The sequence below is a fragment of the Leuciscus leuciscus genome, assembly GCF_965113295.1.
Source record: "Leuciscus leuciscus genome assembly, chromosome: 5".
NCBI classification, from domain to species: Eukaryota; Metazoa; Chordata; class Actinopteri; order Cypriniformes; family Leuciscidae; genus Leuciscus; species Leuciscus leuciscus.
Window position 1 is genome coordinate 49,139,559 of NC_138729.1, and position 144,179 is coordinate 49,283,737.

The 144,179-nt window shown below is 37.6% G+C and overlaps 4 protein-coding genes across 7 annotated transcripts in view; 2 read left to right on the plus strand and 2 right to left on the minus strand.

The window, feature by feature from the left end:
- ajm1 (apical junction component 1 homolog) overlaps positions 1-227 on the plus strand; it is a 37,116-nt gene extending 36,889 nt beyond the window's left edge. For both annotated transcript variants that reach the window (XM_082171061.1, XM_082171060.1), the window contains one exon: positions 1-227. This exon is cut by the window's left edge and continues 3,662 nt beyond it. The gene's annotated coding sequence lies outside the window, so the exon portion shown is untranslated.
- Positions 228-8,516: 8,289 nt separating this feature from the next.
- mapkap1 (MAPK associated protein 1) lies at positions 8,517-47,562 on the minus strand. Of its 2 annotated transcripts, XM_082171122.1 has the most exons (13): positions 47,379-47,562; positions 45,515-45,953; positions 41,666-41,701; positions 39,296-39,385; positions 39,056-39,204; positions 36,036-36,208; positions 29,632-29,808; positions 26,346-26,455; positions 17,905-18,012; positions 16,458-16,598; positions 14,397-14,534; positions 11,155-11,252; positions 8,517-10,099 (listed from the first exon to the last, which is right to left on the minus strand). In XM_082171122.1, exons 2-13 carry the CDS (start codon positions 45,786-45,788, stop codon positions 9,977-9,979), a joined length of 1,617 nt encoding a protein of 538 aa, XP_082027248.1. In that variant the 5' UTR covers positions 45,789-45,953; positions 47,379-47,562; the 3' UTR covers positions 8,517-9,976. The 2 variants fall into 2 exon arrangements, with proteins under 2 accessions (XP_082027248.1, XP_082027249.1); XM_082171123.1 differs by lacking the exon at positions 41,666-41,701.
- Positions 47,563-50,079: 2,517 nt separating this feature from the next.
- On the plus strand, positions 50,080-111,265 carry pbx3a (pre-B-cell leukemia homeobox 3a). Of its 2 annotated transcripts, XM_082171133.1 has the most exons (11): positions 50,080-50,788; positions 51,604-51,677; positions 93,380-93,621; positions 94,743-94,933; positions 97,172-97,307; positions 101,262-101,291; positions 102,585-102,750; positions 103,288-103,365; positions 104,304-104,413; positions 105,343-105,432; positions 107,736-111,265. In XM_082171133.1, exons 1-11 carry the CDS (start codon positions 50,613-50,615, stop codon positions 107,826-107,828), a joined length of 1,386 nt encoding a protein of 461 aa, XP_082027259.1. In that variant the 5' UTR covers positions 50,080-50,612; the 3' UTR covers positions 107,829-111,265. The 2 variants fall into 2 exon arrangements, with proteins under 2 accessions (XP_082027259.1, XP_082027260.1); XM_082171134.1 differs by lacking the exon at positions 101,262-101,291 and having other exon boundaries at positions 107,736-111,264.
- Positions 111,266-122,649: 11,384 nt separating this feature from the next.
- The window catches only part of LOC309498665 (uncharacterized protein), a gene marked incomplete at its 3' end in the record, with an annotated part of 82,140 nt that continues 60,610 nt past the window's right edge, over positions 122,650-144,179 (minus strand). The window contains exon 8 of the mRNA XM_082169508.1: positions 122,650-122,770. Coding sequence (XP_082025634.1) covers positions 122,650-122,770 — 121 coding nt within the window. The remainder of the gene's footprint in view (positions 122,771-144,179) is intronic.

Here is a 144,179-nt window from a genome sequence, read left to right on the forward strand (position 1 = left end):
TCATGAAAAGAGAGAGAAAAAAACAATCTTATATTTATTTTATCAATCTACAGAATTATGTACTTATTTACTTCAGAGCTGAATATTTTTTCCTATGCAAAAAAAGAAAAAGAAAAAAAGAATGCCAACATTGTCCCGCAAAAATGTTGAAAATGTTTTGGCTAAAGAAATATGGAACTATATTTCTTTTAATCTCAAAAAAAAAGAAAAAAAAGTGTATTTTTAATACAGGCATTATTATATTATATTATATTATATTATATTATATTATATTATATTATATTATATTATATTATATTATATTATATTATATTATTAACATACTTTTAGTGATTTTGTGATCGGCACAAACTTATAGAGGAACTTAATAATGCAGAGTAGAATCACAGTACAGACAAAGGGTTGTGGATTATCCACGGTCTACCAAATGTACTTTGTGGAACGGCTTTAATTAAAAAGAGAGCTGCTTAGACTCAAGCAACACCTAGAATTTTGTGCTCCAACCTGGTAAATTAATTTTTGTAAATGGTTTGTTATTTAGCTTTTAAATTTAATGAAGTAATTGGTGCTTTTTATGTATGGTTAGTAGAATTACTTGAGCAATAATGAACTTGAAGACAAAACCTGGAAAATAGTGGTATCAGTGATGTGCTGCACATTAGGTGTTGGCCGGTACTGTTCCATCAGAAACACTGTGAACTGAGTTATCTCTTATATGCGTGTCACTTGATAGAGTTTCCTTGTGATCACCTGTTAGACTTGGAAATATTTTAGTAGTTGTTAAGATCACGAGGGATATATGAGAAGATGCGACTGTAGTTTCGTCTCTAGAAAAATGGAATCAGAGTTGCTGTATTGGTTATTAAGCTTGGAAAAATAGTATATTTTTGGTGGTTTTGTTTGCACATTACTGGTTTTGCATTTAGATTTTACATTCAACAATGCAACATGCGGTAGCAAAACAGCACTGATTCTTGAGCTGTACTGCACAAAATGGCCCACAGTTTTAGCTGCCATTTAGGCCTGTTAATAGCTAGCAACACCAATTAATAGATCCATGCAAAAACAAAATCAACACTCCGATGTCAAGCATGTCAGAGATGGAATATACAGTCTGTTCCTGTATTATCACTTCATTTTTACAGTGTAATGTCTCGTCATATAAAAAGTATTTGACCTAACAGTACACACTTTAACCTGTCGGTGTTGACGAAGAGGAAAAAAAGACATTTTAAGCAGCAGATCATAAAGGAATACCTCTGAAATTATATAGAACAAATCCAAAGGAATTAATTCCTTGGCACATTCATTAGTGTGGCCTGTTTTAGTCCCAGTACTCAAGAATCAGTGAGCTGATATACCTGTACAACTTTGTCACGTACTTGCAGTTTGTTCCTATTTCACCACCACTAAGTCTAAAGCGGGTTTTTCCTCTTTGAGTTTCCTAGTTATACTTTGCTCGACAAATCTGTTCACTGCTTTATTGATGAATTCATGTCATAGCACAACCCTGTCTGATCTCAGAACAGCTATAGCACATGTTCCAGGTGATTTTTGCCCAGCTGAGTGTAAATATACAGTGGTAAACAGACAGAAAGGATTGCATGTGATTCTATTTTTTTCTATCTCATTACATTAATATAGCCTAATTTAACCTGCCTGAATATTTGATATTTGAAAATATGCTGTATATGAGGGATAAAGTATATAGTAAAATATATGATTATATATAAAGTAGGAGTAATATTTTCAAGATCAATGTGTCAACCATTGCTGTTATGCTGAAAACAACAGACAAAGACACGGTCTCACAGAAAACAAACAATCTCAAGCTTGAATAAAAAAAAAAGATGTGTCTTTGAAAAAATTGTTTCTGTTGTCCTATAATTACGATAGAATGTATCCTACCTTGTGTCGATGTCATGGCTCCACCATGTGGTGTGTTAGAGGAGTTTTTTTACCTCTCCTGATCTTTTCTACCGTGTCTCATTAAGGATCCCATGCAACCGTCCGTTTAATTTTACAGAGCTTTCATCTGTCATTATTTTTACATTGAGACTTTTTTTCAGCAACGATTAATTTTCTTCTTTTGAAATGGCTGACGTCACTCTTGTCTCAATGTTTAACCTCCAGAGGGCAGCAACGCGCAAGATCAAATTCATTTGGTTATATTTTGGAACCAAATAAGAACGTTCTTTCCAGAACGTTGTGGGTTACTTTTAGGTTTTATTTTTATTACCATAATATTTTGTGCCGAAATGTCATTTTTAGATCAAGTTTATTAAAACCTGGATTAGATCAGTCAAAACGTCAGATAAATCCAATTGTATAGCTAAAAATAGCCATGGTTAAGCATAGTATGAAAAGCATACAAATCATAAATAGGCTAAGTTGGGTTGTAACTTTCTTTACTGCGCGCCCCTACTGCTTCTCCAGCACGCGCTTACTTCTGTCTTCCACAGAAAGAAAAAAAGAAAGAAAGAAAACATAATATCTATCTAGTTAAGTAACTTACTAAAATACATTAGTTTATCGTTGTTACAATGTTTCAAAATACAAATACAATGTTTCCATGGTAGGCCTACAATTTCTGCTTAGCTACGTTTTTTTTATTATTATTGCTTGACACAAATTTCATGATTTCAATTCGATTCAATTCTTGTGATTTGATTTATTGACTCATTTGGACAAATAGTTTTTTCTCAAGAAAAAAAAAAAGTCACCTAATGCTACATACAGCTGGTATGATTTAAGGTTAAAAATAACTCAAATTAAATATAATGCGTTTTTTATATATTATAATAACAACTTTATTTAACGATATATGAAAAAATATAATAAATAGCATATGTAATAGTACACATAGTTAGGAAAATACTCATATAGCTCTTTTTTTCTAGCCAACTAACGTGCTATAGCCTATATTATGGTCATTAGCTTAAATGGCTTTCCTGAGGTAAATGTTATGTGACATAATTGTTCTCCAGCTGTTTTATTGACACCTTTCCACGGCTGAAAAACACTGATTGGTCGATATTATGTATGAGGAATATACATTTCGGTAAGTTGTACTGTATCTTTCAACATTGTTCATTCGTGTTTATTTACTAATAGCTAGTAAATATGATCGGATCCCACGTGCCATAACATTTACAGAATCTGAGAGCTGAGGTTTTTTTTTTTTACATAAGTACCTGCTCTGTCCTCTTTGCTTCGCGATTTTTCTGTGCGTGAGAATGGATGTGTGGCGCGAGGAGAGCATGTGACAAGTGTCAATTGCGTGAGTCTCACGGTGAATGTGTGAGAGTTGGCAGCCCTTAGCTGTCAATGGAGGCACAGAAAGCTTTCAGATTTCATCAAAAAGATCCTCATTTGTGTTCTGAAGATGAACGAAAGTCTTACGGGTTTGGAACAACATGAGGGTGAGTAGCCTAATTAATGACAGAGTTTTCACTTTTGGGCGAACTATCCCTTTAAGAGCGAAATACTGTTGAACAAGACATGCGGGATTATCCAAAGTGTTTAAGATATTTTCATGCACAATTTTAGATTTATACAAAAATGTAATAGGCTACTTTATTTATTTCCAAATTGTATCATGCTGGATTTCAGCAGTTAACACACTTAAATTAAGTGCATAATGCACGACACGACACCAAAGATGTATCTGGTCAGTGCATTCTGAAACGTGTGGAAAATGCAGTTTGAAGAACTGAACTAAACCAGCAGCTCGGTGTTCCTCTAGAGGGCAGTCAGCTTCTGTCTGAAGAGATGCTGATTCAGTGGGAAACCGAGGATATCAGTGAAGGAAAAAAAAGCATTTTACTGCTCCAGGCTGCTGGATACAAATCAAACAAACATGAGGAGTTATGAATGTGGCTCTTGGTCTATATTAATGCATGTGTTGCTGAGCGACCCCAGTGCATTACTGCAGAAACTATTAAAACATTGTAGATGATGGGGACATTCCATAGACAAGTTTTATACTGTACAAACTGTACATTCTGTCTAACCCTAAACCTTCCCATCATAGTAAACTCTATATGTGTAGAGTTTCACTAAACATAATTTAGTATGATTTATAAGCTGTTTTCCTCATGGAGATCAAAACATTTCCCCACAAGGATTTCGGATATTGCCATCTTTCTGGGGACATTTTGTCCCTATTTTTACACACACACACACACACACTCGAAAAATAGGTTTCTACCTGAAAAGTGTATGTATGTGTGTGTGTGGATATATATATATATATAAATTTTGTTCCATTTTGAAATCTCTATGGAAAATGTAAATGGTAAAATCTTCTGTAACCAAGGCAGAAAAAAAAACATATATGGCACAAAGTATTTTGACAATTTTGACACTGAAAATAGAAATGACACATTTAATCCTTTTAAAAAAACACACAGGCATCTCTGACATGACACTAACACTGAGTGCATCAGCATTCAAACCTAGTGGTTTGAAAAGCAGACTACCATCAAAACAATTGCATTCAGCAGAACCCACAATGCACTGTGTGCGAAAGCCAAGCTGACACCGTCTGGAAGACTCCAGTGAGGACGAAGAGCCAAAACGACCGTCGTGACAGAGCCGAAGAGATGTTCACAGCACTGAGACACCAGAGGAAGACAAAACAAGCCTCTTCCTCCCGCAACAAGAGCTGGGAAAATACATCTCCGGCTCCATGACTGTCACTCTGAATTAACTTTATTGTCTTGGTTGTGGCGAAGTCCCAGGATATTTTTATCCAGTGTCTATCTGCGTTTCTCACGGAGGGCAGAAAAAGATCTCTCAGGGGCCACATCTGCAGAAGAACCCCGAGACCGAGGCGTGTGTGAGGATGAGTCCTCTGCCAGCTGGTGTCTGATACACACAACACCGGCTCAGCTTAACCCCAGAGGAGAGACGCTACCTGTTGTTGACGTGCTGCTTACTTGCTTGCTTTTTAAATTAAAAAAGAAATAGAAAATTGGCTAGTTGGTCTTTTTCATTAAACTGTGAAGTGAAATGCAATCTGTAGTTTCTTAAACTGCATTTATGCATCTGAACGTGGGCCAAACACTCGTGTTCATGATCTCTGTTTAAAACAGGAACACTGGGAAAGACAAACCCGTCAAACACCAGATGAATTGCAGTCAAGAAATCCAGACCACAGTCAGTCCAAGAAACAGGCTTTCTATTTGAATGAGCTAAAATAGAGTAAATTGTGTTCTCACAGTGTTCTCCTCTTCTGATGGACACTTCCAAGCAGGATAACACACACATCACAAAGCTCAGATCATCTCAAACTGGTTTCTTGACCATGACAGTGAGTTCACTAAACTCAAACGGTCTCCACAGTCTCCAGATCTCAGTCCAGTAGAGCAGATTTGGGATGTGGAGGAACGGGAGATTCCCATCATGGATGTTCAGATCCGACAAATCTGCAGTAACTGTGTGATGCGATCATGACAATATGGACCAAAGTCTCTGAGGAATGTTTCCAGTACCTTGTTGAACCTGAACACTGACACAACACAGTCAAACCAAAAATTATTCAGACACTATATAAATTGAGACTTTTTTTTTTTACTAGTGAGTGTAGGACACTATATTCAGGGTTCCCACAGCTTGGTTAACTTAAAATTCAAGGACCTTTCAAGGACTTTCCAGGTCCAATACCCACAAATTCAAGGACTTAATGTGGGAACACATTTGTTGTGTCGAACAACAAACGCTGAGGTTCCATCATAGTAGTTTTGTGCGCGCGTGAACGTCATGGCAACGTACAACACAAAGCACCTCCCGCGGGAAACACTTAACGTACGTGTGCGTAAAGAAGCAAAATAAATACTGCTATTTCCTGTTGAATACATAATTCGTTTATATTCTGGGATTTTTTTTCAGACCATAAAAAAATATTAACGAAATAGTTTGTTGTTGATTTGCATAACAAAAAGCTTTATGACTAATTTGTAATGAATAATATATCTTTTATGTGATAATATTTTTAAAACGTTCCACTAACAACCTTAAAGGGATAGTTCACTCAAAAATGAAAATTGTGTCATCACTTACTCAACCTCGTGTTGTTCTAAACCTGTATGGGTTTCTCTGTTCTGTTGAACACAAAAGAAGATATTTTGAAGAATGTCGGTAACCAAACAGTTGATGGACCCCATTGACTTCCATAGTGGGAAAAAAAAATACTATGTAAGTCAATGGGGTCCATCAACTGTTTGGTTACCGACATTCTTCAAAATATCTTCTTTTGTGTTCAACAGAACAGAGAAACCCATACAGGTTTAGAACAACACGAGGTTGAGTAGGCTAAGTGATGACACAATTTTCATTTTTGACTGAACTATCCCTTTAAGAGTAACGTTTTATTGCTAAAGGTTTTAGAACGTTTTTCAATGGCATATAACGTTGGCACAACGTTATAATAACGTTACTGCAAGAACGTTACTTCATAACTTTGAGAGAACGTTAGCCAATGTTCTGGGAGTGTTCCCTGTTAGCTGGGGTAACGCGTAAATGCGCGTAACTAACGTAAATCAAGCAAGCTAGTGTGCATAGGCCACGAAGTGTTGGCGAAATAAACACATTAGCGGACCGGAAGGAATAATATGGATTTTTTTTCCCAGAAAACTTCTTGCACAAAATAAATTCAAGCACATTCAAGGAGCTGTATCTGTGTGTGTTTATTTTCAAGAACTTTCCAGGGACTTGAATTAATTGTTTTCCATATTCACAAACTTTCAAGGATTTCAAGGACATGTGGGAACCCTGAATATTAGCTCATTTGTGTAGTTCATAAGTGAGTATAGCAAAATAAAGTAAACTGTGACATATTATACCCAAACATTCTTCATACAAGTGGCTAAATTCGGGACCAAAAATCATTCAGACACGTTGACCCGGACCGTGTTTTACTGAAGTGTTTTTTCTTCAAATGCTAATGCGACCTTTTTACACCACAGACTGAACAAAACGAAGCATTGCTTGGTAATTGGTTGAGCTAAATTGGTATTATCTAATTGTGTAGTTAAATTGAACAGCTGACAGATATTCAACATAATTCATTTGTGAGTCTCTTAACAGAAGGATGGACAAAACCAGTGAAACATCAACGGTGTTTTATTACCATTTTCTAAACTATAGCGAATAAACTGTGATAATGGGAGAAAGTTGAAGGTGTCTGAATACATTTTGGTTTGACTGTACATCCGCTCCAGCTCATCTGTCACTACTTACATGTCATATTACTTGCATAATTCTGTTTGTATAACAAAAAAAGCACCACAGATGCAGATCACGACCACAACTGTACAAATCAGAGATAAATGAGTGAGTGTTGGACGACTCCATGTTCAGTTCCACGTCTCGCTCTCTCGTGGCCTGTAGGGTTGGGCGAGCAAGGCAAACTAAATGTGACAGAGGAGAGACCCTGCACTAGCCTGAGGCTAACAAACCTACTTGGCTTTGTATTAATGCTGGAACAAAGAGATTTCTCTACATTATACAGAGACCAGTAAAAACAAAACTTCAATTTTACTTTTAACAGTAGCTTTAATGCAAAACCTAGTGACCTGCCGTCCTGTCTACATAGGCAGCAGCCTTTTAAGACACTAACCTAGCTGTGATAAAAACATAAGCGCTCTACATGAACAACACCACTCAGATAGTGTCCCTCAAGCAATACACATCTGAATATAGTTCGCATGCCGCAAAGGAAACCACAATACTCTAAAAAGCAAAATACTGGAGAGATAAAATAAGGTCTAAATTATTCAGTATCAGTGTCAGTGTTTCTGAACTCCCAGAAACGCCTCCATTGTAGTCTTGAGTTTTCTTCCGGGAATGAACACGTCACAATATTCCTCATTTAAATCATTCATACGCAGAATAAAGGGGCGGGGCCTATTTGAGTTCGGGCCTGTTTACACAACACCGGCGTTTTGGGCGGCTGAAAACGGTCTCCGTGTTAAGAGTAAAAACGCGAATCTCTAACGACAATGACGTCAAGCAAATGCGTATTACATGTTCAGTCTATAGTGCTTCATCGCCATCTAATGGCCTGGCAGCAGAACACAGCGTTTTCAGTTGTTTTTGCGGATCCGTGTGAATGGGAATGCGGATCTGTACATGGAAAACTTAAAATAAAAAATGTCTCCGTTTTAAGCATATCGTTGTCCTGTAAACGTTAGTTAGTAGTGTGTTGAAACTCACGTGGAGGGGCAAGACATTTCCCAAACAAGCTCGAAGTGGTTGACCAATCACAACACACGGATCCAGCCGACCAATCAGAGCACACTGTGCTTTATGGAAGGAGGGGCTTCAGAGAGACAGGAACTAAACAGAGGCGTTACTGGCAGACTGGGAAGAGACGAACTGCAACAATGACAAATATGAGGAAAATAATGTGTTTTTTGAGCATTCAATCATGAAAACCCAAAGACTTTGAAAAAGGGCCTGATAGGTCCTCTTTAAATATTGAAAACACAATAAAACAACACAAGGACAAAATATATTGTAGTTCAGTCTTTAATTAGAAAATCTACTTATATACAGTATACATGTACTGTAGCAAATATTGTTGATTCCATAGGCCGCATGATAACCCCCCCAGGTCATCGTAATATTATAAATAAAGTTTTATTTGAAATGTCTATTCAGCTGTTATCCCCATCACGGGAACACACGCTCTATTTGTCCATCCGTCATCGCTGAACTGAGTATCACTCATCGCTCTCTGGCTTTGACAGACACAAAAAAAAAAGAACAAAAAAAAGAAAAGAAACAAGATCAGTCAAGACAACATGGCAGTCGGAAACCTGAGTCAGAACGTTTTGGATAGAACATACACCCTGAATCCAGTTTAACAACAGCAGCGATTGAAGTGGAGTTATAGGAAGAGTTTCCTCTCATTTGTAGAAAGAAACAGGTTGAAACGGCAGGTTTGGTGCGGAGAACGAGCCATCTCTACACACACAGATGAAATTAACCTAGTATAATAATGTTTTCTTTAACATTTATAATGAAATGTGGCAAAAACAGTCATACATTCCCATTGCAGCCCAAGAGGACAGTCCGAATAAACCAAAACATCCATCTAAAAGAGATAGAAGGCGATTGGTCTGTTATAATATATGCAATCAAAAGACACAATGCAGAGGGGAAAAACACATCACAGTAAAAAGTAGTTATTAATTTCTTATTTGATCATTAAAAATCTGTCATTCCTTAACCTACGAGCCTCCCTCTGTTGGTAAAAAGAGTTTTCCCGACGCTTAAAATCTCGAAGAACGCAGTTGTCACATTGATCTGTAGCAGGCACTAAAGTACTATGGCCAAAGAGGGTTTGTCATCAGACCCTGAATATGGTTGCTATTTACATTTTCGTTTAAAAAAAAAGAAGAAAAAAAAAAAGATCACGATCCCTTTCCCTGTCAGAGTCTGATGCGGTTTAAGTTAATATCTTTGATACATACGGGAATAGATAATACGGTTGACTTGCTCTTTCTGGCTTTTAAGGTTCCGACTGCGTTGGTTTGGTGTGCGTTTATGTACAGTTGGTTTGTAGGCAGTGGAAAGTGAGTCTTTGAAACTGACGCAAACAGCAGCAAGTTCTCGGTCCTTGGCATCCAGAGTCCAGCTGATGGTTTTGTCTGTTCTGGGCGACGGCTGTGGCTTCAAACGTTAATATAATTGTTCAATTAGATTGTTGGTTGGTTTTTCTAGTACATTCGAGTGACAGCAGAGAGCATTAGTGCTCTGATATGATTAAGGACCGTCAGTCCAGGAAAGGCCGACCTTAAGAGGCTGATTTCTCCATCCAGATGAGACAAGAACGTCTGTCTCGTTTTCATCCCATATTCTTATCCTTTTCTAAACTTCTTGGAATCCTTCTATTCTTTCTATTTTCCCATCTACCTCTTTGCCTCTGTTCACACAGGCCCGTCAGTTCTGATCGGTTTGGCCGCCAGCCCTACTGGCCCGACTTTTTGTCCTTCTGGAAACTGAAACTCGTGCGACGGTTCAGTTTGCGTTGTTTCTGTGCGAAGTAATCCGCCCTCGACGTGCTGGCACGAGACTCCAGGATGTAGTTCACCTGGGAGAGGAAGAGAAGTAACACACTTGCTGTGAAAGGGATCAAATTTATACAAATGCACAAAATTAAAAGCAAAAACACTATAGTCCCCCCATTTTATGCTATTTTAAAGGTTCTTAATTTTGTTTTGGAGTCTTCTACATTAGGTTTACAGGCATCCAAGGTCAACACGGGTCGATAAAGGATTCAGTCTCTCTAAACCCCTCCTTTCTGCTCTGATTGGTCAGATGGCTCAGTCTGCTGTGATTGGTTGAACGCATGTTGGAAACAAAACGCCCTATTACCATATCTGAATTTCAGCTCTTCCTCAGCATTTTATACACACTCATACAAACAGTAACGATGGTGTCGGATTTACAGTTTTGATTCCAGTGCGAGTCCTCATCCTTTGGAAGTGCAGAAAAGTGGATTCAAAAGTGGACATGAACAACACAAACCAAACTCTTCCAGTCTCAGCTACAGCTACAGTGTTTGAGGGCGGGGCAAAGTAGACGTCAATCACGGGCAGCCAATGAAGACCATAAACCATACATGTCAACCCTCCCGCTTTTCCCAGGATTCTCCCATATTTTACCTTGCTATCCCGCTATCATCCCGTTTAAATATTTTCCTGTATTTTTAATCTTTCTCAAATTAAAATAAAAATCCCACTGGGCACAAACCAGTTAAGCAGAAATCCCGCCCTGCAGCTAATTTCATTGGTTAAGCCAATTTGGAAAAACTGGCCATTGGAAAAACACCCCTTTCCCTTATTTTCAAATCCCAATGTTGACAGGTATGCCATAAACAGGTATTATGCAAATGTGTTGGAAACCTATGTAGGTTTGTAACAGGAAGTGAGACTGGAATTGCTCAACTCGTTTCAGAATCAATTCCTTCATTTAGGAGACAACAACTTTATTTGTCATGTACTTTGATCGTTAAACCTTTGCAGACCTTTTTTACATTCAGAAACATCTATAATACACACTGTACGAAAGGTAACATTTGAAAAAGCATAATGGGGCACTAACTTTACAAGATACAAAAATATGAAGTCTCAGTTTGAACCCTACCTTGAGCACAATCTCATTGACAGTAGCAGCATCACACTCGAAGTACAGGGCTTTGTAGTCGTGGTTGCTTAGATATGTGAGCTTAAATATTGCATGACCTACAAAGAAAGCATAAAAATCGTCTTACATCCAGGAAAGAAGAAAGAGACACAGAACATGATTGGGGATGCAACTTCCAAATGACCACCATGGTTTAACACACAGAGAGCATGTGAGCTAATCTACATTTGGGACATCCATACATTTTTTTGTGAATATATTTTAAAATATCATTTATTCCTGTGATTTTCAGCATCATTACTCCAGTCTTCAGTGTCACATGATCCTTCAGAAATCATTCTAATATGATGATTTGCTGCTTAAGAAACATTTCTGATTATTATCAATATTTAAAACAGTTGTGCTGCTTAATTTTTTTTGTGGGAATATTTGGTGGGTTTTTAGATGAAAAGAAAGTTCAATTATTTGGAATAGAATTTTTTTGTAACATTATAAATGTCGGTCACTTTTGATCAATTCAATGCATCCTTGATGAATAAACCATTTACTGACAAACAAGAGCCTGACTGAAGGTATTGTTGGGTGCATAACAAACTGAATTAAATATGACCGTGTTAAACATAAATTAAGATGTTGGCTTTGGCATCTCGGAATATGAACACAGGACACATAATAAAATAAATGGCCCTGCTCCAAAAACAAAACGCATTTCCAAGCGTAGTCGGAACATCCGTGAGCAGACTTCAGCAATCTGTCTTCACTTCATCAATCACTGTTAGCAGCACGCGTCTGGAGAGCTGCGATCGTGTCCCTGTCATATCCGCTGAGAAGAGATGTCTGCATCACTTTCCAATGCAAACCTTACAGAAAGGCTGCATAAATAGATTTAGTTCTCTGTAACGGAGTTCCCTGTAAGTGTAATGCAATATAAATCCCTTGGTGAGTTTGCAGTGCCACAACTAGCCTATATCTGTCAGTCGGCAGTGATGTGGGGACATCAAAAGAGTTTATACATAAACCAGAGGCCTTTTCTCTGAGGAGGCGAGAGCGTTTTAGTGTTTTTGGCAACACTTTACAATAAGGTCTCGTCATTAGGAAATGCAATGACTAACAATCAGCAACATATTTGTACAGCATTTATGAACCTTTGTTAATGTTACTTAATAAAAATATTCATGCTAGTTCATTAATATTAAAAGATACAACTTTTAATATATATATATATATATATATATATATATATATATATATATATATATATATATATGAAGAGTTCAGATGCAAAAGCCTCTAAATGCCATTTGAAATTTTCTTATAGAATGATCATTTTTATCAAGCTTGTATATTTAAGTTCAGTAATTTCACTTTAATGATAATTAATAGATAATCTTCATTGCCATTTAAGTGAAATTATTGATTTTAAGTATACGAGCTTGATAAAAATGATCATTCTATAAGAAAATTTCAAATGGCATTTAGAGGCTTTTGCATCTGAACTCTTCATATATATATATATATATATATATATATATATATATATATATATATATATATATATATATATATACTACTGTTCAAAAGTTTGGGGTCAGTAAGATTTTTAATGTTTTTATAAGAAGTCTCTTCTGCTCAACAAGGCTGCATTTATTTGATTAAAAATACAAACAAAAACAGTCATATTGTGAAATATTATTCCAGTTTAAAACAGCTGTTTTCTATGTGAATATACAGTCAAGTGTAATTTATTCCTGTGATCAAAGCTGAATTTTCAGCATCATTACTCCAGTCTTCAGTGTCACATGATCCTTCAGAAATCATTCTAATATGATGATTTGATGCTCAAGAAACATTCATTATTATTATCAATGTTGAAAACATTTTTTTCTAAATTCTTTGATGAATAGAAAGTTCAAAAGAACAGCATTTATTTCAAATAGAATATTTTCTAACATTATAAATGTCTTTAATGTAACTTTTGATCAGTTTAACTCATCCTTGATGAATAAAAGTATTGATTTATTTTATTTATTTCCCCCAAAAATAAAAATAAAATTCTTACTGACCCCAAACTTTTGAACGGTCGTGTTTAATGTTACAAAAGCTTTAGATTTCAGATAAATGCTGTTTTTTGAACTTTCTATTCATCATAGCATCATGAAATAAAAATGTTAAAAAAAAAATTCAACATTGATAATAATCATAAATGTTTCTTGAGCAGCAAATCATCATATTAGAATGATTTCTGAAGGATCATGTGACACTGAAGACTGGAGTAATGATGCTGAAAATTCAGCTTTGATCACAGGAATAAATTACACTTGACTGTATATTCACATAGAAAACTGGAATAATATTTCACAATATTACTGTTTTTGTTTGTATTTTTAATCAAATAAATGCAGCCTTGGTGAGCAGAAGATACTTCTTTTAAAAACATTAAAAATCTTACTGACCCCAAACCTTTGAACCTTTGCTAGCGTGTATGTATGTATGTATATATATATATATATATATATATATATATATATATATATATATATATATATATATATATATATATATATATATATATAAATATATATATAAATATTATACTTAATAATGTATTAGTACATTTTGAGATTAAATTAGCTAAGATCAAAGAATGCTGTAGAAGTATTGCTCATAGTTCATGTTAACTAATGTTAACAATTGAAACCTTATTGTAAATTTTTTACCATTACTTTAGTGAATTACAAAATAATACTTACAAAATACATAAAGTACACTTTGTTTTACCCCATTTTTAATAAATGTATCTACTACTGTTCAAAACTTTTTTTAGAAATTAATACTTTAAATTAATGCAGCACAACTGTTTGTAACATTGATAATAATCAGAACTGTTTCTTGAGCAGCAAATCATCATATTAAGATGATTTCTGAAAGATCATGTGACACTGAAGACTGGAGTAAGGATGCTGAAAATTCAGCTTTGATCACAGGAATAAATTACATTTTAACATTCACATTCACATAAAGTTATTGTAAACTTTAAAAAATATTTCACATAATTTTTACTGTATTTTATGATCAAATAAATGCAGCCTTGATGAGCAGAAGAGACTTCTTTCAAAAACAAAGTCTTACTGATCCCACAATCTTTGCATGGTGGTATAAATAAAATAAAATAAAATAAAATAAAAAAGATTTGATGCAGAACTAGTTATATATTCCTTTACTAAAGTATGAGCAGAACTGACTTGGACTCTTCTCCTCCACCAGGTCGCAGGCACACAGCAGATCCGAGTCTATGGAGATCGGCTTCTGTCGGATCCAGAACTTCGTGCTTGTCTTCTGATTGGTGACAGGGTCGATCTCTACCTTTTCACCAGAAACTCCTGAAAAAGTGGGAAGGCTTTATCATAAAAATCACTTTGGAAACCATAACTGTCAACTTTTATCTAAAGGGTTAACAAAAGAATGGCATCCAGGTTTTAAAGATTAACAGGTGTGTGAATTTATTTCCCCTGTTATTTAAATAAGAATGGAGACCCGAAGCAGGCTGAAACTGTGTGTGTGTGTGTGTGTGTGTGTGTGTGTGTGTGTGTGTGTGTGTGTGTGTGTGTGTGTGTGTGTGTGTGTGTGTGTGTGTGTGTGTGTGTGTGTGTGTGTGTGTGTGTGTGTGTGTGTGTGTGAGAGAGAGAGAGGGGTCTGGAATATTATTACAGGTCTATCTCACAAGCACACACAAAGTCCATCCATAATGGATGTGACAGCTGTCCATCATTCACATGACATGAAAAACAGCATGCAAACATCAGTGTGTCAGAAAAAAAATTCCAGTCTGCCAATCAAACTGAAATTCCAAAAAAGATTCCACAACTTCCAGTGCCTGCAGCGCTGCTGTAATTGGGATGGAGCTGGGACTGTAGCAACTGTCAAGTGTGCTGGAATATTTTCTTGTGTTTTCACAAAACAGAGCTGTGTTTGATCTGAAGACCCTCAGCCAAACTTTTGTTCATGCGTGGAGTTGCACATTTTAAGAGTTGGAGAAACTGAGAAGTCAGGAGAAGCGAGAGAGAACTGGACAGACTTTTGTTACAGGAATTTTTCGGTGTTAGCATTTTGTGCCGTACTAAACTAAACCATATGAATAACTTACTTATAGTTTTTATATATTATACTACATTATATTATTTTGTTTAATGGGATACTCCACTTTAAAATGAAAATTCTGTCATCATAAACTCACCCTCATGTTGTTTCAAACCTGTGTGAATTTCTTTCTTCTGCTGAACAGAAAGGAAGATATTTAGAAGAATGTCAGTAACCAGACAGTTTCTGGGTCCCATTGACTTCCATAGTAGGAAAAAATATATACTATGGAAGTCAATGGTATCTAAAACTGTCTGGTTACTGACATTCTTCTAAATATCTTCCTTTCTGTTCAGCAGAAGAAAGAAATTCACACAGGTTTGAAACAACAGGAGGGTGAGTTTATGATGACAGAATTTTCATTTTAAAGTGGAGTATCCCATTAACACTACAGTATATATTTATGATTAAAAGAAAATTTCAGAATGGCATGTTAACATTTTATTGTATATAATATCATACTTTCCTACTATACTATTAGAATAACAATACTATTACATACTATTATAATATGCTTCTACACTATATTATGCCATTTCTAACTTCTATATTTCACTACAGTAGGGTTGGGTATCGTTTGAATTTTGCACAAATTGCACAAAGAAATACACTGAACAAAGATATGATTTAAGATTTTCAGGTACAGAAATTAATCAAATGTAAAATAACACTGCACTTCATGAATCAAATATACAATATATAGTTACAAAAGTTATTCAGTCAATAACTTTTGTTGTTTAATGCTATTATAGAGACAGCAGCAGAAATATTAGGCTGCTGTCACTTTAAGAGCTGCATGGATCAACTGTTTACGTTCACTTAAGACATAACCGAATGTGTTCATGAGGATATTTTTACATATTTTTGTGTGTAATTGTTCAATATTATGCACCATTCAGTATGAGTGGTGGCTTTCTGTGTGCATATTTTCGATGTGTGTGCAGCACAGAAAACAACACTCGGGTCTTCTTGCGCTACAATGATTTAAAGTCATATTAAAATGCACAAAAAGGAATCGATAAGGAATCAAATTTTAATTATCCGATTCCAAATTTTCGATTCCCAACCGAACACTACAGTACCCGATTTTGTCCCACTGAAACTGAAGAGAAAACTCTTGGGTTGGTCTGTGTATTGGCAGAAGTAGAGCCTAGTGTAATCTGTACCTAGCTGTACATCTGTGGTGAAGCGGAGCTTGTGGATCATGCTGATCTTGAAGGACTTGTAGTGGTGACTGCTCAACATGTCCTGTACCGTAGTGATGTCTATAGGCGGGTCCTCCTCCGAGCTTTCCTCGCCTCGAGAACCTACAGATGAAAGCAGGAGGTGATGGAGAAAGAGATGCTGTTTAGGTGTGCATTTTGCGCACTATACATTTAAAGTTGCTGTTGTTTTTCAACAGTGAATGTGATCAATAAAGTGCATCTATTCATCTCAATAAAGGAAAAACTCTTCCTGAAATGTTTTAAAGGGGTTCTATTATGCTTTTTCCACCCACATTTTTAATGTTTTTTAGTGTGTAATGTTGCTGTTTGAGTTTGAAAATGGTCTACACAGTAACAAAGCACAAAGTCCCTCCAGCGGGAGTTATTCTCTATATCAGTGTCACTGTTTCTGAACTCCTGAAACGCCTCCATTGTAGTCTTGAGTTTTCTTCAGGGAATGAACACATCACAATATTCCTCATTTAAATAATTCCCACCCAAGGCATACGCAAAATAAAGGGGCGGGGCCTGGTTGAGTTAGTTAGTAGTGTGTTGAAACTGGCAGTTGTGGTGAGGGGTTTCACACGTTCGAAGTGGTTGACCAATCACAACACACTGACCCAGCCGACCAATCAGAGCACACTGTGCTTTTCGAAAGGAGGGGCTTCATAGATACATGAACTAAACAGGGGTGCGTTTCCAAAAAGCATCGTTGGCCAACTATGTTCGCAAGTTCCATTGTTATCAGTATAGTTCAACGAGTCAGTGTTTTCGAAACACATCGTTCCAACGAACATTCGCAAACATCATCGCAAAATTGTGTGTTTGGAACGACAGATCTCGACCTGTGGTTAGAAGCAGAGTTTCTAGATTGCATGACATGTGGACTTAATAAATCCTTATCTTGAGCTAAAAAAGCAAGCTGACATTCAGTACAACCTGTGTCTTTAATTTAGAAAATGTCTTTTACATCTTTTAGTTTGTCAAGAGATTTAAAGCACCGTTTCTGAAGAGTGCGCATGTGTGAACGTGCTCGACTACGTAAGACCTAGCCTATGATTGAATCTGGAAATAAAGCAAAATAACTGAGAAAAATGAGAAATAGTCCTCAAATGCCATGTCTGTAATTTATATCAAAACATCTAGCGTTAATTCGAACAATTTCATTAAAAGAAGGTATTACTCCACCACCTGCGTCACATCATTAACCAACGTGGTTGAACGACCACGTGGAGAATATGGGAAAAATAATGTGTTTTTGAACATTCAATCATGAAAACCCCAAAAACAAAATCAAGACTTCATAAAACGGCATAATAGGCCCCCTTTAAAATGCTTCATGAGTGTGCAGTGTTTAAAGATCATGTGTTGCAATGGAAGGAGCATCAAGAATGTCAACAAAACTCACTGTTTTCTCGGACCAAGCAGAACTCCAGCGTTCCCTGGCTCTCCAGCGTACTGTCCAAATCCACCGCCACATTTGGTTCTGTTTGCTTCTCTAGTCGATACATGGGACCTAAAACACATTATTTACATTTTATTACATTATTTAGCGTTTGATTTGAGCTGTTAAGAGTTTGGTTTAGTTGAATGTGGTTGAACTTGGCTCACGTGATCTACAAAATTCATTGTACTGGTTGATCTGAAAGCTCATTACATGCAAAATAATATATTCAAAGATCACGTGTTTATTCCATTAAGCCTGACTCTTTACTTGTTGCAGCTACATAAGCAGACCATATACATTTGTTTGTTTTATCGGATTAAAATTTTAATCAATCAAATATGTCGATTCTGAAAGACTTTTACACTCGGATGGGAAACAACTGCACATAGCATCATCAAAAATGAGTCCATGCCTTATTGTAACAAACATTACAATTAATGTATAAACGTTATAAAATGTACAGCAGCACAAGTTGCAGTCAGAATTGAATGTGATGCGATAAAGACAAAAAGCATCTCCTTATATTGCATTGTTCTTGATGCAACTGACCTAGACTGATTCACAAACAAATGACTCTTACGAAGCAGTTCTTTTAATGAATCAGTCAAATAGACTCACGGTTATCTGAACGAATCAGAATTACTTACTGAATCAGTTACTGAATTAACAGCTGAGTTGATGTTTACAATTTAAACAATCAATATTTTTAAACATGTACATTACAGTTCAAAGGCTTAGAACAAAGTAATCAGGTAATCAGTAAACATTGATAATCAGAAAAGTTTCATGAGCAGCAAATGAATGATTTCTGAAGGATCATGTGACACTGAAGACTGGAGTAATGATGCTGAAAATTCAGCTTTGATCACAGGAATACATTACATGTTGACATATATTCAGATAGAAAATAGTTATTTTACATTGTAATAATATTTCACAATATTATTGTGATTTTTGATCAAATAAATGTCGCCTTGGTGAGCAGAAGAGACCTCTTTCAAAAACATTAAAACCCCAAATATTTCAACAGTTAGAATCACAAAGACACACAATGAAACTTGGTTTATCTCAAGTACTCTGTAGTTTCTTCTTTTTCAATACATTAATACTTTGAACCTTTGAATAGTTTAATACAATCACAAAGAGCCCTTGAGAGAGAGTAGCCATCATAAATGACTTCAGGGTGACCAGAGCAATCTCTTAGATATGGTTGTGATGGGATTCAGAGCCATTGGCTTCTCTCTTTATAACGTCGCTTGATTAATATTGCTCAGTGCAAACAATCTAATTTGACCTTTTTTGTCCAATCAGATGATATCAACCCATCTCAGACCTAATGACCGATTAACTTTGACCGATCTTCACAAACCTTTCTCAATAACTATTGCCTTGCAGGAGCAATTGATGGCTATAAAACCAAAAAAAAATGGCTTTATTGGATACTGTTTATTTCTTGTCAGAAGCCGGAAAAAATGCCCAGAGGAAGGATCAAGTCTTTACCTCGTTTTTTTGCCAGAAAAAAAAAAAAACAATACAGAGAAGCTGCCAATCTAAATAGGGCAAACACTCAAGGCGATATTTACCCTTTTGCAAATACCATGGTTTTCCAAAATGTCACCAGAGCCTCCGAAAGCTTACGACCTCTACGGAGAAAGAAATATGTTCACGACACCCTCCAGCACAATGCGAGATATATCAGAACACAAACGAAGTGAATCAATTCTATACAACACTCCAGTTCTGGACTTGACGTGCAAGAATCGGACTAGTTGAGTATACGTGGGAGAAGCGGAGACAGTGTCTCTCTGAATCTAAGGGAGAAAATGTGAAATCCCTGAAACCGCTGTGACACTGAAGAGCAAGAGACTGTGACTAATTCAGAAACACACAATCTGACCTTTTACGACCTTTCCTGCGACCCTGCGCTGATCTCAATGAGCGGAGAGGTTGCTTTTTATCCATTTTATTCTCCGGCAGGTGAAAACTGTAAGTCTGATCACTTAGTAAAAGCAACAGCACATGACAAATCATTTTGAAATAAGGCATTACAGTGCATTAGCCAACTGTAGGGTGACTGAATCTAGATATTATACCATTCAAAGCTTTAGGGGTCGGCATATGTTTTTGAAAGTCCCGTCTGCTCATCAAGGCTTCGTTTATTTTATAAAAAATAAGGATCACAAGATTTGATCAATTCTGTGATCAAAGCTGAATTTTCAGTGTCATTACTCATTATTTCTTCAGTGTCACATGATCCTTCAGAAATCATTCTAATATGATGATTTGATGCTCAAGAAACATTTATGATTATCAATGTTGAAAACAGTTCATATTTTTCTGGAAACCATGATAACATTTTTCCAGAATTCTTTGATAAGCAAAAGAACAGCATTTATTTAAAAAAAAAACTGAAATGTTCACTGTCACTTTATATCACTTTAATGTGCCCGTTCTGAATAAATGCATTCATTTTATTAAAAAATACAAATAAATACAAAATCTTACGGAGCCCAAACTTTTGACCGGTATTGTATATGGCAATAATATACGGTAATACATTTAAATAGAATTCAACTGATATGCAGTCACAGGTGTGTGTATATATCAAAGGTTTCACCGATCAGGTTTCAGAGCTGTTTTATAATGAATCTTTAATAATCGGAAACCAGATGTGCTGTGTGGAGCTCCAAATCCAATCATTTTTTGTGCATGTGCGTCATTAAAATATCAAGCCAAGAACTAAATAAGACAGCTGATGCTAAATACTTACAAATCCACACAAATACAGCATCTGCTGAAAATGTTCAGCTTTGTATTACGTCTCACTGCATTCCCCCTAAGCACATAAAGCATAACAGTCACGGTCTTTCTCTTTCGTCTGAGCTCATCTGTAGTTCACACACAGGCACACCGACCCCGAACCGCAGCCGTCGCCGCCTCCCAAATGTCACCAACATTTACCCTGATAAGCCTCATAGGAGGCATTCAGTCGCGCTTATCTCCCCCAACAGACCCACCGAGCTTTACAAACCCTGAGCCGCTCATAAAACTAGTCATATTTTACAGTGCGCACCCTTCCTAGTGTCCACACGCCTACCATTATATATATTCACTCAGTTTAACGATCGATGGATGGATGGATGGATGGATGGATGGATGGATGGATGGATGGATGGATGGATGGATGGATGGATGGATGGATGGATGGATGGATGGATGGATGGATGGATGGATGGATGGATGGATGGATGGATGGATGGATGGATGGATGGATGGATGGATGGATGGATGGATGGATGGATGGATGGATGGATGGATGGATGGATGGATGGATGGATGGATGGATGGATGGAACGATTAAGGATGGATGGAACGATTAAGGATGGATGGAACGATTAAGGATGAAAGATAGATAGAATGATTAATGATAGATAGAACGATAGAAAGATAAACAATAGATAGAACAATATAGACAAATGGATAGATTGAACGATGGAACGATTGATAGACAGATATATACGATGGATGGATGGATGGATGGATGGATGGATGGATGGATGGATGGATGGATGGATGGATGGATGGATGGATGGATGGATGGATGGATGGATGGATGGATGGATGGATGGATGGATGGATGGATGGATGGATGGATGGATGGATGGATGGATGGATGGATGGATGGATGGATGGATGGAACGATTAAGGATGGATGGAACGATTAAGGATGGATAGAAAGATAGATAGAATGATTAATGATAGATAGAACGATAGATAGAACGATAGAAAGATAAACAATAGATAGAACAATATAGACAAATGGATAGATTGAACGATGGAACGATTGATAGACAGATATATACAGTATATGGATGGATGGATGGATGGATGGATGGATGGATGGATGGATGGATGGATGGATGGATGGATGGATGGATGGATGGATGGATGGATGGATGGATGGATGGATGGATGGATGGATGGATGGATGGATGGATGGATGGATGGATGGATGGATGGATGGAACGATGGATGGATTGAACGGTGGATGGATTGAACGGTGGATGGATTGAACGGTGGAACGATTGATAGACAGATAGATATATATGTGGATGGATGGATGATGGATGGAACGATTAATGATAGATAGAACGATTAATGATAGATAGAAAGATAGATAGAATGATTAATGATAGATAGAACTATAGAAAGATAAACAATAGATAGAACAATATAGACAAATGGATAGATTGAACGATGGAACGATTGATAGACAGATATGTGGATGGATGGAGGATGGATGGATGGATGGATGGAACGATTAATGATAGATAGAACAATAGATAGATCTATCTATTTATCTACAGTAAGGCAGATGGTTTGTTCAAATACAGGTATTAAATAAAAGGTTAATAAATTAATATATAATGGGAAGAAAACAATCACTCAGTAAACGAGTGAGCAGCGGGTGCAGAAGAGAAGGCACACAGTGGACAGAAGATTGGATAGGTCTCTTGTCTCCAGCGGGTAAATAAACAATCAATACTCATCTAAATGCAGATGAGAGCACGGTCCACGCCGCCTAACGTTTCTCTTCTGGACCAACTACCCCATCACATCCACTCAAGACGTCTTCTGAGACACCATCTCGGACTAACACACAAGCCATCACCTGGCCGGGACAGGCCAATGGCTCACTGCCCACAGGGCAATTCTGAAGGTTTATTTCCAATTAAACTCCCTCTGAGGGCTCTCTTGGGTTTCTGTCCAATCAATCCGTCTCTGATGAGGCTGTACATCAAACACAAGTACTCTCAAACCACTGAAACTAAATATGCTATTATATAACTGAGTGAGTGTGGCCATCCTTTTAAGAGCTAGGAGTTTTTCTCTCTCGCTTTCTTTTTATTTTTTATTTTAAGCTGACTGAGGCATGTCTAAAATGTCACAAATCCCAAAAGAGAAACTCTGGGTTTGTTTTTATGCCCCAGAGACTTCAACCGCCCGGGAAGATTGAGTTTGCAGTCCCTCTGATACCTTTAAAAAGACAAAGAAACGCATATCTCACCAAGTCGGAACATTTATTTATCTCTTATTCTCTTAGCCTTTGTTGTTTCTAGAAAAGCTGTCAAATACTTGCTTGGTTTTGCAGAAAGAAATGGCAACGGATTGAGTTTCCAACCAAAAATAGCATCCGAAAACAATCTCACGTTAGACTATTTGTGAATTTCAAAGTGCTAAATGGTTTCAAGTGAAAGGCAAACGTCATTGTGATTGATTATCTTTTAAAATGACTACAGACAGTTTAGTTGTACTAAAATAGCATATGCTGTTGTCATATTTGAGGAAAGAAATTGAAATGTGACTATTAAAAAAAAAAAGCATGTTTAGGAGTCTATTAAATAACACCTACAAATCAAACCAAAGAAATTCATAAGATGGATTAAATATATTCAAATCACTTAAAATATGGCAAAAACAATGACAAAACCTGGATATGAGGGAATATGAGGAAACCTGGAAAAGTGTATAATATAATGTAATGTAATTTAACATAATATAATATAATGTAATTAATATATTAATAATTACGCATTTAAAATAATTACAAATATTGTCTATATATTGTATATAAATATTAAATATATCTATAAATATTGTATATAATTAAAAAATTAGGAGTTTGAGAAGAAAAGTGTTAAAGTGAATTTCTTGGATTTATACTTTAAATACTTTGTCACCATTAGGGCTGAATGAGGATTTCTATTGTGATTTATACATTTCTTCATCTGCTGTTATTATTGAAGACGTATATTTTTTAATAATAAAGATATTGCTCTATTTTTGATACTGCTTTATAATGTATTACAGCATATGAGTAAGAAAGTGGAATATTTAAGATCATATTCTTGCCGTGTTTACCCCTATGTGGATTGTTTCATATATTTTGTTTATTGAAATAATCTTTGTGTGTCTGTGTGTGTGTGTGTGTGTGTGTGTGTGTGTGTGTGTGTGTGTGTGTGTGTGTGTGTGTGTGTGTGTGTGTGTCACATGATTTGTGTTAATTGACATGTTTTTGTGTGTGTCTAATTAAGGTGTTGCAAGTTCAATAAAAAGTGGCTTGGAGCAGTTATTTTCAGTGTGCGGACATACATTTTTCATTATTGTTATTTTGTAGTCGTGCACCTGAGCCCAAGTAGTGTGCGTGGGATGTGCACACCTTTGTATTTTTGATTCTTGAAAAATGGGTGTCTTGATTCCACAAGGGTCGAGAACCCCTGCTATAGACTAGTCAATCTGGAGTGGATGAAGGCGTACATGAGCCATACTGACGAGACTGTGTGGATACACACGAGGCGAACGCGAAGACTATAGCCTCTTTAAACTGACAGCGCTCGCTCGCCCGCAGCACCCTTACTGAAGCGAAGCTCTCTCGCTGCAGGCTCTGACCTCAGTGTGTGCTAAATGCAGGAGAGATGAGGCTCCAGTGGCTCTCCACGCACCATCATTTTCTCTGCGTTTCATCCATTTTCTCTCTAATATACTTTCGTTCCCGCACCATTGCTTTCCATTCTTTATGTGCACTTCTCCATCTCCGAGTCAGTCTGTGGCTCAATCTCCTCTCCTCACCCCTCTTATCTCAGCGCTGCCCCGGCTCATCATGGCCATCAAAGGGGCGATCCGTTACCTGTGACTTTTTGTATTAAAGTCTCTGGCCTTATCAGATTCGCCCATTCGGCGATGACAAATTAGGACGGCACATTTCCACGGTTATCGGGCCAAATCACAGCAGACGGCTTCACTTGCTTTCTAAGATGAAAACTACACACACACACACAAATTCCAGTTCGACTGACAATTCAAAGGCACCATTTGCTACACTTCTTACAGCATTTATTATTTTCCCCTGAAGTACACTTTTTTTTTTGTCAAGGTTTCTTGTACCAAAACATTTCATTTTCATGCCGATATGCAAGTAAAGGCATGCGAGTTGTTATTGAGTTGAACTGTTTTTGTTAATTGACATAAAGCTGAAATTGATATTATACAGTGCACACCCTTCCTAGTGTCCACATGCCTACCATTATACAGTACAGGTCAAAAGTTTGGAAACATTACTATTTTTAATGTTTTTGAAAGAAGTTTCTTCTGCTCATCAAGCCTGCATTTATTTGATCAAAAAATAAAAATAATAATATTGTGATATATTACAATTTAAAATAATTGTAACAATTTAAATTATCATTTATTTCTGTGATGCAAAGCTGCATTTTCAGCATCATTACTCCAGTCTATCACATGATCCTTTAGAAATCATTCTAATATGATTATTCATTATCAAAGTTGGAAACAGTTCTGCTGCTTAATATTTTTTCATAACCTGTGATACTTTTTTAGGATACGTTGATGAATAAAAAGTAAAAAAAAAAAAAAAAAAAAAAATAGAAATCTTTTGTAACAACAATATACACTACTGGTCAGTAATTTGGGGTCAGTAATTTTTTTTCTTTCTTTTTTTGAAATAAATCAATACTTTTATTCAGCAAGGATGTGTTAAATTGATAAAAAGTGATAGTAAAGAAGATTTGTATTATTAGAAAAAAAAAATTTATTTTGAATAAATGCAGTTCTTTTTAACCTTTTATTCATCAAATATATTAGGCAGCAGAACTGTTTCCAACACTCATAATAAATCAGAATATTAGAATGATTTCTAAAGGATCATGTGATACTGGATGTCACATGTGACACTGAAGACTGGAGTAATGATGCTGAAAATTCAGCTTTGCGTCACAGGAATAATTTATTTTTTAAAGTATATTCAAATAGAAAACTATTATTTTAAGTTGTAATAATTTTTCACAATATTACAGTTTTTTTCTGTATTTTTGATCAAATAAACGCAGCTTTGATAAGCATTAGAGACTTCTTTCAAAAATATTAAAAAAAACTTAATGTGTCCAAACTTTTGACCTGTACTGTATATTCACTCAGTTTAACTGCTAAATGAGAAGATACCAGTGTTAAATTAATTTTAAGTTTAAAACTAATGAACAATAAATATATATTTGATGGATGGATGGATCCAAGATAAAAATGTTACAAATGGAAATGTTACATTGGCAACTAACTAAAATATAAAGTGCTAAAATTACTACAGCTAAAATGGAAATTAAAAATGATAAATATAAAGAAAAACGAATAAAAATCACAAAATTTAAATTAATTTTTAAAAATATAAAAATAAAAGCTAATTCAAAATATTAATTAATTCTAATAATAGTAATTCAATAATAGTAACATAACATTGCAGGCCATCCAAAATAGGAATATAAGCTTGAATCCAAAACATATCTATCACTTCACATTAAGTGTTGAGATGAATCTTTCAGATGTCTCACCTGATCCTTTCTGGGAGCCCTTCCTCTTTTTGAGGGCCTTCTGCAGAATATCCTTCATGGTCACTTTCAGGCTGTCCACTGGGATCAGGGAGAAACCATGAGCAGCGTTTCTGTGGGTGAGGAAGGCAAATCATCAGTCATACTGAATAACTCTTTAACGTTTGAGTTAGATGTGAGATTCCTGTCCATCAGAGCATCAACACTGAGATCATGCCCTCAGATTCTCAGGACTGAGCTTTGAGTCTCAACCAATGAGAGCATGTCATATTCAATTATATGAAAGATATCAAACCATTAGGTTCAAGATGAGTTGGACGTGATTTCGATTTTTTTTTTTTTTTTGAGGAAACTAGAACAATAGTGGTTAGAGACTATGCTTATGACCACAAAAGAATCAAAAGTGATATTGTGATCATAACATAGGATTATATTTTGGAATCATTACATCAAATGGCCAAACGAATGGCATAAAAGTGCTAAACAGTGTTATGATAACTAAAATCAAAAATATTAAGAAATCTTCACGTTAATTGAAACAAAATAAATGTTAATAGAATGTTTCTTTATTTTATTTAATTTAAATTTCAGTCTGAAAATAATAATAATAATAATAATAATAACTAAATGGACAGATTTTTTTATTACTAAAATTAACACGAAAACAGAAAATCTAAAGATAAAAACCAATTCAAAATATAAAAAAAACCACTATAATAGTATATTAATGAGACAAAAATAACACAGCTACCATTACGTCTTATTATTCGAATTATTTAATTATTGCATATTATCATAATAAACAATGACAGTGATCACGTAAAAGTAAAATGTGCGAGCCAGTGATTTCTACAGGATTTTGAACACAATTACTCTGTAATTTAATCAGCCAAGTTTCATTAACCCTTACATATTTTTTTTACATTTTCACACTTTTAGAGACATAATAACCTTTGGTTCAATAATCGAGCGAGTCATCTGAGTTGATTCAGACCAATGACTCTTGCGATCGAGTCAGACTGATTCAGCTGATTCACTAAACAGCACCACACAACTCAAGTATAAATATTAAACCAATATTTTTTTGCAGATGTACTTTGAGATTCAAGAGAATCACTCTTGCATGACAGTTTAGCAGGACTGGTGTGAGCAGTTAATGTCAGAAGAAAAGCTTGCACACAGAAAGAGAGTATTGTACTCTTAAGTGGTCGGCGAGCACATAACAGGGCCGAGGGCCAGTCCACGAGTCAAACTTTGAGCACATGGACGCATCACTGCGATAGACTACATCAACAGAACAACAACCCCAGGCCAGAAACCGGAGAGCGCACACTTTCTGGACAGTGGACTCGCTTGTCCACTTCCATTTAGCAGTCCTGACCCGTCAGCCTCGGGCCAGGGCTTCTGACAGGCTTCACGTCAGAAGAGGTCGCCGGCCCCGATGGCCCACTGAGGGCCAAGCACTGGCTCAGTTCTCGCCCAGGGTCCTGCAGTGCCACATCAGTGGTCCTCTCGTGAAGGGAGCATGCATCTGACCCAGAGAGCTCTGAACACCAGCCGACGGCTGAGAGCGGATGAATAAATCTCAAATAAATACAGACAAAAAGACAATGAAAAGTGCAAAGCAGCTGGGCCACAAATGAAACTTTTGTTTAAAAAAAACTAAATAAATAAATAAGATTATGCCACAGGCAAATGGCTGCTTATAATGAAGTTATACTACTGTTAAAAAGTTTGGAGTCAGTAGATTATTCAAGTTTTTGAAAGAAGTCTCTTATAGTCACCAATGCTGCTTTGGTTATCAAACATACAGTAAAAATGTGAAATATTATTGCAGTCTAAAATAACTGTTTTCTGTGTGGATGTATTGTGAAATGTAATTTATTCCTGTGATCAAAAGCTGAATTTTCAGCATCATTACTCCAGTCTTCAGTGTCACATGATCCTTCAAAAATCATTCTAATATGATGATTTGCTGCTCAAGAGACACTTCTTATTATCATCAATGATGAAAACAGCTGCGTTCCTTCATATTTTTGTGGAAACCAAGATCATTTTATAGGATTCTTTGATGAATTGAAAGTTCAAACGAACAGCATTAATTTGAAATAGAAATCTTTTGTAACATTATGCATGTCTTAGCTCTCACTTTTGATCAATTTAAACGCAACCTTGCTGAATACAAGCACTCATGTTTTTTAAAAGCAAAAATCATACCGACCTCAAACTTTTGAACGGTAGTGTATCTTATTTCTTTCCTCACTGGTGAAATGTTAAAGGAACAGTTCACCCAAAATCTGCAAAACATCTCTTTATTTTCTAATAAAAATGTAAAAAAAAAAAAAATAAGTTAATTGGTGCAAATATCACCCAATCTAAGCAAAAAATCCCCAAAAATCTGTGACATAAACAAACAAGCAGAACCCATTTTTCGAACAAGCAAAACTGTTTTTTACAAACCAAATTTAGTATTACAGCCCAAAGCAAGGTTCCCTATCAAAGGCAGGACAGTCTGGCAGGGAGCCATTCAAATCCAATTAGCAACTTCAAATTAACAGGGGTCTCCTAATGGTTTGTCAGTCACATTAACCAAACAGTTGATTAGAGATATTCCCAAACGCACAGAAGAGCAACAATCTAACTGAGCTCACAAAGATGAGAGCTTCATGGAGAAGCATGAGGAAAATATCTCCAACAAACTTAAAGGATTGAGTGTTTAAGACTTGTGTGAACGGCCAGGCATTTAAACCTAAAACATTCAGATAGTTCTCATAAGAAGCATATGAGAGGTTGTGCACTGAGGCAAACTTCAAGACAAACGCCAATAAGTTGAATATTTGATGAAGGAGAGAGATTTGTGGTTAGATATGGTTCGTTTTATTCTTTGGACCTATGCATATATATATATGCATATATATATATATATATATATATATATATATATATATATATATATATATATATATATATATATATATATATATATATATATATACAAATATATACATTACCATTCAAAAGTTTGGGGTTGGTAAGATTGGCCCCAAACTTTTCAACATTAGTGTAGTTAAAATGATGATATATATATGTTTGTTATATAAAAATCTGTTCCCAACCCATTTTACTTCTATTATGTATATTATGATATTCTATTATTATTATTATGTGTATTATGACAGTAATTCAGGTACATTTTGATTTGATGTTGACTTTAAATGTATTTATTCTCTTTACAGAGCCATTAGTAGTAACTGGAGGTGATAAAGTCAGACTTAAGTGGCTTTCTTACATTCGAACAAAGAGTGACTGTTTGGGCCCCAGTCCAGGAGATGAATACTTCTCGACCAGCGCCAGTGTGCTGAAGCCAAACTTGTGGATGGGTTCGTTAGAGTCCAGCGGAGGGAAGTCTGTGTCCACCTCCCCATCATCCTCAGCGATGTGGAGACAGTAGGTGTTGACGTTTTCTCTGTGGAGGCAAGAAAGGAGAAAATAAGAGAGATCAAACTCAGAGAGAGTGCTGTTGTCCATGCAAAGTATGTTTACCATTTCAAACAGGTAAAATCATTGTTCCCATTATAAGAAACAAAGGCATATATGTGATCCTGGACCACAAAACCAGTCACATGGGTCAATAAAAAAAAAAAAAAGAGATTTATACATCACATGTAAGCTTTCCATTGATGTATGGTTTGTTAGGATAGGACAATATTTGGCCGAGATACAACTAAAAAAATCGAAACATTGAGAAAATGGCTTTGAGAAAAAGTTGTTCATTTATGTTGGCGATTGTGCTGCATTCACTCACAAAAATAAATGTTTTATATATTTACGGTAGGAAATTTACATAATATCTTCATGGAACATGATCTTTACTTAATATCCTAATGATTTTTGGCGTAAAAGAAAAATGGATAATTTTGACCCATACAATGTATTGTTGGCTATTGCCACAAATATACCCGTGCGACTTATGACTGGTTTTGTGATCCAGGGTCACATATTGGTGGTAACAAGTCACACGTATCATATGTGTGAATTCATTGCAATGAATTTAATTTATTATACACTCCCTGTAAAAAATGCTCAGCAAGGGTGCATTTATTTGATCGAAAATATAGTAAAAACAATAAAGAACTGTTTTCTATTTATATATATTTAAAAATGGCTTCTGAAAATTGTCTAAAATGATTCTAAAATGATATTACTTCAGACATCAGAGTTACATGATCCTTCAGAAATAATTCTAGTATGGTGTTCTATTCTAATAGTTCTAATATTTGGTGCTCAATTATTAATAATGGTTATTGTTATTATCCATGTTCAAAACTGTTTTTGCTACATCATATTTTTTTGGGAAACCATGATACATTTTTTCAGGATTCTTTGATGAATAAAAAATTCAAAAGAACAGCATTTATTTGAGATAGAAAACTTTTGTAACATTATAAATGTCTTTACTTGCTTTTAAAACGAACTGTTTGAATGGTAGTGTTTCACGGTTTCCACAAAAATATTAAGTAGCAAAAGAAGTGATTGATAATAATCATAAATGTTTCTTGAGCAGCAAATAATCATATTAGAATGATTACTGAAGGATCATGTGACACTGAAGACTGGAGTAATGATGCTGAAAATTCAGCTTTGATCACAGGAATAAATTATATTTTACACTTTATTCACATAGAAAACAGTTATTTTAAATTATAATAATATTTCACATTTGTACGGCAATTGTGATCACATAAATGCAGCATTGGTGACTATAAGAGACTTCTTTCAAAAACATGAAAAAAATATTATTTATTCCAAACTTTTAACCAGTAACTTCTTCTAAAATTACTTCTAACCCTTCAATTCAAAAATGATTAATGATAATGATAAATGATAAGTTCTGTGTGTGGAAAAGTGGCTCTGAAGGACTCTTTCTAAAAGCTCTGGTTTGTTGAAGAAGGGCAACATCAACAGGGACATCAAACAAAAGCACCCAGACACAATTTATGAGTCAGGGCATGTAAATGAGGGCTATTCATTGAGGAGCAAAAACATTGAGTGTTTGTTGGGATGCAGCCTGGCACAGAATGAGGATGAATCAAAAGAGAAGCACTGGGAAGAGTTAACTTCACTGGTTTCATGGTTAAATCTTTTGTTGCATCATTATATATGGTGTAGGCTGGCACTATTCCAGATTACTTTTGCCCAGAGCTTTGTTTTATATCATAATGGATCGACTCCTTAAGGAAAACTGATCCATCAGAAATATAAAACTAACAGCAACCTATTCCCCGATTCATTCAGCGCAGGCATGTTAAGCTTTGTCTTTATGATATAGCTTTCATCCCTCGAGGCCAGTGCCTGCCCTGGTGTTTGTGCTGGGACGATGGCGTTTTAATTTGCTCTGACACACTGTCGAAATCCAGGCCCGAGCTGTAAAGACTAACTGTCATGGTGTTAATCAGACCCATGATCCTGCTCAGGCAGCCTGAGGAGATATCAGCCGACTGAGGGAAGAGGCCCGAATCTGGGCTTTTTGTGTTTCAATAACATGCACTTCTTACTTTCACCTCCAAATTCTGTGCCATCCAAGATGACTATTTTCTCTTGAATATCTAAGATCTTTGTCTGACTCAAAAGTCTTGATTCTTAACCCTGACATAAGACACAAAGACATGTTTTTGCGCCACACGAAATTCAGATGTGGGGGGATAATTTCGAAATCACACGAGGTCCCCAGATAATACTAATCCAGTGTGAATAGGGCTTATGAAGCTCGTATTTAAGGGGGGGTACACCTAAATTTGAGGTCCAAGCTGAGCAAAAATATGCAATTTGGTGCAGTTGCTGATATTTATATGGCCAAAAAGCAAGATGAAATTCTGATGCTGGTAATGTCAATGCATCAGATGCCAAATGGCAAAATGGCAATGAGATGCTAATAACAGTATAGCAGATACTTACATAAAATGCATATCAATAACATTAATCATTCTATATCTGCCAATATGTCTTAGTAAGATGACACTTAAATAGTAAATTAAAATGTTATTATACAATAGCAATATATTTCAGTCATAATTACTTATTTTAGCAGATTTTCCTTAAGGCCTTTGTGTTGCAGTGTGTATTTAATGATAACTCGAGTCATGTATTTTCAGACTAACACCAAATGGTTTGACTTTAAGTTTTGGACCTTATTTACACACAGTCCACTTGTGATTGTACGCCCAACCCTAAAACGTATTAAACCACTAAGGCATTATAGACGTAACATTCTGACTTTCTGTAAAGCTGCTTGGAAACTGTGTTTATTGTGAAAAGCTATTTTAGAGCCCTTTTAGGGCTCATTATAATAGACTTTTTTGGATTTTAAATGTACAGTTACACATAATTTAAGATGGTAAATATTTAATTGAGGAGTTATATAACCTAGGGTATGATTTTACAGCAAAAAAATCAACATATCTGACAAAATGGTAACTGCGAATTGGTATTTCGCTGTCTAGTTAAGTTGTTTCGGCAAATTGCAGCGATCCATTTTCTTCTCTTTTCTGAAGCTTTCAGAAGTCTGTAAAAAGATATCTCCGTTTGCTTGTTTAATTGGATTGTACAGTCGATCGTACAGCTCTTTTCCATTTTTGATGTGTTTTTGTGTTTTCTCCACCAACACTGCCACTCAGCCTTTTTGCCACTCAGTGGGTGTAACCACATTGACTCCCATGTGCATACCCTCTATACTAGATGTAAACAGAGTCTAGGATTCATTTTAATAAACTACTCAAAAACTGGATCGACAGAAGCAGTTCAGCTTAATTCTAGGAGAAAGGGTGATGGGAAATTAGATCTGAATGTCCTGAAAGAACCATCTTTGAATTGATCATCCTTGATCCTCACTCAAAAGCAGCTTTCAGAAGGTTTCTAGTAATGGCCAAAGCCGTACGGAGGTAGTAGACTCATTGAAATCCCACACAAGTAGTGTATCTCTTCCTCTCTACAGCCTGACCCTCCTCCAGGGGGAAAAGGCTCATTGCTATGCCAATCAGGTCTCACATCAACCACCAAGACTGTCTGTGTGAGGCACCAAGCTGCCCAAGAGGGAATCTGCTTTTTTTCCCCCCTCGTCTTCTCTCCATTTTAATGGTTACCCTCTCCTCAGTCTGACTGAAGTATAAATCTTCATATTGTACCATGTACCAGGGAGAAAATTCCTGCGCCATTCGGTCAGCAAACCTCGGAGACGCTCTGAATGAGGAGATGAGAAAGAAACCCAGGGGAATCCCTGCCTTGGCTGGGAAAGGTCAAGACTGGCATTAGCAGCAGAGGTAGATGGAAAAGGAATATAAATGCCTCTGGGAAGGATCACTAGTACATTACTTGGAGAGTAGCACTTTCCAAGCAGGTTGACAACAAGCATATTTTATTTATGGCACCCTAAACAAGCATCCATTAAAGGCCCCGATACACTCACAGCGAAGATGTTTCAAACTCCAGAAATTAACTAAAAATTTGTTCTAAACGACATCACACAAGTCCGTTCTTCGATTTCGAGAAGTATACTGATGCCTTAAAGGCAGGGCTCCAGACTAACTTTTTGCCTTGGTTGCACTGGTGCGCCTAACTTTTTTATTTAGGTGCACCAGCACAAAATTTGGGTGCACTGAAAATTTTTCTCGGCTCGCGTCACCTTTAACGCCACAATTTCAAGGTCACCTTTTTATCACGCTCTATATACATTCATATTATGTAAATGATTTTAAACAAGAATAAGGTGTAGGTAAATAAAAATAAAAAAATAAAAAAAATTTTAAAGTGCTTCACTGAGCTGCCAAACTAGCTATTTTGAGTCTCTAGCTCAGGCGCGGTATAGGCTCTACCTCCGTCCCTGAGTCGGATGCCATCTCCGACGAAGGACCAGGGCTTGGCATCTTACCAGGGACTGGGGAGAATGGTGGCTGAAGTAGCTTCATGTCTGGGCTGTTGTCGGAGCATTGACCGGGGAGTAAAGGGTTTAACGGTATTCCTACTCTTACCGATACTGCTTATCGATTCGGTACTTTAACTGTATTCTTATCGGTTCTTTTTGTTTTTATATATATATATATATATATATATATATATATATATATATATATATATATATATATATATATACATATACATATACATATATATATATATATATATATATATATATATATATATATATATATATTAGTCTAAAAAGAAATCTAATAAAGTAATCAAATGTAAAATAACACTGCATAATTTTTCATAAATAGATTAATGCTTAATAAAGCTGAAGTTATTCTTTCAAGAGCTTTGTAGTGATTTTTCTCTTGTTGTTTGATTCGCAGTAATGGCGCAATCGTCCGCATGTTTATTAGACTGCGGCCCCTTTAAGACCGAGTGCAGATCTGCTATTGATCTGATGCACCATATTCTCCCAACTATTTCCATAACTACGTCCATTTAAGACATAAACTGTTTTTAGTGAATCTCCAAGCCGGTCATTTTGACATACTTTTGTGTACATTTGATCGTTTAGACACGCACATTAAACCCAAAGTAGGCTATAATTTGCTTGTCTTGGTTTCGGTTTCGGAGCGCGTGCCGCCTTGCGAACAACATCTCTTGCGCAGATTTTGTGCTTTTAATAGCTCTTTTAATTATTTAACGCGTGACGTTAAATAATTGACGAAATGACAGTGTAATGCTGCGAAGGGAAGAAGTTGCACTAGATAGAATGCGGCTATAGTTTTTAATGGTTTTACCTCAATATATTATTTTTTATAATCTTTGGAAGCCGAAATCTAAAATAAAATCAGACTAATATCACAGACCTTAAGTGTAACCAGGCTACGTTTGAATGTTTAATTCTGTCCTCCGTCATCACTCATTAAGCGTGAGAGAAGAGTGTGAGTTCCGTCAAAGGAGAACAAACACTTAGTTCGTGGAGAGGCAGCGGATGCGAGGACGTTAGGTGCACCGGTGCGACCTAGAAAAAATTTTAGTCGCACCCTTACAAAATTTGGTCGCATGTGCGCCCAAATTGGTCGCACTCTAGAGCCCTGCTTAAAGGGATATTTCACCGCTGGAAAGATGAATGTGTATTTAAATTGGGTCATTTATGTAGTAGAAATGTGAAATTCTTTTAGAAGTTGGTGCCTTCTAGACTGAGAAAAGACAGAAAATGTATTTTTGGCTCATGTGGATGAAAGACAACAACTCCCAGAATGCACTTGCTTCGCTGCCCTACGAGGACACTCCCAAGCCACGCCTACCGGTTACAGAGGGCAGTATCGGGAGAAATGATACAGCTAGGCTACTAGTCGACTCGAAACTGAAAAGACGGCGTTTTATCGTGAGATCCCCCTATGGGCGGGTTGAACACATGCGGAACGAGCTCCTCCTACTGGCTGGAGTCTCTCGCCTCTGGACAAAAAAGCCTCCGATGCTAAATGACCATTTTTGCATCATCTGAGGTTTTTTTCCAGACACACAACACAGAAATCTCTGGTCTCAGGGGGACATGAGGGAGGGAAGCACGGTCATTCGAGAATACTACCGGGTTTCTACTGATACAAAGCTTAATGCTAATCGGTGAAGTATCCCTTTAAGGATAACGTTCACATCAACGCACTGTAAGATGAAGAGATAAGTTCTTATCTAGGATGCATGTGTGAAGTGTTTTCTACTAACATGAGCTTGGGTTCACGGCCCTCACAGGTGTACTGCCAGCAGATGAGCCCGATAAGATCGTGGACCCGAGCGTTAGCCATCGTGACCACCGTCATGGGGTGAAGCTTTTCTTGGGTTGACTGCATCGAGAGGTAGACGTCAATTTTTTTGGTTGCCGTTGTACCAACATGGCCCTGGAAAAGAAAGGTGAAGGAAGCATGTCTGTTAGCAATCCTGTGACTGAAAAGATACTGCAAATGTTAAAGCAAAAAGCAGGTGAATAGATAAAAATAGTCAAGTCAAGTCAAGTTTATTTCTATAGCGCTTTTCACAATACAGATTGTATCAAAGCAGCTTCACAGTATTAAATTAAAATAATACAACAAAGTTTGTTTCAAGAGGAATTTAATGATTGATAAAATTTGATTAAATATCCCCAAAATATCCCCAACTGAGCAAGCCAAAGGCAACAGTGGAAAGGAACCGAAAAACTCCATCAAGTGACCTAATGATGTCCTAAAACTCCATCAGGTGACCTAACGGAGAAAAAAAACCTTGGGAGAACCCAGGCTCAGTCGGGGGCCAGTTCTCCTCTGGCATTTATGAGCTAGAGGCCGGATTGTAGTTTGAACTGTAGGATTATATGAATGCCTGGCTGAAGAGATGCGACTTTAATCTAGTTTTAAACTGGGAGAGCGAGTCTGAGCAACGAACAGTATCAGGAAGACTATTCCAGAGTTTTGGAGCCAAATGTGAAAATGCTCTCCCTCCTTTGGTGGTTCTGGATATCCTAGGTATGACCAAAAGCCTTGAATTTAGTGATCTTAAAGAGCGCGGTGGATTATAGGGTGATAGAAGATCCGTTAAATAGACTGGAGCTAAGCCGTTTAGGGCTTTATAAGTCAGTAGCAATACCTTGTAATTAATAGTCAAACTATGGCCTTTTTTTTAGCCTTGGGGTCATATCCTGACTACATTAGTGCTCTCTATCCTCAAAATAAGTTTGTCAGTACAAGTAGAAAAATGTGCCCCAATAAAAAATAATTCTTAAAAAAATAATAATAATCTGAAATATTATTATAGATGGTAAATAAAAATAAATAAAAAATATATAGTTAATATCACTTTCAAGATTCAAATAAACTTACATTCATTTTTCTGGATTGTATTTAAGATTTTACTGGAAGAGGAGAAGCCTTTATGCATTCCTGACAAATTCATAGTACAGAAAACAGAGTGTTTGTAAAAACATGAATCTAAAGAGCCAAAGGGGAACAGATGATAAAGACAGCTGTAATTGATGCACAATGACAAACTACACTTAAAATCTCCAAGACTGTCAAAAAATGAAAACGGCAGTCTTTCTCTTTTCTGCGAAGGTGTTATCGCCTGGAGCTGATCCTAATGCACGGAGACAGGAGAGAAACCTGCGTGACACTAGGTGCTTCTGTTCTGTACTTTACAAAGAGCATGCTTAGAGGATGATGAAAAGACTCTTTAATAATGGTTTTGATTAAATTAACTCTGCCATTCATTTAAAGCCTCATTACATATTTTTCAACAATGGGTGTTACTGGTGATTTCATAAGCATGTTCATTGTTTTTAATCATGCAAGAGAGGAAGGGTTCAGCCCTGCAACATTCATGAGCAGTTAAAAATGATGAGGGTTAATGTTAGGGCTGTCGATTGAACATGTTAATTCAATTTAATTAGTTACGGGAAAAAGTAATGCGTTAAAATTAACGCATTTACCGCCTAAAGCCTAAAAGTTTATGTAATAAATTCTATGTTGAATCAAAAACATTTATTTTTATTTTTATGACTATTTGATGCTTTTCTCATTTAACACAATAATGACTTTAATTATCTTTTGGGGTAATTTCTAAGCCAAATTCAATGTGCGATTAATTTATCGACACATTGTGTAAATAATTTTTTTTTTTTTTTTAAATGAATCTCTTTACAGTCCGATTTATTATAGTTATTATCTAAAACTGAAAATAAAACCATTTTAAAAAATCATTACTTGAAATAAAATAAACATTAACATTAACTGATAAAATACAATATAAAAAACTTAAACATTTTATTTAAGATAGTCGCCAAAGCAACATTTCACATTTTCGTTTAGTTTAACTTGATGTGCGAAAATAACTAAAACTGGAAAAAAAGGTAATAAAACTGTTTAAGAAAACAGTAACACTTTTCAATAAGGTTTCATTTGTTAAGTCATCATGATGTCAGGTATAAGTGACGTCATCATGATGTCAGGTATAAGTGACGTCATCATGATGTCAGGTATAAGTGACGTCATCATGTTGTCAGGTATAAGTGACGTCATCATGTTGTCAGATATAAGTGACGTCATCATGTTGTCAGGTATAAGTGACGTCATCATGATGTCAGGTATAAGTGACGTCATCATGATGTCAGGTATAAGTGACGTCATCATGATGTCAGGTATAAGTGACGTCATCATGATGTCAGGTATAAGTGACGTCATCATGATGTCAGGTATAAGTGACGTCATCATGTTGTCAGGTATAAGTGACGTCATCATGTTGTCAGGTATAACTACATTAGTTAACATGGACAAAATGAACAATACTTCTACAGCATTTATTAATCTTAAACAATTGAGACCTTATTGATAAGTGTTACCTAAAAAACTATTAAAAATGACAAATACACAACAAAATCACTAAAACATCAACAAAAATAAAAAACAATGAATAATAAAATCTTTAATGTTAGTTAACAAATGAGACCTTATTGTAAAGTGTTACCTAAAAAACTATTAAAAATGACAAAAACACAACAAAAACAATAAATAATAAACAAAAATACTATAATAGTATCTAAATAATTCTAAAATAACACTGATAATGATGCATTATTTTGTCTAACTATAAAAGGGAAATTTATTAAGAAAGTGAATTTTGATCTCATGTTGACCTTGAAAAACATCTGTATTCAAAGATAATCCGGCATGTAATTATTTTAGAGGAAACGTACACGGTCTAGACACACAAGTGCTCACCTTGCCATCAAATTTGGAGTATTCGTTGAAGGGGTTGTTGAGCTGTTGGGGACACTGTTCGAGCCTCAGCGAGAGTGTGGATTTACTGCCTGTGCTCCGGGGCCTGTCCTTAAAGTCCTTCTTCTCAAAAAGCGAGCTCAAGTCGTCCACTACAAAAATCAAACATTCACAGGACAAGAAATGAAGAGGAGATAATGAGTGTGAACTTCTCTTTTTGAGTAACGGCTACCGCTACTGTACCTGATTGAGACGAGTTTCTCTCTTTCCACTGGATATTTTTGCACTTGATCTGGTTCTGTCGTTCTTTCCTCAGTCGCTCCAGTCTTTGAGCTTTAAATGAAAAGACTTTCATCTCATTAACAGTGTCAGTGGTGTGACCCCATTAGAGTTCAAAATGGTCAACTTCTGTTAAATGAAAAGCAGATTCTGTTACAACAGTGATTGACATATACAAGGGCTGAACGCACCTGGTGGAAAACATGTATAAAAGAGGGTTATGACACCTTTCAAGCTATGATACATCTTTGATTAAAATGCTGAAGACATACAGGTTACTATTAGACGGATGATTTAAATATTAAAGTGCTGATCAATGTCTAACTTGACCCACTATGCCATTAGTCTTGTTTTTCCTTTTCACTGAAATATGACCTGTACATTTGTTTGAGATTCAAATCAAAAGAAATTAAAAAAAATATACAGTATATTTTGCATTAAGAAAAAGAAGATACTTTTTTGGATGGTGATCAAGACAATTAAACAAAATCTCATTACATCGCTGCTAATCTTGTCTGGACATAATTGTTGTTATTTTTAATCAGCATGATCGCATTTCTTACAGAAAATACTACAATGATGTATCCTTAAACATTTGTACTTTACAAATCTAATACTATATAATTATTTCTTCTCATTACAGTAATAAGAATAATTTATATTAAGTGATATCATGAAGGGAATGTCACAAAGGGAAAACATTTGAATTGCCTTAAAATGTGTAAGCGCTATTATTCAAAGCCCTATTGTAAAATTAAGCTGTTTTGCAAAGAAATACCAACTTAGAAAAACACATGACATTCATTGTTAGTCAGACAATCACTGTCTGAAAAAAAATTAAAATAAATAAACAAACTCTCAATTACTGTTTCATATATTAGGACAAGAATATTCTGTAATGTCTACAAAGACGACGTTTTCCATTTATTTCATGAGGTCTACAATTGATCTACATCCTTTTTAATTTTACAAATGCATACTAAATATGTATAAATATATGCAGCTCGTAGAAAATATAAGATTGTCTACAAGCTGCATAAATGCTTATTGTTTACAATGCATTTGTATGTGTTTGGAAGTTTATATTCAGAGTAAGTACCCTTAAAACTAAAAGATTTGGTCATGGAGCACTTGGCTGGCATTTTGAGAGTGAGTACAAATATGCAGCACTCGAACTTGAAGTATGTTTGCAAACGTAATCCTCTTGATTTTAATGGCAACATTTTTTTAATGTTTTTTGCTCTGTAACATCTCTTATACTCAAGATCTATAAGTGAACACAAAGCTTGAAATATGCTCTTCACAAATATGTGAATCCAAACATTCAACTGTGCATTGTTTCATTATGAACTGTCATATTGCAATTCATAGCACAACATGAAGTGAACTCTATCATTGTATTGAATACTGGCGATTGTTGCTTCAACAATGCACATTAAGTATGTTTTGTATTTCACAATGTGTACTTTTGACTTTACCTTGCCTGACTTACTTAAAGGGGTGGTATAATGCTATTTTCACAAGATGTAAGTCTCTGATGTCCCCAGAGTGTGTATGTGAAGTTTTAGATCAAAATACCCCACAGATATTTTTATATAGTATGTTAAAGTTGTCACTTTTTAAGGGTGAGCAAAAATGTACTGTTTTTTGTGTCTGTGTCCCTTTAAATGCAAATGAGCTGCTGCTCCCGGCACAGGGGGTGGAGCTACAACAGCTTGTGTCAACAAAAAAAATTAGTTTATCTTTTAATCATTGATTAGCATATTCTGTCTTGATAATCTATAAATCGTGTTGTGTTGTTAAATCTATAAAACCCTTTGCTTTGAACATTGAGCATTGTAACTTTGCAGATGTTGTTTCTGCTCAAACAGCAACATTACACACTAACTAAAGTTAGAAAAGTGAAATCATAATCAACCACCCCTTTAAGAAAATAGGTATTTAGTTACAATATTGACCATCATTAGTAGTTTCTAGGCACAACAAAATGATTAGCTAGGCTATTTGTAGTTGACTAAATTTATATATTAATTTCAACTGAACAGCCGTGGCAGTGATACAACATCTCAATATATATAAAATAAATAAATACCATAATGCCCATAGCTATCCAAAGAACTGAATCAAGTTGATACAATCAGTGTTTCTAGAGGGCAATTCAATGTAGATCATTTGAAGTCATGAAATAATTAGAAAATGTATTCTGACAAATTAAAGATTATTATTTTGAAATCACAAAATGAACTGCTGAAATTAAAACTGAATATGATTCATAGATAAGATTGATCAGATTCATATTTTCAGCATTGTTTCCTGTCCTGAACACTTGCTTACCAGCAGGCTCAGGTCTCACGAAACTGTCTTGTCGTCCTGGAGACAAGTTGTTCAGATGGTTGATAATAGAGGAATATGTCAAAGATCCCTTCTCCAACAAAAGCATCGCAAAACCAGAGCTAAGCTACATCCATTTCATCAAAGTTTGAAAGCCGAAGTGCCGGTGATTATCAATCCCTAGCCCAGGATTAATTCATATTCCAACATAATTTGCCATGACAAGAGGTGACACATGACAAGAGGTACTGACTGAAACTGAATGACTCCAAGAACAAACCTCAGCATAAACAGGCATCAGTATTTCAATCCTTTTTACACAGACTGAAAAAAAAAAAGTGTGTTCAAACAAGCATAACGTAATTAGAGCCTCACATACTTATGTCTAAATCTGCAGTTATAATTGCCGTATTATTTCCAAAGCAAAAAGTAACAGACAAGGCATAACTCACCTGTAATGAGATAAACTGACTGAAAATGTGTTTTTTGAGGAATTACTCATTTCATTTAACAAAAAAAAACAACATTTTAGTATAAAACATTGTGTGTTTGCTGGTATCTACTGAAAAACATACAATACTGTGCAAAAGTCTAAGGCATGTTATTATCCCCCCCCAACTGCGGGAACGTCTCCGAGATGCTTGAAGAAACCTTCCTGCAAAGCTTCCTGAAACACTATGCGCAAGTGTACCTGGACAAAAGCCGTTTTAAACACAAAGGGTCGTTACACCATATATTGATTTGAATTAGTTAATAGAAGTTAAATCATAAATAAATTCATTTTTGAAAGCATTCTCACTTTACAGCATTTTAACACGAGTGCCAGTGCTTTTCACAGTACTGTAGCTTTGCAGGAAGGTTTCTTCAAGCGTCTCGGAGACGTTCCCACAGTTCTTCTGGATTTAGTCTGTCTCAGTTTCTTCTGTTTCTTCATGTAATCACAGACGGACTCGATGATGGTGAGATCAGATCATACCGGCTGTTGTCAGACTCATTGTGCATACACAAATCTCACTGGATTATTACAATTAATGGCAAAAGAATGTTTGGAAATGTAAACTGATATGTCCTACTGACACACTACAGCAAAAGATATAAATAACTGACTTAAAACCATTTGTTTTTTTGCATGAAAACCCGAAGACTTTTGCACAGTACTGTACATGAGACACATATGTTGAACACCAGAGATAGGCTATTCTCTGAAATCCTAACACTAAAATGTGTGTTCATACTGATTATTTGGAATAAGATTAATAAATAAACAAGAAAGACCATATTTAATGTGTAATGTGTTTTTAGAAAATCATCCGATAACTGATTCCAAAAGATCCAATTTCACCAGAAATAATGTTAGCACTGGAAACAGGTTTGCAAAGGCAAGATCGTCTAAGAGTACAAATCAATTTCAGTCAGTTGCCATTCCCAGCCAACAAGCACAATCAGATTATCCCTTGATCATGATTAAAAATTAAAAATCAGATAATAAAATGAATTCCCCCAAACAAACAATTCATTTGATTTCAAATGGCACCTATTTGGATCACAATGCTTTGTGAAATTTCCTTTCCATTTATGTAAACATTTATTGAGCCCCAGATTATTCTTCCTGCTCAGTTCCCTGTGGCTGGTACAGTAAAGCACATGATAAATGCAGCGCTGCACTAACAGGACAGCGTTGAGTGAAAGATGAAGCAGCGGCAGAATATAGTGTTTACGTCTGGCCTAATTCAAAACTGACTTTCTGCTTTGTTTAGCTCCGAGGTTTCAGCCTATTGATAATCAGTAGCGATGGAAATAGTTAGGAAACTTAAAGAGTCTGGTTCCTCAGGGTTTGCAATTGCATTAACAATTCTCTCCACTTTTCAGAACGAACACTATTTAGAAAGCAAATCTTCTGATTGCAATCCATTGCATTTAGGGCCTGGTGTCAAATGATTTCAGATATTCTACAAAAATGAAAATACAGAGAACCAAAGAACTTCGTCTGATGTTTTGGATCAATGATAACTTTCTGGAGGCCTGCTACTGGAAAATGAGCCAGTTCTTGATTCCCAACCCTATTAAGCCGTGATGTCTGTCGATCTGCAAGCCATGGAGCGGTTTAGTTGATGACCAAATAAATAATACTAGTCTTGATGTAAAGATAACAACACATCACACTTATTTAACTTAAGACTTTGTTGTTGTTGAACTTCTTTAAAAGCAAGCTAAGGCTGTACTTCCTAAATGGCTTCAAATGTTGCATTTATCAGCATCATCAACCTGACCGCTTAAAGCAGAGCAATACAGACAGATCTGATGTTTTCATGCATTGCAGAGAGAAAGAGAAATAACTACTGGATCATGGGCCGACATCGCAGAGCAAACTGGAGCAGAAGCGTGCAAGGTTCAGTTTAGGCCGGCATCCCATTAGCAGATTTTCAACATTCAGCATGTTTGATATTATCAGTTACCAAACTCTTGTGGCCTTGGGAGCCAATGAGCTTCAAGAAAATGACGAGCCATTGTCATGCTCATATATGATCCCACAGCAAATTGCAAAGCCACATATCGTCACCTTCCTAAAATAATTGCCCAAGTCATTTTGATGATCAAATAATTATTTTAGGAAGGTGACAAATATTGTGACAAATGCTGATAGAGCAAGTTCAGCATGAACACAATGGTCTGAGCAATACTGGAATTTCTTTCATTACCTTGAAAAATATTGACAATTGATACTATTTCTGATACCACAGGGAAAAAATGTGAACTGTATCTACAAAGTACCAGACAAAGTTTGGAATAGTTAAGATTTTTTTTAATGTTGTTGTTGAAAGTCTCTTATACTCACTAAAGCTGCATTTTATTTGACGAAAAATAAAGTAAAAACTAGTGATGCACTGAGATTTCGGCTATGACAATTTTAACAACAATTTTTGGCTTCGGGTTAGGGTTAGGTAAGGGTGCTCCGACTGATTGGGCGCCAATTGTTATCGGGTGATAAAAGCTTTATGTAGCTTGATCTGCTGTCTCTATAAAGGCCGATCAGAAGAGCCAATCAGATGCAGATTGCTTCACTACATTCACCGGTCTGGCAATTCTACCAGGTGTCTGAAAAGGCCAATAAATTTGCAGCGTCTTTGCGGAGACATTGCAACGATAGCAACGATAGCAACCCTACAGCAATGACAGCAAGAAACTAGAAACATCGCTTTCTTTCCTCCCTAAAAGCCCAAAGTTAACATAAAATACAGTCTACTGTTGATAAACGGCAGGACGTGCTTGATGATAAACAGAGTATGCAACTGCATCTTGCATTGAGACTGCAATACAAAAATTGTAATACTTAAGTCTTAATATCTTAACTTGAAAGAGTTAAACCCTTGAATTTTTATTTTGGGGGGGAAAAAACTGTATGGAAGCCTTTTAAGTTTCTGTGAAAACAGGTTTACTAATGCCTCTCATCACGACACTAGTGAAATGCTGTAATAATCTTTCCGCAAAAAATGTTTGGAAATTAGGCGTAAGTGGAAAATAAAGTGAAGCTGGACAATATACACTTTCCTTAAAGGAACACGCCGATTTTTTGGGACTTTAGCTTATTCACCGTATCCCCCAGAGTTGGATAAGTCCATACATACCCTTTTCATCTCCGTGCGTTCAAAACCGACAGAGTTACGGCACGCACGGAGATGCTCTGGGGGATACGGTGAATAAGCTAAAGTCCCAAAAAGTCAGCGTGTTCCTTTAAAACTAAGCGTGAGAAGGTTTTGTGCGATACTTTGTCTTTACCTGTACCAACCACACCAGTAAGCAGGAGATTCATGGCCCCGGAAGCAGAAAAGTGAGAGTCAGACAGCTACTTGCCTGTGTTGGAGCGCCGTCGGATGCCAAAGTCCCAGCTGGAAGTGATGTCGACAGACTGAGAGAGATCACAGGTCTGGCCTTCTCCTCCACTGCTGGCGTCCCCATACGAACCCCCGGACGAGCCTCCGCCAGCGGACGCCACCGACGAATGGCACTTATCCAGATCCACGTCGTGATCGATCAGGACCATCTCGCACATCCCGGTGTCATCGCTGGTCACGTGGGACTGCCGGATGTGGGCCAGGATGATGGCGGGGTTGTCGAGGAAAGCCATTCTGAGCACCAGCCTCTCGCCCCTCTGTCGCTCTCCGGGTCTCTGTCCAGATGTGCCGACCCTCAGTCGGAGATAGAGGCTGAAGATTCCTCAGCGATGCAGCGTCTTCTTTTCCTTCTTTTTGGGGTTATTTTCTCCTCTCCATGGTGGGACATGGATGCCTGCCTGCAGGGTAACACACCCAGATGTTAAAGCCACAACAACACCCCCACATATCATACAATCACTTAAAGGGATAGTTCACACAAAAATGAAAATTCTGTCATCATTTACTAACCCTCAATGGGGTCCATCAACAATCATTCTTCGAAAATATCTTCTTTTGTGTTCAGCAGAAGAAAGAAATTCATACAGGTTTGGACCAAGTTGAGGGAAGTTAAATTATGACAGAATTTACAATTTTGGGTGAACTATCCCTTTAAGTAAGATTTAACCAATAAAGCTTATATCATATTTGATATACATGAATAACTAAGGCCTCTAAATTACCAAAACTTTCCTGAAATTCCTGTTGTACACAATCTACAAGACTTCCGATGATAGTTCATACTTTTTAGTTAACTTGCCAAAAACGTCACACGTCAGCTCGTTATGCTGTGAAATCTGATTGTTATAAGGTAAATTTAATAATAACTTTTGTTTTGTTAGTAATATTTAAAGATAAACACTACTGGACTGAAGTAACTTTACTTGATTATCCAAACATCTTTTTTTTGTTTTGTTGAAAAGTATCAAATATGATCCATCAGACGTTTATTTGTTCTTCTCTCAGTCATCATAGTATTGCATTGCATTATATGTTTTGACCCCCAAAGTAAAAACTACAGACCTTTGATCATAAAACTCAGCATTTAAATATCATCTTAATAAGACTGGGAGATATGGAGTGACAACTGATATTGCATTGTACACAAGTAGTCTACTATAATATATAGTTATAATAACATTATTGATTTACATTACAAGGTATCAGGATGGCATCCTACTTTTTGGCCATATAAATAACAACACCAGCACCAAATTGCATGTTAAAAAATATAAAAAAAGACCAATTGGGACAAAAATCACGAGGAATATACACCGGTATAAGGGATAAACCGGTCTTCCAGGATCTAGTCTTGTTTTTAAGGGATGTTTATGATATAAACACACAGTAAAGTACATACATGATTGTGTTAGTTACTAACTAGACACAAGCTGTCATGATCTCTCATGTCACCAGAAACCCAAACAACAAACCTCTGAACCAGACAAACCTCTGGCACTGGACAACCGTACCAAATAACTACACTACATGTTAAAATGTTTTTAAAATCATTCATTGTAAACAAAATGAGAACTGATGGAGCTAAAATGCTAACTAGCCAGAAAGCTAACACATTCTTATTTCTAACCGCATTAATTGTGTTCGTTATAAAGGGAACTGATCACAATTGTACTCACGTTGCTGTCTGATAAGAATAAGATTATATTTGAAGAATACTGTTGATAAAACAGACGTAAGTAACAGCTGACTGAGCGCGCTAGTCAGGCCCTGCTAATGCTCGTGCTAATCTGCTCGATAAGCCTCAAACATCACCTCATCATTACCTTCATTCATGCCTATAACAGCGGCTGGAAACATCACCGACACGCCACACCGTCTGAGCGAGGGACTGACTGTGCTGTCTCATTTCATACTTGTGGAGATATCGTCCCAAAAACAGAATAAACGTGTCTGTTGTTTACTCTGTTGATCCTGTGTTGGTGGTCCTGTAAGCTACTTCCTGCGGGTTTACCCCTCATACCGGAAGTACATCACTCTGGGAAACACCCTCTAGAGCCAAAGATCGACAAGACATGCGGCCAATCGAAGCTAAGAGAAAGCAGATAGACAGACAGACAGACAGACAGACAGACAGACAGACAGGCAGACAGACAGACAGACAGACAGATAGACAGACAGATAGATAGATAGATAGATAGATAGATAGATAGATAGATAGATAGATAGATAGATAGATAGATAGATAGATAGATAGATAGATAGATAGATAGATAGATAGATAGATAGATAGATAGATAGATAGATAGATAGATATCTAATGATAATGATAGACACAAGATTAATGTAAATGATAGATAGATAGATAGATAGATAGATAGATAGATAGATAGATAGATAGATAGATAGATAGAAATCTGTATTAGATATCTAATGATAATGATAGATAAAAGATTAATGTAAATGATAGATAGATAGATAGATAGATAGATAGATAGATAGACAGACCAATTGACACTTAGTGACACTATATTAAAACAGATACAGACAGATATATAGATAGATATATAGATAGATAGATAGATAGATAGATAGATAGATAGATAGATAGATAGATAGATAGATAGATAGATAGATAGATAGATAGATAGACATTAAATCTGATGATGCAAAACATTTTCATAGTCTTGTTAAATAAACAGAAAGAGGTTTTATTTATTTCAATTTTTTTTGCTATACTGAACTGTATTTTATGATCTGAGGCTAAATGATAGTAGTCTGTATTTTTTTCATTAATTACATAATAAGTGCACTAGCCTCCTCCATATTAACTTTTTTGCGAGGAATAGTGTCAATAGTACATCTTATTTTATCAAAAGTCTTTATAAACAGCATTATCAGTTCACAGCCTATAGTCAAGTCATCTTTATTTCTATAGTGCTTTATACAATACAGATTGTTTCAAGGCAGCATCACAGAGACAACAGGAAAATTATGCATTTCGGCTGTTGTTTGGCTTTTGTCAGTTCAGTGTTGATTCAGTTCCGTTGTAAAGATCGTCAATTATTAAATTAGTTCATTTCATCTATAAAGCAGTCTATCTAATGATGTCATGATTTCAGTGATGTCGTCGTCCAGCTCAGTTCAGTTCTCATCATAGTGTCATTTCAGTCAGATCAATAATATTGCTAAAAATTGTGTTTCCAACTAAGCAAGCCATGAGGCAAGGAACCCAAACTCCATCAGGTGAAGGAAAGGGGAAAAAAACCTTGGGAGAAACCAGGATCAGTCTCTCACACGCTGGTGCCAAGAGCATAACCTCTCCCTCAACATCAGCAAGACCAAAGAGATTGTGATGAGAACACAGAGCACCAGTGGAGAGGGTCAGCAGCTTCAAGCCCTGCTGAGACACCGTTGGAGATGAGCTTCCCTCCGTCCCGGACACATACACCATGCAGGCGGTGTGTGAGGAAAGCTCAGAGAATCATCATCATCCACTCGAGTCATGGGCTGTTCAACTTCTCACTGCTACCATCAGGCACGCGGTATCACAGCATCAGACGACTATCTGACAGCTTCTTCCCCTGAGAGCTCTTGATCTCCCACATTCAGCTATTCTTCAGCTCTGCACTTTTTCAGTCTCACACTGGACCCTTATATACTGCACCTTATAATTATCCTAATTCACACACCAACCGATAAATATATAATTTATAAATATATAAATACAATATATATATATATATATATATATATATATATATATTCTATATTGTTGTGTTATAACTGATTATGTATACTGTGTAATGTATACTTCTGCTGCCATAGCCTGTTGTAATCAGCTTGATTCAATCAGTAAATTATATTTAACTTGAATAAAATCGGAAGTTACCGCATGAAGCATGCTTTTAAATTACATGCTTTTAAAAAAATATTTAAACTTTATTTTTTTTATTTTTTTTTGTTGAGTAGGCTATATACATTTATATGTATTACTAATTTATTTTGGAGTTGTTTATAAAGATAATTTGTGTGGTTTTTTTGTGTGTGTGTGTTTTTTTTACGATATTGATGATGAGGAGGATAATGAAGAAATCAAAATATTTGATTCACGGAAAAACATTATAAAAAAAATAAAAAAAGTCAATAGTTACTAAACAGACCTATAAAAAGATATTGGTTTAACCTATAGCTAATTGATACAGTCATATTGATTAAGATAATTTATTGAAGCATAATTTGAGATAATTCGATTTTTCACAGTTTTTAATGAATTTATCTTTTGTTGTTGTTCTTAGCTGTTTATTATATATAGCCTATATAGCAACCACACACACACACACACACACACACACACACACACACACACACACACACACACACACACACACATATATATTTGTATGATGTATTTAATTGTGCAGTTGTGAGCGCGAGCCCCGGGTGGGCGGAGCCGACAGTCCGCACGCTGTTGTGCAACACTGGCTACATCATCTTCATCATCATCATCATCATCAGGAGGAGCTGCTGTGCACGAGACACTCACAGCAATCCACACGGATATTCTCACAACCCATTACATCTGCTGTAGATCAACCACAAGAGAATGTGCATTTAACAACCTGTCTGTATTATTCAACAGCTCAGCAGGAGGAAGAAAGAACACTGGGACGCCAAGGGTTTATTGCAACTTATATTTATCACATTTTTATTTCATATTCTCATTTATTTTCTTTTGATGCACTCGAGGACGGAAATCAAATAAGAGGAGGATTTTTCTGAAGTTTTGCAGAAGCTGCCTCTGGACTGGATGGAATAATAGTGTGTAACTATAGAGCGAGGCAAACGATGAACAAGCAAAGCATCAAAGTGCACAGACTGTTTCTCATACTGGAAATCAGAGGATCATTTTATTAAAGCACTTTTTGTTTTCGCGAACTCGGGACTTTTACGCATCCATCATTTTAATGTAGCCTAGCTGATTTATCCAGGACAGCATCAAAATCTCTATCGTGTGGAATAAAAAAAAAAAAATTAACTAAAGGCATTTGAGCCTGAGGATGGAGGAGCAGAGTCATCTGATGCACACCCTGGGCGGCGTGACCCTCACCGGACTCCCGGTGGCTCTGCCGGTGCCTCATGATGGAGCAGACGCGAGGAACAAGCAGGACATCGGAGACATTCTGCACCAGATCATGACCATCACCGACCAGAGCCTGGACGAGGCTCAAGCAAAGTTAGTTTTACAAGGACACTTTACATTGCTGGGCATGTTAATACACTTTATTAATAACAACAATAACGTGTAGCCTACTTGCAACCAGCTCCGCATGCCACACTTTTTACTCCATGCAGTGAATATTTATCAGCGTGTCAATTTCCACAGTCCAGAATACAAAAATTTATTGGGAACTAAAATATTCATTGCTGTTGGCTAGGGAAAAAAGATGCAATTAATTTAACACGTCCGCCACAAATCCTATAGCGGGGCATGTTGTCAAACGATGGGGGAAGTTGTCACAATCTGTCATTAAACAGCCTGAGCCTATATATATATATGGCCTACAGAAAATTAAAATGATAAAACTTACATGACAACTTACCCCGACCTGACATTTATGAAAAATAATAAGTTTTCAGAACAAACTAAAGGACACATGCATGTACCAAATTGGTTGGTGTATAATCATATTAACAATGTAGGATATGTAGATACAGTTTCATTTGTTGCAGACTACCACTTTTGTAGAGATCAATGCACCATAATACATTTCCATCACAGGTGTTGGTTTAACCACAACAGTCTGGTTTTATATAAACCTCTGCCCCTTACAACAATTAATTAAAAGTACTCTTTATAAATGCACATGCCGCATGAAACATAATAGTATTTTATGTTGGTTTCCTAATGAGAAACATTGCTGGAACTCGCATGAAGCTGTGAGGTGCAAACATATTTAGAAGCACAGATAATTTTTAATGCCAAGTGCAATGTTACCTGCATGTGTGGATGATAAGATCTTCTAAATAACTTGTGTTTTTCTTTGATAGAAAGCATGGGCTGAACTGTCACAGAATGAAACCGGCTCTATTCAGCGTGCTCTGTGAAATCAAAGAGAAAACAGGTAAAGCGCTCCTTTATGCCCCACACAATACGCTGCCATAATACACCTGCACGCATGGTGCTCTTCAATACACACCGCTGTTCAACTCACAATAGCCAGCACCAGTCCTACGGAAGCTCACGTTTATTACAGACAATAGTGCTTTTTACACTGACAGATGCTTCCTTACCAGAGTGGAAATGAGCTGCGTCCGTGACGTTTTCTGATGGTGTATTTTGTAATGGTGTGGTTGACATCTTCAGTATAGGCTATTCTTCAGTAAAAAGACTGTGTGATTGCGTGTAAACAGAGCACTGCATGCAAGAAGAGGTCTGGAGATGTTTTCTAATGTTTTAGAGCTGTACTCGTCGATGTAAGCATGCAGAAACACAGATATTTAAAAATGTGCATCTCAGTAGAGGCTTTGATGATTAGCTTTGAATATGCAATGAATTCCCCCTATTTTTAGCCCAACATGTTATTATGAGAGGTTCAGATTATGCTGAGATATGTTTATATTTTAAAGGGAGGGTAGGCAATGTTTTTCATAAACGCTTTTTGTAATGCTGGTTGAAAATCTCCTCACATCCTGATAGCAATCTATAATAGAAGTGGTCTAAGTATTTGTTTAAAAAAAGTACATATATCTTCTGTGGAAGTCCCAGGACCAAAACATGTCTGCCCAATCATTGTGTTAATGATTTTGTTTTACAATGTCTGCTTTATTATTTAGAAATGTTCATAGTCCTTAAACGATTGTTTATTTTTGATATTTTTGTATGGTATTTAAATTTCTGATCTTGGGTTTTATTTGTGTTATGGTAACGGCGGTCTTTACATTCGGATCATTGCAATCATTGAATCATTCATTCAACTGACTAGTTTAAAAACATTGATTTATTCGGGAATGAAACAAGTGACTATACAATAAGTGGGCATTTAATCATTCATTCAACCGATTAGTTCAGACCAATTTATTCGGAAACATTTATTCAGACTCTTTATGGGTGAGTAATGTAATCAAGTAATTAATTAATACATATTTGTAGGCTGATGTAAAAACTTAAATGCGTAAAAAAATAAAAAAAATACTTAAAAAATGTCCTCACAAATGATGTTTAGTCATCACTATACTGTTTTTCTTTATACTACCTTAAATGGTTTTATGATATTTTATGTAAACTTTTAATTGCATTTTTACAATTTGATTTAGATATTTCTATATTTTGCTTTACATGTGTCCTGCTTGTATATAGATTTTTTTAGGCTGAACCAAAAACAAATTTGTCTGAACATCTAGTAGGCTAAACTACATGTTATTTTGTTTAGTAGACTAATGTTCATGTTTTGTAAATCTGAAATAATCATTTTTTGTTTAATGATTAATGATTTCAAGGGGATGTTTTTTTCTTCATATTAACATAACGTAACATAACATAACAAGCCTAAACTTGACATAAACCCTAAACTTGTCCCTCAAATCTGATTGGTTGAATGGGAATGTTGTTCCAGGATCAACAAAGATGTCGATCCAGGAACATGTTGTACTTGGTGAAATCAGGTTCTGCGGCGTGGCTCAGTTATGGAAATGAGTAAAATCAGTCATGAAACCATCAAATAGTGATATTTTATATGCTCAGCTTTGCAATATTTAATTGGCTTGATGTTTCTTTGTAATGTGTAATGTATGAAATAATTTAAAATCCATATCCAGTAATCACAAATACCTTGGAAGTCATGGAAAGTCTTTGGTAAACTGTGTGGGGAAATTGGTTGTGTAAAAGTAGTACAACACATTCCTTAGTCATGACAGCGGTTCAGTGCCAGCGCAGTAAACACTCTGACATTGCCATAGTAGTGAGCAACTCCCCTTTCAACACTGAATATTTTCACAAACGCAAGTTTTGCAGTGCATGCATATTTGTATAAATATGCATCTCTCAATCTGCAAAATCAATTGTCAGCTTTAAGTAAAGCAAAGCAATTGCATTTGATTCATTAGGTTGATTTACAGGCGTGCTTTATATTAAGTAAGCACTTCTGAAGTCTACTGGGGGCATTTTAGTATTGACGCAATCCGACAGAGCTAATGACGGAAATAAATCAGGCTGAATATTATATCTCTATTTGGGCAATAAAAAAAATATAACGAAAGTTAAATACATCTCATTCTGGCTGTTGTGTTAGCGATAGAGATGATAGTCATGCAGAAAGTGGTTTGATAGAGGTTTATGAATGATAAAGCAGCAGATTTGAGCATTTTCTTAAAGGGATACTCCACTTTTTTTGGAAATAGGCTCATTTTACAACTCCCCCAGAGTTAAACAGTTGAGTCTTACCGTTTTCAAATCTATTCTGAAAATAGTCCCCAGCTCGGTTACTTCCAACTTGACCGGGACTAAGTTTGTCTAACCTATTAGACCTATTTTCAGGCGCTGCGTCATATCATTACGCCTGATGCACTCATGGTACGGCAGCAAAGTTTCTTGATTATTAAGCAGGAATGAGAGTATAGTTCCTAGCCATATCAGCCTAGAAAATCGCAACTTTTCATTTTCCGTCGGTCTTAGTACACGATGTAACTACAGAAGAGTCAAGTTTTAAATAGGAAAAATATCGAAACTCTCTTTGGTCATTTTTTTGAGAGAGATGCTAATGGTCCTGTCCGATTCAATGATCTATGCTAAGCTATGCTAAAAGTGGTACCGCCAGACCCGGAGATCGGCTGAATGGATTCGAAAACGGTAAAACTCAACTGTTTAACTCTGGGGGAGTTGTAAAATGAGCCTATTTCCAAAAAAAAGTGGAGTATCCCTTTAAGAAAATGTGAGTGGTGCACATGCTTAGCTTTCCAGGGTGATGCTATAGGGTTGTTAGTGCATTGCTAAGAGGTTGCAAGGCGTTCTGGGTGGCCGGATATCTATGATATTCTGATTTCTAAATGTGGATCAGGTCCCGCATTCAGTTTAAACTCATTTTTTAAAGGGATGCTTCTTAAAGTTTTCCTTGTAATGTATCCGTTTGTACACGTAGAAGCTTTTTCTTGGTTATGTGAATGATAAGGAAACATTCTGTTTTATATCATTCTTCAGTTCAAACATTACGGGATTGGGAACGTTACTTTTGAATGTTCTCTGAACAAGTTACATTTAGAAATTGTTAGATGTACATCCAATTAAAACCTTGTGCTAAGGTTTTGAGAACATTATTAAAGACTAGATAACTAACATTCTATAAGCCGAAGAACGTTGGTTACCCTTTATTTTAAGGTGTCATTGTTACAGTGTAATTATATATTTAAGTACTGAGTAATATTAAGCAACTACATGTACTTACTAGGGTTAGGGTAGGATTAGGGTTTGGTTGAGGGTTAGTTGCATGTAATTATGCATAATTTAATGCTATTACTGTAGTAAGTACATGTAACGTAACAAGGACACTGTAAAATAAAGTGTTACCAGAACGTTTGTTCATAAATTTGAGAAAACCTTGCCAGATCTGTCAATGTTTTCTTTTAGCTGGGAACCTCTCTTCAGTACGACAATTCATCATGTAGAACCATTCAACCACCATTTCAATATTTCTAGTATATTGGCATTATGAAGTGCACTGTCATGCTAAGAAATCAGAAAACCATTAACATGACTGAAAAGTTAGCTAAATATGATTATGAATATGTGCACCTGAATCTGTCAGTCATGCCTGTGTTTATGCACACACATTCCCCATGCATCCGCAGCTGTTCCTGTTCGCCATCACTATAGAGTGCAATTAACTGGGCTTCACTGGTTAAGATGTGCTTGACTGTGGTGGGTGGATCATTACACTCTCTCGGCCCAGGCGGGTTGTGTTCAGCTTGCTTACCCTGTAGGCAGCGGAGGACTGTCAGAGACGGGCGGCACGGATCAGTGGCCTGGAAAATGGACACGAGAATTGAGCATAATTGATTTAAATCCCCGGCGTTTCTTCCCTGCTTATATGTACTTCTATGTCGGCGTATAGAACTAAATGCATAATATACATTTCTTGAGCAAATGTGCTCTGTGAGTGTAGTGATCGCGAAGCCAAAAGCCTTCAGCCAGAGCATTGTCTTTTATGAAAAAAAAAAAAAAAAAAAAAAAAAAAAGAAACGCTGTTTGTGAAGCATTAGTGGAATAGTTAATAATATGATGAACTTAACCTGCACTCAGAGAGAAGGAATTAGGGTGATACCCCTTCAAATGGTACTAATGTGTACAATTTAAGTATTATACTGATATATTAATACCCTTTTCGGGGTAAATAAGGTACCTTTTGGAAAGATACCACCCCGGTGACAGTGCTTTTCTGTGTGTGAACTTTCTTCCTCTGTATTTTTGTCTTGTGCAAAAATCTAAATATTCTTAAATCAAGATACATTTACTTGAGAAGCAAAATTAAAGGGGTGGTTGATTGTGATTTCACTTGTCTAACTTTAGTTAGTGTGTAATGTTGCTGTTTGAGCATAAACAACATCTGCAAAGTTACAACGCTCAAAGTTCAAAGCAACGGGAGATATTTGCTTTTAAAGAAATTGCTTTTGAAGGACTACAACAAACGGCTGGTAGGGACAACACAACATTCCTCCAGGGTTAGTGACATCACCAAACCCTAGAATTTACATAAACCCGCCCCCGGAACACGATTTATAGATTATCAAGACAGAATATGCTGATCAATGACTAGAAGATAACTACACATCAGCTACATAAATTCATCAACTAACCATTCAGAAATGTCCTGTTGCTTCTACATGTTGTCACTTCTTCTTGAGTCTCTCCATCATTGTCTGACTCGGGTCTGAACATAAAAGGCAAAAAGTTTTAGAAATTTTCAGTGCATGTGTGTGTGAGGTAAAAGGACACAAGCTGTTGTAGCTCCGCCCCCTCTTCCGGGAGCAGCAGCTCATTTGCATTTAAAGGGACAGACAGAAAACGGTGCGTTTTTGCTCACCCTTTAACATGCTATATATAAATATCTGTGGGGCATTTGAGCTAAAACTTCACATACACACTCTGGGGACATCAGAGACTTATTTTACATCTTGTGAAAAGGGCATTATACCACCCCTTTTAGATATTAAGCCTAAACAAATCTGTACCACTTTACAATAAGGTTCATTAGCTAACATTAGTTAATGTATTATCTAACATGAACTAACAATGAGCAATACATTTGTTACAGTATTTATTAATCTTTATTAATGTTAGTTAATAAAAGTACAGCTGTTCATTGTTTGTTCATGTTAGTTCACAGTGCATGAACTAATGTTAACAAATACAACCTTTGATTTTAATAACGTATTAGTAAATGTTGAAATTAATATTAACTAAGATTAATAAACACTGTAGAATCATTGTTCATTCTTAGTTCATGTTTACTAAGGTAACTAATGAAACTTATTGTAAAGTGTTACCAAAAAAAAAAAATTAAGTGACAAAAAATCTGCCAATGGGGTGAGAAAGATAGTCCTGTTTTCCCTTTAAATTAAGTTTAGTTTTCTTACCTCATTTGCAGATATATTTTCTTGTTTTAAGCATAAACTCTCTTAATTTTGATACATTTTTCAGAAAACAAGACAGTAATTTTGTGTCTCAAGTATGGTAAATAAATACATCTTGATAATGTTTAGATATTTGAACTGAATACTGAGGAAAAAAATCCTGTTTTGCAATGAGAACTGACTTCATACATCCACTAAACATCATCTAAACACCAATATTAAAAGACATCAAGCAAAATGTATGAAGTAAAGGGAATGTTTGACAGTCTGTTGTCGAGACCACCTGACGGATGTGACACTGATTTCGGTGTGTCAGCACTTGCACTCTCGACAGGTTAACTTAACTGAGCTAAAGTATCACTGCATTAATTTTTCATTTCCCCAAAGTAAATGCTGCACCCCCCCCACCCCCCACCCCCCACCTCGTCTATTTTAATATTTTACATTTCCCCTGTGACATGCATGCGATATGAGTGCCATTTTTGATCTGCAGTCATCCATAATTTTTCCACAAGCCTGGGAGGGAAGGGTCGTATATTCCACAGAGAGAAAATATAACACGAGTCGGGCTGATCAAGCCGTCATGTCTGTGACTTTCACACAAGGCCGTTTCCTCTTTTTATCATGCATCGGGAAGTTGCGTACGTGCATTTTATCATTCATGGCAACGCAGGTGTGTTCTCCATTTTATTCCAGGTGCATGATAGAAATAATTCTCAGACTTTAAAGAAATTCCTTCATATTAAATCTTTATGGGCCATTCTTTGTGATTTAAAACTGAAACTTATTGAAAAAAGTAGTGCTATTATGTTTGGCTATACTCTGCCAATCTTGAAGAAAATGTTAATATTGGTAAAGTTCGATATTGGTGATTTTTAAATTAGGGACACTTTTGACAACTTTGAATCTTGCAAAATTAAACTTTTATCTTATATCCATGAATAAGTGGCCTTGATCACATGGAAATTAGTATAAAGTGACAATGTGGATTTTTAATTTTTTAATTTTTGTACTTTTCTTTTAACTTTTTTGAAGAAAATAGGATAAGCCTGGAATTTTCTAAAAAATTACAAATTATCTAAAAATACAATAGTACAGAATTGATGTTTTCTGTTACTGAATTAAAAAATGTTTTTTTACAATTGCAAAAAAAGCAATTGTTCTCCAAAATGCTTGATGTGATGACAGCAGTTTAAGAGATAGATTGAAGTTTGTAGGAAAAGCGCAAAGTGAATCTATATATACAATCATTTCATACAGCTTATATGTGCAGTCATTTGTAGCCAGCTGGGTGACGCCCTCCAAAGACACGTCAGCAGTGATTGACAGGCAGAGATGCCTTCTGATTGGCTAAAAAAAACTTTTTTTGTTTGTTTGTTTACAGAATCTAGAGATGTCACACAGAAAGAGGTAATTTCCGCAATACCTTTTTCAATGATATCAGTCATTTATTAGAGACATTTATTTGTGCTCTTCCAATAAGAAAAAAAGATTTGGCACTAAGTGTAAATACTAGCTAGTTAGATGCTATTTATACATATAAATAGTGGCAGAGACTATTTGCATCTCATTGTTGTTGTTGTACATTAAACAGTATGCAATAATAATATAAATGATTATTATTAAAATTGTTAAATGGGACAATAAAGCCCTCCCTACACCCCTAACCCTAACCCTAAACACTTTATTATTAAACACATATTAGACACTTTATTTATCGTATTTTCTTTATTTTTATTGAAAATAAATGCCGTTCGGATCTGATATGTGATGGGAAAAGAGAGTAGAGCGAGTTCGGCAAAAGGCGGATTGGAACTCGGGTCGATATGCGTCAGAATTGTTTGCTACTCGCCTTTCCCCTACACTACTGACCATCCAGCGTCTTTCGCTATTCTGTCAGGCCCAACCAGACGTCAGTGGGTGGAGTTAGTGTAAATAGCCTCTGCCAATGAGGCGGGTTTGCACTTAGTGTAAATAGACACTCTGTTAAAATAAAGTTTCAGTGTGTATGATCAGTAAATGATCAGAAATATGTCCAGGCTAGATGTCACAGACGTGTAGTTTCCTCTCTGTAGGACTGATACACACATGACCCTCGTCCACCGTTCATCAGATATTTCACTGCAGAAAGTGTGGTGCAAAAAGACTGCAGCGAAATGAAAATTTAATCAGCATTTTCTCTGCCTTAACAAGGCAAGAAACCCTCTCTTGCTATAGAGGAGAAGAAACTGATATTTTATTCATAACCGTTTTGGAAGTTGGAATACTTCATTTTTCTGAGGTGAGGTGAAAATAAGACAACAAATGAAAGCTTAAAACTCGCTGCAAAGCACAACGGCCTAAAACTTCATATATTCCGTAATGCAATATGTGTTTGTTCATGTAATCTCATTAGCATTCATAGGCATTCACATTAATTTGCATACGTTTGGATAGACACAACATCATAAAACATCAACAAATTGACAGCATGTAAACCCATTTATGTATGGACAACTTTAAAGACATAAAAATGCTTACAAATCTTTGTGATTGTTGAGTTTTATGCTAATTACAAATAATGCACAATTTGAATTTGATTAATTTGCGATAAAAAAAAAAGTATTTCTCTTTTAAAGTTTCTTTGTTTACTGATAACCAAGAGTCTTGATGTGGGATTGTGTTCGAGTTCTGCTTGAATTGCTTTCCTTCAATTCCAGTTCACTTCAACGGATTTGTAAACATTTGTAGACATTTAAAGCCGTACATGCATAAAAGACTTTACTCTATATTTATACATGCTGTCAGTATGTCGATATTGTGTATATGGATATGATTGATGATTATCACCCAGGTTTTGTTAAAAGGAAGAGCTCATCAATTCTTTGCACTGGACTTGATTTTCCCACAGTGCACTTCTCTTTTTCCCTGGTCTTTTATCATCAGATCTCTTTTATGGCCGATCTCTGTTTAGCAGGTTTGGTTTATGACTGTCTATCAGTCGTGTCAATATGAGCCTCCTGGGAATCTCACGGTGGACGTGCTCAGATACAGTAGATGAATGTTCAAGGGACTTTTAACTGAGATGTGCTGCTATAACATGATACAATACAACTAATGTCGGATACACACTGTACGATTTCCACAGTCGTGGGATCGCTTCTCACACTACACGACTGTCTGGGGTCACATCACATGACGGATCGGGTCACACAATGATACATTAACAAACCCTAGTGTAAAAAATCTAGACAATATACAGGTAGATAGGAATAAAACTCTAGTTTGGCGTATGTAAAGCTGTTGAAGTGGCATGTATTGACTATATATATATGAAGACTTCAGATGCAAAAGCTTCTAAGTGCCATCTGATATTTTCTTCTAGAATGATCATTTTTATCTAGCTTGTATGTTTATGTTCAGTTATTTCACTTTAATGGCAAAGAAAATGACCTATTAATTGTCATTAAAGTGAACCTAAATATACGAGCTTGATAAAAATGATCATTTTAGAAGAAAATATGAGATGGCACTTAGAGGCTTTTGCATCTGAAGTCTTCATATATTTCGACAATGTATTGTAATTGAAATCTACAGACTCAAATGCATAAAGTGTAATAATTAATGTATTCTGGATGTTTTCTTTCCACTAGTCTAATATTATGGAAGCAAAATAGCCCCAAAATCTCAAAATTTACCAGTGGTTTTGCCTGAAGTGTCTTGCCTTTAACACATTCATTTCTTTTCTTTTCTCCTCCAAACACATAATTGCAACAAGTGAGGGTTAAAAACAACACAAGGACACCGGACAGCATGTTATTACACGTCTGCGGTGTCATCAAAGCCCGTGAAGGAGTCTCGCACTCTCCTGTCACGGGAGGGGGAAAGAAATCAATAGTGCAATCCTCCCCGTTCCCGTCCTCGCTGGCGGTAATTGAAATAGAAAATCAAATGAGCGGCGGGCAGATAATTGTTTTATCAATATCCTCCTGCCCGCCCTCCGCGGGTCAGTGGCGCATGATCACCGAGCTCTGGATATGACGAGGACGAAATGTGAAATTGAACAGCTCGGCTCTCGTTTATCAGACCTGACAACTCGGAGTGACCGACTCGCAGTTGCCGGACGCCGCAGCTGCTCCCACTGAAACATCCCGTCTGCTCACACTCACGCTTACACATCTTAACATGATGAAGTGTGTGCTGTCGCCAACGCTGTCATCAGACCAACAAGATGTGAATGTATTCTTGCTCTAATATGTCCTTTAGTTGGACTGTGATATGATAGATTACAGTAATCAATGTATATTCACTCTCGGCCACCCATTCAAAGGGCGATTGTATTGTACTGTAAATATTGTAAAATATGGTCAGAGGACATTTGGATCACACAACAATGTAAAGGGTAAACATTTGTGCTTTGGTTTCTCATTTTGGTTGTTTAAACGCACAACTGTCTCAGATGAAATTAGGATAAAACCCTCAAAAAGTTCAAAGGCTATTAACATTTTAATGTCATTATTCAGGTGTTATAAATTTTTGTCCAGTCTTCAAGTAGGAGCTGATGTCATGTGGTACTTAATATTTTACTCGACATAGACTACTAGACATGACTGGCTTTGTAAGATATTTTGGAGGTCATTGGAGGTTAGATGACAGACAGACAGACAGACAGACAGACAGACAGACGATAGACAGACAGACAGACAGACAGACGATAGACAGACAGACAGACAGACAGACAATAGACAGAATAAAATGAACAACTTTATACACTTATTTTTAATAGGGACCCCATGCAAAGACAGAAACGCGCTGCAAATGGCACAAAGTTCAACGTATTTATTAGATAGATAGATAGATAGATAGATAGATAGATAGATAGATAGATAGAGATAGATAAATAGAGAGATAGATATAGATAGACATATAGATAGATAGATAGATATAGACAGATAGAGATAGATAGATAGATAGATAGATAGAGATAGATAAATAGAGAGATAGATATAGATAGACATATAGATAGATAGATAGATAGATATAGACAGATAGAGATAGATAGATAGATAGATAGATAGATAGATAGATATAGATAGACAGATAGAGATAGATAGATAGACAGATATATATAGACAGATAGAGATAGATAGATAGATAGATAGATAGATAGATATAGACAGATAGAGATAGATAGATAGATAGATAGATATAGACAGATAGAGATAGATAGATAGATAGATATAGATAGACAGATAGAGATAGATAGATAGATAGATATAGATAGACAGATAGAGATAGATAGATAGATAGACAGATAGAGATAGATAGACAGACAGATAGAGATAGATAGATAGACAGATAGAGATAGATAGATATAGATAGACAGATATAGACAGATAGAGATAGATAGATATAGATAGACAGATAGAGATAGATAAATAGATAGATATAGATAGATAGATAGATAGATATAGACAGATAGATATAGATAGACACATAGAGATAGATAGATAGATAGATATAGACAGATAGAGATAGATAGAGATAGATAGACAGATAGAGATAGATAAATAGATAGATAGATAGATAGATAGACAGATAGATAGACAGAGATAGATAGATAGATAGATAGATAGACAGATAGATAGATAGATAGACAGAGTGATAGATAGATAGACAGATAGATAGACAGAGATAGATAGATAGATAGATAGACAGATAGATAGATAGATAGACAGAGTGATAGATAGATAGACAGAGATAGATAGACAGACTGACAGATAGATAGACAGAGATAGACAGATGGATAGACTGATAGATAGATAGATAGACAGATAGATAGATAGATAGACAGAGTGATAGATAGATAGACAGATAGATAGACAGAGATAGATAGATAGATAGATAGATAGACAGATAGATAGATAGATAGACAGAGTGATAGATAGATAGACAGAGATAGATAGACAGACTGACAGATAGATAGACAGATATAGACAGATGGATAGACTGATAGATAGATAGATAGATAGATAGATAGATAGATAGACAGATAGATAGACAGAGATAGATAGGCAGACTGACAGATAGATAGACAGAGATAGACAGATGGATAGACTGATAGATAGATAGATAGACAGATAGATAGATAGATAGATAGATGGATAGACTGATAGATAGATAGATAGATAGATAGATAGATAGATAGATAGATAGATAGATAGATAGACAGATAGACTGATAGATAGACAGATAGACTGATAGATAGATAGACTGATAGATAGATAGACAGAGATAGACAGATGGATAGACTGATAGATAGATAGATAGATAGATAGATAGATAGATGGATAGACTGATAGATAGATAGATAGACAGAGATAGATAGATAGATGGATAGACTGATAGATAGATAGATAGACAGAGATAGATAGATGGACTGATAGATAGATAGATAGATAGATAGATAGATAGATAGATAGATAGATAGATAGATAGATAGATAGATAGATAGATAGATAGATAGACAGAGATAGACAGATGAATAGACTGATAGATAGATAGATAGATAGATAGATAGATAGATAGACAGAGATAGATAGACAGATAGACTGATAGATAGACTGATAGATAGATAGACAGATAGACTGATAGATAGATAGACAGACTGACAGATAGATAGACAGAGATAGACAGAGGGATAGACAGATAGATAGATAGATAGATAGATAGATAGATAGATAGATAGATAGATAGATAGATAGATAGATAGATGGATAGACTGATAGATAGATAGATAGATAGATAGATAGATAGATAGATAGATAGATAGATAGATATATAGATGGATAGACTGATAGATAGATAGATAGATAGATAGATAGATAGATAGATAGATAGATAGATAGATAGATAGATAGATAGATAGATGGATAGACTGATAGATAGATACAGATAGATAGATAGATAGATAGACAGAGATAGATGGATAGACTGACTGATAGATAGATAGATAGATAGATAGATAGATAGATAGATAGATAGATAGATAGATAGATAGATAGATTTACTGATAAAATGTAAATCCTTTCAGTTAATAGATAACTTTTATTTGCAGATCTGATGCAATGGTATTTAAAATAATCTAGAAAAAATCTAAATGAACAATGGAAACACTTGCATTAAAAACTTAATTTTATACTGAAAATATATGGATGCAGTCACGTGAAATAAGGTCGGAAATCTTTGACCCAAAAATTTTAACCAAAACCATTATTTTATAATACAATAAGAGAAAACACTCACACAGAAAAAGTCCCAGTTCATGTGAAATCATACAGATTTAATGTAAACAGTGATGGATGATGGATGATTCACTGATGCGCTTACAGTTGAGACTCATGATGCTCATGAGAATATATATTAGGATTGTTCCCATGCTCATGAAAGAGTCACACGCATGACTTACAACAGTTTTGATTTGGGTAATGATGAATAGTAGCAGTAAATCTTTGGTTCATATAGTGTTTGCTTTAAGATGCTGATGTCTGCTCATGGTTTAATTGCTCTCCTGTACTCTAGACTCTCTTGAGTGGCTGGTATATATCACACACAGTCATAATGAATTAGTCCACTTCACACACCGCATATTTCTGTGTGATAGATAACGCTCTGGAGAAACGACCTGTCTTAATTTATGATATCTCACGGAGACGAGGTGAGAAAGACCAGAGGAAGATGATGTATGCATGTACGCAGGGAAAATAAATGTTAACCTGAAGTCAGATTGAAACATTGTTTTAGACTTTAGACTTTTTAAAAATCCTGTCAGATTTATGTGTTATAGTTTTAAATGCTGGCTGAAGAACTTGTGAACACACAATCTCTATTAATGCACCAAGTTGCTCATTTGGCAATTGTAAACTTTTATTATTGGAATTATTATTTCATCATTTTAATTAATTAATTAATTAAGCTTTTTATTGAACATCAGTGTCTTTCATCAGGCACTTGAAGGCTTCTTGCTTTATTAAAATGAATGCATTACATCTACATTGTAGGCATCTGAAGAAACTTATGTCCCTGATAAAAGCCCTTCTATAAAACTGGAACTTAATGACTACTTTATGCACAATTCAATCAATAATATCATTAAATTGCATCATTACAGAGATGTTTAATGGGTTGCAAACACCATTTAATGTTGACTTTACATCTACAGTTCAGCTGGGAACAGCTTGGCTTGGCAGCGTTGAAATATTCAAAACATGTCCCATGCTATTGCTAACCCATCCAAGAAACTATATATATATATATATATATATATATATATATATATATATATATATGTATATATATACAATCTGCTTGTATCTACTGCATTGAAACATTAAACAACGTGAGTAAATCTAACTTAAGTCCTTTTAGACAATAGATACGTTTTACACTTAAACAATTTTCACTCAGAAACTGCTTGTAAGGGCGTTTTTCCACTGGGTTCGTTTGCTGCGGTCCGAACCCGAGTGCGCTAGTTCCCGGCGCCCCCCGCAGCGTTGGTCTGGTTTCACACTCAATTAGTTGTATCGAACCCAGGTGCGTTTGCAGTGATCTTACGTCATCGCAAACGCACACGGAAAACGCATGGAGAATACAACTCGACTGAGCATAGCTGTAATTCGTCTGTTTTTTTGGTGCTATTATGCACAACATAGTGAGAGACAACTACGTTTATGTTCATTACATGGTGTTATTCAGCACATATCCAGGGGACGCCGTGTTTCTGCTGCTCGCAGAAGATTTTTCACTGATGCGACAGTGATACGCATGCGCGGGATACTATACTTCCTGAACAAGCGCGCACCCGAGTCCGTGTTGCTTGCACATTAACGCGAACCGCGCTACGGTTCGGGAGCAACCGAGCTCAGACCACCTCCTCCAGGTAGTCTCGGGTTCGGTACTCTAGTGCGCACCCAGGTCCGATGACAGCGTTCACACTTGCGATTTTTCATGCGAACCGTGTCCCGGTCCGCACTAAACTGCCAGTGTGAAAGCGCCCTAAGTTTCCCAAATAATTTCAAAGAAATGCAATGAATTAAACTAAATTTTGAAGTAGAAATACTGAAAAAGAATTTTCTTGTAAAATGTACAGATCTGATGAAACAACATTAAAAAAAATCGAAACAAACAATATATCCAAATGTTATACTATCATAATTGGTAGACTTAACTTCAAATTGCCCCTATTATGCTATATTAAAGCTTCCTAATTTAGTTTTGAAGTCTTCTACAATATGTCTACAGGCATCCAAGGTCAAAAACACTTTAATTTTTTCTCATCATATCCCATTGCACATCAGCTCTTTTCTCAAAGAGCCTGAAAACGGTTAGTTTGAAGATTCGTCCTCTCTAAAGCCCTCCTTTCTAAAAGTCTACTCTGCTCTGATTGGTCAGATGGCCCAGTCTGTCGTGATTGGTCTACTGATTAAACAAAACACCCATTATAATATTTGAATTTCAGCTGCTTCTGCTTCCTCAGCACTTTATACACAGTGACATGAACAGTTTCTCCGATTCTTCATCCTTTTGAATACGTCTTCTCGACATGTCTTCCTGACTTCCAGTCTCAGCTACAACTAGAGTGTTTGAGGGGCGGGGCAAAGTAGACGTGAACACGCGAGCAGCCAATGATGACCAAAGACAGGCATTATGCAAATTTGTTACATTGTTACATAGGTTTGTAACTGGAATTGAGATGGAATTGTCGACTCGTTTCAGCAGTCGAGAATCGATTCTTGCTTTTAGGAGACAATAACTTTATTTTCTGTGCACTTTGATCTTTGAAACTTTGCAGATCTTTTACAGTCACAAACATCTATAATACACACTACATGAAAGATGATACTCATAAAAGCATAATAGGGGCACTAAACAACCCAATGAAGGGAATAGATGAATGTTTGTAGTCTTTTTAAAAAAAATTCAATCAGCAGGTCGTAAAGAAAACATTTTCGTTGAGACTTTTTGATATGTCTTGTAAGCAACCGTAATGCTTTAGTTCCTTGAAAATTGTGAGGCGTCTTTTGTCGGCAAAATTCAGCAGCAAAAACTCTCTCTGCATTCCCTTCTGCAGCAAACACAAATATAAACACCTTTGTCCCTGAAGCGAACAGTCTTGGTTTCTCTTAGCTTGTTGTCTCACCTGTATGGTAGCTGTCAGGAATTGATTCTTTCATCTAGAACAAGGGAACAAAGACTGCTTTTAGGTGATGCCAAGAAAAGCACCAGAGCCAAGGTGAAGTATTGCGTGCCTTGTCTCCAGTGGAGCGTACAGCTTTGATCAGACGTACACTAAGCTTTTGGCACACAAGAGCTTGAAAAGCCCAAACACACCATATAATGGGTATGTGTGCGCTCGAACCACACCTGACTCCTCTGCCCTCATCTGAAATGTATGAACTGTGCGAGTTTGACAGACTGAATAACAATGTGCTCTTAAAATGTCCTCATGAAATGTTGCATTTGCACCTGAGACAGAAAACTGGGTGCATGACTGGATCTTCACATTGAGTGGGAAGTGTTTGGAGTGTTTAATAGACCTCAAAAGCATGGCACTAATATCTTGTCTTTTTGTTATTAAAGGAATAGTTTAACCAAAAATCAATCAATCAAATATGCCGTGAAAACACATTTGCAATGCCGTTTTTGCATTTTGTAACAAAACATGGCATGCCAAGTTAGAGAATTCCCTCCATTGACTAAACACATTCCATCAAATCTGGAAGAGCAGCAAATCAGCATATTAGAATGATTTCTGAAGGATCATGTGACACTAGTTTTTACATTTTTAAATATATCCAAATAGAAAACAGCCTTGATGAGCAGTAGAGACTTCTTTCAAAACCATTACAAATCTTATCGATCCCAAACTTTTTAACAGTAGTGCATCGTAAAAATAATAATATAAAATATGCACAAGAATGGTGAGATTTAGCAGTTATGACAGAGTGGAAGATATGCAGTAAATAATAACTTAAATGTCAGTCTCTATTCCTCACACAAATCTATCGTACGGTACAACTTGAAAAGACTTGCAATAGTGCATGAGTCATATAGACTAATGTTTTAACTTTGTCGGCTCCTGGTCACCACATGCTTTCATTGTATGGAAAAGAGCAGCTCAGACATTGATTCATAGTATATGGAAGAAAGTCATACAGGCTTGGAATGACATGAGGGTCAACAAATGTGCCTTTATGTTTGACCCTTTGGACCCCAACAGACAGTGTTACGCTGTAGAAGCTCAGTAAACTGTTGATTCAGACGGTCCTAGAGAAAACATTGAAAAAACAGTTAGTCCTCCTCCTACACCCGACTCAATGGAGTCTTGGGAAATCATATCGATCGATAGTTCCTGTTCAAGAAAGATTGCTGCGCACACTAAAGGGCGATGGATGTTCTCAGTGGCCTTCATTTACAGTTTCCAATCAATAAATCTACATGACTAAGCATGAGCGTCAGAGGTAAATTACAGTTCACATTGACTTCCACCATATGTGTTTCCACATCGACTTTTCTTCTGCTTAGGATTGAGTAGACTGTGCAATGGAAGCAAACCCTTATAAAAAATAATGAAGGCATTTTACACAAACATTGGATTGAGACATATCTTGTTGCCCATTTACCTTTATATACTGGCTGTCAAGCCGGAGCATTTCAGTTTTCAGAAAAAATTCAGAATTAAAGAAACTTCAAAGCTTTTTAAAACGGTTAAAAACGTATTTAACAAACTATTAAAGATTCATTTAACACTTTAAGGCTTTTTTTCTAGTTAAAAATGAAACAGATCTCTGCATCTGTTATATTTTCCCTTTTTCTAGCAGTTTTTAAATGCAATAATGTGTCGTGTATGAACGCCTCGTAACACTGAACGGACACATCGCTCCTCATTAGCCTGACATTGGAGACTGTGTTTCTTGGATTTATGCTTCCTAAACAGGACGTTAACACAATCCTCTGAGCAGCGGTCTCCTGATTAGCATAATTAACGTGCACTCCAATGAGAGTACCAGCGTTAACGAGGTATAGCTGGGTAATGAGCCCAAGTAAGGTTGTGTCAAGGATCTGATTGGCTGGTGCGTGTGCACAGGTTAGTCCTAATTCATGCACTCTATGAATGTCCCATCTTTGGAGGCTTCCTTATTTTTCCGACCCATTCTAATGTTAACACAATTCAGGATACTTCTACACTAACCAGGATACATTTGAAAACGCATATTTTTCTCTACATTTTGGCCTTCCGTCTACACTGCGAAAACTGAGCTTTTTGAAGACGCTTTCCCAAGTGGATACATTTGAAAACACAGTGTAATGTGGACAATGAAAACTAAGGTGTTTACTCACAATTGTTGTCCCAACAATCATTTTGACATCGATACCATGGGGAAAACTGCCATGTAGATATTTTTTATATTCTCTTATAATTTGGCAGCAGGGATATTAGGCTGCTGTCACTTTAAGACCTGATGCACAGATCCATTATACTGTTAAACATGCGTTGTCTTTCTCAACTGTTTACGTTCACTTAAAACATGACTGTGTTTACGTGAATACTCGGCAAGACATTGGGTCTCATTCATGAAACATTTGTAAATATACGAGTAAATATATGAGTGATTTGCGCGTTAAGAGACCTTCCCGAAAACTCTTCTCCTGATTCACAAATACTTCGTAAACGTCAGATGTGATAGTGAAATGTGTGTGTGTGTTAATGAATTCCAATCAGTTGTAAATGGGACGCGCGTGCACGCTCATTCTCAATTACCATAAATCCCGCCCATTAAATCCGACTGACAACTATATATGGGCATCATATTATGACACCAAACGAAGGATTTCAACATGTCTTCTCAAAAGTGAATGAAGAAGAGAAATTTCTCAGATGCAGAAATTGAAGTTTTATTATCAGAAGTTCATTCAAAACGCCACATTTTATTTTCAAGCGTACATAGTGGCGCATCAGGTCCTAAAAAAAAGGAAACTTGGCAGCATATTACAGATGCAGTTAATGGAGTTTCATCTGTTAATCAAACAGTCCCAGAAATGAAAAGAAAATGGTTCGACATGAAGCTTGACTGCAAAAAACGAATTAGTTCACTTTCGAAAAAATCTCATAATAAAAGTAAAAAGAAAAACCGTATGTAATTACTATATATACTATTTTTTCAAAATGCTGTGTAAATATGTACCCGATTAAGGTGAATTAAAATGTAGCCTTATTAATGAGCAAAACGTTCGGATGTTAAACGCGATTTAGGCGTGGCTGGGAGCAGGTGTAGATTTCTTTCGTACCAACTAACATTTGGAAAATACGAACATTTTATTGAATCCGAAAATTTACGCCAGAACCACTTTACACACGATTTACACAAAAATCCGTTCTGTTCGTGTTTCATGAATGAGACCCACTATGTGCAATACACGCAATCCCACGCCGAAAATTCAAGCCCTGTAATAGCAACAATATTCATCCAGAGCGAATGAAACGAGTGAGTGAGTGGAGGCGGGTTTGTGTGTAACTCGCTGTCAGAGAGATGAGAGAGAGAGAGAGAGAGAAAAAGTAGCTGGTATCGTATTCTGCAGAAAAATGTGTATTGGAAGAATCTATTTCAGTATCGATATGTATCGAAAATTTTTGACAACACTACATTGCACTTAGTTTATTATTTCAGATGCCTTTTTTAAAGACTTCAATTGAAAAATGTATATGTTATGTATAAAATTCATGAGTGACTGTGTTATACGCCACTGCTGATATCCACCCCTCATTTGACAGGTTGGCGGGTTTTAATGTCAAGCCCTGATCAGGATTACTGTAGAGTTGTCTCAGTGTTGGACAAAACTTTTATTGTTATTTGGTATGTTTGCTAATGTCATAAAAGTGTATTGAGGTATATTAGGAGCATATATTTGTGAATGGTTCTCACGTGTTCTAAAAACAGGGAGAGAGTTTTATCATGTCATGTGTCTGAATCATTGCATGCAATATATGATTTGTGATATCAGTGTTTGGATTGTCCTGTTCCAGTGACGCGTGCATTTTGTTACACAAAATCGTTGCAATGCTAAACCTGCCGCTTTTCTCGTCAGGTTGTGTTTTGACAACATATAATATCTCTGCAAAGCCCTTTTGTAAAGGTTTCTGTAGGTTGTTTGCCTGCAGTGATAACAAGCGGTCACATGGTTTAGCCATGAAATGACTCCTCAAAGACAAAATGATTTTCGAGGCGAAAATGACTTTGGAATTGATCTGTCGCTATCGACAACATGCCCCACCGCCACTGAGCCGGTCATTATTCACGTTGTTTCCCACAGCGGGGTCCAGATGTCTGAGACACCATTGAAAAGCTGGGATTTTCTCATTTAAAACCTGGAAAGAAACAAAGTCTTAGGGTTTAAAAAACATATCAAACAATAAAATAAACAGATGTACAATGAAGAACAAGTATTGCACTATTGTGCAAATTGTAAACACCGTGTGGCACCTTATCCTGTGTGTATCCAATCTTTCATTAAGAATATGACCAACCAACCCTGCTGTTAAAAACATGTGTTTCTTCAGATGATGCTGTTATTGCATCCCAGAGCTGCCCGTTCATCAGCCTTGTCACACTGACTGCTCTACAGTCTCTCCATGCACTCCAATTAACACATAAGCCTCAATTACCCCTATTATCAGGCCTGAGAGTGCCCAAATGTGTGTGTGTGTGTGTGTGTGTTTGTGGCACTGCTGCTGCATTGAATGCAATGTTGAGCTTGGCTGTCGTGTGAGGCTGACAGTGACAGGGACGCTGGGATGAGGGTGCAAGGTTGAGGAGAGCAAACATAGTATTTCTATGTTGTTTCTAGGGTGTTGCTATGTGGTATTTTTATGTGGTTTCAAGGGTGTTCTTGTTGTTTCTAGGGTGTTTCTATGTCATTTCTAGGGTGATGCTAAGTGGTGTCTAGGATGTTCTGAGTTGTTTCTAGGGTGATTTGGGTTGTTTCTAGGGTGTTTAAGTGTTTTCTAGGATGTTCTGAGTTGTTTCTGGGGTGTTGCTGTGTGATTGCTATGGTGTTTTTGGTTGTTTCTAGGGTGTTGCTAGCTTGTTTTGGGTTGTTTCTAGGGTGTTGCTGTGTGATTTGGGTTGTTTCTAGGGTGTTGCTGGGTGATTGCTAGGGTGATTTGGGTTGTTTCTAGGGTGTTGCTGTGTGATTGCTAGGGTGTTTTGTGTTGTTTCTAGGGTGTTGCTGTGGGATTGCTAGGGTGTTTTGTGTTGTTTCTAGGGTGTTGCTGTGGGATTGCTAGCTTGTTTTGGGTTGTTTCTAGGGTGTTGCTGTGTGATTGCTATGGTGTTTTTGGTTGTTTCTAGGGTGTTGCTGTGGGATTGATAGCTTGTTTTGGGTTGTTTCTAGGGTGTTGCTGGGTGATTGCTAGGGTGTTTTGTGTTGTTTCTAGGGTGTTGCTGTGTGATTGCTACGGTGTTTTGGGTTGTTTCTAGGGTGTTGCTGTGGGATTGATAGCTTGTTTTGGGTTGTTTCTAGGGTGTTGCTGGGTGATTGCTAGGGTGTTTTGTGTTGTTTCTAGGGTGTTGCTGTGTGATTGCTACGGTGTTTTGGGTTGTTTCTAGGGTGTTGCTGTGGGATTGCTAGGATGTTCTCAGTTGTTTCTAGGGTGTTGCTGTGGGATTGCTAGGGTGTTTTAGGTTGTTTCTAGGGTGTTGCTGTGGGATTGCTAGGATGTTCTCAGTTGTTTCTATGGTGTTGCTGTGGGATTGCTAGGGTGTTTTGGGTTGTTTCTAGGGTGTTGCTGTGGGATTGCTAGGGTGTTTTGGGTTGTTTCTAGGGTGTTGCTGTGGGATTGCTAGGGTGTTTTAGGTTGTTTCTAGGGTGTTGCTATGGGATTGCTACGGTGTTTTGGGTTGTTTCTAGGGTGTTGCTGTGGGATTGCTAGGATGTTCTCAGTTGTTTCTATGGTGTTGCTGTGGGATTGCTAGGGTGTTTTGGGTTGTTTCTAGGGTGTTGCTGTGGGATTGCTACGGTGTTTTGGGTTGTTTCTAGGGTGTTGCTGTGGGATTGCTAGAATGTTCTCAGTTGTTTCTAGGGTGTTGCTGTGGGATTGCTAGGGTGTTTTAGGTTGTTTCTAGGGTGTTGCTGTGGGATTGCTAGGATGTTCTCAGTTGTTTCTAGGGTGTTGCTGTGGGATTGCTAGGGTGTTTTAGGTTGTTTCTAGGGTGTTGCTGTGGGATTGCTAGGATGTTCTCAGTTGTTTCTATGGTGTTGCTGTGGGATTGCTAGGGTGTTTTAGGTTGTTGCTAGGGTGTTTTGAGTTGTTTCTAGGGTGTTGCTGTGGGATTGCTAGGGTGTTTTAGGTTGTTTCTAGGGTGTCGCTGTGTGATTGCTACGGTGTTTTGGGTTGTTTCTAGGGTGTTGCTGTGGGATTGCTAGGGTGTTCTGAGTTGTTTCTATGGCGTTGCTGTGGGATTGCTAGGATGTTCTCAGTTGTTTCTAGGGTGTTGCTGTGGGATTTCTAGGGTGTTTTAGGTTGTTTCTAGGGTGTTGCTGTGGGATTGCTAGGGTGTTCTCAGTTGTTTCTATGGTGTTGCTGTGGGATTGCTAGGATGTTCTCAGTTGTTTCTAGGGTGTTGCTGTGGGATTTCTAGGGTGATTTGGGTTGTTTCTAGGGTGTTGCTGTGTGATTGCTAGGATGTTCCCAGTTGTTTCTAGGGTGTTGCTGTGGGATTGCTAGGATGTTCTCAGTTGTTTCTAGGGTGTTGCTGTGGGATTGCTAGGGTGTTCTGAGTTGTTTCTAGGGTGTTGCTGTGGGATTGCTAGGATGTTCTCAGTTGTTTCTAGGGTGTTGCTGTGGGATTGCTAGGGTGTTCTGAGTTGTTTCTAGGGTGTTGCTGTGGGATTGCTAGGGTGTTCTGGGTGATTTACTTACTGTCTTACTTGAAAAGAGTCCTGCACTCTCAAAAAGTCATACAGTGGCATGCCTCATCTCAACAAGTTAAATAATTCATTTATGTTTATAGCACATTTAAGTCCAGTAGTGATAGTGATTTGAACAAACCTCAAACACGTATGAACAATAGTATTATAACTTCGACTTCAATGGCAATGATGAAGTTTATGCTTCATTTTGAAATGATAAAAATGTCTATTTTACTGCACAAAAAAAAAAAAAAAATTCACAGGAACGAACGATTGATTGGTAAAGCTCATATTTCACTCACCAATGCATACTGAATATAGCAGTGGCACACTTGTGTTTGATTGACAGATGCTTTACACTTCAGTAGAAGAAGACATTCATTGTGATGTAAATTCACACGCTTCGAAGAGTCTCTGAGAGCTTAACCACGGTGTGTTGCGTTTAGAAGCCAGCAGCAGCCGTTTTCCCGTTGATTTGTGATGAGCTTATGTGAGAATAATTAATGCCAATTATCTCTTAATTACAGTGATTAGAGCTGCAGCTGTAGGATCCTCATCCTGTAGTGAAGACAGAAACTGATGCGATTTAAATGGTTAAAGTGTGTGTGTGTGTGTGTGTGTGTGTGTGTGTGTGTGTGTGTGTGTGTGTGTGTGTGTGTGTGTGTGTGTGTGTGTGTGTGTGTGTGTGTGTGTGTGTGTGTGTGTGTGTGTGTGTGTGTGAGTAAACTGACATAAATGTGGGACATACCAGTGGAATGAGAAATATAGATTATTAAATCACATGGATATTGTTCACTTTGAGAAAGATCCAGCCTAATAAACGAAGACAATGACACAATAAACTGTTTGTTTCATTTAATTTACATTAAAGATCAAGTGTGTCATTGCAACGCTCCAAGTGGAACCAAAGCGGAACTGTAAAAATAATGTATAAAAAATACATAAATAAATGATTTTATCCTGTAAAAATATCGAAAGCAAAATGCTATGAAATATATCGTTTTTTTTTTTTTTTTTTTACAGAACCTTCAATAAAAAAAAAAAAATCTTACCCAATTAGCAAATAGTTTTTTCTAAATAAATAAATACAGAAGAGTGCCAGACACTCACTCTAAATATATGTCACATAAATCACAAAATACATCCAAATAAACGGTTATGGTAATTGTATTTAGTTTACTAAGTGCCTCAAAAAAAAAAAAAAAAAAAAATCCACCATCTTGGCAAACGTTCAGTGTCAAGTAGTTTTCTCAGAAAAGCTCCTAGGATCAACCTTGTGAACACAAATGTGTTTCCTGGCAGAGCCTGTGAGTTCGTGGACTTCTTGCACTCAGTGTGCCGCAGGGTTTGTTAATATACTTGGTGTTTTGCAGCAGCAATTAAAGCTTTAATCTGAGCTATATTCATCCAAATTAACCAATATGACTGAAAGACTAATTAGACTACAAATTCTAATTAGCAAATTATGAAGCTTAAACCCACACAAATATGTTTTAGTAACAAAGTGTGAATAAATTAAGACAAGGCATCCATACCGCTTTCTAGAAAACCGCATTAAACGCCTGAAACTACCCAGCGGGCGTCTATTTTCTGACATAAGAAGGTTTAACGTGAAAAAAAAGTCATTTTTATTTCTGTAGCCGTTGGTATAAGCCAACTTATGTTCGATCCCAGTGCTAATTAAGAGCAGGCTGTGGCTTTGAGAAGATTTTCTGAGCGCAAACCAGAGCGTCGTGGGAGAGAGAATGGCGTCTATTAGAGTCTTCATGCATCAAATATGCATTTCAGCAATTGGTTTTGCTCTGTGAAGAAATCCAAAACCACCCACAGCTCCTTCCAGCTGTACAGTAACTCGGGTTTTAAAACTGTCATTGCTCAGCGATGAAACCGGCTTTGAGCGTTTCGCTGAGCAGATTAAATTAGACTTGTAAATGTGGGGTTGTGAAGATTTGAGAGCTCTGGATTATATTTATTTTGGAGCAAGACCTCACTCGTGAAGGCTTATAGAGGACAGGAGTTAGTTCTCTTATGATTTATTTCGAGGGTCTGTTAAAGGAATAATTCAACTAAAAATTAAAAGTCATTAACTCACCCTCATGTTGTACCAATCCTCATATGACTTTCTTTCTTCTGTGGAACACAACAGGAGATGTTTAGCAGGACGTCCTGACTCGTGGCTTATTTTCCCTATACAGCGATAGTGAATAAGAACAATGTCCAAAAATGACAAAAAACTCCATAACAGTATTCAATGTGACTCATACACTATATTACAAGTCTTCTAAAGTCATACTTTGTATGGAGAGCAGACAGAAATTTTGAATAAATTAGCTCAAACTGAAAGTCAGAAAAGCCATGTTTGAAGTGAACGAGATTTGAAAGCTAAATGTAAAAGTTTTAAGATGACTTGTCCATAATTTAGTTTTGGAGTCAACAACAGGTTTACAGGTATCCAAGGTCAAAAATATCTTTAATTTTCTCATCATATATATTGCACATCAGCTCTTTTCTCATAGTGTCTGAAATGGTTTGTTCAAAGATTCTGCCTCTCTAAACCCCTCCTTTCTGAGAGCCGACTCTGGAAATATATAATATATTTTATTAAATAAAAAATGAAAAAAGCTCATGAACCTGAAATATAAACATAAAAGCTAATTCAAATATTAATAAATATATGTGACCCTGGACCACAAAACCAATTTTTTGAGATGTAAAAATTGAGATGTATACGTCACATGAAAGCTGAATAAATAAGCTCTCCACTGATGTGTGGTTTGTTATAATAGGACAATATTTGGTTGAGATACAACTATTTGTAAATCTGGAATCAGAGGGTGCCGAAACATTGAGAAAATCTCCTTTAAAGTTGTTCATTTATGTTGGTGATTGTGCTGCATTCACTCACAAAAATAAATGTTTTCGCATCAAGTTCAAGGCATTGACGCTTGCTTACAGATCTGTCACAGGCTCAGCTCCCTCCTACTTTCACTCACTCCTACAAGTCTACATCCCTACCAGAAGCCTTCGATCGGTCTCGTGGTTCCATCACAGAGAGCCAAAAAATCACTTTCCAGAACATTCTCATTCACAGTTCCATGCTGGTGGAATGATCTCCCCACCGGCATCCGGAATGCAGAATCCATGACAACATTCAAAAAAGAGCTGAAAACTCTTCTCTTCCGTGAGCACTTAACCTCATAATAAAAAAAAAAAAAATGTAAAAAAAAAAAAAAAAAAAAAACTTTTCCTGTAAAATCTCGCTTATCGGGCTTATGCTACTCTGAATAATGCCTGAACTTCGTATTTTGAGCACTTCTTGCGTTGTTTTTGCCTCTTCACGATGACTTGCTTAATTTAGTCCCAATTTTGGACAAAAGCGTCTGCTAAATGACTAAATGTAAATGTAATGTTTTATATATTTACGGTAGGAAATTTACAAAATATCTTCATGGAACATGATCTTTACTTAATATCCTAATGATTTTTGGCATAAAAGAAAAATGGATAATTTTGACCCATACAATGTATTGTTGGTTATTTCCACAAATATACCCGTGCGACTCGTTCATTCGAACATTCGAAACTCTCTTGACGTGAGCTGACTGAACAACAGCTCAGAGAAATACCTAGTATCTATACCATATGCACCACAACATCAAATCCCAGACGCTGATGTATTCCTAACATGCCCAGGCAACTTCCTCGAGTGATTAAAGATGATTATCGGAAGTCTTTGTTTGACTAATCCGGATTAATGGCATTGCAGGATTAATGCACTTGTGCTTGAACTCATGTGACCTGGCTTCCAGCAGTCAGTGGGATCCTGTGTGGAAAAGCACATAAACATTGCAAAGGTTGAGCGAGGGAATGGAGGTCATGGATTTACTCTGTGAGATCTCTCTCAGGGTAGCCGAGTGTTTAACCAGACCAGACCTAAGCAGATAAAAACACTCTACAGGCCCGAACCTGCCATTTATCTTCTCGTATAGAGCATTTTAATGTCATTCAGGTAAAAGCTTTTTATATGTTTTTTTACAGTCCAAAATAAAGGCTAGATGTCTACACGTCTACAACTTCACAAAAACAGCCACAAAGCTGCTGGCGTTCTTATAGTCTGTGTTAGGAATAATCTACAGTCAGACATGTTTCTTTATTTTTTTTTACAAAATAAACTAATAGGTTGATCTGAACCCTGACGTAAAACGTGCGCTTATTAAATACTTATTAATACATGGACTTATGGACAAATATTGATTTGGACAAATGTACAGTATTTATTAATATGTGACCCTGGATCACAAAACCAGTCTCGAGTCGCACGGGTATATTTGAGGCAATAGCCAACAATACATTGTATGGGTCAAAATTATCCATTTCTCTTTTATGCCAAAAATCATTAGGATTTTAAGTAAAGATCATGTTCCATGAAGATATTTTGTAAATTTCCTACCATAAATATATCAAATATTTATTTTTGTGAGTGAATGCAGCACAATCGTGAACATAAAATGGAGATGTTCTCAATGTTTTGATTTTTTTGCACCCTCAGATTCCAGATTTTCAATAGTTGTATCCCGGCCAAATATTGTTATATCCTAACAAATCATACATCAATGGAAAGCTTATTTATTCAGCTTTCATGTGATGTATAAATCTCAATTTAAAAAAATTGACCCGTGTGACTGGTTTTGTCATCCAGGGTCACATATACTGTAGGTCTTCCTTTTGCAGCCAATTCATCAATTTGTCTCGGGAATGACAGATGCAAGTCCTTCGCAGTGGTCAGAGGGATTTTGAACCGTTCCTCTTCCAGAACTGTGTGATGCTGGTGGAGGAAAAGGTTTTCTGACTTGCTCCTTCAAAACACCCCAAACTGGCTCAAAGATATTTCATGCAGGCCATGAGAGATGTTCAACTTATGTTCATCAAACCCTTCTGTCAGGTGGAAAAATGCCATGAGATTCAAATTTGACAAGTCAAACGACCCTAAAGTATAAAGACACCAGAATAAAGTAAACTTTTAAAATACACATGCATCATTTTTCATTGTAAATGCACAAAAATCCACCATGCTTCATCCCAAACGAAGCGGATATCAGCACAGATGTGTGAGTGTGGAGAGCTTCATGTGAGGTGTCAGGTGGAGGAGTTAAACTCTGCAGACGCTTCAACACACAGCTGTTCACACACTATCAGGCCTCAGTCTGTCATCAGCATCCAGTTTCACTGGCAAACACACCGTGAGGACGGGACCAATAGAAAGACCTCCATCTTGCAGTTAACATTTGCTAACCCAGTATTTAAAGCAGGGTTGTGCCTTTAAAATAGAACTAAGAATGATTTAAATTTCCTTTTTTCCCCGAATATAAATCAAATTTGACAGAATGTAGAATTGTAATTTATATATATATAGACATACATACATACACACACATGCATTTTATTTTGTTAAAATTATAAACATTTAGCAGATTCTGCAAGGTGTATGTAAACTTTTGACAATGACTCTCTCTCTCTCTCTCTCTCTCTCTCTCTCTCTCTGTGTGTGTGTGTGTGTGTGTACTTGTAACTATCTTTGTGAGGACCAGTTTGAGTTTTAGACCATTGGACAAAGAGAGTAAAGAGAGGACATTTTGGCCGGTCCTCAGTTTCTGAGACCCCTTTAAAGGCCTGTTTGAGGGTCAAGACTTGGTTTAGGGATAAGGTTATAATGAGGTTAAGGTTCGGTTTAGGGTCAGGGGTCGGGTTAGGCACTTAGTTGTGATGGGTAAGGTTAGGGTAAGCGGCTAGATATTGCATTGTGTCAATGAATGTCCTCATAAAGATAGATGTACAAGAATGTGTGTGTGTCAGTAATTCATTATGGACATATTTGGAATACTTCAGACATCACTATAGTTATGAATTCATTTGTCTATGTATATATGCACCTCTCTGTCGATCCTGTTTTCTTTCAGTCACCGTGAGCTAATTGGACGTGTGCTTAAACAGAGCCGCTGTCTGAGAGATGTGTTTGATGCGATGTGCTCTGTGCTGAATTAGCATTTCTTCGCCTGAGGTCTGAATAGGGAATAGTGCCACCTTTACCATTTTGTTGCCATTAAAAATGAAAGCGACACCAAGGAAAAGGACAAATATGAAATTGAAATGAGATTAAGAGCAGAGCAAATGTTCATATTCTGTGGAGGAAACATGCAGTCCTGCAGGATTGCTTCTGATTCATTCTCTCATATTCAGTCCTTCCATCTTCTGTTTGTTTGCCTTTGTCTGCTGTGCTTTAAATGTCATCTTGCATTGACCTCATGAATACTGTGTGTGTGTGTGTGTCTGGAGGGCAGTGTGTGTGTGTGTGTGTGTGTGTGTGTGTGTGTGTGTGTGTGTGTGTGTGTGTGTGTGTGTGTGTGTGTGTGTGTGTGTGTGTGTGTGTGTGTGTGTGTGTGTGTGTGTGTGTGTGGATGCTGTATCTTATTCTAGTCATTGTTAGCAGCTGTGGCGTGTTTACAATCTTGTCCTCAGGATTTTTGAAAGAGCATCTTCAAAATCACCTAAAACTGCAGAACAATGGCATCGCACTGAGTGTTTCTCAGAAGAGAGATTCATTTCTATTTCATAGCTCATCTAATGCGCACTAATGCTTCTTTAAGTATCAACTTAGTCTAAAAAAGCTTTAGAGAAAAAATACACAAATGAGTCAATAGTTAACATCCAGAAATAACATCTATTCCATTTTATTTAAATGGCCATATTTTCAAAATGCATTTATTCAAATTGCATAAAATCTGTTCATTGTGAAATCAATTGAATTTATTCAGTTAAAAATGATAAACATATATGGCTAGCTGTGGAACAAGCAATATTCAATAAGTTAAATATATAAGATTGAAACAAATTATATTTATTGATGATAAATGTATAAACCTAATTAGTTATTGTGAATTTTAAACACTTTTGATTAGGACTATTACAGAAATGTTACCCATTTCATGTATGACTGACAAATATGCATCACATTAAGTTTATTAGTTTGTTTATGGTAAAACTTTGTGATCCAAACGGATGGAAACTGTATATGCAAATTCAAATACATCAATTTTAAATTTAGGCCTAAATATATATATTTTAAGTGTATCCTTTACAGTATCTGTAAAGCATTAAACTTGAAATTCAGTATTAAAATTCATGACATGAATGATTCTTCAAATTACGTTTAGATATTTTTTACATTATCTCTAATGTGGCAGCAGGGATATTAGGCTGCTGTCACTTTATGACCTGACACACGATCCATTATACTGTTACACGTGTGTTTTCTTAAAGTCCCCCTGTGGTGAAAAGCAAGTTTTTAATGTAGTTTATATGTCTTTGTGGTGTTTTTAATATGCTTTAAGACAAGCCATGTGTAAATTCATAAGTCGACAGCATTGCTGAGTATTTTCTCCTTAAAACTGCAGTGAACCAAAGACAGTCTCAAAAACACGGTTTGAAATCGCTGGTGTTTCTGACGTCACAAACTACCTTGTAACCAATCAGATCAACGTGTGATCGTCAACCAGTGGATCTCTGAGCTGAGTGAGTGAGTGGAGGCGGGGCTCATTTGCATATTCATAGAACCATGTATACTAAATGAGGCAAGGGTTTAGAGTTACATTCAAGCTATTTTAAGGCATGAAGAAATTTTTTTCAAGGAAAACACCTTTAAATATGTCATTCTGGTGATCAAAGATGAGTTTTAAGGAATGAAATTATTGACTACAGGGCGACTTTAAAAAATAACTGAATGTGTTTATGTGAATACTCGTCAAGACCGGCATTTTGACATTATTTTGTGTGTATTTGACTGTTTAAGCGCAATAGGCAGTAAAAAAGATCTCAATTTAGTACTGAGAGGCTTTATGTGCCGCACTTTGGGTGTGAGCGCAAAATCTGCGGGAATGAGTAAAATTAAGCGCAATACGCGCAATCACACGCATAAATTCAAGCCCTGTAGCATCAACAATATTCATCCGGAGCAAATGAAACGAGTGAGTGAGCGGAGGCGGGTTTGTGCGTCACTCGCTGTCGGAGAGATGAAAGAGAGCGACTTGTATTGTATTCTGTGGAAAATGAGTATTGGAAGCGTTTCAGATATTTCAGTATCAATATGTATCAAAATATCGATATTTTTGACAACAATACATTGCACTTAGAATTTTATTTCAGATGCCTTTTTAAAGACTACAATTGAAAAATTTATATATAAAATTCAACCCACCAAAGTGGCTAGTAGGAGTGAGTGCGTTACTGTCACAAACTACTCCGAGACACAAAGGTTGAGGATCCAAATGCAGTATTTATTGAACAGGGTGATCCAAAGACGTAATCCAAAGTACAGGCAGGCCGTCCACACAAACAAACACAACAAGGCAGGGAACACGGGCAAAAGAGTAATCCACGGAACAGGCAAGAAATCCAAAACTAAGAGACATGAAACCAGGGAGAATTCTCAGAATTGCAGTGTAACACCAAACAAGACTTTGCAGAGAATGAATGTGAAAACCAGGCTTATATAGGGTGAGCTAAAGGTAATGAGACACAGGTGGATATGGTTGATTAGTCTGGGCAAAGGATTATGGGGAATGGAGTCTGTGAAGGTGTGATAATAGTCCCGGTAATACTGTCACTGGTGATTGTTAGAGTTACACACCACTGCTGAAATACACCCGCATTTGGCGAGTGTTAAAGGGATAGTTCACTTTGAAATTAAATTTTGGTATGTTTTAGCTTACCTCAAGGGCATCCAAGATGTAGGTGTCTTTTTTTCCGCAGTAGTTTCAATTTTGATATTTTTAGGTCAAACCGTTGTAGCGAATATGCATCTGGGTAAATATGAATTAGCTCAAGAATATGGGGAATCTTGGGATATTAATATCTATGACACATGGTCATAATTCATAAGTCGCATGTACATTTATTTATTTTTTTATTATAGGAAATGCCTCGTTCTGTAACTGGTCTGACCAACCTTTAACTCGGCCAGCGAGTAGATGTAAGGTCAGTACAGTTAAGAAGGGGTATTCACAAACTCCACTAAAGTTTAGGTTCTGGCCAAGAACATTAAACTTTATTGAGTTTATTAATTAAAACTACTGAATGTAGTCTAATATTATAGAGCCTGTAGCTTTATAGATCTTTTGTTTCATTGACTTTATAAAAAGTGGGTTTTCAAACACAGAGACAGTTAAAAGTATAAATGGGTTTATTAATAAAATGGCACACGCTAGAGATTATAAGCTACAAATATAAACGTACGTAAAATGCAAACGAGAAAACAGACACACATTTAACCGAACAAAAACATAAAACATAGCATGACGTGATCGGAATGAATGACATGAAAGAAAGAAAGAAAGAAAGAAAGATATAAGATATGGAGGGTAACTTAATTCACAGACCTAAGACCTAGACACCTGGAACAGCTTTTATAGGAATCAATATACTTGCGAGATGTGGTACTCTTTCAGTGTGATGCTGAAAAGGGGACGCGCGTGCGCGTGTCCGGCTGGTTTGCGTCTAGCTTCTTCTTCTGGGTCGTTTCGAAAAACGATGTAAAGGCTCACTTGAATTTAACGTTACCGGAAAAGTTCAGATTCGTCTCCCGGGATGGGAGAGGCTGGAAATCTTAGTTGCAACGAACGGGAGCTACGACTCGAACATGTGTTGGTCCGAGGAGAAGGCCAGGGCCTCCTTCAGATGTTCCTTGGAGAAACGCTGCGCCGAGGAAGAGGGTCCAGAGAAGTTGGATGAGTTGAGTTGGAAGAGAGGAGAGAAGAGAAGAGAGCGAGATGAGGGGGTTTCTGCCTTTTAACAAACATCTGTTTACGCCTTCTCTTGGAACGACAGCGAATCAGATTGTCTTTTCTGAAGCGGGAAAATTCTCTTTGTGTGAAGAAGAAAACGCCTACTTTCACCATATGTCTTATGAGAGAAAGAATTCATATTTCTTCTTAAGATTGTACACCTGGAACAATACATCTTACTGTAATACTATGTGCGGGACTGGTTGAATTAAAACAGGGCGGTCAGACAGATACCAAGAATTACAGGTAGATATTGGACACACATAACATTATGTTCATATGCATCATTACACACAAATAAAGCTTGCTTAAACACACAATAAAATGGTCAGTATTTCCGTTATGGCATGTGAAGACACTTGAGAAACACAGGAATACATATCAAACATTTGAAGAGTTTTCTCTGAAATGTTCCATGTGTGTTAAGGTGTTGGAATGTTGGCTCGCAAAGGAGCTGGATGAGCTGCAGCTTTGGAGCCATAAAAGTTTATGACCAGGTTCGAGTTACAAGACACTATGGAGTGATTTCCTTTCAATGAATCTTCGGAATTAAAGATTTTACTCTAGCAAACCACACCTCTATTATAAATTTGTAATGAATGGTAAAATGAAATTTTACTATGTGGAAGTCCATATATGGAAATGTGCTTCAGTTGCATCTCGTGGTGGGTTTCTGGTTGAAAGTCCACGAGTGTGTGTGTGTGTGTGTGTGTGTGTGTGTGTGTCTTCTGGAATGTCACGAGGCCAGCCGAACTGGCGCTGGCAAATTGCTCCTCGTGGGGCAATTATTAACCAGTACGGACACAAGACGATGTGTCTTCCCATATGATCACTTAACGCGAGAAGCAGATGTCGTTGTGGCTACATTCCCCCTTTTTGTTAAACGAAATTCGGGATGGAATTCGTTGAACAACAAATAGGCACAACGAGTGTCAGGGCGTTGTCGGTGACCGTGGAGATGCACATCACCGTGCTAGACTTCTCTGAGTGTGAGTCCTGCCTTGGCAGTCAGGAGTCGGGGGTGTTCTCTCTCCATGCGATGTCGGATGCCAGACCTGGTGAGTGTGGCTGCTTTCTCGCGAACCACTGCGGCCTGCATCCTGTTAGAGGCGATAGGGAGAGAGAGAGAGAGAAGGAGAAAAAAAAAAAATTTTCCAGCGATGGAGGTCCTTAGTTGGTTTAGGACAGTCTTTTTGGTTCGCTGAGGTTGGTATGCCACATGCTTTGATGTCCCATGCATGGCTTTTTGGCACATGTGGCGTCATTGTTACGCCTGGCCCCCCCCCTTGTGCTTTGTGGCTTTACGAGCTGTGGCGCTGTGATGGCAACAGGTGCACAATGCGTATTGAAGTCTTGTGAACGCAGCATGTGCGTGGTGGCAGACAGCTGTCTGAGGCACTGGTTGTCAGTGAGCTCGGATGGCCTGTGAGGGTGGTGGAGGGGTAAGTGGTGGCATAGGAAAAGTCTGTTCATCAGAGGCCCGCATGACTTTCTTTGTACACAGCGGAGGTAGCGTTTTAGCGGCTCTGAGGCGTGCAGTGTAGTTGGTAAAGTTCGTTTGTGCTGTGTAATCACTGCAATGGTTAGGGTGGGTGGATGGGTTGTCTGTATGTGGCGCAGACATTGGTTTGGTTACTCAACTGCAGGTCAGTCAGGACCTTGAAGCAGTAGGTGTCAGTGTTCGTTTTCTGTGTCTGTGTCAGACGTGGCTGCACTGTCTTCATCTGTGATGTAAGAAGACTCTGCCTCACCAGTGTTCTGGAGAGAGTGGTTACAGGTTCGACGGTCTGGGCTTGGAGTTCTGGACGGCGGGTGATGCTGGTTCCAGAATCTTTCTGAGCGGTCGGTCCGACGCTTTGGACGGGCACCGTCACAGTCGTGCCGCCACCTGCTGTCTGGTTCTGAGCGGTGCTCAGAGACGGAGTGAATTGTGTGTGTCTTTACCGTCTTTTCATCCATGGCCCTTTGCTTGGTGTAAGCCTTGTGGGCTAAGTCTCTGAGTTCTCGAGTAGACATGGTTCGTGGGCAGACGAGCACGCCGAGATGTTTACTCACGGTGCTATGCAGGTTCCGCAGAAACAAAGTTCTAAAGGTTATATCTTCTTCCATATCTGGTGTGTTGGTTGCTCCGAAGAACGTTTGTCGGAGTCGGTCATAATAGGAGTGTGGGTGTTCAAGTCGGGCCTGTTTCACGTCGAGGGCCGTGATAAACCCTTGGTCTGATTCTGGGTCAGAGAATTCGCGGATCAACGCTTGTCGCAGTTGCTTGTAATCTGCTTTGACAGGCTGTGGTTGGCGATCCAGAAAACTACGCACCTCTCTGCTTGAGGTGATTCTTACCAGGTACAATTTGTCCCAAGCTGTCGCGTTGGCGACAGTTTGCAGGTGAAAGTCAATGTCTTGAAGGTACGCATGAACACTGCAGTCTCCGGCAAACGTAGGAATGTTTCTGGCCATCTTGTTGAGGTTTGTTGGACGAGAGCTGTTGCTGGGGGCCCAATCCGTCTGGAGAGGATTCTGACCCTTTACAGCTCTTGGTGTTTGGCTGACAGGCGTGGTGTTGTGCAGTGGGCTTTCGCCCCCCTTTTCAGCTCTGGGTGTGTGGCTGAAAGGCGCAGACTCGCTGGAAGGGGGAAATGGTGTGAGATGTTCTTCCCCTTCCCGGTCGCGGTTGAAACTGTAAGCATGTCTCAGTTCTCTGCGAACCATGTCTAGTTCGTCTTCGAGATCGTGTCTCTGCTGAATGAGCTGATGGATTTTAGTCTCTGCTCTCTCAAGGAGAGCTTCAGCCCGTTGGAGCCTTTCGTTGAGTTCCTTCCGGGTGTTTTCCTCCGACTGCTGTCTTTGATCTGTGTGCAGACGAAGATCGTCCAGGGCTTTTTGAAGTCTTTCAACTTCCTGTTGTAGCGTTGTGTCCGTCTCGTCCTCTTCCTCGGTCAGGAAGATTAGCTGGTCTAGCCGACTCTGTGTGTGGGCTCGGTCCTTCCGGGCTTCTGTGGCCTGGAGCTGTAGTGCGGCTGCCTTCTGTTCCATATCGAGGCTGAGCCTTTCGCTGGCCCAGGCCTTGGTGACGAGGTTGAGTGCGATTTTCCGAAGATTTTGGCCAGCTGTTCGTGGTCGTACTTCTGGGTTAGCTCGACATCTCTGCTTACTGTGGTGAGAGAAGCACAGCACACACAAAAAGAGACACAATGCAAGTTTGTTTTAGGGTTAATGAGCTATACTCATACGGGCTATGCCGTTTATGAGAATTTCGGGGCTAACTGATGCCGACAGTTAGCTGAGCCAATTTCGTGGGTATGGATGAAACCCACAATAGAAATTTGGACAGGCGGTAGCCTGGGGGGGTCGTCTAGCGACGCCCGCTTTGATCGTCACTCTATTATTCAGCTTTTCCTGGGGTCTCTCTTAGGTTCTGTGTCTAAGTGAAATGAAAGAAACAAATCACAACAGAGTGGAGAAATAGACAAGGTTGAAGGTAGGGAAGATCAGAGGGAAACACAACACAAGGAAGTGAATTGGTCTGCAATGAAATGTCGCAAACAATAACACGGGGAGCGTTATTTAAGGAAAATAAATCAAATAAGATAAAATAAAATAAAATAAAGAGGCCTAAGCCTTATTAACACTGCGAGAGTTCCTGATCGGGCCAGGAGATGCGTGGGTTATCGGGACAGGACCTCGAAAGAAGGTGTGTCTTAGAGAGAGAAAGGTGGGTCTAAGCACTTAAAATACCCCGAAGGAATAGCTAGTATTCTGTGGTTCATAATAAGTGGATGGGTTCTATCAAATTTTAGTTTACCTGGGGTGAATAGAGGTCATCCAGGCGGAAACCAGCGGGCGCGGTCAGACCCTCCGACGGTTCCAACACCAGACAGAGCGCAGTGTCAGTAACGCCGGACAGATGATCCCCGCCCACTGGAAACCACCAGGGATGACTTTCGGATCACCACAGTGCACTGACTGAGTCCTGCCAATAGATACACAATGAGGGATTAAAATGTTAGACTTAAAGTAAATTGAGGCTTTCTGGTTTCATCAAATTGAGTAAATATGTATGCAGGAGTCAGTGGCAAAGGCTTTACTAAAATAATGATACAACAAAAAGGAAATTACGATAATTGGTTGTAATTATCAGAATAACCCACCCCCCCCCCCCTTTGGAGAGACTGGAGAAAGAGGGAAGAGAAAAATAATTATCAATGAAATAAAATTTGAATAAACAACACAGGTTTGAGACGCAGGCAGAGGAAAAGGCCCCGGCAGTGGGTTTGTGCCACAAGGGTGAGGGCCGTGTTTCCTCTCAGTGGTCCACCTGGTTGAATAGACACAATTTGAAAAATGCAAACTTGTTTAAATTAAAATTCAAATAAGCATGCAATGAGAGGTCCAAAATAATAATAATAAGGAAGGAAAGAAAATTAGAATGATAACAGTGATGTATCAATACTAAAAATAATCAAAACTGAAATTCAGAATGACTTCCTATAATCCTTACAATAACACTGAGGTTATTCGTATGGATCATAAAAAAATAATCAAACGAAAAGGGGAGCAAGGAGACACTTCAATTGCAGACTGGGGGTTAAACAGATATTGATAAGTCGACCCAAGATCGCCACACGGTGGCGTGCTTCTTCCTAGGTGGACCTATCAATGAACTGAGTGAATCGAATCTAAGTTTTTAATTCGAAAAGTTTTCCTTTTTTTTCGAACTTAACTTAAAGTGTGACAGTCGAAAACAGAAAAAGTAATTGTCTAACTCCAAATAATATCAGCATAAGCTAAGCTTGAATGCAGTTAAGTATTTGAGAGAGAAAATGAATGCAGAGAGAAAAAGAAATTGAAAGCAGGTATTATCTTAGAACGCCACGAGATGGCGTAGTTGCGCTCGCGCAGGCTGACGTCAGTGGGAGGCGACGCTCACGCAGGATGACGTCGGTTGGGGGCGCGTAATTTGAGAACTGCCCCAGACTTAGAGGCTGCCCTCTAGTGTCGGTCAGTGGCGTAATTCAGCAGATTTTTTTTTTTTGGAATCACGTGGTGTTTTGCGCTTCTGTTGCATGCGGAAGACTGACGCGAGTTTCACAACATGTGACTAACGGGAATTACACATTATGCATTACACATTGAGACGGTTTTAGAATAAGAACAGGGATTATCATCTTTTCTTAATTCATAAAACTGGTCTCCAATTTACACATTATATATTATACACATGAGACGGTTTAAAGAAGGAGAACAGGGATTATCATCCGTTTTCTTAATTCATAAAACTGGCCTCCAATTACATATTATACATGGTTTACAATAACAACAGGTATTAAAACTTCGTGTTTTAATCACTAGAAACTGTGAGCAAACAGGCGTTGAACATCTATTTACTTAAGCTGTGAGCACACCAGGCATCAGAACAGCTGTGAGCAGGACTTATCATCTGCTCATCTCCCATAAGCATTAATCAAAATAGCACTTTTATGATTTTTGCGTAGGTTTACGAAATTGGATCGCGAGGCCAATTTCTGACCAGGAGTTATATCGTTAACGTATTGTATAAGGCCTATTACGACTGAAAACTATCAGATTTACGTCTTCGTCCTAAAAGAGATCCTTCGTCTTCATTTAGTCGGTTTAAATCATGTTACATGTATCAACTGCAAAGAGTTTTGTTTCGTCTTTACAGAGACAGATGTAATGTCATGAACTGCAGTTTTAGCAGAGCTGGGCTGGCTTTGTGCCCGCCATCAGCTGGGTGAGTTCGCCTTGGCGACTTATCTCACTATTCAAAACGCGCGTATAGCCTACAATTATTAATACCAATAATACACATTCAACTGAAACTGAATTTGCCCACAAAAATGAAGTTTGAAACTGCTCGAAATATCTCCACCAAAATGTAGCGAATATGCATCTGGGTAAATATGAATTAGCTCAAGAATATGGGGAATCTTGGGATATTAATATCTATGACACATGGTCATAATTCATAAGTCGCATGTACATTTATTTATTTTTTTATTATAGGAAATGCCTCGTTCTGTAACTGGTCTGACCAACCTTTAACTCGGCCAGCGAGTAGATGTAAGGTCAGTACAGTTAAGAAGGGGTATTCACAAACTCCACTAAAGTTTAGGTTCTGGCCAAGAACATTAAACTTTATTGAGTTTATTAATTAAAACTACTGAATGTAGTCTAATATTATAGAGCCTGTAGCTTTATAGATCTTTTGTTTCATTGACTTTATAAAAAGTGGGTTTTCAAACACAGAGACAGTTAAAAGTATAAATGGGTTTATTAATAAAATGGCACACGCTAGAGATTATAAGCTACAAATATAAACGTACGTAAAATGCAAACGAGAAAACAGACACACATTTAACCGAACAAAAACATAAAACATAGCATGACGTGATCGGAATGAATGACATGAAAGAAAGAAAGAAAGAAAGAAAGATATAAGATATGGAGGGTAACTTAATTCACAGACCTAAGACCTAGACACCTGGAACAGCTTTTATAGGAATCAATATACTTGCGAGATGTGGTACTCTTTCAGTGTGATGCTGAAAAGGGGACGCGCGTGCGCGTGTCCGGCTGGTTTGCGTCTAGCTTCTTCTTCTGGGTCGTTTCGAAAAACGATGTAAAGGCTCACTTGAATTTAACGTTACCGGAAAAGTTCAGATTCGTCTCCCGGGATGGGAGAGGCTGGAAATCTTAGTTGCAACGAACGGGAGCTACGACTCGAACATGTGTTGGTCCGAGGAGAAGGCCAGGGCCTCCTTCAGATGTTCCTTGGAGAAACGCTGCGCCGAGGAAGAGGGTCCAGAGAAGTTGGATGAGTTGAGTTGGAAGAGAGGAGAGAAGAGAAGAGAGCGAGATGAGGGGGTTTCTGCCTTTTAACAAACATCTGTTTACGCCTTCTCTTGGAACGACAGCGAATCAGATTGTCTTTTCTGAAGCGGGAAAATTCTCTTTGTGTGAAGAAGAAAACGCCTACTTTCACCATATGTCTTATGAGAGAAAGAATTCATATTTCTTCTTAAGATTGTACACCTGGAACAATACATCTTACTGTAATACTATGTGCGGGACTGGTTGAATTAAAACAGGGCGGTCAGACAGATACCAAGAATTACAGGTAGATATTGGACACACATAACATTATGTTCATATGCATCATTACACACAAATAAAGCTTGCTTAAACACACAATAAAATGGTCAGTATTTCCGTTATGGCATGTGAAGACACTTGAGAAACACAGGAATACATATCAAACATTTGAAGAGTTTTCTCTGAAATGTTCCATGTGTGTTAAGGTGTTGGAATGTTGGCTCGCAAAGGAGCTGGATGAGCTGCAGCTTTGGAGCCATAAAAGTTTATGACCAGGTTCGAGTTACAAGACACTATGGAGTGATTTCCTTTCAATGAATCTTCGGAATTAAAGATTTTACTCTAGCAAACCACACCTCTATTATAAATTTGTAATGAATGGTAAAATGAAATTTTACTATGTGGAAGTCCATATATGGAAATGTGCTTCAGTTGCATCTCGTGGTGGGTTTCTGGTTGAAAGTCCACGAGTGTGTGTGTGTGTGTGTGTGTGTGTGTGTGTGTCTTCTGGAATGTCACGAGGCCAGCCGAACTGGCGCTGGCAAATTGCTCCTCGTGGGGCAATTATTAACCAGTACGGACACAAGACGATGTGTCTTCCCATATGATCACTTAACGCGAGAAGCAGATGTCGTTGTGGCTACACCGTTCTTGTCTGTCAGTCATATAATGCAGGTCTATGGTCACTGTCTCAAAGAGCATGCACAGAGTCCAAATTAAAACAATTCCCCATCGTTCAAATTAAACAATTCCCCATCGTAAGTACACATTGATGGCCTAAGACACGAAACGAGCGGTTTGTGTGAGAAAACAAACAGTATTTATATCGTTTTTTTACCTCTTGTACACAGCCACGTCCAAGTGATCTGAGAGCGAGGGCGGGTATAGATATATACACTAGATGTCGCCTTGGCTACGGTTTCGTTCCAATGAACTGCCGTAGCCAAGGCAGAGCATTTTTTCTCCCACGCTCACGTGAGCATCCACTCCATTGCTCGAAACTCAAAATCAAACGTGAGGTGCCAAAAAAGTCTTTGGTGTGGAATTAAAGGAGGCCGTCGCTGGAGCACATCTGAACGGCTCACAGCGCTTCTCCTCCACCCACCTCAGTGAAGACCTGCCACTGTCAATCATTCTCTGGCACACACACACCTCGCGCGCTGACGTGACCTCTGGTAAACAGCGTGTCATAGCACACTAATCCTGCACTGTGCAGTAATGGCTGAGGACGTGAGGGCTGGGCCTGTCTCATTCAAGAGGAGAGAACTGCCTCTCTGAAACCTTCTCTGGGTGGTCCAGGTGTTCAAGACATTGTCTTTGCATGTCTGAATGTTTTTTTTGTTTTTTCGTTCTACGGTTAAAGTTACATTGCTCATCTCATCTCTATTTTTGTGGTTAGACAGATTTTTAATTTTTTTTGTAAAAATAAGATTTCAGCATCATTTACACGCACTCATGTTGTTGTTGTAAACAAGAATGCTGTGGAACACAAAGAAGAAATTTAGAATCTACATCTATATACAGATTCTAAAGATTTTTTTATCTATCTATCTATCTATCTATCTATCTATTTTGTCTGTCTGTATAGATAGATATAGACAGACAGATAGATGATAGATAGATAGACAGACAGACAGATAAATGATAGATAGAATATAGATAGATAGTGTATAGACAGACAGATAGACTCATAGATGATAGATATATAATAGTGTATAGATAGATAGTTAAATATATATATATATATATAAATATAGATCTGTCTATCTATCTATATATTATATATACACTATCTATCTATAATCTATCTATACACTATCTATCACCTGTCTGTCTATACACTATCTATCAGTCTATCCATCTGTCTATCTATCTATCTATTTATCTATACACTATCTATCTATTATCTATCTATCAGTCTGTCTATCTATCTATCTATCTATCTATCTATCTATCTATCTATCTATCTATCTATCTATATCTATCATCTATATATCAGTCTATCTATCTATCTATCTGTCTGTATATCTATCTATATACACTATCTATCTATTATCTATCTATCATATCTATCTATCTATTATCTATCTATCATCTATCTATCTATCTGTCTGTCTGTCTGTCTATCTACTCATCTCTTCCGTGAGCACTTCAGCATCATCATCATCATCATTAAAAAAAATTCTATGCTTTCACTTTCCTTCAATCCCTCCGTAACCCTAGCTTATGCTACTCTGAGCAATGTGTGAAACATATGAAGATCTGCTTCCTGTATATTCATCTTTAAAGTGTCTGTTTTGTGGCAGGTCTCAGTATCCGTGGCAGTCCTGATGAAGACCCTCCTGACCCTCAGCTCATGCGTCTGGATAACATGCTTCTGGCGGAGGGCGTGTCTGGGCCAGAGAAAGGGGGCGGGGCATCGGCGGTTGCTGCGGCAACAGCGGCGGTGGGAGTCGGAGCCGACAACTCCATCGAGCACTCGGACTACAGAGCAAAACTCACTCAGATCCGGCAGATCTACCACACCGAGCTGGAGAAATACGAGCAGGTCTGCAACACCAGTGCTTATACAGGAGTCTACAGAGACATGAGTAACACACATCCTAGCGTTACTGGAAAATGATCAACTACTATTCTAGGGAACAACATAGTTACTCATCTCATGCAATGAACACATTCACACGAGCATACACATAATGAGCAGTGTTATTTTATGTACTATGTACTTATTTTATGTTATAGTTTGTATGCATTTTTTGTTAGCTTTTTATTTTTTATATTTTCAGTTTTTATTTTATTTTAGTTCAATTTATAGTTTAAAAAAATATATATATTAATTTATAAATTAATAAAAAATTTATGTCAGATTTAGTTTTAGTTAAGTGTTTGATGTATTTTAATTTATATTATTAGTTTTATGGTAAATCTTTACAATAAGGTCTCATCGTTAGTTAACATGAACTAACTATGAGAAATATATTTTACATTATTTATTTACCTTTGTTAATGTTTGCTCATATAAATAATCATTCATGTTAGTTCACAGTCCACTAACTAATGTTAACAGATTTTAATAATGTATTAGTAAATGTTGAGATCGACATTATCAAAGATTAATAAATGCTGTAGAAGTATTGCTCATTATAGTTCGTGTTAAGTAATATAGTTAACTAATGTTAACAAATGAAACCTTAATGTAAAGTGTTACCAGTTTGGTTTATTTTTTGGTTATGAGTAATTTGATTGGTTCACTGGCGTGCAACATGTCTTCATTTTATATTTACTTAAATTTTTTGTCATTTTCTTCAAATATTTTTTAAATATATTTATTTGATATATACGTTTATTTTATTTTATTTTTTTTATATAATTTATTTGTATTGTTACTAATTTTAATACTAATTTTAGTGCTTAGAATAGTTAGTTGCCAAGGTGTCATTTAAAAAAAATGAATCTAATATTTATATAAAAAAAAAAAATCAGCTTTAAATATATATATATATATATATATTTTTTTTTTTTTTTTTTTTTTTCAGATACTTATTTTAGCGCTTCAACTCAGTGCTTTTCATCTAATATTTATAATTTATTTTTATTTCAGCTTTATTTGAATAAACAGAAATGAATTTGCATTCACTATCAGTTATGAGTAATTTGATTGGTTCACAGGCGTGCAACGAGTTCACTACCCATGTGATGAACCTGTTGAGGGAACAGTCTCGCACGCGACCCATCTCACCCAAAGAGATCGAGCGCATGGTGAACATCATCCACCGCAAGTTCAGCTCCATCCAGATGCAGCTGAAGCAGAGCACCTGTGAGGCGGTGATGATCCTCAGGTCACGCTTCCTCGACGCCAGGTCAGAAACTCATGCATTTGGCAGATGCTTTTAGTTTCCAAAACAACTTGCATAACATTTAATGTATGCATTTGTCCAGCATACCGTATCTGTTTGCTTTTTTGAGTGAAGTGCAATCCATAATACGCCTCATTTACATAGAAAAGGTTGTGTAGAAAGGCACGGAAAATGAATAACACATTCTACGGAGCCACGGAAGGGACATGGTTAGGCTTGCTGCGGTACTCGGTTACATTACAGTCCATCAGATTTCACTTATCACGTGAAGATAGGAAGGAGAGATGATTGACAGGACGATGATGGAGGATTTGGTGCGCAACAGATGTATACATATGTGTGTGTATATGTATATGCAGTGTACACACACACACACACACATTCATATATATAAATATATATGTATACTATATATACATACATATATATTATATAAACACAAACTTTTATGTTAGATGAAACTAATTGAAACATATTTTCTCCATCACCATGTCCCTTATGGGGCTCCGTAGAATGCGTCAGTTCCTTTCCGAGCACAATATTCGGATTCGGGCACATCAGTGTAGATTATGCTTGGATTGCTGGTGGTTGGTGAATAAGCCCCAGGTTTTTGCTCTAAAATACAAAGCACAAAACTGGTTAGTAAATTCAAACATAATTTTGCCCCTGAGAGACTGTCCTACTTATAATGCACTGTAAATAATAAGCATTTGCTTAATAAAGAAAAACGATTATTGGTCGTGTGTCTGCTTTTACACATGTAGGTGTTTTTGCTAGTGTGGGTTTGTTGCTCATTGTATTGGATGTGCTGGAACCGTGGCATGTGTGAACGAGTGGGTGATGTGGTAATGGTTTAAGGTCTTGTGAATCCTCTGGAGTATTTTGCTTAAACTGGCAGAGGGATAAGTTGGGTGGGCACAGGGAAATTTGCCAATTAGTTCCAGTTGGTTGGTCCAGTTACTTAAAGCTAAGAGTAAATTATGCATAAATCTGCTCATCAGAGAATTATTCAAATGACTCTTTGGAATTATTCAAATGCATGCAAATGAAGCAGACATTGATTGGTGGGCTCATTGATGACATCATAAAGAGAGTGGCTGCCAAGGTCAGATTTAATCTAGTCTCATTGATGACATTGCATTGCATTTATATTTTTTAAAAGTACAACTAAGCATTTAAATATTATCTTATAAGACATATTATTGGTAGATATAGAGTGACGACTGATATTTATATGCATTTTGTGTAAATATCTGCTATACTTTTACAATATATATATTTATAATACAAGCATCAGAATTTCATCTTACTTTTTGGCCATATAAATATCAGCATCTGCACCAAATTGCATATTTTGCTCAGTTTGGACCTCTGAATAAAATTGAGGTGTTTTTTGCTCCTCAAGTATGAGATCCATGTTCTCACTATATCATCTGAGCCATAAAAGCCTGATGTATCAAATATGATATTCAACAAAAAAACACATTTTTCCATTTAAAAAAATTAGATTTTTCAGACTATCATTTCAGATGTCAGGCTTTACAGGGTTAAGCAAATCGATTGTTTTGGGCCACATCAGGGACTTATAACTTTAGTCCCATTAAAGGGGTGATGAACTGAGAAATCAAATTTTCCTTGAGCTTTTGACATATAAGAGGTCATCATACTATAAGAATATCCTGTAAGTTTCAGAACTGAAAACTTCCTTGTTTGTCCAATAAAAGCTTTTATTGACACCAGGCACAGCGAACGATCAGTAGCCCCGCCCACTGATTCGCGCATTACATGAAACTCATTAGAATATGCAAAACTGTTATCCAATCACAGCAGTGGGCGTTTACTTCCAAGTCTTCAATGCCCATAAAAACTGAGCGTTTCAGGAGCTAGGCTCAAAACCAGGGTAGAAAATAGTGTATTACTTATTCATTTTGATGTTTTTTAATGTAAAAACCAAGCGAACGTCATAAGTTGACGTCAGACAACAATATAAAAATGTTGACCCCTTTAATATATACTACATTCAATAATACATGCATTATGGTGTAGTTACAGCATCTACCAGCAGGGGGTCATTAGAGCATGATAACCAGCTAAATCTTTGAAAACAATGATTATTTGTGAAATTCTCTGGTGTTGCTAGTGAATATCACACTTTAATAACCTTTAGTATATAAAGATATAGAAATGGTTCAGGATCTAACAATACCAATGATTTATTGTTTCCATTTTATGCTTCTCCAGGAGGAAAAGGCGCAACTTTAGCAAGCAGGCGACAGAGATTTTGAACGAGTATTTCTACTCTCACCTCAGTAACCCGTATCCCAGCGAGGAGGCCAAAGAGGAGCTGGCGAAGAAGTGTGCCATCACAGTGTCGCAGGTGAGTCCAGTTCTCGGACGATACTGCGCACACCAGCCTTCAGCTGTGAAACAAGAGGAGATTTTATTCACAATCTGAGCAAAATCACTAACAAATTTGTTAGCGGTGGTCTGTGACACTGTGAAGGTGCAGAGAATTTGGCTCAAAATACAAGTGAAGAAGCAGAGCAAAGCTGCCTAGTGACATCTCGAAACAAATGGGCGTGATTTAGAGTGAGCGCCCAGTTTTCTGCAGCATGGATCCTGGAAGTATTTTTCCCATTGCTTTTCTTCATAAAAAACATCTAAATAAAGTTTAAATAGAGTTTAGTAGAGTTTAAAGAGAAGGTCAGTTTTTGAAAATGTACTGTTCTAAGTTATAAAACCATAAAGAATTGCAAACGACTTGGTCCAAGTTTATATTAGGTGTCTTTAACTACTAGTCAAGTCAACTTTATTTCTATAGCGCTTCATACAATACAGATTGTTTCAAAGCAGCTTTACAGTGATAACAGGAAAATAATGATTCAATGATGCAAACAGTTCATTTGGGCTGTACAGCAGCTTTGTTATTCTTCAGCTGAAGTCAGTTCAGTGTTGATTCAGTTCCATTGTAAAGATCAGCAATTATTAAAGGTGCTCTAAGTGATGTTGGGTGATGTCACTTCTTGTTGACGTTTGAAGTATTGTCAAACAAAACGGAGGCTAGCTCGACCCTCCCTCCTCCTCATCCCGTCCCCTCCCCCTCCCTTCCGTGCTTCCTGAAACAGGCTTTTCCGATGTAAATTCGGGACTTCGCGCGTTCCTTCTCCTTTTCCCTCTTTGCTATTTGTTCATTGGAACGTCGTCTCTTTGGTCGTGTGTCGGCCTTATCAAAATTCTCAAGAATATACATTTTTAACATTAGTCGTTGTTGTTGTCTAGGACATCTCTTCTCTAGCTAACTTCCCTCTTCATGCTTCTCTCTCCTCCACCCCCCACACCCGCCTTCATGTGCACGCACACTAACCCCCCAAACCCAAATCATTCTTGTCGGTTATTGGCTGGAACACTGTTTGTTATGTTTCATGGTCCAGGCTGGGCCAGTTTGTTTTTGTTGCCGTTTGTGGAGCCTGGGCTGTCTACAGAGACCGCGTTTTTTTACAGTGTGTTCAGGGGACAGGCAGCTAGCGGATAGTGAGGAGATGTTTGCTGGATGTGACAAAAAATGTTTCAGCCTAAAAAACGCGTGACATCGCTTAAAACATCTTTAATAAATAATATTGTTGAATATTGTCTCCAACCAAGCAAGCCAGAGGCGACAGTGGCAAGGAACCCAAACTCCATCAGGTGACAGAAATGGAGAAAAAAACTTGTTAGAAACCAGGATCAGTTGGGAAGCCAGTTCTCCTCCGGCCAACGAACGATCATAGCGTGATTATGATTCAGGCAGGATCACGAGTCAGAATTCAGATCGGAATCGGTCAAATATTCCATCCAGTTACCTTTGCTTGAAGATCAATTCATCACACCAGTATTGAGATGAAGCTGGTCATAGGGTCTGTGTTGAGGACTTGTCTGGTTCTTGTGGTCTCTGCTGAGGATCAGTGCCGATGTCTGTCGTGCCTATAAGGTCTTCACAGGGGAGAGTCTAGATGACAGGATCTCTGCTGACATTCAGGGCTGAGTTGTGGCACGTCTAGTCCTAGTCCTCCGTCTGATCTAGATCCGGCCCGGATCCGGCTGACTACGGTGACCAAAGGATGAGACAGACAGGCTAATATTAGCATAGAAGCCATTCTTCTTATGATTTAACAAGTACATCAGGTGTTATAGGAAGTGTTCCCGGTTCCGGCTGACCTAATTTATGCAGCCTAACAATCCTTTAATGGAAGTGAATTATAGAAATGTGCTAATGTGTTATGTGTATGCTAGGTGAGAGAGATGTGTTTTTAGTCTAGATTTAAACTGTGTCTGCTTCCCAGACAATGTTAGGAAGACTGTTCCAGAGTTTAGGTGCTAAATAGGAAAAGGATCTACCGCCAGCAGTCGATTTTGATATTCTAGGTATTATCAACTAGCCGGAATTTTGAGATCGCAATAGACGTGAAGGACTATAACGCGTTAAGAGCTCGCTCAAGTACTGTGGAGCTAAACCATTTAGTGCTTTGTAAGTAATTAGCAAGATTTTAAAATGTATACGATGTTTAATAGGGAGCCAATGCAGTTTTGACAGAACCGGGCTAATATGGTTGTACTTCCTGGTTCTGGTAAGAACTCGAGCTGCTGCGTTTTGGACCAGCTGTAGTTTGTTTATTAAGCGTGCAGGGCAACCACTCATAAGAGCATTAATCTAGCCTTGAGGTCATGAACACATGAACTAACTGTTACACATTTGTCATTGTAATTTAGATATAATTTTAAGATGGAAAAATGCGTTTTTTACAGATGCTAGAAATGTGGCTTTCATATGAAAGATTGGTATCAAAGAGACACCCAGGTTCATAACCAACGACGAAAGTGGTCACATGGTACAAGTAGGAGCTCTCAGAAAATTCTCAGATTACAAATTGTAATTACGAGCTCTGGGAGGACGAGTTTTTTACAACTTTTTTACAAGTTGAAATCTCGTAATTGCGATTTTTAATTATGACATCATGGCGTGAACGCATCTTTACTTAAAATGTTAGTACATACTAGTAGATAAAAGACACTTAATATAAAGTGGGACCAACAATTTAATCTATTCAATTGGTTGTTGTGACTAATCTAATCAGAAAAGACAACTACTGACTTTTATGCTCCAATTTCCCATTTTAACTAACGTTAAGTAGGTAGCCTCAGCCTCAGCATGTAAACCTTAGCTGTAAGTAAACTATATAGATATCTATGTGCAGAATTGTATATTCCATTCTGTTTACTGAACTAGTCAATAATCATTACTTTTGGACCCAGAATCCAAATCATAAAATCTATTTACACTAATTTTTCCGATAAATCCACCCCTAAAATGACACATAAATGAACTGAACTTCAGTTGCACGAGACTGATATCTGTGTTATTTTTTTCTTATTTATGTACTATTACAGTTTCCATTTATGGAAGCTTGTTTCCGCCGCAGAATAATACAATTTATTCGATAATTGTGACTTTTAATCTCACAATTCTGACTTCTTTCCTCATAATTATGAGTTTATATCTTGCAGTTTTGAGAAAAAAAGATGAAAACTCGCAATTGCGAGAAAAAAAGAGATTGTGAGATAAAAAGTCACGGAAAAAGTGGCGGAAACAAGCCTCCATGTCATTCATATTTTAAAATATTTTTTATTTTATATTTTCAGTTTTAAATTTTAGTTAATTTCTTAGTAATTTTGTATTTTCATTCGTTTTTATTTTAAAAAAAACTCAAAATAGTTTTCATTCATTTTTCATTTATTTCAGTTTGTAATTTTAGTACTTAAACTTAACTGCATTTCATCTAGCTTAACTTAAGTTTTTATCTTATATTTATTTTTTGAATTTTTAATAGTTTTAGGCTAAGTTGTTACTTCAGGATTGTGGGTAATGTAGTTCTCTACAGGAAATTCTGCAATTAGAAACAATATTGTTAAGTAGGAATCACACTGACACAGAAGAACTCAATTTTTAAATTGTAAATAAAGATTATTGGAGTATGTTTTCAGTCTTTCTACTTCTAAATTTCATGTTTAAATCAATGTGTTACTTGCAGTCTCTTTGTAATTACATCTGAAATCCTACACCAAATTTATTTTCAGTGTAGAATCCTATAACACCCTCAGTTTATACATCATCTCTCTGAATGGCATTCTTACTTCCAGAGGCCGAGTGTTGCTCTCAAATGAACTTAATGATGAACGTCTATCCTTTCTTCAGCCTGTTTAATGGGAGCGGGTGTTGTTTGTGTAATGGGTGGGTGTGTGGGGTGTACAGGAAGTCGTTACTGTAAAAAAAAGCCCCTTCTTTTTGTGCCCTTAGGGGAAGGGAAGCACCATCACTGTGTCACAGGTATGTCACTAAAACACGCGTCCGTCTGTCCTCTGTGTTGTCTGTCGATGTTGGTTGTAATGGCAGCCGTGTCTCTGTGTCCTGAACAACGCTCATTCTTTACAGACCGCACTGGAAATGCTAGTGTTTGAGTGGCTATAAGACAATGCATACATTTACTCGCCACTGGGAACAGTTACATGCCGGTTTGCACTTGGATCATGTCCTCTGGCTGTCTTTTATTGGGTCCCGAGATTATGACATCAGCGAGGCGTTTTTTTATTGCGCATCTTCAACTGTTCCGCCTCCCATTGGCAGTTTAAAGCCTGTTTGGAGATATTTTATGAAGGAGCCATTGCTCGGGGTGGATGTGATTTTAATATGTCTGGGTTTGTAGCAACGTTAATATTCTTTTGCACAAGGTTGGTCCATTTACAACCGTTTGAGAATAACAGTCGCTGTAAAACACATATAAACATGGTTTTCTGAGAACCTGTAAATGTTTTGTTTGCAGCTTCTATTTCATTTTTAATTTTTTTTTATGAATTCTATAAATGCGACAGGTAAATGTCATGAAAACTGTCAGGAACGTGTCTGGGTGATTTTTTTTTCTTCTTTTTTTTTCATTGTGGTAGAATTTTTTTATTCATTTTAATTGAAATAAATGTCACAATACAAAAATTGTAATGGTCTTTAAAGAGGCTTCATTCTCTTTATGCAAAAAAAACACTACTGGTCAAATGTTTGGAATAATTAAAACATGACAATTAAATTAAAACATTCTTTTATGTTTTTTGAAAGAAGTCTTTTATGTTCATCAAGGCTGCATTTATTTAACAGTAACATTGTGAAATATTATTACAATTTAAAATAACTGGTTTTAAAATGTAAACTATAGAAGAAAAACTGTTTTCAACTTTCAACTATTATTAATAAGCACCAATAATAACTGAGCAGCAAATCTTATGATGCTGAAAATTCTGCTTTGATCACAGGAATAAATTACATTTTAAAATATATTCACATAGAAAACAGTTATTTTAAATTGTAATAATATTTCACAATTTTACTGTTTTTACTGTATTTCTGATAAATGCAGCCTTGGTGAGCAGAAGAGACATTGTCAAAAGCATAAAACAATCTTAGCAACCTCAAACTTTTGAATGGTGGTGTATAATTTTTGTTTGTTGTTGTTGATTTTGGGATAAAAAAAAGATAATATATTTTATTATACTTTTATAATATTTTATAATGTATGATATTTTTTATAGCATTTCCTCATGAGATTCCTTCACATTTGCCTCTCTATCTCAGGTGTCGAACTGGTTTGGTAATAAACGTATTCGCTATAAGAAGAACATTGGTAAATTCCAGGAAGAGGCGAATCTGTACGCAGCGAAGACAGCAGTGACGGCGACTCAGGCCGTAGCGGCCGCTGTACACAACAGCCAGACCAACTCGCCCGCAACGCCCAGCTCTGGTACACACACAAACACACACACACACACACACTCTATGGACGAGGCCACCGGGGCTAGTTGTCACTAATGTTTTGAGTCCATTTGCACAAATACTTGTTGCCGAAATCAGTGGTATCCTTAAATTAATTGGCAATTATTAACAGGTAAATTACTTAAATGTGACATGTGACAACATGTCCTGCTATAGGGGTCAACAAGTGTTAAATTAACTGTATCTTTTTTCCTAGCCAGTAAGAGTGGACATATTTAATAGCTTTTTTGTAGCCAGAACTTTTAATGTTTTGTGTCTACACAGAAAATAAACCCCTGTGAAAGCAAAACTGTTTCCAACTTTCAACTATTATTAATAAGCACCAATAATAACTGAGCATATAAGAATGAATTCTGAAGGATGAGTAACTTGTGTAAAAATTGTGACAACTTGCCCCGATCTCTCCTATATTCCATATACAGCAGATCTAGTCTAATTGAAATGAGTAATTTAAGAGTTTAAATGGGTTCTGTTCTGCGTCAAACGTCTGTCATTTTCTCTTCAGGTTTCCAGATGAAAGATGAAGACTTTCAATTGGATGCAACAGAAGATAAAAACAATCTGTTAAACAATATTTTCACTGGTACGGCGACTTGAAGACACTTCCTGTGATGAGAATTACAGTGAACTTCCTGTCTCTGTGTTCAGTTGTGTATGTGCATATACAGTGACCCCAAAAAATATCCATTTGGATAAATATTTTAACCCTGTAAAGCCTGACGAGCTTTTTCTTTTTTTTAAATGGAACGCTTTATCAAACCTTTAGACAAAAGAAAGTTTAGTATCATAGAGTATTATATTTGATACATCAGGCTTTTGTGGCTCATATACTGTAGTATGATATAGTGAGAATATGGAACTCGAGGATAAAAAATACCTCAAAGTCATTCAAAAATGTGCAATTTGGTGCAGATGGTGATATTTATATGGCCAAAAAGTACGATGAAAATCTGATTTATGCTTGTAATGTAAATCAGCAGTACAGCAGACTACATAAAAATGCATATAGTCGTCACTCTATATTTCATAATAACATGTCTTAGTAAGGTGATATATAAATGCTTAGTTTTATTATCAAAGTGTAGTATTTTTAAAACATATAATGTAATGCAATACAATGATGATTGAGAGATAAAAGTTCCTCAAAATCCTGATGGATCATATTTGATACTCACATTTGAACATCTTTTCTAACAAATAATGTTTGGATAATCAAGTGAAGTTGCTTCAGTCCAGTAAGTGTCCATCTAGAAATATCACTAACAATAAAAAAGATATTCTTATGTTTAATGTATAAAAATCAGTGCAGATTTCTCAGCATAAAGAGTTACTACTAAAAGGCTTTTTACTTGCTAAAAATGACAGAAGGCATGTAGTGCATTATGTGTAACAGGTTTGATCATGTTGATCATTTGCAGGCCTTAGAAATGTGATACAGTAATATAATACATGCAAACATTAAACAAGAAAAAACTTCACTGAGCATGTTCACAAACTCACTGTTCCTCCGTCTCTCTGCAGGGTCTTCGGGTTCGTATAGTTTGCCAGGTTCGGGAGACATGTTTATGAGCATGTCCAATCTGAACGGTTCATACCAGCCGGCCCAGGTCCCCGTCCCAGGACAGACACAGGTATCACACACACCAGCGCAAGAGCACAATATAAACTATAACGTACAACATAATATGCTCACCAAGGCTGCATTTATTTGATCAAAAATACAGTAATATTGTAAAATAGTATTACAATTTAAAACAACTGTTTTCTATTTGAATATTTGATTAAAAATTTTTATTCCTGTGATCAAAGCTGAATTTTCAGCATCATTACTCCAGTCTTCAGTGTCACATGATCTTCAGAAATCATTCTAATATGATGATTTGATGCTCAAGAAACATTTATTGTTATCAGTGTTGAAAACGGCTTCATTTTTTTTGTCGAGACCGTGACACATTTTATCAGGATGGATAAAACGATACATTTGATCACTTTTGATCAATTTAATGTCCTACTAACCCCAAACTTTTGAATGGTAGTGTATATATATACATATATGTGACCCTGGACCACAAAACCAGTCACATTTTTTTAAATTGAGATTTATACATCATATGTAAGCTTTCCATTGATGTATGGTTTGTTAGGATATGACAATATTTGGCCGAGATACAACTATTTAAAAATCTGGAATCTGAGGATGCAAAAAAATCGAAACATTGAGAAAATCTCCTTTAAAGTTGCCCATTTATGTTCACGATTGTCCTGCATTCACTCACAAAAATAAATGTTTTATATATTTACGGTAGGAAATTTACAAAATATCTTCATGGAACGTGATCTTTACTTAATATCCTAATGATTTTTGGCATGAAAGAAAAATGTATAATTTTGACCCATACAATGTATTGTTGGCTATTGCCACAAATATACCCGTGCGACTCGTGACTGGTTTTGTGATCCAGGGTCACATATATGAAATATGTGTCTAGAATACCAATAATATCACAGCCATTATTTCTCCCCGTTTATGATCTCCTGTCCTGTGTTTCTCTCTCCGCAGGGAGACTCCATACGTCACGCCATCGGTCAGTCGTTGGGTTACAGTGATGGTCTGCGGGGAAACCCACTTTACAGCCCTCATGGCTTGAACGTAAGTGTGTTATTTGAAAGTAAAACATTAAAGCCAGAAGTATATTCCGTGCAAGTGTGCAAATGCAAATGCTTGGACACTTTCAACTAATCAAAAAGTCAAACAGACTTAAATCTGCACCAAAAGCTCTAGTGTAAAAGTGCTTTAGGGTCTGAACATCACTCACACACACACACCGTCTCATGTGGTGGCGAAGGAATAATCTCTTCACAGCAGGTCTCCTGGAGTCATTCAGAAAGACGTTGTATGATCAAACCGTCGCTCCATGAGCCGACAAAGACGACAGCCGAGATTAAGACTGGGAGAGGTGATGCTGCTTCTGTGAAAAGGCAAAGATAAACGTATGGATTCATATTAATATCCGCACACGCACACAGGGCTGTTTGCTGGGATAGATGCAAATGCGTTCTGTTTCCATTTTCCAAAATGCATCTAATAACGCAACGACATGCACGGCTCTTGGCAGTATATCTGCCTTCTTATTGAACCACACACTCTCTCTCTGTCTCTCTCTCTCTCTCTCTCTCTCTGAGCGAATTTGCGGTCCATTTCCTTATCACTATAATAAAATATGAAACTGGAATTGCCTGCAGCTTTGTACAGATGTGAATAGCATCTTCCCAGATGAGGTTTGATAAGACATGCTTTATAATGGAGTCACAGCGTTAAAGGTTCATTTATCTATTGAGGCGGCCACGTCGAGGAAAAAAACAATACTAATGCGAGAGGAAAAGAATCATCCATAGCCTTATCACAAAGAGAAAATAAGGGCAGAACGAATAGCTTCAGATGTCATAGACATTCACATTACAAAAACAATGATTTCCAAATTGGTTTAAGTCTTGTTTTACGGTTAAAATATCTAAAAATCCTTGAAATTAGAGAGATTTTCATAGTAACGCATAGGATAATAAGACTTGTTTTTCAAATACAAGGCTTGTTAATACCAATTACAGATTTTTTTTTTGTATGAACAAGTAACAAATAAGTGGGGAAAAATCTGCCAGTGTAAATAACAGTAATAATCTTAAAATTAGACCAAAACATTTACCCAAAAATCAAGAATAGGACTTATGCAATGTAGAATGTTTATACTTGGCTTAATAATTCAATTAAATCAATCAATTAATTAAATTAATCAATATGTGTCTTATTATTATTTTAAACAAAAACTGCTTAATCCAGCACATGATGGTTTGCTGGTCTCGCCGGGTTTAAGCTGGTTTCTTAAGCAGTGTTGGAAAAAAAGTTACTTTTAAAAGTAATCTGTTACAATATTGCATTACTTTCTAGAAAGTAACTAGTTACTTTTAATGGAAAGTAATGTGTTAGGGTTAAAAACAAAACAAAGGTCCTTTCAAAACAAATGCATATATGATGCATATATGTGACCCTGGATCACAAAACAAGTCACGAGTCGCACGGGTATATTTGTGGCAATAGCCACATTGTATGGGTCAAAATTATCCATTTTTCTTTTATGCCAAAAATCATTAGGATTTTAAGTAAAGATCATGTTCAATGAAGATATTTAGTAAATTTCCTACCGTAAATATATAAAACATGTATTTTTGTGAGTGAATGGAGCACAATCGCCAACATAAATGAACAACTTTAAAGGAGATTTTCTCAATGTTTCGATTTTTTTCCACCCATTCCAGATTTACAAATAGTTGTATCTCTGCCAAATATTGTCCTATCCTAACAAACCATACATCAATGGAAAGCTTATCTATTCAGCTTTCAGATGACGTATAAATCAATCATTAAACAAATTGACCCATGTGACTGGTTTTGTGGTCCAGGGTCACGTATGATGGTTCAAAACAGTGAAATGCAAACTCAGAATATTAATTCACTGTTTTGAACCATCAGTAACCATCATGTTTTCACACGGCACACACAACGCCTCTGCACTTACGATTTCTCTCCACATGGGAACAGAAGAGCTGTCAGTAAATTCATGGGGAAACAAAGTAACTTGCGATACCTAGAATTTGAAAAAGTAACTAAGATTGAAAATGTTTAAGTAATGCATTACTTGAAATAAGTAATCTGATTACATTGCACAAGTTACTTGTAACATAACACAAGCTTCTAAAACCGTATGAATAGACCAGCCTGAACATGCTTAGGCTGGTTTAAACTGGATTTTGTTTCAGCATGGCGAACAACAGTTTAGACAAAATGGATACAAACAGAGCATTTTATCTGATCTTACTCTCAAAAATCAATACCGGCTAATGTTTCCATTCTGACTTTAATTACGCCTCTCAAATAGTCTCTTGTGTGTCTCTTTCCAGGGTAACGGTGGCTGGCATGATGCGGTCACTCCATCTTCTGTGACGTCTCCTATAGAGGGAGCGAACAGCGTTCACTCGGACACCTCTAACTGACCAGTCTGAGATCCCGCAGGACAACCTACACAACTCAACAGCATCTCCAGCGAGAACACGAAACACAGACGTGAAACCGTTCTGGTTCCTCAGTACCGTACTTTGACTAAAAGAACACCATGGGATTGATGGTACCAGCTTTCTTTCCAAAACTGGTCATGCCTCAATAAACATGGCCAACATGTGCGATTGTGGAAACAAGGGATGCTTTTGTCATAATCTCTGTGAACATCTTTGAATAGGTTTAAAAATAGATCATGATTTAAATTGACTCGTATCACTGTCTTCTTGCACAGTACAGTGTGTTCGTCCTTAAGTGTGATTTTTCTCTTGCAGATCACCAACATGATTGAGAAACTGATTTTTTTTAAACTGTATTTTTAATGATTTAACTTGAGCATTAATGTTATTCATAATAATAAAGGTCAATGACATCTTAGTTTTAACAAATTATGACAATAATTGACATCAACACTGCAGTCATGCATATTCAGATTCAGCTATTTATATTCAGGTACAATGTACCAACATCACTACATCAAAAGAGCAAAGCTGTAGGCTTCCAGAAGTAAAATACCTTTGATAATGTCCATAAAGATGATGTATGCTGTATGAAGTGACTGTATCTGTGGAGCTGATTGGTTTCTTTCAGGTCCAGGTTGGCTCACAACTCCTCGACCAACAATGTTATGGAGAAATTGCATGGAAAATTTACTTCTGAAATCTTCTGTTCAGCAATGCTATCAGTAACAGTTTGCATCTGAAACATTTCTCAAATTAGAAATTCTTGCACTCGTAAAAATAAAGCTTCCAAAAGTTTTTTTTTTTACAGTAATGCCAGATAGAAGAACCATTTTTGGTTCCACAAAGAACCTTTCAGTCAAGTTTTTCTTAGTGTGAAGAACGTTTTAAAGGGTAACTCTCGCCAAAATTGAACCTAGGCTCTTTTTGTTAATCTCCCCGAGACAAACTTTCGTGTAAAAGCATAATTAGAATGGAAATGACACTTTTAAGATTGACTGTATTTTCGTTTTAGGTCAAAATGCCTGTTGAATGGGAGTGCATGGGCCACTACTATGATAGCATCAAAATCACTATTTTTAAAACACTAAGAAGGCTCGACACAACATGCAACTTTGCTCTAAGTATCACCAGGGGCTCTACACATGAACTCCAGCATTGACAACAGTGTTTGTGTACACAGAGTTTACTAAAAAGAAAGATTTTGTACGACTCACTTTATCAGTTAGTGTTTCCGGTGGCTGGAATTGTGCCAGTCAAACGTAGTCGATCTCCGAATGCAACGTAACATGAGGAGAGTAAAGATGGAAAGCTCCTAAAGCTTGTTTCCATATAAATTCACGGATACATTTTTATCTAAGTTATCATGCTTTTCATTGAATTTACAAGTTCATGACATTTGCTCATATGGAGTCAGTTAATTACGTTGCATTCGGAGATCGACTACTTTTGACTGACAAAATTCCAGCCTCCGGAAACACTAACTGATAAAGTGAGTCGTACAAAACCTTTCTTTTTTAGTAAACTCTGTGTACACAAACAATGTTCTCAATGCTGGAGTTCATGTGTAGAGCCCCTGGTGATACTTCCAGCACAGTTTCATGTTGTGTCGAGCCTTCTTAGTGTTTTAAAAATAGTGATTTTGATGCTATCATAGTCGTGCCCCATGCACTCCCATTCAAAAGGCAATTTGACCTAAAACGAAAATACGGTCAAACTTAAAAGTGGCGTTTCCATTCTAATTATGCTTTTACACGAAAGTTTGTCTCGGGGAGATTAACAAAAAGAGCCTAGGTTCAATTTTGGCGAGAGTTACCCTTTAATATTCTAAATAATCTTTTTCCACTATAAAGAAGGTGTCGAAAGTAATGGAACTATCGAAGAACTTTTATTTCTAAGAGTGTAGAGCTACTGTTGACAGATCATGCAAACCAGATTTGTATTTGATAATGCCATTTAAGCAACAAGGCATAATCAAATGATAAAAATGATCCCCCTTACTCCATACATTCATGCTCCGTATGACAGAATATACTGATTCTTTTTAAGTTTGCTTTACTTTTTACTACTCTTTGGGTAGTTTTTAATTTGCAATGTCTTTTAAAAAAAGGTTGTAATATTTTAAAAAAAAAAATGTTCTAATGTATTAACTATCTATGAAGAAAAATTCATGTAATATTATTAGTTTTTGATAAAGGAAATACTTGTATTTCTGGCCAAACAAGTGTTTCAATAAACATTTTGAACTGAGATTCTTAGTCTGATATTATATAAACTCGTGCACAACAACTTTTTTAGTGTTTTTCCCATTCATGTTTAATGGGTAAGTTAGTGCATACAGTATTCTGACTGTCAGAGAGCTTTTCTGTCTTGTTAAAGCATTACAAATTATATTGTCTGTGTTCAATGTTCATGTATTTCACTTTGCATGCTGTGAGCATCAATGAGACACTACAGCCAAAAACATTTCTGCTTTTCAACATGTCTTTATCAGACAAAATATCTATAAGTGCATAGTGTGTCATTTGGGACTATTTTTTTGCCAATTTTATCATCTGCCAGACAGAAGTGCCTAGGAAAAGTAAAAAATAGCAGCCTACACATCTCCCCAACTAGCCATGTGATTTAATTCAGAAATAGAATTAATGCTGCAAAGTTTTTATTGGGTTTGTGCAAAAAGTATGAGCAATATGAATTCAACAAATGTGACAAAATCAATAAAACTGTCCTAATAGTAACAATAATTCTTGCAAAACCTCTACAAATGAAGCGCAAAGGGGTTAAAGAAAGACTAAAGCATTTGAAAAGCTTGTGTTGAGGTGATTTGTTTGATTGGTTAACATATAAACCACACACACACACACACACAGGGAGACGGCATCGTCAGCTTTGGCAAACTGAGCTTCATTAATAATTCCACCTGAGTGGCAATAAATCTGTGGTGGTTCTCGATGAAACGGCAACACACCCTCATAAATCAGTGAGATTACAGGACGATATTTCACGATCTCACGTCTATTTCTGTCAGTCGAACTAATAGCCTCTGCCGATCCCTCACAGTGATAGCTCATGAATCCGAGATTTGTTTTCAAAATGTCAACGGTGCAATATGCAATCTCACTGACAGTGGCAAAATGCCCTTTAATTATTTATTTACCCTCCACTGTCAGTTAAAGGGCTGAGAGGTCAGGCAGAAACGCGAGCATGCGTCCAATGCATTAATGAGAAGTTTCGATGAAAAATTCCGTATGAAGATCAAACCAGCACAGGAGGCTGGAACCGGCCATTGATGAAACGTCTACAGCATATGATTCTTTGTGAAGCCTAACGTTAATTGCAATTCAATAGCCTATTTAGGATGAAAGATTTGTTTCTCTGCCTTGTGAATTCAGCACAAGTTGTTGCCCTCTCAAAATTAAGTGTCAGTTTTGACAAGCATGCTAAATAACCTTTTGCTGGTGGAGGACTACATTTGATCTACATTTACTACAGGAGCGCGGGAAACCACGGCTTGCAAGTCAACATACAGTCATGACAAAATTGAGTCATTCTCAGCACTGCACATTATTCTGAAGAAAAAAACAATATTTAATCGAAAGTCATAACTTACTCTGTCTCTGGCACAACTTTCCCTTTCAGCCCTCTTGTTTTTCAACCTCCTGTCGTATTGAGACACAGTTCGAATCAATTCCCTGCATATAAAAACCAAGTCGTTTTTCTTGTTGAATATCGCAGTTGAATTTAAATTGGTTGCAAACGCTATATATCTAACATTAAACTATAAGCTACTCTTAACTAGCCTACACTATAAGCTAACAAAACTAGTAGAAACAAAAATGTGTTTTTCCCATTGAATAAAGTTAATGCATTTTCAGGTTAAAGCATTCTCAAGTTAATGTCAACATACAGTCATGACAAAATTGAGTCATTCTCAGCACTGCACATTATTCTGAAGAAAAAAACAAAAACATTTAATCAAAAGTCATAACTTACTCTGTCTCTGGCACAACTTTCCTTTCGGCCACCACAGTAATGCCCTCTTGTTTTTCAACCTCCTGTCCTATTGAGACACTTTGAATCAATTCCCTGCATTTAAAAACCAAGTCGTTTTTCTTGTTGAATATCGCAGTTGACTCCGAAAAAGTCACATTAAGGAATTTAAATTGGTTGCAAACGCTATATCTAACATTAAACTATAAGCTACTCTTAACTAGCCTACACTACAAAACTAGTCATAGAAACAAAAATTTGTTTTCCCCATTGAATAAAGTTAATGCATTTTCAGGTTAAAGTTAAAGCATTCTCAAGTTAATGTGTCTTGTTTTAAGGTTTCATATATTTATTGGACATCGAGACAAAAATAATATAATTCTTAGTTTGCAGTGTAGCATCGCTACTTTTAGTTAGTCACCAACACTAGCCTACATGTCACTAATGGTCTGATCACCTTCTGTAGAGTCCAAATAACTATATTATTAGCATATTATCTGACCAGCCCTGTGGCTTCAGAAAGTCTCTGTGGAATAGAGATGCCACACACACACACACACACACACACACACACACACAGCCCGAGGACAGACTCCAGAGTATCTGCTCATTAGTGTTCACCATGCTGCTTGTGACACCATTAAAAGTAAACAAAAACCAGGCATTTTTCCCTCTAGCCGTGAGCTATATACGAATCAGCATTGTACATTAAGGAAATTAAGGTGAAAAGTGTCTGAGGTTAAAGAAGCCAAAGGATTTATAGCTTTAAAAAGCATGCAACTTTTGTATAATGGCGTTCAGGATTGGGCTTTGTCAGGTGGACGATAAAAAAGGAGAGCTGATATAAAGTAAGGGAAAGCATCTCTGCAGCCAGCAGGCATCATAAAGAGTATGCAAATCACACCGCCTGTCTGCCTCATTAATATTAAACATGGCTTATTAGACAGAGCAAAAGCCTGACCCCTGGAGCGGCTCACACACCTCCTGAATAATTAATGCGTCTGATTATGTTAATCAGGAGCGTTCCAGGAGAGGAGTGTGTGGGGATTTGCTCGAGGTGTGGGACGACTCGTGCCATGGGCTTTGCTTTTTATCTCCTGTCAACTCAATCTGCGTTACGCCGCTACACGCTTCATTTTTTTTTTATTTGATCCTAAAGAAAAGGTCCTACTAATCAAAATACTAATTTGTATTGCCATGTGCAGCAGAATTCTTGTTCTACTTTGCTATTTTCTACAACAATATACACTAACAGACAAAAGTTTGGAATGATTACGTTTTTTAAATGTTTTAAAAGAAGTCTCTTCTGCTCACACAATTAATGAAGTTTAATTGTATTAATAACAGTTTTTCTATTGTTATTCCTGTGATCAAAGCTGAATTTTCAGCATCATTACTCCAGTCTTCAGTGTCACATGACCCCTCAGAAATCATTCTAATATGATGATTTGCTGTTCTGCTGCTCAATTATTAATAATGGTTCCTTATTATTATCATCATTTTTGCTGCATAATAATATTATTATTTTTGAAAACCGTGATTTTTTTTTTTCAGGATTCTCTGATGAATAATGTTCTAAAGAACAGCATGTTTTTCAAATAGAAATCTTTTGTAACATTATAATGTCTTTACTGTCACTTTTGATCAATTTAATACATCCTTGCTGAATGAAAGTATAATTTTTTTTTACAATTGAATTCAACTTATACAATTGAATGGTAGTGTATCACAGTTTGCACAAAAACTGTTTTCAACATTGATAATAATCAGAAATGTTTCTTGAGCATCAAATCATCATATTAGAATGATTTCTGAAAGATCATGTGACTGAAGACTGGAGAAATGATGCTGAAAATTCAGCTTTGATCACAGGAATAAATTATGTTTTAAAATATATTTAAATAGAAAAAAGTTATTTCAAATTGTAATAACATTACTGTACTTTTGATCAAATGCAGTCTTGGTAAGCATACAATCTAAAAATGCTGGGTTGTTTTAACCCAATTTTGGGTTAAACATGAACAAACCCAAACAATGGGTTAAAAATTTCATTAAAAAATGTAACCTAACGGCTGGGTTTGTACATATTTCACCCAGATCTGGGTTGAAACAGCCCAGCATTTATTAGAGTGTAACAGAGTTTAAAAAAGCTTAATTATTCCAAAATATATAATACCCATAATGGGTTACTGTAAATGAGTGGAACTGTGCTAAGAACGGACCTCAGCGAGCACCTGAAGTGTTCAGCTGTGTGTTGGAGAAGTGTGCAGGTCTGCAGATCTTACTCACATCTACACACAAAGGCAAAGGGCATTTGATTAGCGCTTTAGGCTGACCTCCTCTTGACCCCTCATTTCTACTGGATCCTCCATTCCTGCTGCTTTCCTCTGGGGAATGGAAGAAGACCAGCAATGAATGACCAACAGATCCCATGGAAGAAGATCCAATCAGTCACCGCTGAACAGAACCGCCCTGTGAAACTCATCAGGGATAAAGATGGCCACGGGGTCTCGTCTTCTGAGAAAAACGGCCCCAGAAATGATACGATCAGCATCTGTCGGTAAGGCTGCGCTCAAGGCCATTTTTTAGCTTCAATATCCTGAAGGAGAAGATGAAGATGATTGCCAAAATAATGACTTTGTGGGGCTGGAAAAAAAAGATTTATATGATATATGTACGGACAAAAGATGAGATTTAGTGAGTGATGAAATTTATTTTTAGCAATTTTACCATCCCGCAAAAAAACGGTGGTTTCTAGCCCTTATTCGCCAGAGAAACAAGTGCGCAGCCATCTTTATAATTTTGTGTAATATTTCTATGTCTCTGTATATTTCTATGGCATCGCTGTCGAAGAGTAGCCTGATTCGCTGTTGAAGTGGATTTACTCATTGTAAAGTTTATGAATGTTATCATGAGCATTGAACTGTTTGAAGCGGATTCATAATAAATGTCAGTAGACCAGGAAGATTTGAAAACGGGCGGCTCATTTATAAATCATGCTGTGGAAATACAAACCGGTAGACAGAACACAACGAGTGTAGCGCTGGAAAGGGGCGGGGGCTACATAAAGGAAAGGGGTGGGGCTACACAAATTAAAGGGGTGGGGCTACATAAAGGAGAGGGGCGGGGCTACATAAAGGAGAGGGGCGGGGCTACATAAATGAAAGGGGCGGGGCTACATACAGCCTATACAAGGATGAATACACAGCTGGTTTGGTGCTGATTAGTTAATAATCATGAAACAAAAAGCCTGTGTTTCTGGTGAAGAGGCTTGACCAAGGAAGCCATACTTAGGGCGCTTTCACACTGGCAGTTTAGTGCGGACCGGGGCACGGTTCGCATGAAAAATCGCTAATGTGAACGCTGTCATCGGACCCGGGTGCGCACTAGAGTACCGAACCCGAGACTACCTGGAGGAGGTGGTCTGAGCTCGGTTGCTCCTGAACCGTGGCGCGGTTCGCGTTAATGTGCAAGCAACACGGACTCGGGTGCGCGCTTGTTCAGGAAGTATAGTATCCCGCGCATGCGTATCACTGTTGCATCAGTGAAAAATCTTCTGCGAGCAGCAGAAACACGGCGTCCCCTGGATATGTGCTGAATTACACCATGTAATGAACATAAACGTAGTTGTCTCTCACTATGTTGTGCATAATAGCACCAAAAAAACAGACAAATTACAGCTATGCTCAGTCGAGTTGTATTCTCCATGCGTTTTCCGTGTGCGTTTGCGATGACGTAAGATCACTGCAAACGCACCTGGGTTCGATACAACTAATTGAGTGTGAAACCAGACCAACGCTGCGGGGGGCGCCGGGAACTAGCGCACTCGGGTTCGGACCGCAGCAAACGAACCCAGTGGAAAAACGCCCTTAGTTAAAGGAATAGCTCACTCAGTTCCTAAAGAGATAGTTCACCCAAAAATGAAAATTCTGTCATAATTTACTGACCCTGATGTTGTTCCAGACCTGTATGACTTTCGTTCATCTTCGTAAATGCGCTTTATAGATTCATATTTTGTAAATAAAATGGTAAACTATGTTTTTTTTTGTGCAAATAAAGAATCACGTCGATTCATAAAACTGAGGTTAAACCGCTGGAGTCGCATGGATTACTTTAATCATGGCTTTACCACTTTACTGGGCCTTGAAACTGGTAGTTGTGTAGCTGTCAATGGAGGGACAGAAAGCTTTCAGATTTCATTAAAAAGATCCACATGTGTGTTCTGAAGATGAACGAAAGTCTTGCAGGTTTGGAATGACATGAGGATGAGTAATTAATGACATAATTAAATTTTTTGGGTGATTTATCCCTTTAAAATAGACAGAAGGATAGATTTAGTCCAAAATATACACTGTTAGGGGGCAAAAAAGTATTTTTTATATGACATGACTTTTCCTAGCAAGTTCACAAACTCATTAAGGAACCAAATTAGAATTAAGGCTTTTTATTTTATCGCCTGACATTTACAAAATATTTCCATTTCAAATAAATGTTGTTCTTTTGAACTTTATATTCATCAAAGAATCCTAAATAAAAAAAAATGTCATGGTTTCCTTCCACAGAAATACTAAGCAGCACGACTGGTTTAAAGATAATCGGATTTGGACTGACAGTGTGAATCTAGCCATAGTGAACTACTTTACGTCAACATTTTGGCCATAGTCAACGCTTCATTTACACATGTGGCTGATGCTGATGCCTCTCTCAACCACAAACGCCATCTTTCATCAGTTTTTTGCACTCTTCTCTTTAACTTTCGGCAGAACTCGAAATGTTTTTTCTCTGTGCGACCGATTAGTACAAAACACAACCATTTTTCCGCAGCAATAATCAGTGGCATTGTTTACGTTCAGTGCCTCCAAAATGGCCGACTTCCGGATTGATGACGTGTAGTGAAAACCCTCTATAATAATAATAATAAGAAGAAGAAGAAGAAGAACGGAGTGTCTATTTACAGTAAGTGCAAATTTACACTAGGAAAGGCGAGTAGCAAACAATATGGACCCAAATCGACCCGAGTTCAAATTCACCTTTTGCCGAACTCTCTCTACTCCCTTTTCCCATCACATCAGATCGGAAAGGCATTTATTTTCAATGAAAATGAAGAAAATATTCAAAAGCTGGAAATAAAGTGCCTAATGTGTGTTTGAAAGTGTTTAGGGTTAGGGTTAGGGGTGTCGGGAGGGCTTGTCCCAATAAGGCAGCATCCATATAATTTTAATAAATATGATAATTTACACTCTGTTATTATTGCATACTGTTTGATGTACAACAACACTGAGGTGCAAATAGTATCTGCCACTATTTATAAGTATAAACAGCATTTTACTACTATTTACACTTAGTGCAAAGAAAATAGGCCTACTGCTATTTTTACAGTGTGAATAGAATATATCGCTATTTTCACTTAGTGCAAATAAGAAAAGTTTCTTGAGGAGCAAATCAGCATGTGATTTGTGAAGGATCACGTGACACTAATAAACATGTAAAAAAATGGTACTTTTGAACGGTCCTGTAGTGGTTTTGTCTGCAGTAAGTGGCAGCTAATTAGTGCGGTATTAGCATTCATGTGTGCTCGGAGAAATTTAAAGTCCTTCTAGGGACAAGTCGGTCATAAACACTGATTCATTTCAGCTGGGATGGTGTTCATCGTTTGCTTGTAATTGATTTTTTTTCTATGATGTTATTACTGGCAGACTGTAGCACCTGCGAGTGCTGCTAATGTGCCATCTTCCCTTCAGATGCTACTTCACCAATCACTGTTGCCAGCGTAACCGTTTCATAAAATTTCACGGCTCGCCATCTGCTCTTCCCAGACAGACGGAGGCTCACGCGCTCATCAGCCGCGGAGACGAGCATTAACACGGATGATCTCAACCGGGAGCCGGACAGGTGCTTCCTATCCGTTAAATACCAGCGTCTCTTCATTGAGGCACTTTTGGACTTTGTGGAAGATAAAAAAACAAAACAAAACAAAAACATCTTCCTTAAAGGTACAATATGCAAGAATTTTTTGCCGCTAGAGGGCGCTACATTCCAAACAACAACAACGGCGTAGCTTGATGACGATGTGAAGGAGCGTGGAATGATGGGAACTGTCGTTTTAAACTCCACCGTGGATGTAAATCAGTCAGACGGGAATCGAAAAATCATGTTCATGGATGAGGCTAAGTTCTATTTTTATAAATGTTGCGTTTAATGACATGCTTTTTGTGGCGAGGGGGGCGTGGTTCAGCGCGGTCTGTGATGGGAGAGAGAAGAGACGAGCAAGTAGGTCAAGTGCAAATGACGAACACCTGTGTCTTATTGCAGTATTATTGGCGTGGAGAGACCGCTTATAAGCCGCGCTGGAACGAGAGAGAGACTGGAGAGAAAATTGGACGCAGAGGAAGAAAACCGGTGGATCCGAGCTCTCATTTTTGAACTGTTTTGTGCCGTCGCGGTTGCCACAGTGAATGCGCGTTGTGCGCGGCTTTTGTTTGTTTTGCTTTATTTGAATAAAGTACGAGTCCCAGTCACGCCGACCCCTGTCTTCTTCCTTCCTGGCTCTTAAACCTCATCACACTTTTATTTCATTAAAATGAATTAACCGCAAGAAAACTAAGGTTTAATACTAAATTGGTTATCATAGATGTTACTGTATTTGTTGAATTCATTGTTGTGATAACGCTGCGCAGTTTTACGTGTTCTAAACAATTGTTGTAAAAGTACATTCGAACATGCCCACATCATTTGCCAAAATACTGATTAATCTTTATGTATAACACATGTTATGTTTATGTACATGGCCATAAACACCAGACGTGATAAACAATGTCAATAAACTAAACACAAATCTAAAGCAATAATACTTTCCTTACATAAACATAACTATTACCGAATGCTACATTTGGAAAATATAAAATTAAGCATGCTTTGTCGACAGAACCAGCTGCAATCGGTAAAGAATAATTGTGTTCCATAACGACTGCAAGAAACAAGCTAACGTTTGTTGCTTGATAGACGCTACAACTTCCGCATTTGTCCAGGACTCCACGCAGTACGAGCGGAAACCGAGGGTAACGCGGATATGACGCAATTGACTGGCGACTCCCAGCTCCCCCCTGCTCTAACGCCCCGTTTCCTTGGTTAAAATCGCAATTTTCTCACGATTTAAAAATAGTTGGAAACATTTGGGATATTGTAAGTAATCAACTTAACAAAATATATAACACTGGCCTTGAGATTTTGCGATATTTTAATGCAAAATTCTTACATATTGCACCTTTAAGGCCCCCTGAAATCAAAATTGAAGTTTTTTAGAACAAGCTTGCGTGATCCAAAACAATGACAAAATTTGCATTTAGGAGATAAAAACATTCAAAACTTATAGTCTCTCGCTTCCGCTAAAATGGATCATAGATTTTTATGACATCACCGTGGACTTCAGCTTCTCATCACATCTTCTGTCCAATCAAATGCTCTTAGAATCTAAAGCTCCGCCCCCATATGCTATAAATACCACTTGGACAAAGCGAACGTTGACACGTCACGGAGCAATATGAGTTGGAGATGTGTGTTCGGTTGCTCAAACGCTCGAGTTTTATTCCGTTGTCCAACTGTACGTTGGTTAAGAATGGAATGGCTTGAATTTATTCACACCTCTACTATTGCGCCAAATGTATCAGCGCTCGGTTTTGCTTCCATGTAAAGTACGACTTGCAATCTGTGAGGTAAACTATTGGCTATAAAAGGGGGAGGAGCCATTCAGTATGTCCCGCCTTGGCTTTAATGTTTCAAAGCATCATACAAAGCAACACATTCCAAGGCACTTCAGTGGGCCTTTACTTTATTCCTAACTCTTACTACAGTCTTAGAACAAAAAGGTTCAATGAGGTTCTATGTAGAATTCTTGACTCAATTTTAAAAATAACTAATTATGCCAAAAAGGTTCTATTTAAGGAGAAATGTCTTAAACGATTGTATTACTTTCATTTTAATGGGTAATTAATTTTTTTCTAGTGATAAATTATGTTTACAAGCTGCTTAATGCATACAATTTCATTAAAATGACAAATTAATTATTACAAAATTAAAACTAAATCCATAAAATGATCTCATGATGGGAACCCCTGAAAGGTTCAATATAAAGTGCCTGACAGAACCCTTTAAAGTTCTAACCTTTTCTTCTAAGAGTTTAGTTTATAGCTAATTAGCTAATTCATGCTAACAACGTGCTAAGACATGCATCATGATAATTCATGTTAGCGATGTGTTAAAACTTGCTAATTCACGCTAGCAAAGTGTTAAATAATGCTATCAATGTGGTAAAACATGTTAGCAAAATGTTAATTCATGTTAGCAATGTGTTAAAACATGTTAGTTCACGCTGGCAATGTGCTAAAATATGCAAGCAACATGATAATTCATGCTGGCAAAATGTTAAATCTTGCAAGCAATGTGATAAAACATGCTAGCAACATGTTAATTCATGTTAGCAACATACTACTTATGCAAGCAACATGTTAATTCATGCTAGCAAAATGTTTAAAAAAAATGCTAGCAATGTGCCAAATATGACAACATGCTAAAAATATTTTAAATCATGTTAACAACATGCTAAAAATGTATTAAATCATGCTAACCACATAGAAGCAACATGCTAATCATACTAACAACATTTTAATCATGCTAACAAAATGCTGGCAACATGTTAATCATGCTAGCAACATGCTAAAACATGCTAGTATCATTTTTGACTTTCTCTGAATAAAACCTTCAAACTTCCAGCTTTTCAAAGTTACTTTAAACCTTCAGACCTGGCTTTGTCAAGCCAACATCAAAGTTTGTCATCAAACTTTACTCATCTAGTTTAATTTGTTTATTAACAGGCCTGTACACGCTTCATGTGAGAATTCTGCCATTTTTTTCTTTACAAATCATCATAAAAAGTCATTTCCACCACATCAAAGTGATATTTACCTTGGTTTACCTTTCTTTTCTTCACACATCACTTCCTCTCGCTCTTCAAGTTTACTAACCCTGAGGAAAAAAAGTAAGGAGCATAACTGTGGTGGAAAGGATGGGAAACTGAGGGACATTTGAATGAGACCACTTTAGTATCTGCATTAAAAAGAGCAAATTTCCTTGCTCTAATACATTGGTTTTGTTTTTTTGAAGATCAAATTAATTTTGCATATTAATTATAATATTTATATATTAATATTTTCTGCATTTCACCTCTGCTCTAACTTGTTTCCTAATCTATCTTTCTAAAAAACCTGCCATATATTAGTATGAGCATATTACTCAGTGGCAGATTACTTATTCTGCATTTGTAAGTCGCTTTGGATAAAAGTGTCTGCTAAATGAATAAATGGTTTTCTTTTTTGGTGTACAGTATGTTTAATACAGACAAAATGTGTTGAAATGCTGCAGATAAACAGTAAAAGTGATGCTTTCATCTGCTGGCACTTACAGTTTTACAATAATACAATAATAGCGGCTGATCCCACACGCCTTTCTTTTAATTATTCTTTGTCTTGTTTTCTTTAACGCTCTTTTCTCAGTGTTTCATCTAACAGCCCCAGGTCTTAAACCCCTGTAGTAAGAGGAGATAGATGTGCTTGTAATACTCAGGCAGCGTGAGTAAAACTAATGATTATGATTATTATGATGAATGGGGAATGTAGAGAGTAAAAACTGAGTTAGTGATGACGGTCCCCCTTCTGTTGCTGAACACTGGGACTGTATCTGCACTGATTTACACAGAATACATTATGTTCAGTGGGTTTTGGGACCTCTGTGCATTAACCCTTTGATTGTCATCATGTTACAAGCACTGTTTATCTTAGCAACGCTATCGTTGGAGCTCTGAGGATTGTTTTGAGAAAAACAACAACAACACATTTCACATAAAGCACTGTATTGGAGCTTGATCTGTTTTTCCAAAAGCACGCGATCATGACGTCGGAAACTTTGTTAGCTGGAGAACCACGTGACTGCTTCAGTATCGAGGTTAAAGATAGCGAATTCCAGTGCGGTTTTCATCACTCTTATGCACTGTGTTTTTTTCAATATTACAATTTATATATGAAGCACAAATTAATTTTGCCCATGAAATAAGAAGTATTGAGGAATGGTCAGAATAGACAGATCAGAGATTATATTTATGAATTTATTTATTTTAGTGCCAGTACACTGACATGAATTAATAACTTTTATTTCTTAAAAAAATAAATAATAATAATAATAATACAAAAAATATATATATATACAAAAAAAATATTTATGACCTGATTCGCAAAGCTTTGTCTAGCAATCTCTAGTCTACACTTTAGTATACACTGGCTGCTATTTTATATTTTTAAAAAGTATCCAAAACAGTATGCATTATGTATGCACTGCGCATTTAAAAAAATATTGTTATGGCATGGCCTCATTATGTTGAATGTTTAAATCTGCAAAATTTGAATCAATCATTGAGTCAAGAAAAATATTTATTTCCGCAATGCATACAGAAATATTGCTAACTTTGCACAGTTTACATTCTGCATTTACTTCAAAGTGACCTATACCTTTGGCCAAATTCTAAAGCATTACTTTAAGGTTTCCTTGTTACAGTGTAATTATACATTTAAGTACTGAGTAATAATCAGTAATAATGTATTTTTATGGTTTTTTTTAGAGTATCACATTGCAAAATCACGTCTTCTGCATGATGCATGAGATGAGGAGGAGAGTCATACAAATCAGGCTTGAGAAAACAACTGATACAAAACTTTCCATGCAAAGTACAAGCCTTACCGTCTCTGAACACACAGGTGTTTCATTAGCATAACACCATGTGATCTTGCATATGATAATGCATGATCCATGTCTTGCGTGTTCTCCGGTTACATCCTTCACAATATCTTGAGCTCGACTGATAATGTATCGCTATTCTGAGTTTCCTGAAGAGAAAAAAGACAAAACATGTGATTTAATGGCAAAATAAATGATAAAACCATTGGTTTATAACTAAATAACACGAATCACCTTCAATCCCAGAAGTCCTTGCATGATTTGGTAGCATTTTTAATGTTTATATTTGTATTTATTACTATGATTAGTCATGTGATTTGCTATTATTTGTTGTGAGTTGCATGCAATCCTTTATAAGCAAAAAAACTTAAAATGTTATTCAATATATTTTACAGTAGTGTTAAAGTCTTCTTTTATATTTTTACAGTAAATTTAACAATATGTTTCTGTGGAATCGATCACATTTTTGTGCTTGTCTTGGTGATGTATTACATATATCCAGTGACTAACAAAACAATAATATTTACATATTGTCAGCAAACATGCTAAACACTCTCATATATTTAATCTCCTTAATTAAGACACTAACCGATGGCTCCCCAAGACACCGAGTATTTAAGCCAATTGCAGTATTAATAACCTCATTAATTGAACGACATAATTGCGTATCAAGAGCCAGGCTGCTGTGCGGGTTCAGAGGGGAAGGGTTCATTTTCTCAGAGAACCAGACATGCATTATTTACGTACGCCCATTAATAATACATCGTAGCGGGGTGAAAAATACATTTCCCCCCCACTCAGCAAACCTGCAGAAAAGCAAATGATTTTAATATTCATGGCTGGCGTGAAGAACGACGAGCTACGGTTGCGGGGAACAAGAAAGACTACTTTTCATCTCCTCCAGCTATAAATAAAAATGTGCACAGAAACAAACTTCATTTATTTTGCTAAACAAATGACTGACCTGGCAACACTTGTGGGTGAAACAAAAGAAACATTAGAGAGATAAATGGCGCCCGTGATAATGGGCTGTAGAGAGGGGTGAGCGTGCCTATTAGACATGTATATTATAATGGCAAAAAATTCTCAGGAAAACAGCATTATGAGGAATAAAATGAGGAGAGGGATTTATCATGTGCGTAGATGAGGAAATGATCATAGCAAATCCCAACAGCCCGTGCCTAAAGCCTGACACACAACTATCATTAGTTTACACCAGTACATGCTGAAACTAATGCAATATTTCTGGAATACAAGAGTGTGCAGAACAACGGTTAAAGGAATAGTTCAGACAAAAATTAGAATTCTGTCATCATTTGCTAGTTCATCCACATGTCAATCCAAACCTGCATGACTTTCGTTCTTTTGCAGGGCACAAACATACTTTTATCACATTAAAGCCACTCTAAAAACTGTTGGGTTGAAAAAATAACTTTTTGTTTATTATTACAATACAATTTGGGTTGTTTTGTAACCCACTGCACTATAATTTTGACCCAGCATGTTGGGTTGTTTATTTAATCCAGAATAATGTTTTGATTTATGCAAGCTTTTTTTTTCCGGGAATACTAACTTATTTTTACCTCATAAGTGGGTTAATATTTCCAGATAAATACACTACACAACCACTGTGTTTACATGATACGTCCTTTATTTAGTTCTAAATACAGCATAGTTTACAGTTTTTATTAATGTATACTGTGAAAGCATATACTGACCTGATGTGGTGAAGGTCTAAAAAGGTTAAAAAAACATCATATATATATATATATATATATATATGTAAAGGGTAACACTTTATTTTACAGTGTCCTTGTTACACGTTACATGTTGTTACTGTAGTAATTACTATAAATGATGCATAATTACATGCAACTAACCCTCAACCAAACCCCAAACCTAACCCTAACCCTTAATGATTATTACTCAGTACTTAAATGTATAATTAGCTACACTGTAACAAGCACACCTTAAAATTAAGTGTAACCAAAAAAATTATAAAAATAGTTTAAGCAATTTTCTTTGAAATTTGAATTTTCTTTGAGCTTGAAACATTAAGAGGATGAGAAAATAAGAATTTTATTTTTAACAGTGGTTTTGAAGGTCCAAAATGGTCTAAAACATCACCTTTTTTATCTAAAAAAGTATATATATATTTTTTACAAATCCTTCAAAAATGTATTTTTTACATTTTTAGTTATTCCTTTAAATCTCTCTCCTTTTTTTTTACTTTAGGAAATGTAGGCCTGTGCCCCAAAACACTGTCTCTTTAAATGAGCTAAAAGCACAAAATATGATTTTTAGTGAGTTTGTTTTGTATATATATGTGCATTTGCCTGCATTTGGTGAAAGTCCTCCTCAGCATTAATTACTGCATATGACAAGCAGCTTGACAGGCGTGTAGAGCTCATTATCCCAGCTCACTGGAAACTTTGCAATTTACGAGTGAGGCAGACCAACCATGGGCCAAATTAATCTTTGCTCTCTCTCCTTCCAGCGAGAGAAAAAAAAAAAAAAAAAAAAACTTTTCTAATATTCTCATTAATAGGCTTGTGCTCTGGACCTCATTATGTGTCAAACATTAACCAAGGATCCGAACGTTAACAAAGAGTGCTGGAATCCACGAGGAGCGTGTTCATATACGCCTGTCTTTCTGCTTTATACGAGGATGTTCTCAACGAGGTCTTTTAATCATAACCCATGTTTCTCCTGAAAGAGGATCGTTACGAGCTGCCGTGTTTCATCTCGAGGAGAGAATGAGTTGTGAAAACATTTGGTTGTGTGAAATGTTTGAGCCTCGAGATAAAATAAAAAAATGAAGCTCGCTTTGATTTAAGTGTTTGTTTTATATTTCATTAGCATAAAAGTGTATGTGTAAATTAATCTGTGAACTTCTATAAAATCTCAAAAAATACTTTTTATAACCCCTCACAATGAAGTTTAAATCAATAGATTTTAATCTAAGGCATAAAAGCAAGCATCAGCGTCACTCATATTTGGGCTTAGAGATCAAAACGAACCACTTATCCTTATAAGAATTAAACAATGGCACATATTTTGTCCCGGGACAGATATTATGATGACGTGTTGAGGTGTGCTATTGATTTTCTAAATAGTACAATTTTAAATACCTGAAAAATCTCATATGGACCATAAAAATATATTTTTTATATTTTTTTATAGACTTTTAGACCTGGACGATACTTGGAAGATTAGCCTGCTAAAATCACCAGAAACACCCATGTGATTAAAAAACAGTGATCCAGATGGTCGCTTATTGGCTAAACTCAAAAAAATTAAAAATAAAAGTCCTACCACAAGTGTTTTGTTGTTATACTGTCCATCAAGGAAAATAATATCCAAACACTAAAGTAATATAGCACAGCTCTTTTTACATGATTATTCCACAAATGCACTAAATTAATCCATGTTCAGTCATATGAATAATTAAGGTTAGAATTGTATTGCATTGCTCAATACACCCACATGCACGTATAGATCTAGTAACTAAATCAGTTCATGGATTTAAACAGCACTTGATTTCTCACATTCAGCCTTTATAAATCCGCTTGAACAATTTACTTGTGCGTTTGATGGAATGAAGGAAAAAAGGGCAGATAAACTCTCATTTTCGAGGAAGTTTCCACATAAAACATCTGCAAACGAATGGAAATGAAGATGTGGTAATCAGCATAACGAAAAGACTTTTGTGAAGCGTAATAATCCTCTGGTTTTGAGCGCACATGTCCTCCACACTGCATTAGCACGCTGTCAGAATGCAAGAGACACCAGCTAATGTAGGTCAGATGGGTTACAGTGGAATAACTTACACACATTTTGACACTAAGTCTGGATTTTGTCCTAGTGTAGTGTGAGAGAGAGAACATGTGATGCACACTGAAGCAGGGCTATAGATAGGCCTAACTAAAACTTAAACTAAAACCATACTTTTTATTTATTTATTATTTCTTTAGTGTGTAATGTTGCTGTTTGTGCATGAAAAAGCTCTGCAAAGTAACAAAGCACAAAGTCCCTCCAGCGGGAGTTCTTCTCTATATCAGTGTCAGTGTTTCTGAACTCCTGAAACGCCTCCGTTGTAGTCTTGAGTTTTCTTCCAGGAACAAACACATCACAATATTCCTCATTTAAATAATTAATATGCAGAATAAAGGGGCGGGGCCTGGTTGAGTTAGTTAGTAGTGTGTTGAAACTTGTGGGCTGCATCCGAAATCACATTCTTTCCTACTAAATATTAGGCGAAAAACCGTATGTGACAAAAGTAGTATGTCCGAATTAACAGTACTGATAAAAGAATAGGCAAAAAGACCTGCTACTTCCGGTGAGATTCTGAAGTGTGCATATGATGGACATTTTATTATCCCATGAGGCCATAGGAGAGGATTTATGAATGACAGTGAAGCGACGCAACTGACACTGGTAGGTCACATGATGATGACGATGTGATACATCCAGATTACATTCATACTATATAGAACCAACTTCTTTTTATTTTATTACTTATTTAAAATGTGATTTCGGATGCAGCCGTGGTTATGTTAAGGGGAGGGACATTTCCCAAACACGTTCAAAGCGGTTGACCAATCACAACACACTGGTCCAGCCGACCAATCAGAGCACATGGAAGGAGGGGCTTCATAGAGACAGGAACTAAACAGAGCGTTACTGACAGACTGGGAAGAGAGGAGCTGCAACAATGGAGAATATGAGGAAAATAATCAACATTTAAGCATGAAAACCTGTTCTAGCAGAGCCCAAAATCAACTAAAACTAAACTAAACTAGTTTTTTTTTTAAATATTAAAATAAAAATATATACACACATTTATAAAAATAAAACAATACTACTAATAATGACAAAAACACAAAAAACTGACATAAACTGAAAACAGAAAATAAAAAGTCATTAAAAAAAATTTAAAACTATAATAGTATCCCAATGATCCTAAAATAACACGCACTTAATATAATTCAATATTCAATAATTCAATAGTAATTAGAACCACATTTCTACATCTTTTGAAGAAATTGGGTTGTTGTTGTTCATGCAGAAATCACGTTTACTGACACAAGGCATAAAATCGATTGCTCAGAAAAAATAACAACAGTGATGCATATGATTATAATTTTAAATATAGCTAAATCAATAAGTTTTGATAGCTAAAAAGTTCCTTGAACAAGCGTCCTCATAAACTCCACCTGGAAAATGCTTCCATATAGAGTTATTAAAGGGATAGTTCACTTTGAAATTAAATTTTGGTATGTTTTAGCTTACCTCAAGGGCATCCAAGATGTAGGTGTCTTTTTTTCCGCAGTAGTTTCAATTTTGATATTTTTAGGTCAAACCGTTCTTGTCTGTCAGTCATATAATGCAGGTCGATGGTCACCACCTCAAAGAGCAAGCACAGAGTCCAAATTAAAACAATTCCCCGTCATCCAAATTAAACAATTCCCCATCGTAAGTACACATTGATGGCCTAAGACATGAAACGAGCGGGAAACTAGAAAACTGACAGTATTTATCTCGTTTTTACCTCTTGAACACAGCCACGTCCAAGTGATCTGAGAGCGCGGGCGGGTATAGATATATACACTAGATGTCGCCTTGGCTACGGTTTCGTTCCAATGAATTGCAGTAGCCAAGGCGACTTCTATTGTATATATCTATACCTGCCCGCGCTCTCAGGGCAATTTAATTTCAAAGTGAACTATCCCTTTAAGGTTCATTTCCACAAAAATGGTGCAGATCATATTTTCCCCAGTAACCTGACAGGCCCCGGACGTTTTGAAATGCACTGGCCCACACAATATCTAATGCATATGAATTTGCGCTCGGGGGTGAGCCGGGTGGGAACAGACAGAGAATGGTCATGATGAAAGGTCAAGCACTTCAATCCATTTATATGCATGTTGACAGACAGACAGACCGACCATCCAAACCCATACACCAGATCAGCTGGAGAAAACGACTAAAAAGGATTCAGCCTCCGGCCTGGAGCTCACGCAATCCTCATAAGAATCAGCCTACATATATTCAGACAGATTGCTAAAGATCAATATCTTTATGGAAGAATTTTACCTAGTGTGCTCTGTGCTAGTGCCAGTGAAGTGTGAGACAGTATTTGGTTCGACAGCCATAGCCCAACCCTCCCGTTCCTCACAGATTATCATTTATTTTCAGTTTGGACTGTCATTTTGTCTGGTTGATGGCTCATCGTGCTCAGTCTCAGGTGCAGGTTGTTGAAATAGCACTCGCAATTGAATGTGCGATGTCAGATTTTATCACTCCGTGACTAATAGTCACATTTAAATGGTGGTGGTACATTCAGAGGTGGTGCATGATGGAATGACAAATGTTAATATTTCTGTATAAAACATCCATTGCATGCAAATGTTTACATATCACAGTATGTTTGCATTATATTTTGTCTTTTTTATATGCAGTATATGGCATTAAGCAACATAAAAGTGTATGCCTGTGCATTCAGAATATATTCTCATTGAAAGATGAGCTGCGGTGAATCACACATTCACAACTAGCTGGACTACTCTCCTTATCTGTCTCTCTTTCTTGATTGTAAAGACTGTATACGGATAGATAACTGGGTTACACTTTATTTTAAGGTGTCATTGTTACAGTGTATTTATATATTTAAGTACTGAGTAATTATAATTAACTACATGTACTTACTATACGATTAGGTTTTGGTTGAGGGTTAATTGCATGTAATTATGCATAATTTACTGTTATTATTACGGTAAGTGCATGTAACATGTAACAAGGACACTGTTAAATAAAGTGTTACCGATAAGTGTATATGTAAAGTACTTACACAACAGTGCACTAGCATTACTTGTCATAAGTAATTTGTTGACCTTTTCATAAATGCTTGCATGAAAAAGTCAAGTGTGGGTGAACGAAGCTGTACAATACCTTCTCAGCCTCCGGCTAAACAACAGATCGGCCTCGGAGACAGAGCCGTGCTCACGTGTGTATAATAAGAGTGTGTATCTACAGTGAATGTATACCGGGATGTAAAATCTACTACATGAGCAAGAAAAATAAAAATGTATTGTCTGTTCTTGTTGAAATATACTAAATATATAGTTATATACTAAATATATACTAATTATATAGTAACTAAAATATATTCAAAAAATATTTTGTACCGTATATGCTAAAAATATTTTTTTAAATTTATATATATATAAATCAAATTTTACATATACACATATATAAAAATATATATACGGTACAAAATATTTTTTTAATTTATGTATATATATATATATATATATATATATATATATGTGTGTGTGTGTGTGTTTCGAATATATTTTAGTAACTTATTTTTCCAGATTTTTTGACATTTTTGACAATATTATTTACACTGGATATATACAGTATATATATATATATATATATATATATATATATATATATATATGTATATCACTGTAAAAAATGATTTTATGTCAAATTAAATAAAACAGGAAAAATCATGTATCTTTTGCTAAAAATCATTTTGTACAAATGAAAACTTTTGTATATTAAGTAAATCCTAATTATGTACTCATTTTTTACTTGTAAATATTAGACATCCAACAGACAAGTAAAATTTACTTCTGACTCTCTGGCATATTTACATGCATTAATTAAGTACTTGAAGCAAATTTAAAAAAATCAAGTAAAATTTAGTCCTTGAAGAAAGGAATCTGCGCATGCGCGGAAAGAACACCACACGCGATGATTGAGGGATTTCCACTCTCCACTCCAACGGCTCTCCACAGGTAAGCAACAGTAAAAAAAACTACATTATATTACGGATTTATAATGATTTTTTGATTAATTCAACGATTGTCTTGTCATCACTTCATTCTATACATTTGAAAAGTTTAGTGTTCTTAAGTTTAGAGACGTGCTCCAGAAAAAAGTTCACGGAGACGCAGAGGCAGAAAGCACCCTGTTTATGTTCTTTCTTTTACAAAACCACAATGTTTTATTTCGATTGAAAGTGGAAAAAGTAGACATTTAACAGTTTATTTTTTCATATTTCATAAGTCTGTAATCTTTATTACCAAAAATGACGGAGTATTTTAAGTCTAATTTGCTGCTATGTGGAAATAAAATCGAGCAAAACGCGCGGGCGCCTTTGCCGACTCAAAGAGGGTTAATATAATGACGAGTTAGCTTTGTAGCCATATTTTTTTCTCAGTTTTAAACTTTACGTTTTACACGATTTATCAGTAATTACGCCTAAAAACCATGAATATGTCACTTAAATCATGATCTTTTTGTTTAATATTTGTTATTTTGTGTGCAATTTTCTTTATAGATGACAAATATTGGCCACGAATTAACAATAGGCCTAAGTGAGAAGGTTCTCGTTCCCTCATCGTGCACATTATAATTCATTCCCTCATTCATTTGCTAAATCGTGCATACTATCTATTAAATGGTCCCTGCTTTTACTAAATCGTGACCACGTTGTAAATGACAATAATTCGTACTCCCAAATTCCTAATTCGTAGCCTTGATATCTGCTGTGTGTCACATGTTAGCATTAATGTGTGTAAGGATGTTTTTAATGATTTGGTATAAATGAAATGAATAATGTGAATGCAAATTAATTAACTTTTAATTTAAAAGTATTTGCCGTTTACTGATTATTGTTTTTTTCTCTCTCTCTTTTCTTAATTTCAGGATATTTCTCAAATGCATTCAGTCCTTTGTGCCTCCGTTGCTGTAAACCGGTTGAGAGGGACAAAGAGAGAGACCAAACACACTGAATTGTTATTATTGTCATTATAGGTTTCTGTAGATGCTTATTTCTTAATAAATTACTCTTAACTGCACATTGTCACAGTATTATTTTGTCACATTATAAGAGTAACATTTAATTTAATTTAAAAATAATTACCAGCACTGCATAAAACAAGTAAAATGTATTTAAAATATCAAGTGGTTTTACTTAATTATATTAATTATATCAGATTTGTAAGTAAAAATTACTCAATATAATTTAACAGGCCAAGTTATATGTACTTATTCACTTTGTGAATTTTACTCAGCTTAGTTAAGTAGATTTACTTAATTTCCATCAATGTGAAATTTACTTGAAAAATATTCGTGCAAAAACTTGCCTTATAAAAATTGAGTAAATTCTACTTATTGTTTTTCTCAGTGTAGTGTAAGCAATAAGGTACGAGAGGCTGTGCTGTATCGTTAATAAGTAACGGTTGAAGGGTGTTGTTAGGCACGACACGAAGCGGAGTACCTCGAGTACCTTATTGCTTTTATAAAACGGCTACCACACAATATTAAAGTAAAAAAAATAAAATTATTAGTGCAACTTTCATGAAGTTAAATAAATAAAAGCATTCCTTCCGCTAGAAAAAAATAGTCCCTGACCGTGAACAACAACGTTCCAATGTGTAATATGCATGAAAGCTCAAATAAAAACAACAAACCGTTCTCAAACTTTGTCTCATTCTTTTTATTTTTTACAACACAATATTTGTGAAATTTCCTCACACAAATAGGCATAGCTTATCTCTCAGCATGAGAAAACGTTTCTTTTTTTGTTTATTCCGTTATTTTCTCTCTGCACTAAACTAAATATTTACATAGCCTCAATAAAAACACAAGGGCACATATTTTTATAGATAACAGTTAGGTCTTTAATCTATTTTATTAATGTTATTACAACAAGAGATACTTTTTTTATTGTTGTTTATTTAAATTAATTTGAACATCTCCGTTTATTGTGCACGCATTAAATATTTGTCTCATTTCAATCGGCTCCACTGTGGTGATATTTAACACGGTTCTCTTTAGTTGGGGCTCAGCACTGTCAGCAGTGTTTTCTGTTGCAGCAAGAATGTCTAATCATCCCCATATACTGATTGGCTTCATCACTGTCTCCTCTCCACCAGTAAGCTGGTGTGTGGTGGGCGTTCTGGTGCAATATGGCAGCATAGATCAGGTCAGCCGGAACCGGGAACACTTCCCATAAATCCTGATGTACTCGTTACATCATAAGAAGAATGGCATCTACGCTAATTTTTGTGTTTTTGTTTATCCCGAGGTTTTTCCTGCAGCCTGCCGGATCCAGGCTGTATCCAGATCTGATGAAGGACCTGCGCCTGGACCCGATGACAACGCAGTGCCAACTAGTTCGTCCCTATGGAGGATCCCTTTACCACTCTACAGTTAAGGCGTTGTCGGGAAAATTGCATACCACATGCCATCAGAAGATGCGTCTCGCCCGTCTGGAAAAGGCACGAAAAGACAATCGCAACCTTGCTCGGTGTGACGATACAGACTTCTTCCAAGAGGAACTTCATGGTGATTATAGGCACATGCTGAGCAAGACCTCACTGTTTGAATGTCCTACATGCTCACATTGTGGTGCCTATGTATGGAAAGAGGAGAGAAAAGGATTCTGCTGCAACTCCGGTAAGATTAACCTTACATATAATGCCACAAATCCCAAGCCTGGCTCAATCCCACCACAGCCTCCAGATGCTATTCAGGACCTTTTCCTTGATCAAAGTTTTGTGAAGCAAGCAAAACAATACAACAATGCGCTGGCAATGGCAAGTATTGGTATTAAAGAGGTAGCTATGCCTGGCTTCAACCCAGGTGTGCGTATACAAGGCAAAGTTTATCATTACATTGCCGGCCCCCTTCCTGAACAAGGTCGCACACCACTCTTTGCTCAGATCTATTTCCACACTCCTGCTCATGAGCTGGAAAACCGTCGAGCCCATGCCTCAAACAGTGATCTGAATGAAGATTTTTTACTGAGGACGCAAGAGGCATACCATACGTGCAACAGTTTAAGTCAGCCATTGAGTATGTGACCCAAAATGCCAATGCCAATGAACTGAAAATTGAACTAACAGCTCGCACACAACGTCATGACCTTCATCGTGGCACTGTGAATCTTCCATCACTGAATAGTGACGTGGCTGTCATTGCTCCAGGAGTAACAACTACACAGCAGTTTGGGAAACTAGCTGTCACTCTTCACCTCAGAGGAGGAAGGCTTCAGACAATCGACGCCATGCATCCAGCATATGACCCATTGTCATATGTGCTTCTTCTGCCTCAGGGTTCCCAAGGATACCACACTGAGTTGGCAGGTTTCACACCAACATGCTTCTACCGTTACCATCTTGCTGAGAAGATTTGGGAGGCGAGAGGACGCTGGCACTGTCTGTTGCCGCTTCTCCCTTAAGAAAACGTCTTTGTGTATCATTTTTTTTTTTTTGCACTCTAGAACCTACTTTCTACAAAGTCACTATCTGCTATCTACCAGGTAGTTTTTTTTTTTTGGATTATATGGATTTTTGTATCATATCTGTTGTTGCTGGCAATCTTCTTTGTACAATGCCGGCCTGTTCCTGAGCTGTTGCATCAGAGTTTTTACTACTGTTTACTGGCCCTGTGGTCTTGATATCACTCATCGACACCAGCATCAAGATCGTCTAAACGGACAACACTTCACTGCCAAGTTACCCCTCGCCGGACAAGGTAACATCTCCCCGGCTTAGCGAGCAGCCACTCGTCAGCCGGCTGGACAATCTTCGGATCCACTCTGTAAAGCGACATGACGCTAAAGTACTCCATCCCGCAACTGCTTAATTTAAGGAATAACAGCAGTCCAACATATATCTCAGCCATTAAACAACTTAAACTTCAAAGCCGACCCCGCTACATCCATAGAAGCTGCCGTAGAAAGTTTGTTTTCTCTCAGTCTGGTGACTCCATTCCATCCCTCTGGTCAACCGAGCGCATTGTCGCACGGCATCTACGTCATCAGAACGCCTCAGAGGGATTTTTTGCATTAAATGAAGCATGTCCTCCTGGTTATCAATACTTGGAGAAGGCCTGCCACTCCGGTCACGGTGGTGGCCTAGCAGTACTACACCGCAGTGACTTAAAACTCACCCCGCTGTCTCTGCCCGAACTGTCCACTTTTGAATGCCTTGCTTTCAGATGTAAACCACCTTTCACTATGACTATTCTTCTCATTTACCGGCCTCCTAAGCAAAATCCAGCCTTTATCTCAGAGATAAATGAATTTCTCACTTCACTCTGTACCACATCTGCAAACATTGTTATACTTGGAGATTTGAACATTCATGTTGACACCCCCTCCTGTCATCCAGCAGTTGATTTCTTACAGCTATTGGACGTTCTAAATCTCAAACAGCATGTTTACATCCCAACACACAACAGAGGACATACACTTGACCTGGTCATTACTGACTCTGCCCCCATTGAAAATCTGCTGGTATACGATCTCGGAGTGTCCGATCACAAAGTCATCTCAATGGAGGTGAACTTTTCTCATTACATCAAACCAAAACGCCAAATCCATTTTAGAAACATAAAAAATATCAACCCAGACACTTTGGCCTTGGACCTCCTGCAAATCCCATCAGCAACTTTCACATCAGTAAATGAATCAGTGGATTTTTATAACAGCACCCTGAGCAGTATTTTGGACCTCCACGCACCTGTAAAAACACGAACAGTCACTTTCTCACGTACATCTCCCTGGTTCACTCCAGAACTACGGAAAATGAAAACAGCAGGGCGTGTACTTGAGCGGCGTGTTTCAAAAACTGGACTTACTGTTCACAAAATAGCCTATCAAGAACATCAAAAGGCCTACTCAATGTCACTAAAAAAAGCACGGACACAATTCTACTCAAACATCATCAGTAAAAATCAGGGAAACTCCAAGCAGGTTTTCTCTACCATAAACCATCTCACCAAGCCACAAACTATTTCACACAATGACACATCAGAAGAGAAATGCAACAGCTTCATCACTTTCTTCAGGAAAAAAGTTGAGACCATCCGCTCTCTCCTCTCCAGCACCCCTGCTCTGTCTGTCCCCACTGCCGACCCACAGCCTGGGACTTTCCAGCCTCTCTGTTGTTTTTCTGAAATCTCTAAGCAACAAGTTGAGGACATCATCGGCAGCATGAAAGCTTCCACCTGTATGCTGGACCCTTTTCCCACAGCCCTGGTGAAAACACACATCAGCTCTCTTAGCCCCTTAATAACTGAAGTCATCAACCATTCTCTACGCACTGGTCATGTTCCATCTGCTCTTAAAACTGCTGTTATCAAACCCCTTCTAAAAAACCCCACTTCAGACCCTGAAGTTCTTGCAAACTACAGGCCTATTTCCAACCTTCCATTCTTGTCCAAAGTTCTAGAAAAAGTTGTTGCTGCCCATCTTCAGGATCTAAATTCAAATTCCCTTTTTGAAAAATTTCAGTCCGGTTTCCGTTCCGCTCACAGTTCCGAAACAGCCCTGATCAGGGTCACAAATGACCTGTTGATGGCGGCTGACCACGGCACACCATCGCTCCTCATCCTACTGGATCTATCTGCAGCTTTTGACACGGTTGATCACAACATTCTCCTTCAGCGCCTCCATCATACTATCCGACTCTCTGACACTGCTTTGAGCTGGTTCCAGTCCTACCTGTCTGGAAGAACAGAGTATGTTTCCTTGGGAGGTGTAAAGTCTCAGACGCATACAGTCACTTGTGGTGTCCCTCAAGGGTCGGTTCTCGGCCCGATTCTGTTCACCATCTATACTCTTCCCCTTGGCCACATAATCAACAGGCATGGAATATCATTTCATTGCTATGCCGATGACACTCAGCTGTATATAAAAACCAACCTCATCCCATCTACAGCCACTCTGTCATCATTGAGCTCCTGCCTTGAGGAGATTGAGGCATGGATGAAGGCAAACTTCCTACAGCTAAATAGCTCCAAAACAGAAGCTATTTTAGTTGGTACACCACACCAGGTCCAGTCATCACCCATAACCCACATCACTTTCTCTGGTCAAAACATTCCACTATCATCGACAGTCACCAACCTGGGCGTAAGATTTGATGTTCAACTCACATTTGACGCCCACATAAAACATCTGTGTAAGACCTCCTTTTATCACCTAAGGAACATTGCTAAACTCCGTCCCACACTTGGTCTGTCAGATGCTGAAAAACTTGTCCATGCTTTTGTATCCTCGAGGCTGGACTACAGCAACGCTCTCCTCTTTGGGATTCCTGGAAAAAGCCTTCAAAAACTACAATACATTCAGAACAGTGCTGCAAGGATCCTGATGAGGATAAGGAAATATGACCATATCACTCCCATCCTTCACTCACTCCACTGGCTTCCTGTCTCATACAGGATTAACTATAAAATCATCCTACTTACCCATCAATGCATTCACGGCAACGCACCCTCCTACTTAAAGGAACTACTCACAAAACAAAACTCTTCACGCAACCTCCGCTCTGGAAACAAAGCCGTTCTTCAACCACCCAGAACTAAGCTCCGCACTATGGGGGATCAAGCCTTCTGCTCAGCCGCACCGCATCTTTGGAATTCCCTTCCAGAAAACCTAAGGGCTCCTCAAGCCATAGACTCTTTTAAGAAACGACTAAAAACCTATCTTTTTAAGCAAGCATTTTTTACTTTTTGCTAACTTTTTTTTTTTTTTTTGGGGGTTTTTAACTTTGTTTATACTCTGTAGCACTTTGGGATTGTTTTTAACTATGAAAAGTGCTTTACAAATAAAATATATTATTATTATTATTATTATTATCTTCAAGTGCGTGACATTGCTCAACACTTCAATTTGCTGCTTCGTGGTGGGAGACTGACACAGCAATACATATGTGACATGATGGCAAAAATTGAGTAACACCGCCTCAACTGGATCCGCCACAACCAGAAGTCTATCAAGGCTGAAAAGTATAAAATCATTGTTGATGCCCTGAATAGTCACTCTGAGATCATTCCTGGACGCCTAACCATCCTGCCACCCACAATTTACGGATCACCCCGATGGTACGCCAAGGAGTTCCAAGATGCCATGGCCTTGGTACGAATCAAAGGAAAACCTGACTTCTTCCTCACCTTCACTTGCAACCAGAACTGGCCTGAAATCACAGGATCACTTTTTGAGGGTCAACAGACTAATCAGAGACCAGACATCATTGCTCGAGTATTTCACATGAAGGTGGAAGCACTCCTCACAGACCTCCTCAAGCATCTTGGGACACATTGATGCATATGTGATGGTGAAGGAAACACAAAAGAGGCATCTTCCACATATACACATGCTCATGACCATGGTAGCCCGCGACAAACCCAGGACCGCCAGCGATATTGACCGTGTGGTGTCTGCAGAGATTCCTGACAAAAACACAAATATGGAACTACATCGCATTGTAACATCACACATGATTCACGGTCCATGTGGACAATGGAACAGTGCCAGCCCCTGCATGGTAGACAAAAAGTGCAACAAAGACTATCCCAAACAATTGAGACAACTCCTACCCACTGTACCGAAAACGAACAGAAGAAGCACCTGGTTCTCCCATCATCAAGACCATCAGAGCGCCACCGCTACAATGCGCATATTAATGTTGAAATCGTGTGTGCCGTCTCCAGTGTCAAATATCTGTATAAATATTTGGAGAAGGGACCTGTTCAGTGCATGGTGAGACTGGATGTGCCTGATGATGAGACCCGTGAGATACTACGACGTGATGAGGTGACATGTTATGAGTTAGGGCGTTACATCACTGCATCTGAGGGATACTGGCGCATATACGACTTCCCCATTCAGCAGAAACAGCCACCAGTAAAGATGCTTGCAATTCATCTAGAGGATGAACAGGTCATCATGTTCAATGAAAGACTGAGTTCTCACGATGAGCGCATGGCTGACACCGTTGGAGGAATTCCAATGATTGCCTTCAACCCTCACACTGCTGAACTATTCTATCTCCGCATCCTTTTGTACCGCGTGCCAGGGCCAACATGCTTCAAAGACCTCCGACGAGTTGGAGATGTGGTCATGGACACCTATCTGGCAGCTTGCATTGCGCATGGCATTGTTGACAATGACCAAGAAGTAGATTTCGTTATGGAGGAGGCTGCGAATGTGACATTTGGCTCAGCACTGCGTGAGGTATTCGCCAACATGCTAATGTTTGTTCTTTGAGGGGAACACTTGCAGTTCTGGGAAAGGCACAAGCATGTGCATTTACATTTACATTTACATTTATTCATTTAGCTGACGCTTTTATCCAAAGCGACTTACAATTGCTATATGTCAGAGGTCGCACGCCTCTGGAGCAACTAGGGGTTAAGTGTCTTGCTCAGGGACACATTGGTGTCTCACAGTGGATTCGAACCCGGGTCTCTCACACCAAAGGCATGTGTCTTATCCATTGCGCCACCACCACCCCTGTGCTGTGTGAAGATTTCATGCACAGGGCCAATGTGAATGAGCCAGATGAATTTATTGTGACTCAAGTTCTACTTGACCTTAAGGACCATGTTGAAACATGGTTTTACTTTAAATGGGAACTTTGGCCTTCCTGAGCCTGATCCACTTCACGTCCGGAGTCAAATTCCCCGCATCATCCAGCATGAGACTGAGAACAACATAGAGGAACTTCAAACTATCATTACTAACACAGAAAACAGCCTCAATGACGAACAGCAAAAAGTTGTCGAAACAGTGATGGAAAGTGTGGAACAGGGACTTGGAAAAATTATATACCTTGATGCAAGTGGTGGAACTGGGAAAACATTCATATTGTGCCACATCCTTAAAGTGCGTGCACAGGGCAAAGTGTCACGGTTGGTAGATTCGCTGTCTCATTCTGGTCTCGTGTGTTTGTGTTTATGTGTGTGTCTCGTTTGCACTGATTGTTTCGTGTGGGCGTGACCACTGATTACTCATCAGCGGCAGCTGCAAACCATTCCAGTCAACCTATTTATTGCCCTGTCTTTCATCTTGTGTTTGTCAGATCATTGTTTGAAGCCTCCCGTGTCCGTGCCTGTTCCCGTCTTCCTCTTGTCTCCTGTTCACTGGATACGGATCGCTTCACCCCCGTTCTCACCATTGGTTCACCACCTCACTCACTTCAGGATCGCCCGTCTCAGTCCCTGCGTCACGCTCTCCTGCTGTCTGTGTTCCGAATCTGACCCCGGCTTGGATTATCTTCTACTGCTTTGCATTCATCGTGATTCTCTGCCTGTTCTGAGGTGTTTTGAGTGAACTTCATGTTCAATAAACATTATTGCACTTGCTATTGCTTCTGTCCTATTATTCATCACAAAACGATCTGACCAACTATGGAAGCAGCAAGCTCAACCTCGCTGACAGATTTCATCAACCATAGCGTTTCCTGGATGGATCAGCAGCAGGAGAGCATTACCAACACCGGACGCACAGTTCAAGCGCTCGTGACGCAGGTGTCCAAGCTCACCCAGCAGATCCAACAACTTAGCATTCCCGCTGCGCCGCCCACACTGCCTGTTCCCCCCGCCGTACCAGAGATGAGTCGTCGACCGGAACCACGCCTACCCGTTCCAGAGAGTTATGCCGGTGAGACAAACTTCTGTAGAACATTCCTTACCAGATGTTCAATGAATTTTTCACTGCAGCCCAGAACGTTCGAGACGGAGGAGTCTAAAGTGGCCTTCGTTCTCACGCTTCTGACGGGACGTGCAGCCTTGTGGGGAACGGCGGTGTGGGAGAACCAGGACCAATGCTGTGCCTCGTTCCACGCACTAGCCGCCGAAATGAAGAGGGTCTTTGACCGAGCGATAGCCGGCAAGGAGGCTGCCAGAAGACTCGCGAACCTTAAACGGTGACCGTTCCGTTGGGGACTACTCGATTGAATTCCGAACGCTGGCAGCAGAGTGCAAGTGGAACGAGGAGGCGCAGTGGGATATGTTCCTGCATGGGCTGGCCCACCGTGTTCAAAGAGAGATATATATGCTGGACCTACCTCCTAGACTCAACGGACTCATTGACTTGGCTCTACGGGTTGATGCCCGCATCGGTCGGTTGGAGCAACACGCTCGACCCACTCGCACGCCAGGAGGCATTGGAGTTCGAGGCAGCTATGAGGAGAACACGGTCGGTCCCGTCGACGATCACAAGCCCATGCAGGTGGGGAGAGCTCGGCTTTCCCGGGAGGAGAGAGAAAGGCGGAGGTCCCGTGGACTCTGCCTTTACTGTGGTGGCTCTGGACATTTTTTACACTCTTGCCCAGTAAAAGAGCAAGCCCGGTAGTAAGGTTGAGGCTACTATCGGGTGGGATCTCCGCCAGGAAGTCCTCACCGTCTACTCTCCTTCCGGTAAGACTGAGATGGGCCAACGACACTTACACCTGTCAGGCACTTCTGGACTCCGGAGCTGAGGGTAATTTTATGGACTTACATCTTGCACACAAGTTACACCTTCCTATCACGCCTCTCTCCCACCAGATCTCTGTCAGTGCTCTTAATGGTCAAGAACTCCCCAACATCTCACTTACTACTGGTCCCATAACCCTCATCACCTCCGGAAATAACACTGAGACTATTCCCTTCCTCCTCATGGACTCCCCTGTTGCACCCATTGTTTTAGGCCATCCATGGCTAGTGGAGCATAATCCTCGTGTGGATTGGGGCTTGAACTCTATCGCCATGTGGAGCGAACATTGTCATGAGTCATGTCTTGTGTCTGCTTGTTCGTCTGTGTCTGGTTCTGTGTTTCAGGAGAAGGCAGCGGATCTGTCAAACAAGCCCGCGGAGTACCTGGACCTGAAGGAAGTGTTCAGTAAGCCTCGTGCTGCTTCTCACCCTCCGCATCGTCCCTATGACTGTGCTATAGAGTTACTGCAAGGTAAGTCTCCGTCTAAAGGCAAACTTTACTCTCTTTCTGTTCCTGAGAGGGAGGCCATGGAGAAATACATTTCTGATTCTCTAGCAACAGGGTTCATCCGACCTTCTCCTGCGGGGGCGGGGTTCTTTTTTGTTGGTAAGAAGGATGGTTCTTTGCAACCTTGTATTGATTACCGAGAGCTGAACAACATCACGGTAAAGAATAATTAATCTTTTGCCGTTGATGTCTTCAGCCTTCGAGAAGTTGCAGGGAGCATCCATTTTCACAAAATTGGATTTACGTAACGCCTATCATTTGGTTCGCATTAGAAAGGGGGATGAATGGAAAACCGCGTTCAACACCCCCAGGGGGCATTTTGAATATTTGGTTATGCCGTTCGGTCCCAGCGGTTTTCCAGGCACTCGTCAATGACGTGTTGAGAGACATGGTAGATCAGTTCATATATGTCTACCTGGATGACATATTGATTTTTTCTTCGTCTCTCCAGGAACACGTTCAACACGTCAGACGAGTGCTTCAAAGGTTGCTAGAGAATGGGCTTTTTGTCAAGGCGGAGAAATGCGTTTTTCATGCACAGTCTGTTTCTTTCCTAGGTTACATCGTCTCTTCTGAGGGAGTGCGTATGGATCCTGACAAGGTTAAGGCTGTGATAGATTGGCCAAGTCCGGATTCCCGTAAGGCCCTACAGCGGTTTCTGGGGTTCGCAAATTTTTATCGGCGTTTCATTCGCAACTTCAGCCAACTAGCCATGCCTCTGACCGCCTTGACCTCCCCCAGAACGACGTTCAGGTGGTCCGATACAGCCGAGGCTGTATTCGCCAACCTTAAAAGCCCGAGTAACCGAGCCCGGTTACTCCCGAGTGCATTTTACCCGAGAAAGTAGTTATCTCCACACTCATATGGGAGGTCGAATCGAAGGTCAAGACGGCCTTAGAAGGGGTAACGTCTCCGTCCGGTTGCCCGGCGAATCGATTGTTTGTTCCGGAGGGGTTACGGTCTGACGTTGTTTGATGGGGTCATTACTCCAACGTGGCTTGTCATCCAGGAGTAAATCGCACTAGCTGTTTAGTAAGGCAACGATTCTGGTGGCCATTAATGGCTCGCGATATTCACGATTTTGTTTTGGCTTGCTCGGTTTGTGCCAGTGGTAAGACGTCTAACCGACCTCCTGATGGGTTACTCCGACCGCTGTCTGTCCCTTCGAGACCCTGGTCCCACATTGCGCTAGATTTTGTCACCGCCCTCCCGCCCTCTAATGGCATGACGGTTGTTTTAACCTTAGTGGACCGGTTCTCGAAGGCGGTCCATTTCATTCCCTTGCCCAAATTACCCTCAGCCAAGGAGACAGCGGTTACTGTAATTGATCACGTCTTTCGGTTACATGGCCTCCCGACGGACATGGTTTCTGACAGGGGTTCCCAATTTGTGTCCAAATTCTGGCAAGAGTTTTGTAGGTTATTAGGAGCTACGGTCAGCTTGTCTTCGGGTTATCATCCCCAGAGCAATGGTCAGTCCGAGCGAGCCAACCAAGATTTGGAGAGAATGTTGCGATGTTTGGTATCCAAGAATCCTTCATCCTGGAGCCAACAACTTTCTATGGTTGAGTACGCTCATAACTCGTTACCAGTGTCATACACGGCTAGGGCTGTCAACGAATATTCTAAATTCGAATATATATATAAATATATTGAATATATGTTAAAATTAATATTCGAATGTGAATTTCGAATATGGAAAAACACGCCCGCGGAAGCAGAGGCGCGGCTGTCTGCTTTGCGAGTGGGCGCGCGTGCTGCCTGATCACACGAGTCGCACTGTCTAGCACAGCGTCACTGCTGAAAGTTGACAGTGCACTAAAAGACAATGGAATAAATTGCAGTCAGTTTTTCCTTTTTTTAATACAAGGACCAATAATGTAAGTAGCCTTTTTCTTTTTTAATAGCGCTTTATTTTTTATGAACCTCAGGGTAAAAGTTCTTTGTTGTCAACTTGTCACATTTCTCGGAATTGTGTGCCTCATTTTATTTAACGTTAAACAGAAATGTTCCATGTTTACCACAGCACAGCTCGCTCGGAGCGTTCAATGTCGGTTCTATACTGTAAAACTTAAATTAATGTTAATAAATTTGTTTCAATCACTGAATGAAGCCTGCTATATTTGGGACAAGAGTCGCGACCTTAAATTGGTTGCACAAAACTCTTGATCAGCACTCACCATGTGCTTATTGTTGTTCATTTAAACCGTTATGCGCAGAGAGAGCGTGAGCGCGCGCGCGAGAGAGAGAGTGCCTGCGAGTGAGCGAGACTGAGGTCTGCGGTCTTGGCCATTAGTTTATTTACTTGGTTTTGTGTTGGTAATACATTGTCAAATATGTTTAAACTTCAATTAACTACCTATACAAATGTATGTATGTCTCTTTGTATTAATTTGTCCTGTTATTGACGTAATGCGCGTCATTGACAAAATGCGCAACCAGATGTTCGAATAGTTCGAATATTCGTGTGTTTTTTAGAGGGAATATTCGAACGTCATTTTTGAGCAATTTTGACAGCCCTATACACGGCCTCTCTCCGTTTGAGTGTAGTTTAGGGTACCAGCCACCAATTTTTCCGAGTCTGGAATCCGAGGTCGCAGTCCCCTCTGCTCACGCCTTCGTCCAGAGGTGCCACCGCACATGGACCAGAGCCTGTGAGACTCTGCTCCAGGTGGGGGCGCGCACTAAGGCTAAGGCCAATCGCCACCGGTCAAGGCCTCCCGTATACGTCGTGGGTCAAAAAGTGTGGATTTCTACTAAGAA

Coding starts and splice junctions, on each gene's coding strand:
- mapkap1 (XM_082171122.1), bottom strand. CDS start 45,788: ATGGCTTTCCTCGACAACCCCGCCATCATCCTGGCCCACATCCGGCAG. Junction 41,702..45,514: donor CCGACGGCGCTCCAACACAG/GCAAGTAGCTGT, acceptor ACTTGTCTCCAG/GACGACAAGACAGTTTCGTG. Junction 39,205..39,295: donor GAGAAACTCGTCTCAATCAG/GTACAGTAGCGG, acceptor TGATTTTTGTAG/TGGACGACTTGAGCTCGCTT.
- pbx3a (XM_082171133.1), top strand. CDS start 50,613: ATGGAGGAGCAGAGTCATCTGATGCACACCCTGGGCGGCGTGACCCTC. Junction 97,308..101,261: donor GTGCCATCACAGTGTCGCAG/GTGAGTCCAGTT, acceptor TTGTGCCCTTAG/GGGAAGGGAAGCACCATCAC. Junction 103,366..104,303: donor GTTAAACAATATTTTCACTG/GTACGGCGACTT, acceptor GTCTCTCTGCAG/GGTCTTCGGGTTCGTATAGT.